Raw genomic sequence first — 144,179 nt, forward strand, 5'->3', positions numbered from 1 at the left:
GTTATGTGTTTCTGAGAAAAGTGTCAGATTCCAATGCTTAGTACCGATCTCTGCTCAGTAGGTGCTCTGTAGGGGGAGCGTGCATATGGGGGATTATTTCTGTGTGCGCTGGTTGTTGTGTGCTGAAAACAGAATGAGCTTTTGGGCGTCCACGTCCTTTATGTGTTCGTCTACCTCGAAGAAACCCACGGCCATCTGACTGATCGCAGGGTTACTCAATTTACAGCCAGAGAGAGAAGGGGGATGACATGCAGCGAGGTATCAAAACTCCAGCCTTGTAGCCGTCCTGCTACATGTCCGCTGGGCCCCATTCCTCCCAACCTCCTCTGGACTGTATCTCCCACTGTTGTGCCAGCAATCACACATGTGTAAAAATGCTTTGGGAATGTTTTCAGCCGCATTCAAACAAGCTCAGCTAACACCTCTGCTCAAAAAGTCTTCAACTGACCTTGCTCCAGTTCAGAACTACAGCCGGTCTCATTATTTCCATCCTTATCTAAGTCTACCAGAAGAGCAGGTTTCAGGATTCCTGTCATGGAGTGACCTTCTTGATCCAAATCAGTCTGGCTCTCAGAGTGGCCTGAGACCCTGAGGGCAGCTGGAGCTGCAGCCCAGTTCTTGGTTCTTATCTTGCTGGACCTACCAGCAGCCTTTGACACGGTGAATCACTGCATCCTGCTGCCTGTACTCTGAGCATCTCAGGCAAGTCATATCCGCAGTGTGAATCTACCTTACTGAGTGTTCTTTAATTGTGTCATAGCAATGACAAACGCACATCTCATCGCCTCCCCACAGGAGTGCCCCAAAGCTCGGTGCTGGGGCCCCTTCTCTTTGCTAAAATCGAACCTCAGAACACCATCAAACCCCTGGTACAGGCCATGGTCATCTCCCCCCTCCACTGCTGCAATGCCATTCTAGCAGCTCTTCGTTCAGGCACAGTGAAACCCTAACAGATGGTCAGCTGAAAAGGTCACATGTCACGCTGCTGCTCATTGACCTCCACTGACTACCCATGGTCACCTGAATCCAATTCAAGACACTGACGCTGCCTACAGTCTGCAACTGATTTGAATCTAGAAAGACTAACATTAAGTTTGATTTAACACCAGGACAGTATGTTCCTCATTACCAACCACGTCTAGCAAGCTGTCACTGGAGCACACTTAGCGCTCAGTCAACCTGCACTTGACTCTGTTTAAACATCATCATGCAAATCCAAGTGATAATGGCAAATGGCATGCTGACAGATGGCAGAAAAATCACATGCCAGTGAGTTAAGTCTTTTTATTTCTGAAAACAAGGAGGGATTTCCTTTTTTTTTTTGGCAGATTACAGCCTAGCTGACTCTACATGACGTCCCCTCCTTCTGAATAATCAACTTTTATCTGTCATGACGTAAAAGAAACACCAAGAGTAGGACCTACTCTTAAAGTAAGTAAAAGCAAAACCCACTTTGGGGTAATCATGCTGTCCTATTAATGGTAGCATTCACCACATTCCTCCTCCTCAGATGAGAGCAGATACTCTCAGACATTCACAGAGATTTCCTTCCTGCTCCTCCCTGGCCTCGGGCCCGCTGGATCTGAGCCGAAACCAGCAGGAGAAGGCAGGAAACTGACAGGATTACCCCGACTGGGTCTGCTGGGCTTTGTGGAGATACACAGATGTGTGCACAAACAGAGGCGTGTCCGGGGATCGAACTGCAAGGCAATCTGACTTTGTAGTTTTTAATTAGGGGAGGGAGATGAAGGTGAAGGTATAGACTGTGCGACTAGACATTCTCCACTTGGAGGGTTCATTTCAAACAGCCTCACAGACTCTTCCTATGGTTTACAGAGGTCAAGTACACTTCGAGGTTGTAGGTAAAAACAGATTCTCTTCTCTGTTTTAGATTCATCACAAAGCTTCTTCCTGCATTATCAGAATCAGTGTGAGTGAATCACAGCCTGACATTTCTGTCTTCAGTTTGACGTCGTCATTAAATATTTGAGGTTAATAACGGGATCTGCTCGTCAGACAGACAAACACATGCCTCTACTGTTTGTGTCCTGGGAATATTCCTCAGTCTGCCACAGTGACCCATGACTGACTCTAACAACACCTGAGAACTTCATATATGAACCATGATCTCTTCCCTCATACTGTTTCTAATAACACGACTTTGATGTTTTCAGAGGCATGAAATCTTGATGAATACAGGTTGTACTGTGTGCTTTGTTCTTGCTCAAGGCTACAGAAAATACATCAACTCATTCTGTGAATAAATAGCTCTAAGGGGGCTTTATGAATGGGTAACAGTGCTGGAAATGTATTTTTTGTTTGAAAAAAATACAAATTTATAACTGCAAAAGTATTATCAAGGCAGAGTATGTATATAAAGTACTAGGCTAATAACTGTAACATAAAATATAAATTCTCAAATACAAGTTGCTGAAAAAGTATTATTCTACAGTACCTGAGTAAATATACTCACTTACTTTTTGCTTAGACCTTAATTTTAAATGTTTAATCCGGTGGAAATCAATAATAATAAGAAGAAGTTATTTTTATGTTTACAAATGATGTCTCTTACAGGGACAGGAACACCTCTGTAGGTTGATTAATGAGAGGACTTTCTGTGTCCAGAGTTTGATGCTTGTGGGGAGAACAGACATAACTTTATATAAACAGACAGTATTTGCTCCTGACATATGTTTGTGAGCTGAACTGTTTCTTTATTGTATGTTTTTATCTTCCTATAGATGATTTGAAGCTGTTCCGATGTGAAAATAAAGTCTCGTTGTCGGCAGGATTCGAACCTGCGCGGGGAGACCCCAATGGATTTCTAGTCCATCGCCTTAACCACTCGGCCACGACAACTGCCGGCAGATCTTCTGAAAGCATTTTCATTTTGACAACCAGCTTAAATTATCATATAGCTCGATAACAATCCTTAAAATGTGCTCAATAATTAATCAGTCAGGTCTCATCAGTCTCATTCTGCATTGAGTATTTTACCGCGGCTCCGGTCCTGTTCCTCTTCCTGTGGTGACAACAGCACCATCTAGCGGCGGTAAACACCTGTAGCTGTGATTGACACTCACTTGTTGACATGCGCTCACTTCAACTAGTCTTTCACCGCCTTTCAAAGTCTTTGGAAAATATCAGCTGGTTAAAATGTACTACAGTGAGGAATGAAAGAAATATGTCGAGGGGAAGGTTGTAATAAAATATAGATGCATCGTAGAATGAACATGAAACTGGATTTTCTCCAGGTGCTAAACAGCAACTTCAGTGTTTTACTCACCAGTTTTGTGGTTGCCTTTATTTTTGATAAGGGCCAGGAGCATACAGGACTTAAAGACCCTCACTGTGTGTTTGTGGAAAACATTTTAAAGGAATCCACAGAGGTGGAGGAGGTTTTCACATCCTCAATGAAAAAGGTAGAAACTCCACTTTGGAGACACACTCCATCAAATGCAAACATTAGTTAAAGGTATTACTGGTAAAATGTGCTTTAACTTTCAGCTTATTGTGAGTGTTAGAACATGAATCTGATGATAATGAACAGAGGCAGACACAGCGTGTTACATTTCGTGATATAAATTATTTATTTACATTTACAGAAAAATTACCCCATCAAGACAACGTAGTAATAACTATTGGAAATAGAACCCAAGATACAGTAGCTGACGTCATCGTCACAACCGAACAGAGAGCTCTATAATAACATTGTGCCCTCTGTCAAAGGTCTCCTATAACACAAAGTGCAAGGCATCACGTGTAGCCCCGGACCCCCCCGGCCCACCCCCCTCCCAGACTGAACAATACACACCTCATTTTTAAAGCCCGTTACCCTGCTTTGCACTACCCCGATTTGCTTTAACCCCCCCTCATCTACAAACAACAGACACTGGCTAGCCTCGCCTCTACCAAAGCTCACACATCTAATACACATTCACACACACACACACACACACTCACATTCAGTATCCTCAGCGCCCCCCCCCCCTCCAGGACACCTCACGGTTCAGTTTTTCAGAAAACCCTTGGGCAGAAGTGACAAGGTGCAAGGAGACACATCGGCAGCTTGAGGGAAGTCGGGAGGGGGGTCGGCGGCGGCGGTGGCGACTGATAAGGACGTTACCCCACGAGTGAGTCTCGCTGCTGACTGGTGCTCCAGCTCTGTCTCCGCCCTGCCGCCGTCCTCCCTGGGCATTCTTGAAGTTCATACTGGGAGAGAGGGCGGGGGAGTGAGGGGAAGCAGATCCTTAGCTTCAGGGTTGGCCTACAACAAGGGAGGGATGGGAGGGAGGGAGGGGGGACATCAAACGCCACGGCTCTCCGTAAAGTGGAGGGGGTGTTGGGGGACTCTGTCTGGTGTGTCTGGGCTCAGATAAGTCGGGTGGAGGCGCGCATGGTGTTCTCTGAACTGAAGTGGACATTGTTCTGCTTCTGCCGGTTGATCCTGTTGGTCCGTGGGCACTTCCTGTTCGGAGAGGGGAAGATGGCAGATGTTAGCCATGAGACTGTAAGAGAGAGAGCATGAAAACTTTTCCTGTTCCTACAGGTCCAAATAAAGCCGTCCTGAAATACTTTCTCAAAGGTTAAAGCTTGTAATCATCTATATTTTTCTTTTTCTTTCTTAAGTGCTTTCAGTCGACCTCTCTGGCTGCACACGCTCAACCAGTGAGGTATGGAAACCCTGTTTGCTACCTGAGGGGTAAAAACCAGGACAAAACCATCTGCAGGATTAACTGAAGGGGACTCAGGTGAGTGAATCAGGATCTGAAGACTTGACATGAAGTAAATACAACCTCTGCAGCAGACAGACACGAACCTTTCTGAAGTGCTTAGAGTTGAAGGTAACTGGACTCCTTTTAGGTTTCTTGAAGACGTTTCACCTCTCATCTGAAAGGTTTCATCATCGTTAAGCCACCCTGTCGTCATGTGAGTCGTCAGGGTCAAATGAACTGAAGGAGCCTTTTGAATCGAGAGGTGAAACCTTCAAGAAACCTAAAAAGACATCCAGTTACCTTCAACTCTAGCACTTAAGACGACCATGACCTGGATGACCTTCATTAGATTTAAATGTAAACACTTCAGATCGTTCTTAAAAAGACTCTACAAACAGCGTAGCAACATGTCCACAGATAAAACCTGAACAGTTCTCTGTGTCTGACTGACTTCATGTGAAACTAATCAGACTGAGCTGCTATAAACAGGAACATTAGCAGAGAGTTCACTGCTGCTGATGTGAGGAGCAGCCATCTTGGATTCTGATGTCGGGGTTGGTGGAGTTGCTCCAACTTTAGTTGAGACTTGGAACTTGGAAATTCCAACTTTTGAATCCAACTGTGAACACACCATGTGTTCTTTTCATCACACCTTTGCATAAAACTGCACAGGGTCTGAAACATCAGAGCCGCAGCTGGTTTCGGTCGGTGTGTAGAATATGTTGGCAGCGGTGAGAGTATAGAATAATAGGTGAGTGACAATAACAACAATAACAATATCCTGCAGTGAAAACCCTTTGGAGGGGACCTTTTCCAAGATGTGACTAAATGTCACAGGCAGGAGGCAGAGCTCGGAGATGACCTTTTCTGCTCCCACCTGTTGTTCCTTTAAGTGAATGACAAACCTTTATAAGAAGTGGAAATCACGTGAAACCTCAGCAACATTCACAAAACACATTAAACAAAGCCGAGTCGCTCCAACAGAGACACGACTCGGAGGCGAACCTGAGCGGAATCACTCATTTGTTTACACGTTTGTTAACTCAACAGTCTCCATGGTAACAAGTGCCGCACTGTGGACGTTTATACGGCTGAGTATCTTCTTATTTATACTCGATCTCCTGCTTTAAATGAATATTGCTGAGCAGCAGGACACATTAAAGCCTCTGTGGCTGTATTCAGAGCTCTGAGCTTCTCTTCCCTTCGTTATCTTCTCTCTGTACCCTCTCATCCTCCACCTCTCTGACTGCTCCCTCTCTCATTTCGTCCCTCCTCCTCTTCCTCCTCCTCCTCCTTTGCTCAGAGGAGCAGTTTTGTCTCGGCCAAAACTCTTTTAAAATCTTTTATTAAATGTCATAAATTGCTTAGGTCAGCTGGAGGCAGACAAGCTGCAGGCTATATCAGTAGATATGTGTGTGTGGGCTTTTTAGTGGGAATACAAAACGCCTGTTCAAACACAAGAGTGTGTGCTTGCCTACACAGATAACTGGCTTATACACACACACTGCATGTGTGTGTCCAGAGGGAAAGTGACAGGACTTTCTCTCTCTGGTGAAAGCAAGGTGACCTTTCAGCTGTTTCCTCCAGGCCTCGGAGCTCCCTCGCCTCCCCCCCATGTGACTCCCAAACACACACACAACCAAGAAATTTGAATGTGTGTGTGTGTGTGTGTTAGGGCATGACTCACCTGGTAATGCAGAGCACCACCACACAGATGATAACCACCTGGAGTGCTCCAATGATAGAGGCGATGAGGACGTAGTGCAGTTTGCCAGAGCCTGGCACCACATAGAGCACGTTGTACTCTTTGATATCACACTGGGGGCCCCTAAAACCAGAGTGACAGCTGAGATCACACACACACACCACACACACACACACCACACACACACACACACACACACACACATGAGTGGTTGAAAAGAGAGAGAGAGAGAGAAAACAAGTCATTTCTTTGCACCGACAGACAGGTTAATTATTTCGGTGTTTCTAATTGAAACGTCACTACCTGTTTGATGAAGACGTTGTGGTGGAACAATGCGTGTGTGTGTGTCAGTGCTTTTTCTTTGCTGTGACCGCGGAGATGAACATGACTGATGGAGCTCGCGGCGGGAAGTGAAGGCAGGGAGAGAGAGAGAGCGCGAGCTGTGGGCCTTCGTCCACAATAAAGCTGCAATTATAGATATGCATTGAAGGCGACGCCGCAGAGCTGCTGCTGCTGTAACTGTACATTACAGAGGCTGCAGAGGTAAAGCCCATAGACTGGTGATCCTGTATAACTGACATCAACTGGCTCGGTTAACTGTTTTAAGGCAACATGGTCGTCCGCCTCGACTGGTTGGGTGTAACCAATAACCAGAGAGATACACACTGGATTTCTCACTTTCAGACATGAACAACATCTTCTGCATCAGAGCAAAAAACAGGACGATGAGCTGCAGAAACACAAGATGTGGTTTATAAATAATTCCCAATCAAACTACAGACTGACTGAAAGTAAGTCTAAGACTTTACGTCGTTAGTATAAAGTATTTTGTTGTTGTTTTGTTTGTTCCCTGCCTGATGAAGAGCTGACAGGAATAAAAGACGACACAGCATGTTATCCTGAGCTGCAGAGACTCGATGCTCTGGAAACGACCACTTCCTGTGTCCACGTCAGGATCTGATCGGTCACGTGATCGAGCTTTGGGGTTTTGATCCCATCCCAGGTTAGCGGCGCAGCAGAGGTTACCATGGTGATCTATCTCGGTTAAAAGCGAGCCAGCTTCGTGACGACGGGGGGGGACGGGAACCCGAGTTGACACCAGATCACAGGCTCGTCTTCCTGTGCAGCTTCGGCACTTTTGTCCTTTAACACACGATTGAGTGATTAACAGAAAAAATTAAAACCAGATGCTCGATATCTGGAGATTCTATTAGAGATAATACATTTCCTTCTAAATGATGCAGTCAGCTGATTCATCATGACACACTGCTCTCCCCTACATCATATTACATTAGCAGTTTTCAGTATCGAGCATCGGTATCTGGTGTTTTCAGATTTAACCAGAGAGAGAGAGAGAGATTAAAAGAGGGACCGTTTTAGCTCGTCTCTGAGGACAAAGATCATCTCCATTAGTCTCTCTCTCTCTCTCCATCTCCTCTTCTTTACCTGCTCTCTCCATCTCTGGGGAGGTTGTTACCCACCAACACCTGCATATCCTTGTTTGGTACCAACACACACACACACACACACTGTACAAACACAGTCTCCTTCACATTATCTATCCCTTCGACCTGACAGTGTGTGAGATGAACACTGTAACCTTGTTCTGTTCTGTCTCCACACATGTGTACACAGCCATGCACCACCACCACCTCCCCCCTGTGCAGAGACCCCTCCTGCCACCTGCAGGGGGCAGCAGAGACCTGTCGCACCCGCTCTCTGTGCTCTGTATGCAGGGTGGGTGAGCTGGGACGAGCCAGGTTAGAGACAGAGGGAGAGAGAGAGATACCGAGACCCCCTGGCTGCTACGCTATCAGGCTGTAAGAGATGGCAGACCTGAGTGTGTGTGTGTGTGTGTGTGTGTGTATGTGTGTGTATGTGTGTGTGTGTGTGTGTGTGTGGGTGGCAGGTTTTAATATCATTCCTTATTGTGCCTGTGTGTTAATGTCTGTGCTGCCTGTGTGAATGTGTATGTGCACACAGTGTCATTTGCACCTGTGGAACTGATGCTCACTTCAGTGTGTGTGTATGTGTGTGTGTGTGTGTGTGTGTGTGTATGTGTGTGTACTTATGAGGCTCAAACATGGCTCTTATTTTATTGGTTTGGATGTTTCTGTCGGTGCTGATAATAATCCTCATGTTGTTGCAAACTGAAATGATCCTTTTAGGATTTCTCACGATACGATAACAAGTCCACGATATGATATTTAAAAAACGATGAGAAGGATCAGTCAGTCGTATTCACCGACGTGTCTGCATCTTGTTTTTTTGTTTGTCACCTTTTCCCGTCTCTGAAACGCTGCATCAGATCTAAAAGATGCTGGAGCATCCGAGAGCTTCAAAGGCTTCGTCTCTCTGTCCTCTGATCTGCTCTCTGCTGTGGGTTTGACGAGGGAGCGAGCGGAGCGCAAAGGATGATGGTCCCTGTAGTTCTCACAACTGCAGCTGTAAATAAAACTACTGTGTTTTTTTTATCCGGAGTGATGACACCGTTAGCCTAGCTAGCTTTTATTAGCTTTCATCTGAAGTTCATCTTCAAGTTCACGTCACCACAAACAACCTCTTTCACATTAATAACTGATTATATTACCTGCTGTCTGTAGAACAGGGAGGGAGGTGGTGACAGAGAGCTGGTCACTGTAAAACACTGCAGCTAATATTAGCTAAGATAAATATAGCTGAGTTGATTGTTGCACTGTAGCCAATAACAGCTAATATAAATGTAGCCGTATTGATTGCTAGCTAAATAAAAACCATTCGTCTCAATAAGAAATAATAATCAATAGTCCTGTTAGCTCAGTCTTTAGTGCTTATTTCAGCTCATGTCTTTAAACAGTAAAAAATGAGGCGCTGTGGTCGAGTGGTTAAGATTCATCCTGTAAACTCTGACTGTGCTCTGAACCTCTGCTTCCCGTCAGTCCCCCTCTCTCCGCCTTCATTTCCTGTCGCCTGTCAAGCTTCAAATATGCTCAAATAATACTTAACTCATCCCCACACACAGTGTATACAGAGTGTGTGTGTGTGTGTGTGTGTGTGTGTACCTGCAGGAGGGCTGGGCCATCATACTGGGGAACTGACACTCTCCATGGACGCAGTAGTTTTTGTAGTGATCTGGACACGGGATGTAGAGGCCGCGAGCCAGCCCGTTCCTCGACTCCTCTTTCTCCTCTACACACACACACACACACACACACCTCATTAATACTGAATGCACATACATTACTGCACTGAAAGACACAGGTTTTACTAAGAGAGAGGACGAGATGAATTATTAAGCTTTTCTGGTTAAGGTTAGAGGAGGATCACAGCCTGGTTCACAGTGACGTTTAGGCTACATTCAACAAAAACCACAACATTTCCCGACGCTCCACTGGCGCCTTTGTGAGTCGAAGCCAACATTACACCTGCGCTCACCTGTGAGGTCAGTCCGTGCAAAGTGCCCATCACCTTTGTTCCCGGTTATGATGTCACCTGGAGAGGACAGAGACGCATTAGAACGACCTCCTCTCCTCTATCAGGACTTACACACTCAAACTGATGCCAGTGCAGGTGGAGGCAGCTGAATGAAATTATCATCGCAACAAAGGGATCATGTGGTGTGTGCACTGTCTAGTTAATGCGTATAAATGTGAACCATTCTCTCCAGAAGTCAGAGACCATATCCCCTAATGTGTTGGACTGAACAAAGGGCAGAATGGAGCGGACTCAGGTAGAAAACATTCAGAGGGAATAATGCATTCTTTCTCACCGCACTGAGCTTGCATTGAATTCCCTTTTTCACAATGGCGAGACAAAACCTCCTTCCAATCATAATCATTTTATTGCAATTGATTTTTTTCAGCGGTGAGTGAATTTATTCCCTCAAACTGAGGGAAGTATTTCCCAGATTTATGATGCAAGACTTGTGGCATGAAATGTGCCTGGAACTGCGATTACTTTCCTCATTTCTTCTTCCTCCTTTTATTTGCTTGTAAAACACCAGAGGCACAATAAAAGAAACAAAGAAGCATTTTGAGGTCGGGGGGAGGTCAGGAGTCTCATGTTTACTTAAGAGAAATCAAACAAAGAAACTAAATGAATTTTTCCTCCCGCGTTTAATTTTTCCAGCTCCAGCATCGACGACAGCTCGAGGTGTTAAGGAGGCAGCACCGGATCGTTTTGAGCATCTGGTTGAATGTATATGCGCTGATGTACAGGTGGAAAAACAGGAGAAGGCTGGACTAGTCCCAGGAAATGTAAAACTGTTTCCCAATAATATGACAAGAGACACACGGGGAAATATTATAAACCAGCATTCTAAATGTCACGGTGTCTGAATCCTGGCTAACATGAGGTTTCTTAATGCTGCAGTTTCATAACAGAGTTTCCTGACATTTGTCTCTCTCTCTCCACTCTCCCTGACACAGATCGATGAGGGTGGTCCGACCCAAAAGGTGTAACACGGGGGAATACAGATTTCTATTTGTGTTCCAAGAGCTGGTTAGCCCTGATTGCTTTACCCCCCATTACTTCTCAAAGCTTTCATCTCGCTTCTCACATCTCGATCAATTGTCCCCGTATGTCCTGTGCGGCCGCAGAGCCAATCAAACGCTTTCAAATGTACTCATACAGAATAAAAGCCGCTGCACGATAGAGGTTTGAACGCCTCCCCTGAACCGCGGCCGTCGATAAGTCAGATCTTAAAGCGAAACGAAGCAAAATGAGGAGAAATTAAGATGTTGGTGGATCGAGCCTTAAATAAAATCAAATCAAAAACACATTCAGAGGAAGAATTCTTGTGCCTTTGTCTTCTCCCACACGGATTAGCAGTGTGATTCAGTTTAGGGATTTAACCACACGGATTAATAAAATAACTTCATCCCTGGAACCATTACAAACGAATACTGCATTCAAATAACAGATACTACACTAAAAAGGGAGGATTACCATTCACTAAAATGATCAATATACATAGGAGTGAAGGCTACGTGGGGTTTGGAGGATTATCTTTGCACACTATTCCAAAATATGATTGAGACTATCTTTAATTATGAGATGTGTTTGGAGCTGCAGCTGTCTGCGTTTAGCTCAGCGAGCCGCCTCGCAGCCTCACGTCAACTCCGAGCGAACACCTGCTCAGGGCGGACGGACTGACGGCGTCCGCTGCGAACGTCGAGGCGTCGTTGCATCTTTTAGAATGTGTGTTAGAAGTGTGTGTGTGTGTGTGTGTGTTTGAGTGTCTGACCTTGGCAGTGGCCCAGGTACTTGACCTCGATGCGTTCCTGTTTCTGACAGGACGCCTCCTTCACCTGGCAGGGGTTGTCATAGGAACGACCGTCGGAGGCACACACCGGGTTGAAGCTGATGTGGGAGCAGTCGATGTTGCACACACACCTGAGGAACGAGAAATCACGTCAGAGCAGCAAACTTCCTGGTGTTTTATTTATCATCGATGTCAACATTTAAAATAAATGAGATCTGAAATATGAATGAAAATGAGAGCATCTTTATCCTGCAGAGACTTATGTGTGTGTTTGACTGCGAGAGACACAGACCCAAATTCATTCAGGGATTAAAAATGAGACAGAAAAAAATAAAAAACTGTACAGCTTGCACTCAGTCAGGATGCTGGACCATGCACAGTAATCCTGTTCAAACTGGGGTTTGGCACATTCAGTTTGACACAATAGCAAATGGCTTTAACTAAAAAAAAAAAACGAGCCAGGCTGCACCGAGGGCTTGATTGACAAATGATGTAGCCTGACAAAGGCAGGAAGCAATTAATAATGAAAGAAGTGTCGACGACGAAGCCGAACATTTTACTGTTGTGGAGGAAAAAGAAGCAGCGGCTATTCAGAAGTTCTCAGATATGAAACCCGTGTTAGATAACATTGACAGTGGTCTAAAAGGAAAATAATAACTTATAAGTAAAATCTATTATAACACATACGGACACAGCTTGCTGAGAAGTCACTGAAGATCACAGATTGTATTACACCACGTCTTAATAACGTCCTTCAACAAAAACCATTCAGCTGAGAGACTGTAAAAAAAAAGATCCGTATGAAGATGAGGAAAAGTGTGCAGCCTGTTTTACCTCTGTCCGTTCTTTACTCTGTGCGACAGATGATTCCTTTCAGTACAAGTTGGAAGTCTAATTAGATGATGTTGTTTTTTACTGCGTTACATCCATGACCTTTCTAAATGAGTCATTAAATCAGTGACTTCCTTCCTTGAAGCGGTATCCTCTGCTGTGTTGTTGTGGCCGACTGAGATGCATCCACTCCTCCTCAGCGACTCAGGAGCTTCACTCTCGCAGGTTAACCACACCATTTACTGTGTGAGACATACATGTGTGTAAATGTGTGTGTTCTGGCATACGTGTAGTGTGACCCTCGAGTGTGTGGCAGGCCTGATCAGCAGAAATCACACCCGGATCGCCTTCCCCAGACACTTGCTGCTGAGTAGCACTGAACACTAGATTCTGTAATTATAAATCTGTCATTATTCTCTCGCTCCTTTCATTTTCCCCTGGTGCCGGGCTCTCCGTAAAGCTCAGGCGCTCGCCTGTCTTACAGCTGCATTTGCATACACGCCCACGTGGGCGCCCGCCAACGCGTAAACGTGTGCCCACACACACACACACATGCAATCACACGCACAGACACTCTTGCAATCAGCCGTGATGATTCGTACCGCTGACGTTGATGTTGATTGAAACGCCGTGCAGCAAAGCGTGACAGTGCTCAGCTACTGTTGTAATGATGGATCAGCAAAGTAAGAATGATGTGAAGAAAGGCTTCGTTCTGGATCTGAGAGGACACGGTCGCGTATCCAAAATCCCACATGGCACTGAAAGTGAGCCGCCACAGCAGTGATGACCTGCCACTGCAGAGGGTTACACAACACAACTGTAACACACAACCAGACTGTAACTCTGCGGTTTAAAGCTGCGGAGGCTCACAGGTCAAATCCTCTAAACTAAAGCCGACGTTTCCTTTTCATGGTCAACATCAAAAGTTTGTTTTTCAAAAATTCAGAAAGTAAACAACAGACTTGTGTTACACGCAATACAAAAAGATGTGTGTCTCAAACACATATACACTGAACAACCAAGCACACACCCCTCCAATGGCAACAACACTCCCCAATGTCAGGGGCCTCCCCCAGCAGGATAATGCTCCCACCACACCACAAAAACTGCTCAGGAATGTCTCCAGAGCCAAAGCTGTTGACCTGGGCTCCAAACTCCCCAGATCCCAGTCTGATTCAGTGGGAATTTTTCACAGTTTTCTGATATTTTACATGGAAAATAATTAGTTGCTTAACTGGAAAAAATAACTGGCAGATGAAGCAGACTGTTAGCTGCAGCCCTAATATTGTTTTTTCCCCCCAAATGAGTTTGACAGTAACAGAAGCTGCTGTAACTACTCGCTCAAAGTGACATCTGCCTTTGGATACGCCCTAAAACAACACGTTATAAATCAGTTTTATTCTTTAAAGACACATAGTCAACATACATTCTCCACCACATCTGTAAAACTTTCCCTAAAACTGTGTTTGCAGGAGGTTTTGAGATATCAGCCTCGATACCTCCGGGAAAAACTATCGACAGCGTTTTCTGTGTATCATCCACGGCAACACGGATACTGTTTGTGGGAACAGATGCTGAGTTTTTTTAAATGGCATTTTCTTAACTGTGAGCAGCACAAATGAATTTACATTTGCTTCCATTTAGAGGAGTGTAAAAATGAGCACAAAACGAGTCAGAAATTCACCGGTCTGACACAAATTCTCTGTGACATTTAAGCAAACATTTATATAGCTACCAAAAACCAATCCTTTTTAACACTCTGTGTGTGTGTGTCTTCACATATGTCGAGCTTCCCACTGGAAAAACTGAGACAATACAGTATTTTTCTACCCAGTTCAGGATAATGATGCAGAGGTAAAGACGACCCAGCTGGCAGCATTTCAGCAAAAAACAGAAGTTGGTTTCTGGTGGATCGCTGACGAGAGAGGCATTATTCTCTGGGGAATTTCTCATATTCAGTATAAACACTGATTCTGTTACTAATAGTCAAAACTACATATAGTTCTTATACTGAATTGACTTTGAATCTGTGTGAGACAAGTCACACACTCTTATTTACACCGTGTGAAGGTGGATATCCCATCAGTTAAAAGCCAAATCTGCACAGCCTGTACCACCAGAGGCAAGTGAGAAATAAGGGAGTTAACCTTTAAAAATGATACAACGCAGAATATAATTTTGCAACAGCCACCCTCCAGACAAGATTAGACTTACAATTAAAGTGTCTGTGTTATCGTAAAAAGTATCTAAATGAGAATAGTTTTAGCATGAAAGGAGGCGGCGAGGAGAACTGCGGGGAGTTAAGAGGAAAGCAAAAATCTTAGGAGCGTCTGAGCTCAAAGGAAATTTCCACGCATCATTTTAAAAGAGAGTATAAGCTTAACATGTGCATATATACATGCTACATGCTACTCCCCCCCCTCTCTCTCCTACAACCTCCCATCACGAGGAGCTCAGCCATCCCAGGGGCTGCTGCTGCTGGTCGGTGGCTGATGTCTGGGCTCCATACATTTTTAATGAGGCCTCTCACTTTCTCCACAATAGGCACTATAGCACCAGTGGACTGCAGTGCGTCAACACATCCTAATGCTGCTCGCACACGCACTCGAACGCCCCGCAGACAGTCACATACATGCACGAGACAGAATCGCTTTGTGTTCAGGCTTGTTTTCCTCCCTCCCTCCCTGTTTTCTCTCTCTCACACAGATTCATCGCTTCACACGTTCTGCTGAGAGGTACAAAGAGGTAGAGGAGTGTTAAGTGAAAGTTAGCGCTGTGTGTGAACCTGTGTACTGTACGTATGAAAGCATGTGTGTGTGTGTGTGTGTGTGTGTGTGAGGATACTTTCTTAGCAGGATGTGTGGTATTGATTAGCTCCCTCCCATCAAACCTAAACCACCCCCCAACTGAAAAAGGCCACTTTACACACATGTAAACACACACAAAAACAGCAGCTGAGACCAACATATCCACTGACTGCCTCACGCTGTATACAAATCCTTAGCAGCAAACCTTATTGCAACTGAACATGGCATTGATTTTCATAATCCTCAGCCTCAAATTTCACTGTAATCCTCTGAAAACTGAGTGAGAGAGAAGAGCAGACAGACAGAGAGGGAGAGAGGAAAAAAGCCAGGAAGAAAAATGAGAGAAGAGAGGTTAAGTGAAGTGAAGACACACACGTTAGAAATGCTAACTGGAAATTAGAGATAATATATGCATAAATATGACCTTTTATTTTGTTGTCAGAAGCAGACACGTGTACAAAACACTCTTTAAAATGTAAATACTTTTTTTTGCATTCTCCTCTCATTTTGATTCATTTTTGTTCGTTAAACTTCAACACCATAGCTCGCTGCGTTGGCTGGCTGCAGTCTGTGGGCTCAGATGCAGTGATCTAGAAAGCTTCTAGAAAGAAGCTACATTTAAGTTTGACCTGCAACTTTGCACATTTCCAGTTGATTCCCACCCTGCTGCAGCAACCTGTGACTTTCCCTCTGTCGGGCTTTTCATTGGAATTCCCTTTCGCTCTCCAAAGCTTCAATAAGGACATAAGTGCCGGCTTCTCGCCTCTTTGTCATGAGGTCTAAACCCAGCGTTCACGCAGCGAGTGTCCCTGCAGCCCCGCCCCCGCTATCTGTTCCTCCTCCACCTTAATTCTATCAAAACCGATGGGTGCTATTGATGGGTTTGAAAGCACGGGTTCTTGTGGGTAATTACAGCTTTATGCCACAAATGGATCTAAATGGGTTTTTGTGACACTCTATTGATCCTTGAGGGGTAAATTGGTCTTTTTTTGCCTGCTCTCTGCCTCCGGACTGAGCTACACAGGGCTGGTGTGAGGACTGCAACAGGGTTAAGTGCAGTGTAGCTCAGCCAGCATACGTAGGCTACAGCATTTCACATCGCTGAGCACATTTCTCTTCTCCTTATTTGAATCCAGATGGTGAATGAAAAATGATGACAAACAGAATCAAAGGAAGAGCCTGAGCATCATTTCTGAGCACATTATGGAAACAGGCCATCATTACAACAGGCATACATTCTTTTACACTGTCAAACTGAATACAAATCATAAGCAGGTTCCAAAAATAAAAACATCAAAATGCTGAGGGCGGTTTACATTTTCAAACTGATGCATTAACTGCATAAGAGTCCAGCCTGCTTCGAGAGTCGGTGTTGCGTTCACTGGCGCTCATTAACGCCGTTCCTGCAGTTGCAACTGAGCTAATCAAAGCTTCTCAGGTGGGATTAAGGATGTGATCTTCCTGCGCCAGGGTCAGAAAACACCACTGGTGACAGGCGTCGATGCCGAGTTCAGACCTCAGGCTGTGATCCAGATAATTATCAAACACAAAAGGCCTGTAACCTGTCTGCTGTGTCATTGTGGAGGACAAACAATAAGACCGGCATATCAGAAGCTCTCTGATTCATAGCTTATATCTCGTTTGTTAAAAAAGCAGGTTTTGTGTCAGACTGTGCAAACATGTTTCATCTGCCTTAACTACACATTAACGGTTGTAACTTATCAAAAAATGTAAATAAAACAAAAAACTATGACGACTACGATCACAGATTTTTGTGTGAAAAGTATTTCCTGTCTGGGAGTTTGTATCTACAGTCCAGCACTTTATTTTCATCAGGCGAGTCATGTTTTTAGCTAAGGAGTAAGAAACTGTGTTTTTTATATCCACGTTTTTTTTGGGTCACTTTTCATACGGGGCAGTGGACGCAAAAGTTGACAGAGTAGATGTTAGTTTTGGTTCAGCCCTGTTAGCTGTTAGCCTTGTTAGTCCTGTTAGCTGTTAGCCCTGTTAGATGTAAATCCTGTTGGCTGTTAGCCCTGTTAGCTGTTAGTCCTGTTAGCTGTTAGCCCTGTTAGATGTAAATCCTGTTGGCTGTTAGCCCCATTAGCTGTTAGTCCTGTTAGCCGCTAGTCCTGTTAGTCCTGTTAGCTGTTAGTCCTGTTAGCCGCTAGTCCTGTTAGTCCTGTTAGCTGTTAGTCCCTGTTAGCTGTTAGCCCTGTTAGCTGTTAGCCTTGTTAGTCCTGTTAGCTGTTAGCCCTGTTAGATGTAAATCCTGTTAGCTGTTAGCCCTGTTAGCTGTTAGTCCTGTTAGCCGCTAGTCCTGTTATCCCTGTTAGCTGTTAGCCCTGTTAGATATAAATCCTGTTGGCTGTTAGTCCTGTTAGCCCTGTTAGCTGTTATTCTGTTAGCTGTTAGCCCTGTTAGATGTAAATCCTGTTAGCTGTTAGTCCTGTTAGCCCTGTTAGCTGTTAGTCCTGTTAGCTGTGTGGTCTGGGATGAAACCTTTTCAGTCGATTAAAAACATATGGCGTGCTTCCATCTTTATTGTTACAGACGGTTTTTCAGACCGTCTTAATCGGTGCGTCGTCACTGTTAAGGAACCAAACCGCTTCCATATAATGGACGTGCTGTGACCTTTTGTTGTCAACAGTTTCCTGTTCAGAGGATAATGTGAGTTCTCCACTTTCGTGCCTTTCAGCGGTTCCACTCATGTTTCTGACTCATCCACAGCTTTCTTCACCGCTGGGTCAGGAAATGTGCGTGAGCTAAAAACTGCTGCCTGACCGGCTGTTGTTGTGTTAATGCTGCAGTGCGATAGGTTGTTGGGTTGCTGAGCTTATCGTCTTAATCGACATAAATTTTACCGCGATCTCATTTTATCACCTGGTTCTGTTTGAGAGTGACATCAATCTTCATAAAAAGCAATTACAACATTTTAAAATAACATACTTCTCCAATCAATGAGCTTTATGACTGAACGATGCAGTGAAAACCTTACACAGTGGTTAACAATGCACAAATCAACGTTTATTACTGCGTATTGTTTGTATGAAAATAAGAACAATGTATTGTTATAAACACATCACTTTACAGTCACCTGGTCTTTGATTGCAGCCATCCACCTCCACACTCATTGTTTGATTAACTGACGGTTTGTTTGATTAAAATCAGCTGCCGTCTGATTGGGCTAAGCGAGTGGTTGGCTGCTGCGTGATGAAAATTACCTGCTGTTGGGTCGCAATTACCTGCGTGATTATTCACCAGAAACACTCTTATCAGAACAGTTTGGGTTTTTTTTTTTTTTTTTTAAAGATTAAGAAGTACTTGTATTTTCTTTTTTAAACGAAGGGACACTAAAATATTTACATCTGTTTGTGTCAACTGATTTTTGAAGGAGATACGTGACTCCCTCTCTCTCTGTCTTTATTCCAGGTTTCTGTTTGGACAGTATGTTGTGCTGCTCAAATTGATTTCTGTGTTTTAATAGAATATTCAGGTGCATTTGTGGGAGTGGGCGGCATCAGGACGAGCGGACTCCAGCTGTTTGGTATTTGGAGCGAGGCTCCCTCTGCATCATGAAGCTCTTCCTTGGCATTACGGTTATTGCACACCAGGGTACATTATCTTTCCATTACATCCAGTAGTTTGATAGAGTCATAGTCTCAGGGTGCTTCTAATTTCTAAGCCGTACGCCTGGGATTTCTTATAAGAGCTGCCTCTCTTTTGCTGATACCACCTGATCCTTTGCTCCACGCTAAATCTACAATGTTCATCTGAGCTTCATTCACACTGCAAATAAATAAAAGCTGATATTGTCTGATGCTGGAAAACAGTTCACCAGTTGAACCTCCATCTAATTAGGGCTCTGCACACGCATGTTTGTTATGTCCCCCTGAGGATGTTTTTCAGCGCTGCTTCCTTGCTAATGCATGAAAGGGAGGTGATAACATATCACCTGCATCCGCCTCATCTGCAGTAAATGGTTAAATTTATGACAAACGTTATTTCTTCCCTGAACTAGTTTCCCGTGTGCGAGTCGAAGCCATTTTTGGCCTGACATTGCCAAGTCCTGTAAGGATAGTAATTGGATTTCCAGAATAAGCGAAAATCTCCTTTCTCTCTGCGCCCTGCTCTGGTAATTGAGGTTAAATGAAATGGTCAACCATGCACTAAACCTCAGTGGGTGTTCATCAGCGGGGGTGTGCAGTTTAAAGAAAAGTTTTTATCTAAATGCTCAGTGTTTAAAGGGACTAAGGTGTTTGATGGCAAAACCTGTGGAAACGTTAGCCCGCTAACTGCGGCCGAGCAGCAGTTTCAAGTGTCCGAACTCACCAAACATCCTCCGCGTCCACGTCGCACTCGGCCCCAAACTGGACAAATGTCACAGGTGGACGTCTCCTTCTGTCCAGGCTTCAGCTGAGCCCTCTCCACCTGAAAGTGACAGAGAGAGACAAACCATGTCACGCCCGTTTTCATCGAGGACACACACTTCCTGTCTGTCTTTTAAAGCACAGCTGCTTCTTTCAAACCTGTAACAAAGCCCCGCGACAATGGCTCCTCTCACAACGCGATACGACCCTGAGAAATCAGCCTTGGACAACTCAAGTGCATTTACATTCTGCCATATCCCGCCATAATCCCCGGCAAGCTATCTCCTTCATCCATTCGCTCTTTCTCCCCCCTCTTTCTTCTCTCCACCCTCTCCCCTCTCTCATCTATCACTCTCAAATCCCTGCTGATCTTTTTGGAGTCCCTCTTTTATTTCATCGCGCTGATTTTCTCGCGCTGTGAGTGCGACGACTCCTTGGCGGCGGTGTGGGTACTGGCGTCAGGCTTATGGCGGCTTAGGGACCCCGCCGGTGCATATCACGCCTCATGAGCGGCCGAGGGGGAGAAGGGAAGAGACAGAGGAGGGAAGGGGAAAAAAAAAAAAAAGCAATCTGGTCAATCTCAAATTGCATTCTCCTACCACAGAGGACTCCTCCAGTCTCTGCACACGTTCGCTCTTCTTCTCTTTCCCCTTCGGCCTTCTTCTCCATTAGACAAGCTCTATTTTTAAACTTAGCAGGGCCCGTGAGGACAACTTTCGAAAAAGAAGACGAAGAGGTGGAACTTGGCATCATTTCCCCATGTCATATCTTTAATCTCCCCAACACATACACATGCACAGACACCCACACTGCTGCCGCCACACATTTCTCCCTTGTGTCGCCTCTTTCATTTTCCCTTCTGAAACTTTTGTTATTTCTTGTGATCCCCTGTGACACGCTGGATGAATTGGAAAGAACTCTGGTAGGGAGGTTTAACCTGATTTTCCGCTGTCAAGCTTAAGTTGGGTTTGACTCTTATTTTAAGGTCAAAGTCAGTTAACTTTACTTCGCTCTCTTTGACTGTTGAATCTAGTTAGCAGCTGACGTGCCTCCTCCATAACTCTGCGCTCGGATTTTGTTGCTGTTGGGTCAGATTATCCCAACAGCTTCATTCGTCTCTCTTCGCCTGTGTCCAAAAACACAATGCAGCCTCCAAGATTGAAAAGTTCCTTTGCTGAGGATGTTAAGCTCCTTTCAAACATCCTGCCTTTTGCTTTCAGTGTTTTTTTTTATTTCTTTTGAAGCTGGTGTCTGAAGCTGCAGGTTGGAAGGCAGCCACGGCGACGAGGCAGTGTCCTCTGAATGCTGAATATTTGCAGTCAGGTGGCGAGATGTACATTCTGTATTCACAGCTTTACCTTCAGGTCACAGGACTGGCAAGACTACAAGGTGTGAAGCTGCGTTGGCACGTAGCCCGCCGGTGAAGCCTGAATGCCAAATCATCTCAGTGTGCACTGCAAAAACCATTCCAGCAACTTCTGTATGTCACGTTAGGATAAGATCAATTTAAAGTTGTCGCATGTGTTTGTAAAAACTTCCTGAAATTTTGTATGTTTGTTGATGAGAAAATGACTGAAAGCAGCTGAGAGCGTTCACATCTCAACATAATGAGTTGTGAAAAACATTTTGCCGTCTAGTTTCACGGTGGTGTTGAGTATGTGCTAACAGAAAGACCAGCAGCGGTATGTGCAAAGCTGGCAGCGCCTTAATTGAAAAGGTGGAGCTAATTAAAAATAATGAGCTGTGTGAGCTGCCTCTCCACCAGCTGTCTCAGCTACTGAAATCATGAACCTCATCAGAGCTAAACACAACGAAATACCAGGTCACCGCTGAGCTCACCGGCCGAGAGACAAACAATTCATATTTATCCACAGCTCCTGACAGAAATCACACATCTTCAATATGACAACATTTGTCCACTGTTCTGTCTTAGTGGAAGAGGCTCTCCACCAGTTTCTACACAAGGAGCACAAACCAATTCTCGTTTCTCATCAGCATCGTATTTGTTGTAGAGTAACACATTTTATCACGTTAGCTTCCAGTAACGGTCAAGCTCCAATAACCCTGGATCCTACATTTACCACAATGCAACTCAGCAGCCATGATAAATACTCTGCACATGTGTTTCAGTCTCTTTGCCTCCAGTTTGAAAGGCCGGCTCTTTGTTATCATCTGTACCTCTGTCACTTGGTTCAATATTTCAGACTGAGCCAGAGAAACATTACATAACTCACAGGCCGAGTACGACTCTTCACTGCTAAACTGATCCCAATGTGGAAAAAGTCACTAATTCAAGCATCTTTTAATTCACACACTTTCAAGGCTTGTTGTCAGTGTTGCTCTCAGGTGTTCGACTGTGCATGGCGGTTCAATTATACCCGCTTGTTTTTTGTCTCACATCAGAGTTTAGGATCCGGTCGACACCGGAGCTCACGCTGATTGAATTAGCCAGGTGCGACTACTTTGACCGCTGACGTAAAATGTAATTTCCCTTATTTCCACCTGTCGTGTATGTCGCGGTGTGTGAAATTTTCTCTGCAGCTAGCCAGCCTCTCCGTGCTCTGTCAAGTGATCAGCTCCACATAAAGGCCTGTGGGCAGGCGAGCATGTAGTTTCTCCCACGACTCTGCCTCTCCTACGATTGCACATGAGTTGAAAAGAGGGAGGGAAGGCGAGGGATGGTCTTTGTCACATGTGTGAGACAAAACGCCAACATCGTCTCCTTCCCCCTCTTCTTTTCTGTCCTCACACTCCGGCTGACAGCTCCACACACACACACACACATGCTACTGCAGACACAATTACCGAAGGTGACCGGGGACAGGCAGTGTTTTCCACTCCTCAAATCCCTGATAGAGTCTCCTGCAGCACTAACACAACATCTCCCCTGTTTCTGTGTCTGCTAATCCCTGGAATCAGCAGACACGGCCGGGTAATGACTGAAATGATTAGCCCTTCTAGTGCCCCCACAATCACCCCCCGCCAGCTCCTACATCACCTAATATCGATCCACCCTTGGACCAGACTGGCCTCCTCTGTGATTACTGTCCCAGCCTCACCTTCATCTCTCACACATCCTGTCTTCCCTCTCTTCTTGTTATAATTAGTTCAGTTTAATAAACATGCTTCTAAGTGTAGGTTACGTGTGAGAGGAGGAAGACGGAGAGGAAAAGTAAAGATTAAGTTAGAAGGATGAGGAGAGGAGATTAGAGTGAAATGATGAGTTAAAGGGAGATAAGCAGATAAAACAACAGAGGGGCAAAAATCGGTGGATCAGTCACGACGGAGCTGTGGGGCTTCCTCTCGGGGTTAAAGAGCGCCTCTAATCCCGTTACTGGTGTCTGGAGCTCGGCCACGCTCTTAATACCACACACGCATGTATGTGCACAAATTCACATGTAAATACAACAGAGCTCAGCAATGCAGAACTCCTGCACTTAAACCCGGGACTGCGCCGGTGATACTAGCCCGCCGGGATGCCACAGAAAATGGGAAAGGTTTACAGCGAGGGAGGAAACCGGCGTGACAAGCTCGGAGCTCATTTAACTGCAGCAGCTGGCCGAGTCGCTCTGGTGTGAACGAGCGCTGGTCGACTGGTTCAGCTCCTGTAACTTGTGAAATCGAACCGGCGACAGAGAGCAAAGTAGAAAAAATATCTGCGATGGGAGAGCAAGTAAGTTTAGGTTTATGATGTTTGTTTTAAAAAGAGGTTTGTCACAGAGGAAGCGATGAATGTAGATCAGCTTACAGCTCATTCATCACGGCGTGAGGTGATTTTAGTTTGGGTACATCTGCACTGTAAATGACTTACAGAGCTAAAACTCTAACACGTCTTCCTGTAGAGTATCTACGTCCTTTTCATATAAAACACTGCTCTGAAATAAAGAAAATTATAAATGTATTGACTACTCTCCAGGGCACAGTAAGGTCCTAAAAAACAGTGAACGAGGCCGTGACGAGTTCTTCCAACGAGCTGCAGGGTTTAATGGCTGAGGTGGGACGCGCTGTTGCCGGGGTGATTCACCTGTCGCAGCTTTAATGGCTGCTGAAAAACCTCCTGCGACAGCCGGGGGCCGGCGGTCGGCAGACGGCGAACTGAAGAGGGAGGTTCTGTGTAAAACTGATGGTCTCAGCAGCGCAGATTACACTGCTAATGGCTTAAAACCAACTATCTCAATCTCAATCCAATCCAGATTCCACCGTGTCCCCGCGTAACCCGACCGAGTTTTACAAAGAAGAGCGGGGACATCGAGATGTGCCAAGCTGATACAACTGCAACTGCTGCCTCTGCTACAGACTGATTGTTGTTCTTTGTCTTTCTCCCACACACTATCTCATCTTGTGCTGGATATTATACAATGCATAATGTATCTTGTCTACATGAATGCAGGGCACAGGCGAGGTGTGCTGGTGATTTTCTTTCTACAGATACATCAGTGAAACTAAAATGAAGTTTAAGAAGAGAGCAGGGAGCGAGAGAGATCATTCATTTGTGCAAACACCCAAACACAGACAGGAGATTTAGGGCACTCTAGCGTGGGGCTATCATACGGATGATGAATGAAGCCCACACACCCCTGGAAAACAGAGCAGGACCACTACGACCTTGGTTGCAAACACACTGGGGAGAGACAAAGAGGAGAGAGGGGAGGAGAGGGGAGGAGAGGGGAGGCACAGGCTGATACATCCTACACTTGGCTGAAGCAGACGCAGCGTAAACCCCACGTGTCTCATTGTTGTTACTGAATCACCCTTCAGAAGGTTTAACACCAGGTCCAGACTCAACATGTTCCAGACTCCCCGGAGCATTTAACTGATTCATCTGGATATTACAGGAAAATGTGATATAATCTGATGCAACATGCATGATGTTGTGATAACTTCCTATAGAGTACAACTACCACTATCGTCTACCACTATCTAAATGAAGTGCATGAGATGTAGGGAGTGGAGTGTTGGAAACTTTCTGTGGGAATTAATGGGAATAAGTTGGAAATTTGCAAAAGCTAGCAGCAGACTGCAGCATAATCTTGGTTAAAACAACCAGATTTAATGTAAACAGAGTTGAATTTCTGCCCTGTTCTGTGCATTTCTCCATCACATGCTGCTGAAGCCACAGTACTGCATCCAGTCTGGATCAGATTACTGTGGGTAAACATGTGTGATCTGTTTAACCAGCAATTAAATAAATAAATGTGTTTATACAGTAGCTAGCTAGCCAGTAAATCAGAGATGCTAAACGCTAGCAAGCTAACACGGCTAACTGACAGTTTGATTCTGGTTCTGCTCGATGTTTCGCTCACGGCGGCAGCTGCTGGGTTTCTCTTTGTAAAGATAATAATAGAAAGCTTTATAAACAAGGCTAGCTATCATGGTGCTAACTCAGCTGTGCAGGCAGCTATCCAGCATCAACTGCAGCACAAACTACAGCCTCCACATTACCCACACAGTCTCACACAAACTTCTTCTGATCTAAATGACTCCGTAAAAACACACTCGGCTGCACCGAGCGTTTCACAGGACTTGTTTACAGGCCACAGGATAAATGTACAAAACCAGCAAAACAAAATGACGCCTATTGGCAGGTGTGATAAATCTTCCACAGGGCTGTTTTCTTCCCGTAAACGGACATGTGATCCATGAAAGGTGATACAGGAAGCAATAAACATGAGCCAAACAGCTGATAATGGCCCAGGACGATGATACGGGATCTGTGGTGCAGTCACATTGTATCAGCGTCACTGTGCAACCGGTGAACACAGTATGAACTCTGACTCATCTAAGATGTAATCTTTCAATTGTGTGGGGGGCTCCATTAAAAGAAGACCGTGCTGACAATTAAACTATGAAACCCATCAATCAAAATGACATTATCAACGGGCCTCTGCCCCAAGTGGCCGATCTGACAGGGTGAGCCGGGCCAGAGAACAGAAGACAGCCAAATAATCCATAAACATAATGGACATCAATATTGAAAAGATGACAGATGAGACTGCCGACAGAGGCCGGGATTCAATTTCTGTTCCTTTTTTTTTCCTGCAGGAGACCATATCGCTTTTCACAAAGTCATTTGTCAGCCATAAGGCCGATGAGGAGAAGCCAAGCTCCTCCAAAAAGTGAGCCAAGGGCGGTTGTTGTGGTGACGTAAATGACAAAATGAATCAGGCACGGGGCAATAATGACTGCGATATAAATAATGATGCCATCAAAATGTTTGGTGGGCATTGGCAGGGAAACACAAAACACACACTGCGTGTTAGTGTTACTGTGACCAACGTAAAACCCATCAAGCCGTATTTTAAAAGCTTGGAAATGGGCACATAAAGCTCGACTTATTTACATTCCACTGATGAAAAGGCATCAAATTTTAATGGTCGGAGTCTTTTAACTCAACTGAAGGTGCGATCAGACCAAAATTTAGTTTCCATTAATTTAAATGAAGGAGCAGGGAAGAGCTCTTTGCTTCTGGATGCTAATTCATCCCAGCAGAGTTCGATCTGACTGAACTTTGACCCCAAGAAAAAAAGGCTCTTTATGGCTTTAGTTTGAGAAATGGGTGCAGATTATTACAGAGAAGACTGATTGTAAAGACTAGCAAGATCACACACAGATCAGAGAGGAGGGCTGCAGTGTGAAAGACCAGAGGATGTCCTCGCTGGACTGGACGTCAGCTCTTTCCAATCTGAGGGTGTTTTTTTGTGCAATTAAATGGCACATCAACTTATTTTTTTCAAACTGTTGTTTTTGTTGTGAGTCACAGAGAATGGAAGTCGTTTTTTCGGAGCTTTTGCACTGCGAATAAAGGCCTCACAATCACACGGAAGCTGCCTCCTCAAATGTGTCGATGGCATCTCCAGGACAGGACCACAAACATCCTAAAACTTTCCTGCCTCATCACCTGCCCTCTGCCTCTTCCATGCATCACACCTGAGTCTAGAAAAGTTTCTTATCCTCTCAACAAACAACTACACGTTCATGCATTTTCCTGTGGGATGAGTCTGCAGGACAGTTCAGTTCAGGCCTTAAATGTTTATCTAAAATCCTCCCCGGCTTCTGAACAAGCCAATTAAAACAACAACAACAAAAACAGTTACACAATGACCTCTGATTCACTGCCCCCAAATCCAGAAAGTAACCAGACGCACCGGCAGCCAGGTACAACCAGCACCGCTGGCAGCGTCTGTGCAGCTGTTAACGAATCCATGAACAAGGTCCCCAACTGGGTCAGAGCCGTTCTGAATGGATTAAAAGATGGAATTATGGCTTTAAAACTTCATCTTTCTGGGCTTTGAGGGGATTAGACCCTGCATTCTGTTCTCCTCTCGCCTGAATGGCTCAGTCTTTCAGTCCTGTCACCTGTCTGCAGTCAGACCAGAGCTTGAGGGAAAAAAACCTCAGTGACCTACGTACACCAGGTCCTATATGATGGAGGAGAATTAAACAAGTGAGTTCACTTAATTTAATGAGGAAATATCTGCCTCAAAGGAACAAAATAATAATAATAATCTGACTCTTTGATACCTTTCACAGAGAGTTGAAAGCCTCGTCCTCGTGACGAGAATAAATGAGTCACAGGAGTCACTTCCTGTTTTCCTCCATCTTTCATCAGAGTGCGATCTGGGGTTCTTTCTTTATATAGTTCCTCAATTAGTCATGTGCCTTTACAAGAGAAATACACAGTGAATCACTGTGAATGCCAGTGTTTGTAATCACTTCTACCATGAAGTAAATATCAAACACGTTGAATATCATGCAAACACAATTTCACAGTGCACAATCGCCTTTCGTGCTTTTCTTCCTCTATATTTGCGATGGTCTACCCATTTTTTTTGTTGAACAGTCTTTCCTGTGTTGCATCCCAGAGAAGATTCTTCTTTTAATCTGGAAATATGCTGAACTAGCCTAGAGCAAGGCACACTGGACTTCAAATAACGCAGAGAGAAAGCAGTGCAGGCTATTCCTCCCTAAAGAGGACACCCATCTATTTTAAGTTTGATTTTACTAATGCATCATGACAAAGCCACAGCTCTGGCCCACAGCGCTCGTTGGCTATTAAGTTGGAGAAAAAGGTTTTTTTAAAATCAACCATGCTGAATCATTCATGCCTTGTTTCTGCTTAATTATAATTTTAATTATATAAACAGGACGTCCTGGTCCTCAGCGCTCTCGTGCTTTCACTGTTCTCGTTTATTTGTTTCACCTTTTGCGACTCCACCGTGCTTCAGACGTCCTGAACGTTCGGCAGTCTGCTCCACGCCGTTTTTCATCCGTCATCATGAATGCATAGAGTTATTATACAGACACTGTGCTGTACTGCTGCTGTGCTGTGTCAGAGTAAAACTCCTTGTATGCACAAACATACTTGGCCAATAAAACTGATTCTGGTTTTATATGAATGAGGCTCTTAGGTGGTCGGTGTTTTTGTTTTTCTCTCTCCCTCCATTATTTGTCCTCACACACACACCACACAAGGATTTTGAATTTCCTATCCATATCTCACATCAGCATGCTTGTTGGAAATTCAATTAATTCCCCCTCTCTGCTCGCACTCGCAGCTAGGCTCTCTAACCTTGGCATATTTACTCTCCAGGCTCCGGCACAATGTGGAGAATGTACAGGAATGAACTGGCGGAGAATAGCAAACACCTTCTCTCTTTCTCGCTCTCCCTCTTTTTCTATCCACCCTTGTGGAAAATTGTGATGTGCTCTTGTTTGTGGAGTGGTCCTTCTGCAAAAAATATCCCTTGCCCCTCTGGACCGACGCTAGATCTTCAGCGGATCAGGTCCCGAGACACACTTGATCTTACCTGTGACTGTAACAATCTTTTAGCTACACTGGCTGAGGAACATTTTACCATCAAGTTACTGGGAACATTGCAAACAAGTGCTACTTTCCTCCCTGATATCAACATCATCAGATTACAGCTGCTGGATTTTGTACGCGACGTAGATTTAGCTTTCTCGCCGAGAGCTAAATGACAAGATTGATGCTACTCTCGTGTCTTTGTTTTAGCGATGGGACACAGTTAGCTTAGCATAAAGACCAACACAGCTCGCGAACAACACCCAGCGTCCTTCTGTTCAGACTCTGACCCAGCCATCCATCAGCTAATGTTACATTAGACCAGAAATGTAATTGTATACTGCGTCATTATAACGTGGCTGCTTGTAGCAGCTAGCTCCCAGAGCTCACTCAGGTATGCAGACAAGGTGTCAAATCCATGAGTACACACAGTTGCTGAGTCGCCTGTGATCACATTATAAAAGTCTTTTTTCATGTGCTCACGTATCGTATCAGTGGCTTTAAACTGTATTATCCTGTGACAGCTGTCAGACATTTTACTTGGTCTCAGCGGAGTTTTCTTCTGGAGCCAAGTTTTATGTCTTTTTAAATACTTTCCCAAAAGCATCGAGTGATTAATGTTAAAAAGCAGCAGACTGGCCCTTTAAATCTGCCTCTGTGTGTGTGTGTGTGTGTGTGTGTGTGTGTGTTTCCCTTCAGGCAGGAAGAAGAGATGACAAAATGACAGAGAGAAAAAAAGAGAGAGATGATACAGAGAACGGAGAATGTGTGTTTTTATTTTTAGTTTTTCTCTGTCGTGGTTTAGTGTGAATGTTGTCTGAAACTGATCTTGAGTGCACATAATTATATTTATATTTATATACTTTATACACAAACTGTACTGTATGAAGAAATCTGCTTGCAGCTCACTACAAAAGTTCAACAGATGACAATTAAAATTACAGATCACATTATTATCCAGTTTGGAAATCAATTGATAAAATACCGTTTTACCTCCTACACATGAATATTATGTATGAAAATGTCAGCCCAAGGTTAGCACTGCCCCTGGATCAGATCTGGTTTAATGCACTGCTTGAGGGCACTCTGGCAGTGATAATGGGAGTTTCAAAGCCTTCACTGACCCTGGCTGAGTGTAAAAAAATCTAACGTCTCCAAAACCAACTCATTAATAAATCCACTCACTCCTCCACATTCACAAGGCCTGTGTTTACTTGCCTGTATATCAATGCAGTTTTAAAAAGTTGCGTAAAGTTTTGACCTTTCGCTGGCGTCTGTCCAGACCTGAATCTTTGAGATTTCTTTCATTCACGCTGAAGCAGGTAAAACCTGGAGAGGAAGCAGGAAGCTGCTATTAAAAAGCTTTTGTGCTCACACTCTCTGATAGTTGTTTCAAAAGCCTCGTTTTCATTCTTCTACTTATTGCTTTTGCCATTTAGAAGCACTTGAACCACTTGTATCACACAAATGATCTGTCTGAGAGACTAAAATATACATTTCACCGAGGCTTTCAAAGTTCAGCAGAAGACATCTGCCGTGTCACTTTAGTCGGCGGAGCTTCAAGATTTTGCCTGAGTGCTCGAGAAACATTTGCATGACATGAAAATGAGAAACTTTGATGAACTGTCAATAGGGTTCATTGCTTCTCGTGCACAAACAGCTAATCACATCATCAGCGATGCTATTCTGAGTCAGCTCTCCAGCCATCGTGTCGTAACAGCCTCCGTCCAAATAAAAGAAAGACAAACCACACGCTACAGAAAACCTCACGATAAACTTGACTCAGTTTGATGATGGAATAAAAAGTCACAGCACCCGGCACCTGGTCCACAAGAGTCTGAATTAATCATGGGTGTGTTTAAGGTGGAACTTGCAATTAACCAATCAGACTGCCATCTCCTAGCATCCCTTGCTAACTGCAACCTTCCTTTTTTCCACTGTTGCAGCCCATGAGAAGACAAAGAAGGTCAAAGATGATACAGTGTGAACTCTGCTGCAAACATTTCTCCCTGGGTTGTTGTCAACAGATCACTACTGGAACAGAATAAAGAGACAAACCCACAGAGAATGATGAACCTTGTTGTGTTCAGAGGAAGATACTCACGTGACTGGCCTAATTCAGACTGCTGAATCTTCACATTAACTCGACTGTGTATTTTTGTACAGAACAAAGAGTGTGGATTTTCAAAACCTCTCCTTGAAGCTTCAGGGAATCTTTAAGCTCAGCAGACATGATTAATATTCTCATGTACGCTGAGTTTTTTGCCGCAGAACAACGCCGTCTCCGAGCTCCATCCAGAGACGACTCCATCTTTGGTGTTGGCACAGTACTGCCCCTTCTGTCCCCATCACCTGCTTGCTCCATTATGCATTGGTGACAGGAAATCAGCTTCCTGCCTGCAACTACTCTGTCCCGACTTCACTGGTGTCAGCTGGCTGCCCGCTGAGCCCCCACCACGCCACGTCTAATCTCGCCACAAGCCTATGGGGGCCAATCTCACACCGCTGAGTGCTGGAGAGGAGCCTTGGACAGCCGGACGGCGGGTGAGTGGTGGCACAGTTTGGTCTCAGAGGGGTGGGGGGAGGAGGAAAAGAGGAAAAGAGGAAAAGCTAAGAGCTAATGGCTAATCCTGTGTGCACAAGACCACCAGTGAGGATTGGCCGGGGCTAAAGAGAGAGCTAAAGGGAATAGAGGAGTGGGAACGGGACCAGGAGAGAGGAGAGGAGCTGGAGAAAAGGAAGGACGAGTAAATCAGGGTGTGGAGGATATGAGCGGAGGGAGGGTGAGGGATAGCAAAGAGCTGGTGGTCGCTGGCCTAGATATCTGACTGCACATGTTCCACCACGGTAACTAAACAAATGATTAAACCTGCAAACTGAAGCTTCAGAAAGTTCTCACACTCCTTCACAAAACAAGAGAGCTTCACTTCCTTGTTTCTCTGACACTCTGATGAGTTTAATGTGACACTGACAGCACACAACTTGTTCTGTGAAGCTCGCACTGCAAGATTTTTAGTGAAAGAACACACCTTGAAGCGAGCTATATAAAGGCTCGTTAATGAATTATTTTTTACCTCCGTTTAGTTCAGTGACTGTAACATTCCCTCATCTCTGAGAGGAGCAACTGAGACTAAATAACTCACCCCTCACAACATTCGCTCCAAATATAATCTGTAATCCTCTCTCCAACAGATATCAGACAAAAAAACACAACTTCTAAAGTAATATGTTATTTTGCATCGACATTCACGGCTCTGCAGGAGGAAATGCAGTGAAGAAAAAGCTGAAGAGATGGCCTCTGAGGACAGGATGTGACTCAGAGACAGCACATTACAGCTGAGTACACACTTAAGAGGTTCTTGAAAGCTAATTCAGTAAATAAGAGGAAAAAAAAAGAGATGGTATGTGACTCAATATCATGTATATGTGTGTTATTCAAAGCTAATCCTTTCCCCACTCTCCTGTAATTTTTATTTTTTATTTTGCTGGCCTTCATTTCATCGAGCAGCACTTCTAAATCAGAGCATTTCAGCGAGTAAATAAACACATCAGCTGTCCCTCTGCAGACAACTCCCCGCCTCGCCTCTCGAAATGATCAAACCGCCGGCCACACCGGGCTTTCCCAAAGCACAACTTATACGTTTCGCTGTCGATACACAAAGCCTTCAGCACCCAGAGTTTCCCCCTGCTAACGCCACGAGGGATTCACCCACTCATCTGAAGCTCATAAATAAACAGCCTTTCAGATGTTTACATACAGAGCGCGACGCTGTTGAAGGGCTCTAGAGAGTAGAGTGGAAAACTCATTTGCACTGGTGATGAAAAGAATCAGAGACAGTTGTCCTGCTTTGTGATGATACAAACTGTATTTATCTCCTGTACTGATTAAAAGAGAAAGGTTACACACATTTACTTTATATGGTCGGCCTATTAAAACCAGCTTCATTTAAAAGGGGCAGTGAGCTGAATTTATTTTTGTTTGTTTTTTTACTGATAACTGTGAAACTAATGCACAATTAGTTACAAAAGGAAAATTAATCGATTCATCCTCAAATGTGAAAATGTCGAGCCTTGTTTCGTCACACATGTACAAAGACATGTGAATGCATCACGGGCTGAACCTCCTTCATTAAGGATTAGTAGAGGAAAATAACATAACGATAAAATAAATCTAAAAATGGACACTGTACACATTGTTAGGCTCCTGTGTTGGGTCAGTAACTGTACTCATCAGCTCTGTGTTAATGGTTTCTGTAAACAACAAGATGAGGAAAAACAAACAACAATAACAACAGTGTGTCCAGCAGATATTACACCTCAGCTGTGAATAGAAAACGACCTGTTCTGGGTTACTGCTTAACTGAGCATCAGCAGAGCTGCTGCAATTACCTTCAAGCAAATGAGAAAATGTTCCTCTCTCGTCTACAATGACCCACCAGAGACCACAGGGCCGCTCTTTCCTTCTATCCTTCTCTCTTTCATCACTCCCTTCGTCTTTCTTTCTTCGCACCTCGAATTGAGGCCAACGTATGTCTGTGAGCCTGTAGCTCAAATTGCTTCGCTAGCATCATCCCGGCACAGGCAGCCTCTAATGAGCAGTGCTAGCTCGCCGGTGACAAAAAGGAAATGACAGCTGGCGTGATTACAGAAATCTGGGACTTGACCAAACTGTAACTTGTGGAAAATGATCTGTGGGAAGGACAATCTCTAAAAAGGAGAATGAGCCTTTTTAATATCTAGAAAAGGAAAAGGAGGGAGGGAAGAAAAACAACTCTGTCAAGCGCATCACCATGGTGATGAAAACCTGCGATGGTGAGAATCAACTGGGCAAAACAGCAGCAGTAGTGTTAATAATGAGTATTTTTAATAGAGACGCAGAGAACCTGAGCTTTACCGGACTGTTACAAATGTTTTCATCTGACTTACATAAGAAGGCACGACCTGAAATCCCCCGGGGGACAGGCCGAAAGGACGAGTGCACGTCTCCACTGCTGCTGCGTGACGGATTACGAGCCTTCATTTATCTGGGACATCCTATCTGTTTCCCTGAGTACACTCTTTACAGCCATGACAGTTACACTGTTAGAGTGTGTATACAGCAGATGGTTATGGCACAGTATAACTGAGTATCACTCAGCTGACGTATAGTACGGCAGGTTTTCCAGGAAGATGGAGACACAATGTGTCGTTTGTTTTATCATCCGCTGTGTGTTTTGAAGAGCTGCTCTATGCACTCTAACACTCCCCAGTCAGATACGACAGGCTCACGACTGCTGACACACACACACACACCTCTAATTCTTTCCTAAAGTGCCCACCTGATTCCTCTGTTCCCTCTCTTAATCCCAGTCAAACCCTGCCATTACAGAAAAAAAGTCCAATCCTCCCATCTCTCTATCCCAATATCTGCCCATCCCTCCTTTTCCCTGGGCCTCGCTTTGGCGCAATCTTCCTCCACTCTCGCTCTCTCTCTCAGCCCCGTTCCATTATTTTCAGAATGACAAAAAATATATGACAATAAAATCCCTGATGCCGGTGAGAGCGAGGGCTGGCCCAAAGGTGACCCTGCTATTCTCATCAGCCTCTGTCCCACTTTTCACCCACCTCCACTGATGGCTCTGACACACGGCAGCTGCCGCTCGCCGCTTACATTACCTCCTCACACCAGATACCGTCTGAACCTCACTGCCTCCCCCCCTCTCCTCCCTCCTCCCTCCCACCCCAACTCATCTCATTCAGAGCCCCTGCTGCTGCTGCTGCTGCACGGACACACACTCACACACACACACACACACACACACACACAGAGCTGCGATGGAATTTTTAATAATAATTTCAGAGTCGCATGATTGGATACGTTCCCGTGGAGAGACGAAGGAAAAGCAAGAGCAGCATAGGTGAGAGATGGAAAAGAGAGAGAGAGGGTGAATGTGTGTGGATGAAGGGATCTAACGACTTTGCTTCTATCTCATTTGCAGATCCTATCCCTCTCGGTCTAGATTACGACGTTATCCCTGTGCCAAAATAAAGGCTTATCGGGCCGAGCCTTTCTCACATACTCTGCCTTAACGTACGCTCTGCGAGACCGTGAGACGGAGAATATCTTGACGTACGTCACAATACACCTCACGTGCTCTTCCTTCCCATGTTCTCCACTCTGTGAGAAACAAGTCGCCATCATCAGCGTGAATCTGAATAGAAATTCAGTGAAATCTAATCCTGCTGTTTGGCAGATGTTTATCCAAAGGGACTTATGTACCAAGGAAAACATCATTTTTAGCACAGCCTCACAGGGAATGACCTGCTTTAACCCGGGTTATGTGTATCATGCACAAAGCTGCTGGGTTTAAAATATCAGTGTTTTAAATTACAGATTTCAGGCAGAACAATCTTCTGCATGAAGCTCCGCCAACCTCTGTTGTACAGCGTGTTGTTTCACCCCAGATTCTCCTCTTATTAACTAGCTTTCATGCAGCCGCATTAGAGTCATGATTACAGTAAATGGTGGGTTATTAAATCCACAGGTAGAAGTGTTGATTCATCGAGTCTCCACACTGTATAAACACATGTTCTATCTGAAACTTCAGCCATGTACAGCCACTTACAAACACAGTGTTAGGTTACAGAGACAGCACCGGCAACCAAACTGAAAATCAGAAGCCAAACCTACCTCTACACACTAATACTGATGTTAGAGAAACAGGCAAAACTCCAAATCACATTCAACGCAACACGTTTTAGAAAATATTCCATGACATATGTGTGTATTTAAGGTTATAGAAGATCGCACACTCTGGTCTCCTGCATGAATGTGGAGCTACATCATGCTCTGCTACATAAAGCTAACATTTCCTGCACTGCTTCTGAACTTCATCACCAGAAAACGACTTCTGACTCGGATTTTTGTTTCCAGGAAAAGTGTGTGTAACAAGAATCAAGAATTACATCTCTCCTTAAACACTCACGATTGCTAAATGCGTCTAACGGTGATGGTACTGGCTTCAACATTCACTCTGATGACAGTTATGTCGAGGAGTTCTTCAGTAATTGGACCGATCATCTTTTTCTCTTTTCTTTTTTAGCTCGAGAACATCCTGGAATTCCAGCTCCAGCAGCACAGCTTTCCTTTAACACTGAGGATATTGGTGCAGGATGTCAACTTCAGTAAGTTTCAGACTTTTCAACAAAGCTGGAAGCCTATCTGCCCTTCGGCTTTCACCTGCCTATTAGGGTGGAACATATTGGCTAGATAGGTCCTGTGTGTGTGTGTGTGTGTGTGTGTGTGAGTGTGTGTGAGTAAGACATGCAGCACAGAATGACCAAACAGGACAAACACACACACACACACACACACGGGTGGGCTGGCGGTGGCGAGCCTTATCGTTATGCCACAAAGTGGGAAGATTAGATTACTCACTTCCCTAAACCTCTAACTTGGTTACCATGGCAATAGCAGTGTGACTGTGGCAGCAGCTCGTCGCTGTGGAGGCTGAACGGACGGATGGAACAATCGCCAGGGGAACCACAGGTCAGCCCGCTATTTTACCTCAACAACACACCATTCTCCTCTGCTCTACTCTACTCTACTCCGTATCTACTTCCTACATAAAGACTGAGACGGGGACACGCTTTACTCTGTTGGTCACATGTTGTGCTACAATAATCTAAAGAGTCAATAAAATAAGGAAAGTGTGGAGTGCTACTTCATATAATCATTTTTGTGCATTGCTGCGTACCGGCCTAACAGAGATCAATTGAAATTGGATTCATAATTGCACCACGGTGGAGCCTCGCCCTTAATTCAAATTAATGAAGTGCTTGCAAATCCATAGTGTTGTGGGTCTGATCATTAGATTAATTACCCCAATCAGGCTATTGTATTTCAATTAAGTAGAGTGCAGTGTTTATCTTTTCATTAGTCAACACTCAGAAAAGTGAATGCAAAATAAAGACTGGCGACGGGGCGTGGAGAATATAGAAATCTAATATTCTTATCTATCTGGAGATCCTGTGCATGGTGGACAGTGATAGAACGGCAGGACAGAGTTTAAAATATTCTCGATAGTGCTGAGGAGCTTTAACAGTCTCGGCCTTAACAAAGCTCAGGAAATAATTCGAGAGAGAGCGACACAAGGAAATCAGGTAGCTGAAAAGACTGAGAGAGACACTTAAAAGAATGCCCCATAAATACTGGTAATTAGACTGCAGACAGCCCCGATGCTCTCTCCTCGCCACTAAGGACTCATAATGGACTCGTTTCTTACCATTCAAACAGAAAAATGGCTCTGATAAGTTACGGGACACTGTTTTGACCTTGACAAAGCACTTAATTTAGATAAGAGTTACCCTTCGAAACTGCAGTGAAATTAGGTCACTTTAGTGCCGGTAGCCTACGGAGCATGACAGAGTTTAAATCGTTGACTTTGGGACTTGAGACAGGAGAGTCCTGCAGGATCCTGAGCAGTGTTCAGGCTGCTGCTGCTATTGAGGCCTACTGGAGGATTTTTTAAAAAGCACATATTTAATATTGAATTGAAAAAGCCACAGAGAAAGCCGCAGACATAAAGTACATTTAGATCTTTTTAAAAAGATGGTGAATAATTAAAGTTTCTGGTTGATAAACTAACGTTTCATCAGGCAACGTTTCTCTATATAAAGATGGTTCAAACATTCTGTGCTGTTTTATAGCCATGTGTCAGTCCAACACTTTGATGGAGACTCTGCTAGTTAGCAAATGTTAGCATGGCAGCACATTAAACTACGATTGTAACTGTGGTAAATGCTGTTTCACACGAGTCTGATCTGTGATTATCACGCCTCCTGCTGCTCCCACGATCCTGCTCAACAGCTGTTCTTACATTTAAAAGTGACTGGTGTCATTGGTAGTCTTATTACTATTACAATCAATGTAGCCAACACAGTTCCTCTATATGAAAGTGCCTCGAGCTAATTTGTTTTTTTGCTGCTATATAAATAAAAACTAACTTACTGATGGACTTTCTACCAAATGAGGAGCTTCACAGAGCTGCTAGCATGGACTGTAGTCTTTAAAAATACACTGTTGAATTCTAAAGGCCTGGGTTGTCCTTTGTCCTTCCACGATCATGTGAGTGCAATTCAATTTCTCCACTGTACAATTTGATTTGGACAAATGTCTGATTCTGACTAAAGGGGCCATGTGACCGTGTCGGGAGGGCATCTCCCTGCACAGACGACTTGTGTTCTTCGCTTATCAGATAGAAAGAAAAAACACACAGCAGAGAACACTCGGCCCACAAGCATGAACGCACACATGCATACATTGCAGCTAGTCTGCGCCCTGCACACACACACACACACACACACAATTCACACTATACAGCCAGTGAAACTGGCAACTACCCGGCTGACCCAAGTTTTATGTGTGTAGATTTATCATTGGCCATTAAAATACATTTGATTTTTACCGGGATGGCTCTCCACTGCTGGTTTCCTCAATAGGAGTCCAACCCGCCTTTTACAACCACTTTCTTTAACCTTCTCCCCTGCTCATAAAACACCAGCAGCTCTCCTCCTCCTCCTCCTCCCGTCTCCTCTACTGTATCTCTCCATCTATTTTGACCTCTGCTATGATTCTATCTTTACAGGGTGTGTTTGTGTTTCTCCTCTTCTTGTCCTTGCCCTCTTCTCTCCCCTCTCGCTCCTCTACTGCACAAATACCCTCTCTTTCCCCGGGCTATTTTTTCTTAATTGTCTCTTTTCCTCCTGAATGATCGATTCGTCAGATTTATCTGACAGTTTGAGAATAAGGACACTTCTCGAGCTTCTACTTTAAAGCAGCCGGAGGTCTCAGAAGGTGAGCGTTCCTGACAGGCCTTCATGGGGATATTCGGAGAAAGCCTTTTTAACTTGTTTTTAGAGGATGACGGCCTATTTTAATGTTCACAATGACACTAAACTCTTCACCCTTCCCCTGCCTGATGAGTCACTCTTCATTCTGTGCCACCAGCAATTTTTTGCCATGCCTGTTCTAGCGTGCGTTGTTACACAACAGCATGAGCGGGGCATCGTAAATCCCTGTGAAATCCTACGTGGATTGCACAGACTTTTATTTTGGAGGACACAGGAAACTAAATATCTGGTGTTATATTTCTTTCTCTCCTTGTGATTCGTAAAGTTTTGCAAAAAGAGAGTGACTGTGTTTGAATGTAGAATTTACACACTTTATTATCTGTGTTATAACGATGGTTTTTCAAGCATTTTGTTCCTTTTTTAACATTAAAAGAAGAAGGTTCTTAGGATGAAGACTAACTGTTGTAACTCTACCTCAGGCTAAAGTCAGTCTACACTCTGATGGCAGCTTATTTCTAATGTAAAGAGTGATAAGCTAATGTAGCATGAAATGCTCCTTTGCCTTGTTAGGTTACAACTGTAACAAACAAACAGTGAGACAGGTCGGCCGTGCAGTTACAGTTGTTCAAATCAGTGTGTGACTTTCTGTAAAGCTGGTTCTGCTGTAATCATTTTCTCAAATATAATTTCTTTATTCAGTGAGAACTGTGTTGATCTTTTTCTATATTATGCTCTCTTCCAAACTGTTGTTTGTCCTGGGAATTTATTCAGATGCTGAACAACAGTCGTGAAGGGTTAGGGTTAGGAGAAACAACGTACGATCACTTTTTATATTCCACATGTGAGCATATTACACGAGCTCAGGAAATGCTTCTTAGCACGCTGCGTCACGAGGATCCTCTTCAGATAATTAAGGTCAGTGTAGAGCACAGCACATGTCCTGAATACTGCATCCAGATGACATACATGGAAATGTATGTTTCATTTTCTTCCTCCTCTCTCCTGCCTCTTATCGCTGTCTGCCCTCCTTCTCTCCCTCCATCTCTGTATCACTCGCCTTCTGTTTCCTCAGTTCTCTTATCTATCTTGCGACTTTCCTCAGGCTATTTCTTTGTCCACCCTCTCCTCCTCTCCCTCTCTCTCTGGTTGACCTAGCAGCAGTTTCATTTCCGCTCGTTCATCCGTCTGTCTGCCGTCTTTTTTTTTTTTTTTTGGGGTTGGGTGGGTAGGGGGGGACTAATCTCTTTTCCAATCTCACTCTCATATATGCTTGGTGAAGCTCCATGCATGAGAGTTAATGAAGGAACTGCATGGGTAAACATACACAGGAGAACTGATAGAAACGAGACGGACGAGTGTAAATATATGCAGACATACAAACATGAACTGACAGATGAGCTCGACGAGCGTCTGTGTGCTGTCAGTGCTGCTGTTAGAGCTGAGTCTTGTTAGTCAATTAGGCAACAAATTAGAGTCTTAGTTGAATGACACATTATTAATCAGCTGGAGGTTTTACATGATTAGTTACTCAGAAAAGTTATTCAGAAAAAGTCACTCATAGCCCTAAGCTCTTTTCCATCTTATTACAATAAACTCTCACACACTTATCACCCGCTCCAAACTCGCATCTTCTTTCAGCTCCAGCGTTTATTAATTGCAATATTGTCCACACATTCATTCTGAGACAACAGCCACTGTTACTGCCTCTCCCTAAGCAGAGTGAGGAGGAGAACAAGGTTCCCTTCACACATGCAGTCTGCACTCGGTTTGAAACCAGAGTCTTTGCACTGGGACAATTACACGAGTGTTGCACACGTGCTGTATAAATGGACTTGTATTCTGGGACTACAAGTTGTACAACAAAAACACCTCAGTGTAATTAGTTTGCACGCACAAACTCAAATCATTTCCAGCCTGCCTCTTCAGAAATTCCAAGCAGACTTGAAAATGGCTCGGGTCATCACACACATCCATTTTATTATTCTTCTAATTTCCTTTTTGCACCTGCATCTTCAAAACTCTCATTTTTCTTTCTTCGTAAACACCCTCTGCAATCACGGTGCGAAGGTAGAACTGACTTTGACAAACATAATTAACAACAAGAAAGTGTGAGTTGAAATAAATATTGTAAAGAATGAATGGACCTGGAAAGGTTTTGCTGTTTTAAACTGAGTGGCAGAGTTTTGTTTCTTGTTTCCTCAGAGAGACCTGAACTCCTCTGGACTCACAGCTCACGCGTACGTTTACTGCATGGCTGTGCAATGCTACAGCAAAACAGAATTTCAGTGGACGTGAGTGAGCAGAGAGAAACACATGAACAAAGACTGCATGTGGAGTTATAACAGAGGAGGAGGAGGAGGAGGAGGAAGAGGAGGTGGTGAGTAATCTTACCATCATCTCCTGATCCCGAGCCGGCATCTGCAGAGGAGAACAAACACAGTTATTAACCAGAGGCTCTCACAGCCACAGACATTAGCTGAATAAGCGTGCGTCTGCGTATGTTAGAGTGCGTCTGGGCCTATTTGAATATCTGCTCGTGAGTGTGTGTGTGTGTGTGTGTGTGAAGTGTAAGATGCAGAGTGTGCTTGTGGGTGTGTTTGAGCGAGATGAGATTTCTCTTAAGATAACGGAGACACTGATACTGAGAGTCAGATTTAAAAAGGAAAAAAAACAGAGAGGAGGATGAGAGTGAGACGGAGGATGCCCTGAGGCTTTGAGCATCCGAGCATCTTCCCCATTCTGCAACACCACGTTGATGAAAACGCCTCCAAACTGAGGACCTCTCCGTGGTAGAGCTGTGGGAATGCTCTCTGTTTCCAGCTGTCAGTGCGTTTGTGTCTCAGCGACGTCTTCTCCACGGCTCTCCCCCTCAATCTGTGTAAAGCTCCCTCAAACACAGAGCTCACTGAATTGTTTAACAATACGGCTGTGAAAGGGATACTGATGAGCGCTTCGAAGAACAGCCTCCGTGTAACTTGAGCTGCAGCATAAAGTGATCTGCTAAAATGCACAGGGCCAGAGATCACTCGGGGTCTCAGAGGGCTGTGTGGGGATAATAGCTCAGCTCCATAGGAATACCCAAGTGAGAGGGCTTTTATAAGAAGAGGTGCACATGCTGTTTGGAGCATTGGGGCCCATCATAACTCGAGAACAAATGGAGTCTGACCAGCAAGCTGTCCTGATACTGATACTTTGACCGACATAAGCTTTGGTTCGATAAAAGGCATTTCTTCTGGGGAGTGTGCAGTGAGATCAGTGCAGCAGACGGTCAGCTGCACCAGGGGGAAGTAACGCTCGGAGCAACCACTTAAAGTCTGAATATAATCAGAGCGCTGCAGCTCTCCACAATCAAAGTTTAATTAAATCAGTGGCAAATTTTAAATTCTAGTTTTAAATGTTTTTCTTCTGCCTGCTATCTTTTTAAATGTTCACTGCAGTTGTGGCTAAGATAAATTATTTGTGGGTAGAATAAAAGCATCTTAATGAACTTATTTACTTGACTTTCCACCCAATACGACTACATGTAGGCATGAATGGCAGAAGCAAAAATGCAGTGAACGTTGGAGCCTCTTTCCTACATCGACCGCACCTGATTTTCACCAGACATTTCTCCCCATAAACAACATAAAGGTTCCACACATAGTGGCTTTAAAATTAATTGAATAATCTATAATTTATGGATGTAAAGCACTGTCGATAAAATGTACCAGTAAAATTCTAAAGGCCAAAACTCGATTATGGGGATGAGTCAGCATTACAGCCCCCCTGACTGCCATCAGTCTGATTCCAGATGGAGTCTGGATGCAGATGGTGCTGGGGAAGGTGGTGTCTGAGCACTGGCACTGGGATCAGGTGCTGAGAGCAGGATTACAGGAAAAAGGAAGGAAGGACGGATTCTGTACCACAAGACTGGACATGTTGGTGGGAACGAGCCAGATCCATGGAGACCAGCTTAACTTTGTTTAAATTTGACATTAATATAATCACTATAAAAAACTGTCTCACCCGTATTTGAAGATATTATTTTGTGGTGAGGAGAGGTCACATTACGTCGCATCAATTCAAAGTCAGTGCTCTAAAAATAAACAGCTACGTATTAAACCACATCAACAGAAATCAATAAAAAGGTTTTAAGGACCAAGTTATTTTAAAAACAGACACTTTGTAAAGTATATTATTCTTTTATTTACTGTAACAGAAGTTTTTTAACCAGCATGTTTCAATATGAGTGCTATTTGTTGCCAAGGTAACAAATAATCCAAAATAAGCCGAACAATAAACCTGCTGAGCTTAGTGTATTATTAAAGCTCGCAGTCATAAAAACCAGAGGTCTGTTCCTTCATAGCTGCGTTTCAAGTTCACTCCGACTGAACTCTGCGTGAGATGAACAAGGTAAAGTCAATTTATGAGACGAGGGAAATGTACATCAGCCCATTTTTCTGTGAAATAAAGCGGAAAGAAAATTTTGGTGTAGCTGCATCGTAACGATCGGAGGAGCAGGGAGTTAAACTCTCACTCTTTGTTATGGCGTCCTGTCAGAACACTTCTGCTGCGCATCCTCAAGGTTTCAGGTCAAAATCACAGACAAGACGAACCCACTGAAAACTGTAGTGGTATGTACTGGAGAAAAAGAAATGTTTTCACAATGAAATACATACGACACATTTGTTAGACCTCAAGGATCACACACGAGGAACGCTGAATGTAAATAGAATCTTTCTTTGTTTACAAGAAAACTCCACAGGGCGCCTTTTTTTACGTTGGGAAAAAATAAAATACTCATGCACACGGTCTACAAAAACCGCCCTCTATTGTCTTTCCTCCTTTAAACTCTGCAGAATTTCAGTGACCTTGGAACATGTGGGACTCTAAATGTGCAGTGTTTCATGAAAAGGCTTAGCTCCAAGGATCAGGCTGAAGTCAGAAGGGGTTCATGGGAGATCAATAAAAACCTTTAGTATCTGTACAAGGGCAGAGGTTTTCCAGCAGAAAAAGACTGGCATTAGAAAATAGAAGAAAATGGCGAGGGAGCAGCTTTCTCTTTACCCACTTGTCTGCCAAATGAAGGGTCATGAAGATGACATACCACACTATTTTATTTTGGCAGTGAGCAGTGAGCGAGACAGCAGAGAGGGGAAATAACGGTTACCTCTGCAGACAATACACGACTGAAGTGATTTTGTCTTTTGGTTTCAGAGCAACTGATTAGGAGAGAGGTAGAGAGGAGAACAGAGGAACTCTCTAGGAGACCTGTTATTAACCTTAAAGTTCTGCTTACACCAGAGGCTGTGCTATCCTCTACACACACAAACACACACACACTCTGCCGGCTTTCCCGTGAACACACTTTCCCCCACTCTACTGTAAATAAGCCTTGAAATGTGGGCTTAAGCCGAAGATGCAGCCCCATGCAGACACACACAGCAGGCAGTTTTATGGTCCATGTAAAAATGACGCTCATATCCTAACGGGCTTTCTTTACTGTGAAAACCTGCGATGGGTTTTTCTGTCTGCGACACAGACGGGTCACCCGGCAGGAGAACCTCCAATCCTCCAACGTGTTAATGCAAATATGTAGTCCACATACAGCTGCACAAACATGCAAACACAAGCCTCGTGCAGCATTTCCAGCAGCACCTAGAGACCGACTGTGTTTGTTCCCTCACATTGTGTGATGCTGAGTCGAGCTGTGGCTCGTCTGGATGACGCAGACGAAGCTTTTCACACCTCTGAAACTGATGTTTCATCAAAGCATCACTGGATAGGAACATCGCAGGAACTCAGCAGGAGACAGCGGCGTTTAATCTACTGACCACAGAGGCTGGTGGACGCCAGGGTTCAGCGAAATCTTTTAACATCTAACTGACCAAAATGCTGAGGAATCTAACAGTCATCATTATGTCCTGCTGCAGTCTGACACCTCTAACCTTCACCTGGTGTCTCTGCTCTCTGACCCTGAGTCATTTTAGATCCTCATGACTAATTAAGCAACAATGAAGAGTGTGACACCCACACAGTGAAGTTAATCAGCTTCATCAGGACTGTGGGGATGTGGTTTAATCAGTCTGATTTACAGTCGCCCGGCAGCGAGTGAAACCAACACACAACTGTTGCCAGGTTTTGATTCAACTATTGCCAGATCCCGATTGATACGAGGAAGAGTGTGACGTCACCTTCTTCCAGACGAGCTCAGGGGGAAAACACAAACACAGGAGATCTTTCATGTGGAATAACTGAAGCTGTTCCTTCACTCACAGAAATCTAAAAACGGTGTCAAATCTAAATGTTATACCGACTTAAAGAGGCGTATTGATGACTGAGACACACACACACACCACACTGCATCAGTGTCACCAGGTTGGATTTATGCACAGCACCCCTCTGATGCTGCACTGCTCCTGGCCGACTGATAACCCAGACTGTGCTTCTTAAATCATCAGCCAAACATATGGCTCGCGTCATCTGTCAGTGCTCAGGCGTTGCAGTCACACAAAACAGTGATTAAACATGTCATCAACATTTTAACAGCGTGTCAATTAAACCCTGCGCCACCTTCTCGCTTAATGACTTCCTGGAAGTTTCAGTGAGCGCGGCTGGAAAACGCTAAGTGAGCACTCGCCTTAGTTTAACTCTCTCCTCTGGGGGAAACAGACTGCTTGGTTTGTTTCGCTTTGCTAAGCTGATGCTTAACTGCTCCTCACTGTGCTGGGCTAGCATCTGATGTGATAGGAAAGTGGTACCATCTTGTGCTAATCAACTTTCACTAGCTGTGTGCCATTGAGAGCCCTTCCTGTTATCAGCCTCTGAATCAGGACTTCCTTATCTGTCAGGGACATGAAGGTAATAAAGACTGGAGCGAACTGGAATAAGAGAAGTGAATATTTGCTTTGTCGTCTGACAGATGTTGCTCTGAAAAAGTCAATAACGGGCTAAAATAACCCACTTTGTAAACCGGTGATATAATACTGTGCATGATACGCACACTTCAAGATGCTTTTCCTTCAGTGGTATCAGTTCATGTTTGTCTACGCCTCAGTGCCGTCACTTAGCATGAAGCTGGCAGCTCAGCAGGACTCCTCTCCTCCCACGTCTGGCCTCTTGGCCTCAGGAGCGAGGTGGGTTAATGAGAGCACAGGAGACTGTGCTGTCAGGTGGCTGAGTGGTTCAGTAAACACACAGAGGGTCGGTCGTGTACAGTAAACACTGGAAACGACAGGTTACACGGATGCAGAGATTTAAAATGAAACTGATGATGTGAAAAACAAATGTTCTTCTTGATAAAGTGTGTGAAAGCTGATATAAAGGGCTGAAAATCAACCTTAAGATTTTCTATTCAAGAAAACACAGACATTCTGAAATTAATTTCCAAACACTTCACAGTGGTACTTAGGCTTTAATTCTTTAAGTTGACGTTAGAAACAGTAGCTGAGAAAACAATCTCATCCCAAGGCTGTTCCTCTGAGCTTTTATATTACAACACATGATCTCCATCAGCAGATGGGGTTTGCCCAGTTGTCATGGAGTTAGAGATGTTCAGAAATCAGGGGGTTTTTCCTGAGCACTTTAAAGACAAGTCGTTCATGTTGGCTGAAAAAGCCCACAGAAATTTAATTTGTATTTACATTTTGAATAACGGAGTAAATAACTATGAACTGTGCAGCTTATCTGAGTCTTTCAGCTCATTGTTTTGGCTCATTCACCTCTGATAAACCTACTGTTCACGTGATTTGATAGAGACTGAAACGTAACTCATGAGGCAACTACAAACATCAAATCAATGCTAATGTTGTAGAAATAAAAGTAAGCACTCGACATGTTTTCAGCTGGATATCTGACGAGATAAAAACATGTCACTGTGTTCACAGATCCTTAAAAACCAATCGATGCAGGCTTCAGTCTTAACAATCCGTACAGTCTCCACCCGCTGATGAAGATCATGTGAAATGATGAAAAGTTCCGGGGGTGGTGTTTGAGACTGTTTCCTTTATAACAATAATAAAAGCAGGGCGCTGTGTTTTTGGAGGAGTGGAAAGTTAAAGTTACATCATGAACAGAACATCCAGATTTAGTTTCACCGTGTTTTTCCCCAGAGACGTCTGTTTCGCAGTATCTCTCATCCCGGCGAGGGAACAAGTATTGGCACTGGCGAGCTGACATATATCCATTACACTGTGTACTGTTGCTGCTAATGGGATTTTGGAGCTTGGAAATGGAAAGGACAGGGAGAGACTGAGACTGAGAGAGCGACACACACACACACAGAGAGAGAGTGTGTTTTGTTGCAGCTTGTGTAAAATCCAAGGTATTTTACCATATTCCACTGCTGCACTCGTTTTAAGTTAGCTTAGCTAAATGGCTGCGTGGTGAAGGGAACACTTCACAAGTAGCTGCCTACCACAGTTTTCCACAGGGAAGGTTTGGGGCGTAACACTCGGTTATATAAGAAAGCTCCCACACAGCGAGCTCACATGTTCAACTTTCAAACACCTTCCTCAGATCTCTGTGATATTAATGCTTCTCTAACTGTATTTAGAAGAAGATAACAGCTGATTCTCCTCATTAAAAAGGTAACAAAGGCTCTAATAGAAACATATATATGTATAAATGCACACATAAACAGACAGAAGTTAAACAGAGGTGCCTCATACCTTCTGTCCTTTGTTATTCGGTTTTAAAGGCTTCACGTCCCACGGCAGCTGGTTAACCACATCATTGTTTTACAGAGATAAGGCACACCACTCACTCTGTGTATTTTCATTTATTCTATTTGTCTTTTATTATTATTTTCTGTCTCTGGTTCACTGATGAATAAATATTGGATTTGTCTGATTCCTGTAAGAACTTTCTTCTCTGTCTTTTATCATCCGTTTGTCTCGGGGGGGTCACAGCTTCATTTGGATGCTGACTTCTTCTTCAGCTGTTCAACACCTAATTTATCACCGCTCCACATCCAAATGCAACTACCTAACAACACTACAAGTGAAGCCACACACAGTTATGGGGGGGGATGGTGCAACATTAACACCACTGTGGAACAAATCAGACTCCGCAGAAACGAGCAGTGTTTGTTCAGAGAGAGGGAAGTCGTTGTTTGCTGCCTTGTTCTGGATAAACGCCAGCATAAAGCGAACATCTGAGTGTAACACGAGACACTGAGCAGAACATATAGAACCACTGTCATGGTGTGTTCATCTGAGGGCTGCACCACAGAAACATCCTTGTCTGAATCCTGCATTAAGCTCTCAAAAGTACTGCTTGTTATATGGAAGAAAGGGGTCTTTATCTCCCCGTCTTTAAAAAGATACACAAATCCATATCACACACACTGGCTTAGACTATCACATGTCCTGAAAAGGACCTCACACACACACACACAAACCCACAAACGAGCAATTTAGAGGGAGACGGGACATTTCATGTGACCGAGCATGGTGCACAGACACCACTACTGTTGCTGCACTAACGTTTCCAGCTCAGCCTCCACATGTTCCCTCTGCAGAGCTGCGCCCGCTCAAACGCCTTTTAATGGACGTCTGGCTGCTGCCCGTCTGTGGAGGTAACTCCAGCCAGCTACGCTATCAGCTGTGATTCACGGCCAGCATCACCTCGCCCCCTGGATTCACTCACTCACAAACTAACACATTATTCACCACATGACTCACTAATTGGTAGATTCCTTTGTGGGCGTCTTTCTCTAAAGTTTATGTTCATCCTCTTGGATTTGTCGTCGATAAGATTAAACACATTACACTGGCCAAACTCGACAGAAGCCAGAGAGGAAAAAAAAAAAAATGTTGTATTCAAATCTTCCTAACAGAACCCCATCCAAACCTTTCATGTCTGAGAATCTTTACCGCTCGTCTCCACAACACGGCTAATGAACTGCCTGACCTTTTCCGAGTGAAGACGCCCACTCAGCAGCTTAAACACCAAACTCTATCAGCAAACAGTAATCCCAATTATGTTACATAATTACACCAAGTGCCTTCTCTTTCCAGCCAGCGGTAAGATGAAAACAATAGGCGACGGCATCGAGGGAAAGAGTCTGGAAAAGGCATTCCCTACATATTAGGGATAATCTACAGTAAAACACAGAGAGGTTGAAAAATCTAACGAGATAAAAACAAGCCAGAAGTCATGGAGCAGAGGGGGGTGTTTTATTTTCTATTACAGCAAAGTTATTATCCTGTTTTTCTGTGTTATCTGTATTTTGAAGCTACGGACTCTCTCAAAAAGATTTCACCAGAGGATCCAGATTCAACTGAGTCTGACCAGAATCAGCAGAGTCAGTAGCTTTTCCTACGAGACGCACTAAAGCTGGATTTATCAAAATTTCATGAATGAATTCAAAGTTGGAAACTTTCCATGGGAGTTAACGGGAATCAACTGGTTATCCTGTATCAGGGAACGTAACTGTAAGCTGAAAAAGTCTGGAAAATACTGAATATCCAGTGAAATTGTGAAAACGTGTGAAGTGTCCCCATGAGTGATAACGTCGCCTGTATTGTCCTACAGCACCTGGATAAGATGCATGAAGGTTGACTGGATCCTTTACAGCACTAATTCAGTTCTCTTTACAGAAGATGACTGAAAAAAAAATATCTACACAAACCAGAAAAAATTAAATGGCCATCAAGATGATGTGTGATTCAGTCATTCAATTTTCTGCTTTGTTGAGCATGCCTCTTGGCAACAGCGTTACAGTAACTACCTATGACAATTTGGCACAAGCAGAATTATTTACATTTTATGCCTTTTGACATTATTTACACGTTACATAACGAAAGGTCACAGCTGTCACGCTCTCTTTTACTTTCTGTTTAACATGCAGAATGGAAATAAACTGTATAATGAACTCGTTTAACACTCTCGGCGCTCAGCAGGCCTTTTGGCCGAGCGCTGCCTTCACTGTCTTGTGAGGACTTTGTGTGGCTATGATGAAATCTTCATCTGCTCAGTGGGAATACTTGTCACTGTCATTGTGCTCGTTGCATTAAAGTTTGAGAAATTACATCAGTCTGTCGCCCCTGGCAGTTTTTTCATCATACCTTTTTTGTAATCCCTTTGAAGTAAAGCATCACTCAGTAATTACTGAATCCCTCTGGAGGCATTTGCATATATTGATGATTCTAATATTTGAGCCTGACTGTAGGTTGAACCTGGGTTAGTGTTACCATAGCTCCACATGTGCATTGTATCCTTTGCTTGCTGACAAAAGTGCAGCTAATGTTCATGTTACCTCTATTATTAGCAGCAGTATTTTATATTCATAAGAGTCTGTTTGTGTATATGCTCAGTGTGTGTGTGTATACATCTGTGTAGGCGCCATAATGTAAATGTACGCACCAGCAGGACAGGCCCCCTCCGACATAATAAGCACTTCAGACTGTTGCTTGCAGGCATCTCTGCGCAGGAAACACTCGTTCTGGTAGTTCTGATTGTTGGAGCCACACACTGGGGCATAGTCGTTGTTGCACTGCAGAGAGAAGAGGAGGAGAAACAGGTAAGAAAAGGAATATTAAGGTCATCTAAAAAACGGAGTCTTTTCAGATGATACTCTCATCCACAAATATAATTAACAAATCTCTGCACATTTCAGATGGAAAATCAAAATGAAAATGCAGTTTGAAACAGGCACCACTTGTCTGAACATTAAAAAGATGTGGTGATATAACAATGCCTGTTGTTTCAGGTTAAAGGTTTGTTTGCATAAAAAGGTTTCTTTGTGGAGCAGAACTTGGTGAAGGAAAAGTTTGGGGCTGAAACTTATTCAGTGACTGATTAGGTTTAAGGTAAAATATGTTGGAAAATAAAGTAAGAATTAGAAATCCCCAAGGAGACACTTAGTCACAGTACAAGTCCTAAAACATAATGGAAATTAGACACAGGACACTTTATCGTATTAAACCAGGCCGCACATTTTGGCAGTTTGACAGATTTATAAATTAGTTTGGAGATTTACAAACTTGCAGAGAGTGTGCATTTGTTTGGCTACCCACATCCAGTTAGAGAGAACATCTGGGTGCATGCCATGTCAGCACTGTGTTTAATTATCGAATAGAAATATCATCACAATCAGCTGAAACACAGGAGCCTTTATGTTTTACTTGGTTCTCTGTGTTTGTCTGAAGTGGGCGCAGCTCAAACACTGATGAGTAAAAGCTACAGGTTTCTTCATCTTGTTGTTGCTTATTTAGAAGATAAGTTACTTTTAAGTTGCAACAATGATTTGCTCTTTTTAATAGGTCATATTCACACTGCATATATCTTCTGAAAAATGGCCAGCATCTGCTGTTGCTCACCTCTTGTTGTTGCTCCACTGGAGCAGTAGGAGGTTAAGTGACTTGCTCAAGGGCACTGAGCAAAATAGCTGCTAAGGAACGGGAGAACATTACTCATTCATTTCCCCACATGGTTTGTTGGCTACCGAGCAACTCTAGACTTTTCAGATGACTGATGGCACAACAGTGCCTGGTCTTAGTTTCCTTTTTTCGGCTGTAGAGGAGCAATATTCATTTGATTTGATATTGATTCGTCTGTGCTACACCACAGGAATAACAAATGTGATTATTCAATTGAGAAAAATTCCCCTCTATTCCCCGGGAAGAAGGAAAGGCTATCAAAGGCTTCAGAGAAATTGTTGCTCCGTAGTCGCAACCCGTAACCTGATTAAATTGAAAAGTGCTGAAAACGGGGCAATGTGAGAAAACGTGTTCCTGCTGGGTGTGACACCACAAGGACATGGGGCTTGTTCGAGAGTCCCCGCAGGAACCAGGCTAAGGAGCTCACGGCTCTTTGTCTCCACTTCTACTCCCCCTCTTAAGTCTCTGATGGGCTGAACTGGAATCTGTTCTCTCTGGGCCAAATCACCTGCACGGCTCTGACAAAAGGACATGTGTAGAGAAGCACCGTCACATATGAAAGTCAGCAGCAGTAGAGGACACGTGTGTGGCACAACACCAGCCACAAGGTTTCATTTTTACTTTAGAGGCCATGAAGTCCATTCAATACACACTGTTCCTGCAGCCTCATTGGACACACGTTATCCATTAGCGCTTCAGTAGCTAATACCAGCCCCACTGGTCCAGAACAGCAACAAAGTTGCTCTGACAGGTAGCATGGGAAAGACGAGGGGGATAAAACAGGCAACCGTCTTCTTCCAGATGATAAGGAAAAGTGTACTCATATATACAGCCTGCTTAAACACAAATATTGATTTATTAAGTTTGTTCAAACCTCCGTCCAACTTACATCCCTCATACTCTATTTTTGTCACACAGATACTGTCCAGTTAAATCTGAGATTCTGCCTACTCACTGTACACAGGACGTAAACCAGTAAACAACATTTTAATGACTTCTGTAAACCCTCTAAATCTTCATCCAGCACTCGTACATGAACCCAAAACTGTGTAAGAGAGAAAGTTCACCTTCAGGCTTTCTGAAAACAGTTACCAGATGTTGGCTGTGAGTTGTGTTGTTCACCAAGAGGAGCAGTCCTATCCTTCAGGTGTTCAGAGATCAGGAAAGGACTTGATTATTAACACTAGTGCGAAACACACACCACCGTTTTCATGCATAAATTACATTTTCAAATTCAGCTGATGACGTCTGGCGTGCACGCGCAGGTCTGACGGCCACGAGGAGCAGCACAGAAATAACCACGCCATCGATTCAGGAGCCCAGGAGCATCACAACAATCTAGAGTGAACACTGTTCTTAACTAGCTGAGGGGGGGGATGTCAGAATATACACAAAAGCAGGAGGAGGAGTAAAGGAGGGAAAGAAAACTGCACACTGGCTCTTGATCAAAGGGATGGAGATGCAAGAGGGAAAGAGGCTGTAGAGAAGACGAGAGGCAAAAATGATGAGTGAAATTGGGCTAAGGGGGAGAAGAAGTCAGTGGAAATAGATGAGTGAGGCAGCAGGAGACTGAGGGGTAATGAAAGTGGAGGAAAATACAGAAGTGAGATGCAGACGACCAGAAAGAGAGAGTGAGAGAGGGAGAGACGAAGCCCTGGCTCAACAAACTTGGCACGATAAAAAAGAACCACAGCGCCTGAAGAAACTGAGGCACACAGGGAGAAAAAAAAAAGAACATCATAAAATAAAAAAAGAAAAAGAAAGAGAAGAAGAAATGGGGACACAGACAGAGAGAGGGAGAGGGATAGAAAATCCCCTCAAAGGAGAGCGGGAGAGAATGAAAAAATGGCAACCCCACAAAGGCGCTTGGAATAGCTTACTGCAGGGCCCGTGCTTTTTTGCCTTCCCCTCTGTCTCCCACCCTCACTCTCACACTCTCTCCCATCTGGCTGAGGCTGTTCTTAACCTGGGGACTCTCACTTTATGCCAGGCATGATGCAACTGAAGAGAAAGCTGCCCGGCAGAACCCTGCGGGTGTCTGTTAAGAGTGCCTTCTTTTCCACAAAAACTCCCCTACCCCATCTCTTGATCTTCCCCAGTATTTGGCTTTCTCCCCTGCAGAAGGGAGAGGAGCGATGAGAGGATGGGAGGATTTAAAACCTCCATCTCCCTAAGAGTAGGTGCAAGATAGAGGCTGCAGCTGTGTACAAATTACAGCCTCTCCCAGAAATACTCGTACGTGTACAGAGGAGGATCCTGTGTTAAAGCATGTAGGCTGCATCGCTCTTATATTTTTGGGCGAGGCAGCCCAGAAGTGAGTGACTTAAACAGGTATGGGGCAGAAATAGACCGCAAAGACACAAAGTAAGACAGCCAGAACGACATGAAACACTGCACGTTTTCATCTTGACTGAATCTTTCAACTGATCTTCAACCAGGCTCGTTGAAAAAAATAAAAAATAAATGTTGACATTTTTCATATTTATTCATCTGGGACTTCTCTTGACATGACAGTGAGGAGGAGAGTGAGCTGAGGTTACAGATTTTACATTTTCAAACCGAGCTGAATTTCTTCACACAGCGTTTCTTTACACAACACATGACCATGATAGAGACAATGGCGCTCTTGTTACAGCCTTTGTCGGGACGCTGCAGCTTTGATCCTTGAATTTCTTGATAGCTAACAGAGTGTGATGTTGGCAGTCTGCAAATATAAGTTTTGTCAGCTGTTGCACTTTACTGTAAGACTGTCATTTAAATGTAAATGAAAGAAGACAAAAGGTGCCACAAAAAATCTGAGATATGTTTTTGAAAGATAAAGGTCCATTTGAGGGAAGAAAAAATGAAGTGGGCATGTTAATGAGAAACGGTGAATGAGACAGAAGGTGAGAAAATTTGATCCTGCACAATTCTCTGCAGACAGGGAAGCAGGGGCTATTGGTCAGTGCCATATGGCACAGCCTTATGCGCCTGCTGGCACAGGATTTGCAGAAGTCGCAGACATTGCCCCGCACCTCTGCTGTGACAAAACCTGGACGGTCGCATGGCGTCTCGACCGTGAACGCGGCGACAGCAAAGGTGTCGACGGTCCTTTGTGTGTGTGTGTGTGTGCACACGCTTGTGTTCTCATGTGTGACGGCAGTGGGTTAGTGACAGGAAATACAGGAGGGAATCCATGTGTATTCATGCAGGTGAATATAAATGCAGCCAGTTTCTGTTCTTCTGTGCCATCTCATGCCCCCACCCCCCTCCCCTGTTCCTCCTCCTCCTCCCACCCATCCTGTGTTTTTGTCATTAGAAATACAGTTTCCACAAACCTCCTGCAGGGGCTGCTGTGGGTCTGCCTACTCTCAACTCTCTTCATCTGAGTTCCAAAAGCTAAGATTTGGGACTGCAGCCAGGACCTGTTGTCTCCCTACCTGGCTGGGATCGGTGCATCACACACACACACACACACACACACACACACACACACACACAAGCAACCGACGCATGAAGTCGTCAGAGCACTTTGTACGAAAAAAAAAAAAGCACTGCGCCTTACCAGGTCACAACACACAACAACCCAGCAAAACAAGCACAACCATCATCATTCATTCTGTGCATCTAAAGCAGCTCCCAGTGCTGACTCCACCGAGTGTCCGGCACAACCACAGACCGACAGGGACGGAACAAAGACAGGTGGTGGAGGGAGGGAAAGAGCAGGTATGAGGAGAGGAAAATAGAGGAGGAGAGGAGACGTAGAATAGAGAGGAAAAGAGATGCAGCGAGGCCAGCAGCTTGAAAGGGCAGGGGAGAGAAAGAGGACGAGATTGAAAGGTGAGAAAGTATAAGTGATGGGTGTGGAAGGATGATAGGATGATAGCAATGACAGGAATGAGGGATCAAGGAGGACACTGTGGGGGAGTGGTGAGAGACGTGCACAGCAGAAACCACACGGGAGGAAACCATACGAGTGTGGGAGACAAAGGAGAGGAGAGATGCGAAGTGAAGGCGGGCGCACGCATCGGTGCGTGACTGTGTAGTGGAGGGAAGGAGCGTGCCAATTTGAGGGGTAGAGCTCTGCGAAATGTAGCAGGAGCAAACATGACAAGATATGAGCATCAATAAGCGAGCAAACAAATAGCTCAGACCTCCGTCCACTGGAGCTCCCCTCCTCCCAAAACCCCACAAGAAAGATTGATCATCGTTCCAGGCAGTAATTCATCAGATACTGCAAAATGTTTTTTTAAAAAAGATGGATTTTAGATTTCATTTAGATGAAAGGTTTTGATGCAAAGTGAAAATTGGTGCAGTAAGTCAAGACACTAACAATCAAAGCTTGATATTTTTAAAGTGTACTTGGACAGCTGATAAATACGCAGCTTCCTGAATGCAGCATTTTCATTTGATAACCAAGTGGAGCTTTACTCGCTTTGTCGGTCTTGTACAGCCTCGGATTCATTTCGACGGCAGCGTGGCTTGCACTGAAATCTCACTGTAATACACTGGTATTGATAAACAGTAAAACATGTAGTGTGTGGCGCCATTACACTAAAGTTCATCGAGTCGAATTTCTGTCTCTGATGACACTGTTAAAACACATTGATCTGAAACAAACCAAAATATAAAAGTCATCGTTGTGGTGGAATCAAATGACAAAAGAACAGAGAGAGCCCGCACCAAAAGACAGAAACTCCCGGACATTTCAGCACCTGAATTTGATCAGTTTTCACTCTTTATTTATCCAGGATACATTAGACAGTGCCTCTAGCTGCATTGTTTGGCATGTTCCAGGACAAAACCGACTATTTTTATGGAATTCAAAACAGATTTTTGTCTGTATGTTCGCAGGTTTTCAACACAAGTCAGATTCCTGAACATAAATGATTAGAGAGTCAGCGAGGTCCAGGAATATGAAGTCCAACAGTAAACAAGCATGTAACCTTGCAAAGACACTTTAACAGTTACGCAGCAGATTTTATTCCACATTCTGGCACAAGTGCTCCTTCTTCTGAAAGACACTCAGACTCAAAGAGACACAAACTATAGACTGCAAATGACACAACCCTCATCCAACCATGAGACTAATAAACCGACTACTTCACCTTCTGACTCGGGTAAGGAGAGAGCAGCAGGGGAGGCTGAGACTTCCGTCCCTGATTTAGATGCAAACAGGAAGGATTTAATGCACTGTGAGCTGCTCTTCATGGCATATGTTTGTTTACATCTTGGTAAATTTGCATGGTGAGAGTTGATGTTGAATTAGCGATTAGTTGGATTAGTTTCAATACTGTAGAAACCTTATCACACGTGATGATGATGAGACAAGATGTGAATGTAGAAGGAACATTTTTCATTTGATTTCCAGCCAAATTTGTAACATGTGAAATCTAACAGTATGTTCAGATGACTGAGTGTGATTTTTGTAACTGATCCTAGATTTGACAGGCGAGTGTGAGATGGAAATTACGTGGGTGCTCATGGGAGTTTCCAAATTGCTTCCACCTGAGCTGGAAGTCCATGCAGACTGATGGTCCCTTCAGAGTGGCCCCAGCCTCATAGGTCTGATACCAGGTTACTGGGCTTTAAATACCTTCACAGGGAGGCACCCAAGGGTACAACTGCTTGAAGCAACGTTTGTCACTGTAGAGGAGCAAATTCATGATCCCTGGGCTCCTTATAGTCAGTGAAACCATATTTCAGATGATTAACTTTGCATGTCAAGTATCTATAAGACGCCCACCTTACTGCCGTCATTAGGCGGTTGGAGCAAACAGTTCTGGTGAGTCCCTCAGAGGGACTGTTCAGCGGGGAGCTCCCCGGGGAACGATGCCTTCAAGAGCTTTTTTTCTGTTTGCATTCACACCACCGACAGAGCACTGCAGTGACACAAGCTGGCTGGCAGTTTTTATAGTAACGTTGTTTTATATTTTGCTTTGATGGCTCAAAATCCCAGTGTATGTCCCCCCCCTCCCATATACACACAGTAAAGCCTGGACTTCACTCTTGGTCCATTTGTTCAGGTTTCGTTCCATTTTTCGACATTTTCTGAGATGGGGGCTGCAGTTTACGTGTTTTTTTTTAATGGATGTTGCATTGGAAGAACTAACCTAATAATTACTATCTGCAGAGACTAAGCCTTATCTGATATTTTATCATCATTCTATTTGTGTTTATTCTTCTCTTTAGTCCTACAGCTATACAGGTCAAACTTAGCATGAAGTGGGCCTACAGTGAAATGAGAAAAAACAGTGTAGCAGTGCTGGTTATCCCTTCTTTTCCTATAAGCAGTTTGTCATGCGTAGAACTGGTCAGGCAATCGGCCAAACTGCTGTCCCTTGTGGACAATCTCCATCTACAAATCGTTCCACCAAGACAGCAGGTGCTGCACTCGTAGTCTTCCTGAGCTCTGCACTAATTGCAGGGAAAGTCAGCAGTAATATACAGAGCAGAACCCAACTTTCATGGCTAATTTTCAGTGTCAGACATAAAGATGAGTGGCTAAGCCTCTAGAGCCCTATTAGAGGTTTCAGTCTGTGATCATTAGATATAAAGTCTTACTGTAGGTACAGATCATTGATATTCATGGATGGAGTTTCAAGGCACTGCTGGGACGTAAAGAATGTCCACTTCAATGACACTGGATAACACCAGACACGATGAAAAGCCGAGACTGTGGTCTGGTTCGTTGGTGGTGGAATCATCTGTGATCCCTCCATCCTCCAAATAATAACAACAATGGCATCAATATTTATATCTAAGGACTTTTGTCCCTCACTAAATATTCTGAGAAACAGAAACATCAATAGACCAAACGCAATGACTCAGCTGTTCATATGTTCACCTTGTGGAGTATCAACGTCAACAAGCAGAAACTCCACAACCAGCAGTCATCACTGATGTACATAAACTGCTGTTTGACTCAGTGTCTCTTAATAATTAATGACCAATAATGAAGTACCAGCAGGTGTTAAACACTCAGACGAGGTATAGCCAAGTAGTAAACTGAAAAGATCCTGGTGTTTGTTTAGATTTCTAAGGATAAAGGTGTTGAATTTATTATAATACTATCAATCATATGTATCTCAAGAAACACCATGTGAACTGTGTGAGGCAACATGTCACTGTACATATGACCAACATGACATTTCAGGCACTTCCCTTTGAAAAGAGACTATCACATCGTCTTCAAACACAGGAGACCGAACATTTCCCCTGATGCTTTTTGCATCAAAGTTAGCAAGCAGCTGCACTAGTATCAACAGAGACCATATCACAAGTTGATGATATGACATGGCTCAGTCGGGCAAATTTAGAGTGCTGCAATGCTAGCACAGCGAGGGTCCACTGTGCATGCAGGCAATCTGGCAGATGCTATTCCCTGCGAAGGTGCTGGTATGGACTCCCAACGTCTCAAACCAAAGACCACCGTCTATAGGCCGATCTACCTACAAGACAGGGTTGCTGTAGAATATTCAACCAAAAATTTTCAACCAAAACTATCATGAAAACACAACTTACCAAACAAAATAATGTTTTAAAAATAGCAATAAAGAACTTTTCTTTAGAACCTTTTCACTGGCATGTTGCTCAGGTCACTCCAATGACTTTTGTTACAACAGCCGGGAGCACTAACAAACCAACCACATCATTGGCCTTGATAATGACCCCACAGAGGTTAAATACCTGGGTCTCTCCATCATCAGTCAGAACTGAAGAAGCCTCTTAGATGAAAGCTGAAACCTCTTCAAGTACCTACAACCAAGTCCAGTTGCCCTCGATGGCTGAGAATCTTCACATTATGACATTATCGACTTAATTTAGCGTATCACACACATATCAAGATCAGAAACAACTTACAAACTCCATGTAATCTTTATTATAGTGCAGTGTTGTGTATACATTCTGATGTGCCATTGCAGGTTTTATAGTTACACTCACCCCTAGCTGGTTTGAAACAGCCCTTAATATTACAAAACATCTACTCGAGCATGCAAACACAGGCACAGTTTAGGACGAGGCTTTAGTATATGAGCCTCTATGGCATTACAGGCCACTGATGCTAACCCAGCTAATGTTAGCCCCAGGGATACTGCCAGGCTCACACATAAACTGGAGTGAATATCAGCAATTACACTACCATGACATCTCCTGAGCTTTTCCTAAAGCTCCTGATAATTTAACAGTGGGACACAGTTATGAAAGATGCATAAAGACAACAAAGAGGGAACCCACAGTCCATATGATACTAGTGTAAGTAGTATCACAAGGCAAACCGAACAACTTTTACTCGAATGCTCATATCTCAAGAGAATGATTGTGCACAAGGGCCTGTTCAGTATCCTCCTAAATACAGAGTCAGTGGCTCAGAACTGCTGAAAAGGGATTTCATTCAGCTGAAGGACGCTCATGGGAACCTTCCTGTGCAGGCATCTCAGGCTCTTCCCCAACATAAAACAGGGGTTTGAAATGCTTCACTACACCGCTATCCCTTCATCAGCATGTGTGGCATATAGATAGAATTTCAATGACAACTTTGACATTTTCTGAGGGCGCAGAAAACTGTTTCAAGAGGATGGAATCCACTGATCCCAGCTGGGAACTAAGGTGCTAAGCAAGAATTTATTACATGGCCTTCAAATCCTTCCTTTGAAATGTCTGAGTGTACCCAAATCGATCGGAGGAGAGACATATGGAGCTGAGAGCAAATCTGACATTGTTTGTGCATCAAAAAAGTTCACCTAAAGAAGTAGTGAAAGAACCGGTGGCCTCTTCTTCCACCTGTCACGAACCTTTTCCGAGTCTCGCAGACATTATGGAAGCAAAAGTTAAGAGGGCTGTTAGATTTTCAACTCCACTCTCAGGCTCTTCCAGTCTCCTCGACAACCCCCTCAGCTCAGCCTGATAATCAGACTGAACTGCCACTGCATTTCACCTCAAATAAATACGTGCCGTTTGGAGATGTGGGGGTGATTCACAGATCTGATCTGGAACCAGACTACCTACAGCCTTCCAACCAGTTAGGCTTGTTAAACCACCCCAGCTCCCCAGTCAAGTAGGCTGTTGGAAACAATTTCTTACCATGTTATTGGAGAACTCTTCTCCAACAAAGAAAAGCATCTGTTCACCTAAGAACTTAATCGACACATGTACACCTTCGAGGGGACAAGATGTTGTATGAATCGTGACTCTTGATGATCCGGGGCGATGGGAGAAGAGGAAGGTTGGCGTATAGATGGGTCAAAAAAATGGACTGAGACTGTGGTTTCATTTCCTCCCGACAGACATGTTGGTTTCTTTCTTCCTACTTCAGCAAAGTGGTCGTCACGTTTACCCTAAACCTTTCCCTAACTGTAACTAAACCTAACAAATCTCAACCCTAACACTGTCAGATCAGATAATGTGTTTATTTTTCCAGTGGTGATGGGACGTCAGATCAGAAAACTCCTGCATGTGTTGTCCTGATGGCGTATTTCTGCTGTTTAATTGAGAGGTGTTAAACAATTAAACAATTCAGGGGTAAAATTCAACATGTGCTGATGGTTAGCTGACAGGGCCCAGGCAGTAACACAAACACACATGCATGCACACAGAAAGAGACACATACAAACACAGACACATCCTTCATCCACAGAGACTTGACTGATAGCCTGATCCATTTCCTGTATCCATTAGAGGCGGCTCTAGATTATGCAATTCATCCCAAGGCTATCATCCACCTCTATCAATAATAAACATCTCCACGAAACTAGGGCTAGCCTCAGAGGATGGAGACGGCACCGCCCAGCACGTTCTACTTCTGATGAAACCCTCTGCCTGCTCGGCCCATACGGAGCACCGCATTTGCTTTCCACACGACTTGTCTTCAGTTGCCGAGACCCCCAGGCACAATCTTTACTTATGCCTTCTCGCACTTATCAAAGCTGCAGCTTTATCAACTCTGACAGAGACGTCTCAGTGCTCATGGTGGTGGCTGAGAGCACCTGTGGCTCATGACAAGAGACAGACGCTCTCGTCCAAGATTCCTCTGATGTGGCCTCTTTCTTTCCATCATCTGGCCCTGTCATCATGTGACTGATGGCTGGTGCAGTGTCTGTGATATGACCTGGGGTGGGGTGGTAAGGGAGCTCAGAAAAGGGGGGTTTAAAGTGTATCTTTAAACACACAAACATCATGTCGGATCTTAATGAATAGACATTCTGTTTGAGCTATTCATAGGAGACTACTGTACTGTTGTCTGTTCACACTGAAATACATTTACATTCCTACCGCTTCTTCTGCTCTGGTGATGGCAAAGACATTCCAAAATAAAGGTTCTGGTCTATCTCTAGACTTAGACTTAGACTCTATTGATCCCTTGGGATGACTCCCTCAGGGAAATTAAGTCTCCAGCAGCTTTTATCTTTATCAAGGTTAAGATTGTACAATGTCAAGTTTTACAGTTTGCATTCTGGTGTTTTCAGTGCTAGAAGTACTCATAACCATGCTCTGTAGTTCCACTTTTATTCTTAAATATTATTAAAACCAGCGAGAACAGGGCGTCCTGTTTTATTTCTCTAGTTTAGAGAAATTCCGGATTTTACAGTTCGGGGTTCAGTGTCTTGCTCAAGGACACTTTTGAGATGTGAAAAGGAAGAACTATGAACTGAACCACCAGCCCAGACCTTCATTCACAGATACAAGAATGTGGTGGACACTTAAGTCTTCAATGCATTCTGTATTTTATATGCTCTAATGATTAACCCATTACATACTGAGCCACTTAATCCCACTCAGCCTTGTTGATAATTCTACTTGTCCCCAGTGCGATTTCACTCTATTCAGGTATCTATAAAAGTTTACGCATCTTGAAACAAGAACTGGAAAGATGCATCAGGGCCATTTCGAGACAAGATGTAGTAAAGTGGCTATAACAAATATGATTAAATGTCAGAAACATTACCACTGAATTCTCTCTAATAGAAACATTCATCTTTTCGTATTGAAATATGAGACCTATATTGGTTTCACGAAGCCATTTATATCAACCTGGTTTATGCTGCGACACTGTATGAAACAGGTACTGGTCAGATTATTAGCTTCATGCTGGGGAACTGCCGTTCTTTGATGCAGGAAAAAGAGACAAACAAAACCCTAAGGATGGCTCACAAAGGAAAAAAAGGACTGGTGTGTCTGAGATAATGGTCACTGACAGAGTTTAGTTCAATTTCCTTTCAGCTCCAATTATATCAAACTTGGTTTCTAAGGCAGAATAGACTTGGTTTGAGTTAGTGCCAGCTGAGATCCAGACAAAATGCTGTGGTCCACAGACACAGGAAAGTTTTATTTTGATTTAGAAAAACTTTAGCAAAGCTGAGCAACACTACCCCAGACATTTAGAGGCAGTCAATGTCAGAGAAGGTGAACTGAAAAAAACCCAACAAACCAACAACAGATCCCAGAGGAGCGCCGTCAGAGTGACAAATCTGTTCTGTGCCTGACACTGTGTTGTATCCTACAGACCGCCTGGACAGAGGAGTGTCAAGCGCTGTCTGGGTAAGTGACAAACTCTTCTCCCATGATGCCTTGCCATGTTTACGAACACTGGTCAAGTCCTTACACTGGAAGGAAAGACAAAGAGAGACTAGCAGAGGACGGAAAACGAGGGAGGGTGAGCTCTTTGGACAAGCGGGGGCCGGAAAGAGACAGGCACAGAGTAATGGAAGAGACGGGATTTACTGTGACAACGCGAAGATGGAGAGAGATAGAGGGAGACTGGGAGGTGGCTGGCTTGTGCTTCTGCTCTTTAACCGCTTGGCAGTCTTCTCTTGATTAGGGCCCAGCCCGCCAGTCCCTGCGGAGTCTCCCCAGCCGAGTCACAGGAGACAGGCTCCTCTGTAATAGTGTCTGACAGCCCAGCCACAGCCACGGAGGAGCTGACACAGATGCTCCGTTTTTCAGGAGAGACGCCCGACACAATTCCTACCCAAGTCCTGCGTCTCCATTCTCGGCTTAGTAGTCTCAATGTAACAGGCAACTCCAGCCTAAGTGTAGTAGACAATTTTACTGTCAGTGATAAATGTATATCATATACAGCATATCCTGCTCCAGCTCAGGTATGAAGAGGAAGCCTCTCGAGCACATTCAGCCACATCTCAGCGTTTCATTCTAACTCGAATTAGAAAAAAACTTGGGATTAGAATCACTTAATCAAAACCTAATGTGATTATAGACGGTGCACTAATACAGCAGCCCTGAGATGCAAAACGCATCACCAAATTATACATCACAGCCTCATTTCTCCAGGCAAATCAACCAGTCAGTGAACACACCATCACAGAAAATGCAACAACTCAGAAAACTTGGCCACATTTAATATTTAGGATCCTGTTATTTCTAGCTGTGCCAGAAAGGCACTGGATATCATGCTACAAGGACAAGGCCTGTCAAGTTTTCAACTGGTTTTTTGGCTTTAAAACACAACAATAAAACTGAAATGATTAGTCTATTTCCTATGATCGACAGCAGCCCCTGCAGATCTTTTAAGTAAATACACATTTGACTTTTCTCCAGGTTCTTAAATGTGAGAACTTGACTTGACTTAGTTTTCCCTGTATTATAACTCTGTAACTGGACAGCCTTGATTCTGACATCTGGTCAGACAAAAAAACACATTTGAAGATGTTACTTTTGACTCTGGGAAACTGGGATGGATGTTGATGTCACTATTTTATTTCACTACAGTTTAAAGACGAAAAAATAATCATTAAAAAAATAATATGAGGATTAATTGATATCAGTTTTTAAACATTAGTTGCAGCACTAAATAATATAATATATTAAAGCCCCCTTGGGTGGCCAGTGTGGAGGAAGCGACCTCCCAGAAGAGGTTTACTGAGGAGAGAACGAGCTCTGTGCACCTGACCTGCTCAGGAAAAACTGAATGTGGAGAAAATACTTTTAGTAAACTCAGTGGATTCTCACATGCATCATAAAAATTCAGTTCAACATTTTTGTGCTACATATTACTTAGACACACTTGCACATGCTGCTTGAAGCCTATTATAAAAGACAATCCCTATCAAAAAGGAAAATAAAAGTATTGTAAATAGCAACAGCAGCAACGTGCAACAGACTACCATGTGTCAAATATGTAATGTCTTCATTATCACTGGCTTTGTTTTGGCTGCATACTCTTGCATATTTTCAGACCACAAACTCAGAAGCTTGCCTCCTGTGCTAACTCGTCTTCCTGATTTTAATTGGTATATTCATCATGCAGAGACAAGAGGTGGTTGTGCCCCACCGCAGAGACCTCTGATAGAAGAGATGCAAGAACCTGCAGAATGAATTGAACCAAATTACAAAAAGGCAAACATATTTTCTCGCAGGTGGTGTTTGACTACACAGATCATTTTGCCAAGGTGTTGAGATATCCAGCTCTGATGCTTCTGCTGCTTTTCTAATGTAACTCTGGCTTGTCCTCCTCAAAACATTAAAATATTACTTTGGAAACTCTGCAGCCTTTACAGGAACTGCTCAAGATAATCCAACAATCTACACAGGGAGTATTATTTTTATCTTATAAAGTAGTTTCAAGCATTTGGACGAACATTAAAATCCTTAGAACTACAAAATTCCATTTACTGTGATGCAGCTGAAGCAGAAATCTCAGATGGATATCTCGAAAGCTCGGCAGATAAAACTGAATCTATCAGCATGGGAAGAAGCCACTTGGGTTAAATATTTTTGTGTTTTGTGATTGGAATGAACTTGAGGGGCTCACAACCTACAAGCACTGAGAAACTAGCTGATCTATACTATATAAGAGGAGTAAGTGGAGGAAGACAGATGAGACAAAGACAGAGACGTTGGGACTCAGGTTGAAAGAACTGGAGAAGAGAGGATTAGGCTTTGCAAAATGCAGATGAAACAATCCAGTGCTTATCTTATTGTGAAAGAGGAGCACATTAATTTGCCTGGCTAGAACAACAGAGCACTGAATTGACTGCATCCACCACCCAACATCATCACAAACATCCAATAGTTCACCCTGAGATAAGACTGGTATTTAACATCATCTTTTAGTCACAGATGAATGTCCATCATCATCCTTCCCTGCTGTTACAGCTTCATAGCGTGTACATTTATACATATGAGCCAGTGTCAGGAAATAAATTCACCGTTATTCAAAATCTCAAAGTCCCAGTCCGTTCACATGGCCCCTGGATGAAAGGGAGATAAATGAATGCAAATATATGGAATGGGGTCTGCATCAGAGGCTGGTGTCGAACCACCTGGGCCTGTGTGAATATGCGTGTTTCTGTGTAATTGTAGGTATTTCATTATTTTACATTCCATATGATTAGCCTCTTTGAGAGGATGTGAAGACGTTCGTGTGAGAGCTGGAGAGAGAAGGGTGGAGCAGGTGGGCGAGGGCGGGTTAGTTGTGCTGCTGCAGTTTGAGGAGCGTACGAGCTTTTTGTGGCCTGCGTGCGTTTTTGAAAAATGTGTACCAAAGCCTTTTCACAGGTCTTTGTTTAGTGGAATATGAAGGACACGCTGCCCTTCCACACCCTCCCATCAACATGGTATGAACCCACATTAGCTCTCATCCCTCTTTGAAGCGCTGCGAGCTTCGGCAGCCCAGCCATCACAACCCAAACATTAGACGGCTTCCGGCGGTGAAAAGCAGGAGAGCAATTTGAGGTCAGGCATTACAGCGAATAGTAGCCACATCAAATAACCAGCAGGGAGCATATTGAAGACCAAATGTGCTGCTAACATTATCCTAAATTCTTTTATATAAAGTCAATAAATATGCTATGCTGGCTGAACGTACATTATGATGCTGAATGTGCTTCAGGATGTCAGAGGACACTGCCTGCGTGCACAGGAACGACTATAAGCTCGTATTATGAGGACGAATGTTGCATAAGCTCCAATTATACCTCCCTGTCTGAACAGCCATGAGGGTCTGGGTGAAGTAAATTTACTCACTCACCCATGTCCACAAGGGTCTGCTACGGATTTATGTTAGAACAAGCAAACAGACATGTGTTGCAGTGTCCACATATGCAGACGCTTAATGTAGTAACAGAACCACATCTGCCGCCCATCCTGCCGTCTGCATTCATTTCTGTTCAGGAGTATATCACGGGCACAATTAATCAATGATTCAGACCAGTCGCTGATTAGTCAGACCACCCACCTAAATCTTCTCCCTTTCACAGCGCTACGACGTCACATCTCTGCTGCAGAGAGACAGCATACAGCATCTGCGTGGACACGAGCTAATCAGGAGAACATGTATAGATTTAAATGAAGGAGTTTCTGCAGGTGTCCAGCTGAAGAATGTTTTTTTGTTTCTGTTTAAAGTGCCAGTACAAACACTTCCACTGACACTGTGGCATGTGCTGAGTCGCAGCCATGCCGGGGAGTTAAACGTACGATTAATTTTTGTGACTGCGGCGTCCTATTTTCACACACTCATACACAACTGCTACGTTTTAACACACTATGTGAGGCAGCATTAAGTGAAATCTTTAGAGCTGTTTTCAAAACAGCCAGAAGGAAGGCACATAACATTCTCTAAGTTATGTTGATTTTATTGCCTTTTCATTTAAATTTAAGTACCACTTAAATACTTCCCTGCACTCTCACATTGTGTGGCAGATTTTCTGCGTCATGCATTCTGAACGTGGGAGAAAACTCCTTCCTGAGCCCTGCAGTCTGAACAGCTACACTGCATTTTTATTAGTGGAATAATGAAATTTACCTGAGCAGTTATGATTTATATGGAATAATATTTAACATCAGGCATCTGAGGGACTATATATGAATGGCATTACTGCACACACACACAGCAAACAAAGTCAAGGGCATCTGAATTCATATACATGACTGTGTGTCACAAACCTATCAGCAACCACAAAGATAAGATACTATGAAGTGTCCTCCATTAATGCTCATGACCAGAAAAAGGGCAGAGGGATCAGGGATCATTTACGGCAGGAACACAATCACTACAGTTTTGCATTTTTCCTTTTTATTCTGCAAAACATTCAAAAGAAAAAAGCACTAGTCAAACATAAAGATATCCCACCTAGCTACAGGCTATCTCTGCCTCATTCAGGCATTATCCAGGCTTCCTACAGCAGAAAAAATCAGTTAGTGTGAGGTTCCACTGAGAAAGAATTTGCAGTGAACTGCTGAACTTTCTTGTACTTGTTTTATTGTCATGTGCACTAAATCTGACCCACTACTTGTTCACTCAGACCCACAGTCGGCAGCACTGACATAAATGACCCGCCACATCACTTACATCTGCTGTGTTAACATCTGTCTCCCATTCATCTGCAAAATCTTCTGCAGGAGTCTCTTTAAACCCTGGGCACTTTCACACACACGCTGCAATGTAACGTCTGACTTATACACAAACCTGCTGCATCTACCCCAAAACTACACGCAGTGTTTCCAACTCCCTGCCCTGCACACCTCTCAGGAAGAGTTACTGATATTTTCCTCCAGCTGAACTTTCAAAGGACGTGCATGCACATTTTATCAGATGCTCTTTTTGTTATGTATTAATGCTTCATATTTTTTCCTACAAACTCTTGCAGTGTGTGTCTGTTTATTCAACTGCTGGCCATTTTAATTTACTGTTGACACTGTCATTAGTAGGTCGCCTACACAAATGGAATTAAAGGTTCCACTCCTGTATTTAGTTTTTTAGGATTATGATTTAAAAGCTTAACATTCCAATCACAGAAAACCTATCGAATACTTTCCTCTTAAACTACATAATAAAAGCAGAATCAGGTCTGTGACTAAACCATACATGTGATAATTTAGTCAACTTTAATGAAAACCCTTTTATAAATGAGTGTAAAAGACGGACAGATGGACAAACGAAGTAATTACTGTTATCCCCAGCCTACATGCACCGAGGATGATGATCCTGATTTGTAAAACAGCACCACCCAAAACCCTCCCATCTCCTCTCCAGAGACTGAATTAACTGCTCGACCTCATATTGTAATTAGTATTTACATTTCAGCTACATTATGTCTCCACCAGTAACATACACGACATTTATTAAAAGGTTAGCTAACACTAGCTAGCATCATGAAGGGCTGCAGATGTAACATTAACCTATCAACCACCTAAATCTTCCCCTAGAAGCTCACTGAAGAAATATTCCTGCGTAAATGTGATCAAAAAGAATGACTGCATTTCAGAAATATTTCTGCTGATTGAACTGTGGCTGTGTGTTAGAGATTTTACTCCAAACTATGTTTTGTTAGAATTCTAACTAAACATAAAATGTTTAAAAAAAAAAAAAAAGTCAATAACAGAAAAAGTCCAGTTTGCAATCAAATATTTTCCTGTGATTTCAGTATTAGAGCATCAAGCAGAATCAGCACTGGCTGTACAGTTTGTGTGAATTTATGAGAAACAGTTCCAGTGACTCCCAACTTCAACAATATATTACAAAGCACCATTATAGAAAGCTATGAAATGTGCCATTTACCCTTTGGTGGACAGTTTTAGTTGAAGTGTTTCACGGTGCCACGAGCACACATATTTTTAGAATGAACTACCCCTGTGGGTATCAGCACTGTGACCTGACATTAACAAAACCAAACTGGCAACAATAGCTTTTTCCCAGCAGCCACTGAGAGATGAATTACAAAGAAATGTTATGTGATTAGTCAGGGTGTGATGTTTGTTGACAAATAAAGCAAGTCGTTTTCCGGTATGAGAGAGAACATGTTGCTCTGCAGCAGTTTGACTCCAGTTAGTGAGTGAAAGTCTTGGCTCTTTCAAGAGTCAGTGTGAGGCGAATCTAATGCATCTTGGCAATGAATAGTGTCCATTGATTCCACCACATCAAACTCACTTCCTCTTCACAGAGCCCCTTGCGTGTCTCTTCCTTGGGGTTTTTTTGTGTGTGAGAAAGTGTGCACACATCCATAGATTCTGTTAGAACAAAGAAAATCCTTCCAAGCTGAGAATTTATACTTTCATGTCTCCTCTGACAGTCCTGAATGAACTGCCAACAGGAAAAAAAAAAACAAATCTTGGACCGATTTTCTCGACACTGATTGGGAGTGACTGATTATTTTGGGCATGTTAACAGTCGCTAGGGTAGGGAGGTCATGTTTATGTTGACTGATGAAATAAAGACACTCACATCAGCAACCTTCCACACAAACCAACAGAAGATGCACAGCTGAGCTGACCCCAGACCCGTGGTATTAAGCCAGAAATTGTGGTATGACCTGCTCTTTTCTGAGAGCACAGAGAGCGCCTCAGTGCACAGCGACAGCAGTATCAGTGTGAGATCTCCTGAAGAGAAATGGAGCAGTAATGTCATTTATCTACAGGCCTCTGTTAACGTTTGCTCCCAGGGAAGTACGAAATTGAGATAAAAGCTGGTGACCAATCGAGTGTCATCCTGCCTAGTGCCTGCTTGCGCTGATGACGTGCTGATAAAAGCGACGGATGAGAACACGTGCTACGTCTTCAGATCTCAGTGGCTTCATTTATCTGGGGCTCTGCATAGAATATCAGTCGGCTAAGCTCGCAAACGTTATACCAAAATCAATACTCAGCTGACTGGTTTGCTCCTTTTTTATTATAGGCCTGGCCGTAAAGTTAAGTATGAGTCATTATCAAGAACAGCATAATTTTCCAGATTTATGCCATTAACGAGAGCCTTTCAGTCTCTGGTCTCGTCAGTGGCAGTCTTGTTTATGAAGGCTGAGGGTGTACAGTGGTCCAGGATAGTACAGGGAGCCATAAAGTGGGCTCAAGCTACACAACCACCTCCCCTTAGGGCTAATATTGTCCAATCAAGACAATGGACTTCGATCCAGTTGATTATACAAGATATATTACCTTTCAACTCAACATATGTTTTCAGTAATGCAAGTATTTATCATCATATGCTGTGCCTAATGAAGTTTTCTAGATGTACGTCCAGTTTTATTTTTAATCTTCTACAGCGCTTTTAAGTTCTGTGAATCACACTGTGACCACTGACATCTGAATCATCTTACAGTTTTTACAGAGACGCAGCAACATATGTTCTCATTAAAGCATCTGGTGTTGAAATCAAAAATAATGGCGTTTTCTAAAAGCAGACTCCCAGATCACAGAGTTCTGTCCATCGACTGTTCACGTTCCAAATCCTCAAATACAGGACATGTTTGTTGCAGCTTCCTGTCCAACGCGCAACCAATCACAGTGCAGCATTTTCTAATATTCCTGATTAAAACATCTTTTGAAGAACCATTTAGCTGCTGCAGTACACAGAGAGCCAGTTAGCTACAGCAGCTAATGATGTTAGAGCAGATAAAGATACTGTTTAATTCACTCTTTACACCTTTTCTCACTGGTTTTGAAAGGGCTGTAAAAAGAGACATCACCTTCAAACTCATTTAATACTGTGAGTATCACACTTACCATATAAAGCTTGACAATAATGCTAAGCTATGACAATCACAGTTCAGTGAATAGTCAATTATATCTCAAAAGGAAAACATTACAACCAGTAAATTAGAGTCTTACCTTGAAGTCGCAAATGCATGTCACCATGTTCCCGATTCTTAGACACTCTCCATCAAACTTGCATGTGTTGGTGTCGCACAAGAACAGGTCCGTGTCCCGGTCATCAAAACCTGGAGGACCAAAGCCAACAAGAGACATCAGTGACTAAGTGTTTCTGTGTTCAGCCCTAAAGCAGCTCTAACCTGAGCCCCCCCTCTCCGTTCAGGGTCGCTCATAACGAGCCTCCGTCATTAGTCATGGCTCCCACAGCACGATGCACTCTTTGATCACATACTGTGCACTTTAAAAAGACAGTGCTGGTACACATCCTTGTCCTTAGCTGCCACAATGATAAAATGCATTTAAAAACCCCTGGTCTCTGGACTCTGCTGGAGGGATGAACAAAAGATATTTCTTCATTTGGTGCTTTGATGATGATGATGGTGGAGGGCACCGTCTGATATGTCAAACCAAAATGTCCCATATGTGCTCGATAGACGTGACATCTGGTGACCATGGCATATGACTCACATCATTTTTGTGCCCCTGTATGGCAGCGTCTGCATTCATCATGTTTCTCCACGCATTAATTCAGGTTTTTCCTTTGACATTTGTTTGTGTTTTACGAGGCTGACTCCCGGGGCGTTGTCCTGGAGATGCAAACCTGGGATATGATCCGATTCAGGCTGCGTTAGGGATCTCAAATGACTCCAACAAAGCATCCTGAATCAAATCAAAGAGTCACATGGGCATGAGACTGTACACTGAGCTCAGGGCTATTAGTCTACCTGAACTGATTGCCTACATAAAGCAACCCCATGTACATGTGGGCTTTTGCATTTCTAAGTACAAAGGCTTTAATTCAACCAGATTCCAGCCTGACAATGAGCTGGTATTGTCCTCGTTAAAGCTTTATGATTTATTCTGGTGGTCTCTTTTTACCTCACAGTACAATCTCATTAATGTCAAGGTGAAAGAGGCAACGGTGATGTTTGCTGCAGATAGAAATTCAGATTACTGGTGAAAAAGCCCAACTCATTATGATATGACGGTGAAGATTTGCACAGTCATCCTAATTCCTGAGAAGCAGCTCATTTTCAGTAGCATTATTTTTTGCAGAGGCTTAAGTTGTTAAGCAGAGATTTAACAGAAAAAAAACATATGATATTCTTATTTTGGTGATGAATTACCAACATGAAGGGATCTGACTATACAGCGTCTAAGGATGTCCCCGTAGAGGACTTTTCTGAGTCTCAGTTTATTTGTTTTTGGAGATCTTAGTGTAAAAATCAAGTTTTACTATTTAACAAATCTGCAACATGTCAGCTTTAAAAAGACTAAAACCCAACTGATACACCAACACTTATATTAGCTTCTGAGAGTGTCAGTGTCTGCATAAACAGTCCGATAATAAAATAGCAGTTCATTCATGAGTCACAGGATGCTTTGTATGGCTGTAGTTGTTTGCATTTAACTCCTATTCTTTTTTAATTCAACATGATGTTGTTGTATTTATTTCATTTCCATGATTTCCAGTAAAGTAAACCATCATCAGTTATAGTAATATAACTGTCTCATTTTAAAGATCAGACTGTGACATGATAACTTGAAGCTAAATGTTCTACATGGATGCAACAGCACAGAAATAAATGCATATCTTTATCATTTAGTCCATTATACAGTAATAACTAAGCATCTTACTGAGGTTATTATGTAATTAGAATCACTAGACCAGTTTATGCAATGTGATGTGTTTGATCCATAGTGTGAAGCTGCTACATATTCTACTTTTCTCAGTATGAATAAGGCCACTATCCTCCACAGACTGATCAGGTGACTGGATGAACACCTTCTATAACAGCTGTAAATGGGACCTACCTATTAGGATAATTAATTGGAACTTGAGATAATGTTTTCCCTTCAATTGTGGCTTTGCAGCAGCTTTGGAGCATGGTAGGTTTACACATTTACAAAATGTTTAATTAATTATTAATACATAAAACAAATAGTGTAAGTCAAGACAAGCCTGAAGAGGAGATGGCGTGGTAAAATTGGAATTTGAGATGAAGGACAAACATCAAAAATGCTCATCCCTGATGTTCAAAGATGAACAATGTGGGGTCTGTTGCTTTATTAGTCTTAGTTCATGCTCTGTGGCCTCATGGAAAATTGTTCTATCTAGAAAGCAATGCATGAAAAGCTAAAATGAAAACTCACTGAACATGCTGAGGGTTGTTGTATTGTAAATATATAAACCCCACATAGTTAAATGTGGATGTCCTTTTCTTAGTGACAAGTTTTGTGACTAAGTACCTGAAAAAATGCATCTGTCCTTCCAGATGGTGAGATGCTGTCAGTGTAAACATCTCTTAAAAGCAACAGAATTAAGTTTCAGGTTATTTTAATTAACCTTCTTTCACCAGGCAGTGTGAACAGAAATCTCCTAATTGAGAGCTTAACTGATCTCATGCAGATATTCTCTGTTGGCATGCTGTCCTCTACAGGCAGCGAGCTAACAGCTCTCCAGGATCAGGTGAGACATCACTGTCAGGCTAAAGGACACTTCAGCAGTATGTCTTCTTGTTCCACTCTTACAAGCCACCACCCCAGCATGTAGCTCCGTGTTTCAGTCACACTTGGTCAAGCATTCAAATAACATTCACTAACCAATCTCCATCAGCAAGAGGATAATCAAAAGCAACTGAAAAGTGAATTTAAAGTTTTACTGTATGGGTGATTATCACTTCCGCCTCTCTGAAAGAACACTCTGAAACTACCTCTACAGTTTTAATCTCCAGGAGTGTTAAAGATGCCAGTGGTACAAAACCTCACAAGTGCTGAACTCAAATAAAAAGTTTAATGAAACTCAAAATGAACCCCATGAAAAGGGTGCCTTTTGCCTCTGCTGAAAATTTAACAGGCAAATTTTATCACCCTAAAAAAAAAAAAAAAAAAAGAAATATTCTCAATGTCCTGAGCTTTGGACTCCACCATCCATACTACGAGCCAGATATTTTACAAAGCTATTTTCTATTCATAGATGCCTTATTATAATGGACACTTACACTCACAACCTTCTGTAACTTAACTGTAATAACCAGCGCCCCCCTCCACTTCTAACAGCCCTCCTTGGCATAGAACAACCTATCAGGCAATAATACCCCATGGAAGAGGAGCCCATGCTAAAACGAACCTGCTATTTGCCAGGGTCCTGAATGACCATAAAGTGCAAGCTCTCTGTGCAAATATATAATCATCGAGCCAAGAACAGTGACATGAGAGGCCTCGACAATTGAAGTGCACGGATGGAACAAAGCCCTTAGCCAAAAGAGGGCCATACGGGGCAATGTGGAAAGCCACAAAAAAACTGGCACCCAGGCATCTGGCATGTTGATGGCACTCACTGGAGAGAGGCATTGTTATGATGACAACCATAGAACTGGCTAGGTGTAAACAAATGATTGGAAAATATGAGATCCTTTTCAGACCAGCTGGTGGACTCTTTGTAAGACTTTTTTTTAGTGAATCACTTCAAGCTTCTAATTTGATAGTTTGATATTTTAGCTTCTTTTTTTTCAGGCTTTCCTGGACAGCAGCCTACAGAAAAAAAGCAATTGTTTTTAAATGAAGGGAAAAAGAGAGAATGTGGCTCCTCCTCATGCCATTAAACTGTCTTCTTTGCCGAGAAACAGATGTGGGGCTTGGACATCCTCAGGAGGAAGCATGCAAGAATGCATATATCACTTGTAAACAATACCTTAGACTGATTTATCTTTTTTGACAGGAGTCATCCTTATTGTCTTTTTGAACAACAGTGCAATCAAGAATTACAGATAAAATGAAAAATGCACTTTGTCTACACTGGAATGACAAAAATAGATGTTTCTGCAAAGTGTTTACAAAGATGCAAGTGACGCATTAGCTTTTGTTGTGGATGTCAAGCCTCTGAATGAAACAAGTATAAAGCATAATAGAATAAATGTCCCAGATGATCACGTCTCAGAAACATCAGGGCCAACGGGGTTTGGGCTTCAAAGAAACAACAGCACAAATCTCAATTAGGTATATGACAATGATTGCCTGCAAGCAAGTGCAAATATAGATTTACAGTACTGGTACAAGCTGAGAGGTAATTTCTCATACTTGTCAGTTAATGGCTATGGGAATACGATATTCTTAAAAATGTTGTTACTTTCACAGTAATAAATGACACACAGTCACTCTGACGTGCAAGTTAGCTTTCATCATCCTGTATGTCTTTTAACCATAGAAGGAATTTGGCCATTGCTCTAATCCCTTTTCATATTTTCTTATGTGGCAGCTGTTTTGAATTCTAAAATCTGAGTGCATACATTGGAGAGACATCTGCATCAGTATTAACTAGATTTGCTGTAATAAAGAAATATCTGTGTGCTATTAAAATAAGACATGAATCTAAGTCTTAGGATGAAAAATGGGGTGTCAGTGAGATCAAGTAAGATCAAGTGCTGTGAGTGAAAATCTGTTACTTCTTGTGTTTGTTTAAAAGAAAATAAAAGTGTGTATATAAAATAAAATGTAAAAAAATGTTTTTGTGGATTTTCTGGTTTTGTTTTGTTTAATAGTTTCTTCTCAATGTCCATTTACTACTTCAGCCTCTTGTTATATCGAAACAAAACCATTTTCCCTGAGCAGGTAACAATACCAAACCCTGACAGCTCTGCACACAACAGTGTTCTGGACTGTAACATCCACATCCACACCACTTGACAAAGTAAAGCATTTACTGTTATTGCTATTTCTAACACCTGGGATCAATTTCAGAGGTGAAATTCAGTTCTGACAACTACAGATGCCTGTCTTAAAAAAAAGAAACACAGTGAAATAAATATCGTGCCTGTCTTGTAAAAGAAAAAGAAATTCAGAAAAGTGAAAGTAAATGTTGCAAAAACATTTTCCACTTTCATTCCAGCACTTGGACTGAGATCTCCCAAACTTTAAATCATGTCAGAACTTTATCCCTATGATAAGAATTATCTTTAAAGATGAGCTTTTCCATTACGTGCAGAATTGTAATAACCCACAGATATAAATCAACCGTGACAGTCAGCATCTGGGAGCTTAGTCTTTTTGATGGGAACAAGTTTTGGAAGTACAGTATATCAAAGAAGTCTAAATAAGTCAAGGAGTATTTGGTCAATGATTTAATGTTGTGTGAAATACTGCAGCACTATCATAAATGTCACATACTACACCCTGACTCAAAAACATGCTTTAAGAACACATTTTAGTTTAGTGTCCCTATTTATTAATATGTGAAAAGAATATGTAGGAACTAGATTTTTCAAACTGTTATCACTATAGTACCATTTTGTAGAGTAGTCTCCCACCTCAAAACATATGACTCTTGATGCTAGTTTGAACGCAGATGAGGTTGTAAATAAATTCATATACACACAACAGACTACAGGACAAGGACCAGGCAAGAGTTGGTGGAATTAATAGCAAGCAACAAGACACTGAGTTGTAGTGCAGAACAACCTCTGTGGAACTGTGTAGGTGTCCAGCCTTAGCCTACCTAGCCCGTTAGCCACTGACATGTTAGCTAATGACACCGGGCTTGTTAGCTAAAGATATCTGACTTGTTAGCCACTAACATGTTAGCTAATGATACCTAACTTGTTGCTAAAGACACATGAATTGTTAGCTAAAATTAACTGACTTGTTAGCAAGTAATATGTTAGCTTATGACACCCCACTTGTTAGCTAAAGATACCTAGCTCGTTAGTTACTGACAAGTTAGCTTATGATACCTAACACGTTAGCTTCTGATACCTAACTTGTTAGCTAAAGATATCTAGTTTGTCAGCCGCCAACACGTAGACTAATTACACCGAACTTTTAAGCTAAAAAATATTTTACTTGTTAGCTACTAATATGTTAGCTAATGACGTCGAACTTGTTTGCTAAAGATATCTCACTTGTTAGCTGCTAATATGTTAGCTAATCATACCGAACTTGTTAGCTTAAGATATCTCACTTGTTAGCTACTAACATGTTAGCTAATGATACCGAACTTGTTAGCTTAAGATACCTAACGTTGCGACATTTTATTTCAGAGTGCTGTAGTTTGCTATCACATCGGGGATTACCAAAACTAGCAAAAAAGTACTCTTAATTTTTTTATTTATTCATTTTTTACTCAAGTAGAGGTAAAATTACTTGTGTAAATGTGCGTTACTGCGTTATTTTTTTTACAAAAGAAGCAAGAACGACGGATAAAAACGAGTTATATGGTGAGAACAGAACAAATTAATGAACATATCGGCCGGGTTTATTAGATACACCTAGCTAAAACTAATACAACTGTCCTAGCTTTAATGCCTCTTTCATGGAGTCTATATTGTTCAGTTTTTATTGACTCTGTTTTAGAGATGTGTTGATTCGTCTGTGTGACAGTCATGGAGGATGTAGTGTGTGGTGGCGTCGAGCTGCATTATTCAGAGCGGTATATGTTATTAACATACCCTCATATTGTTGCACACAGCTGTCTGAGCGTCACTCTGTGAGGCTGCTGCGCCATCAGGTCCTCCTCCATCTGCTCTACATCCAACTCCCCCTGCTAGCTTACTCTCAAGGTAAGATATAACCAGTCCACCCGGCCTCTCTGGCCCCTCTCTCTGCTTATCAAAAACAGCCATATTTTAGCATTTAGCGTTTAGCCAGACCCAGCATGCACCTGTTGGTCACGCAGGCGGGCAGGTGTGTTTGATTTGGGACACTTGCCGCGGCGGTGCATCAAACCGGCAGCTTCCTCTCTGCTGATTTGGCTCTTTTCCTTTGCTGTGATCTCACACAGGTAATTATAACTTCATCATGTGGCTTTTGTTTGGAAGCTGTAACCGTTTCGACTTTAAATGCGGTGAGATAGAATATACATAAAAAAAGAGAGTGAAATTACTGATTTTTGAAAAGTATGCTTCACAAAAAAAACACCCCTACTGGTGAGAGTAATTATCAAAAACATGAACGAATCTGCAAGGAATAAGCTTCTTAGGTATATTATATCAGGTATAGTCAAGTCATATCTAATCTAAATAAAACTCCACACCACTTTTATGGCGGGTACCACAAGGATAAAGAGAGGGAGAGAAAGAGTTTGAGAGAGAGAGATAAAAGCTACCCATTTTCCTCCTGTTAGATAAGGTTTTATCACAAGGCGTGCTGCTAATTTCCACCTTGTTTTTTATGTCTTTGTCTCTTCTCTGGACATTTTTACTTTATTTGATTCCTGTACTTTTTTCACTGTAAGCAGGGAGATTAAAATGAAGTCTCCCCCTCTTGCACCATCCTCCACAAAATGTTAATGGATGCTGGTTGATTCGGCTTCTGAGCACAGCACAAGTTGCACTGTGTCAGAGGCCAGGAAAACTTACACTTCCTGCTCCTGCCCTGCCGTTCCAGGAGGAGATTACAGTGAACTGAATAATTAACGAAAACAAGCTGGCAAACATCAAATATTGAAAAGGTAATGTTTATATGCTAACGATTAAGATGGCAAGCGAAGCACTTACTTGTCTAAAAGAGAGAGCTTGTCAGCCAAATGCATCTCCTCCTACCTACCTGGAATTTCACAACACTAAGAAGAACAAGGAGTCCTCTGCCCCCTGTTTTAAGAATTGTGCTGATCAATAATTAAGTAGACTAAATTAATAATGAAGGCTGAACAACCACAGCGGTGAGACATCCTTTCTTGACCTCTCTCATACCAGGGGCCATTTTTTTTCTTTACCTTTGCAACAGGTTTTCAGATGTTTGTCATGGAGGAAGTTTTAGTTCAGCAATTATGCTTATTAAAAGGAGCAGTAACTCTAAGCAGTGGTATCACAGTCAGAATGAACTGTAATTACAGTAAGTCCCTGTTTCTCCACATGGGAAAATAAAGCATTTTCAAATAAACAACAATTTAAAATCTCTTAAAACAGCCACTTATCAATTAGTAACTTTCATTCCCTTTTGGTTGGACCATGCCAAGGTTGCCCTGGCGTATAACACAGTTTTCTGCTTCTGTTTTCTGTCAGTTATGTGGAACCTGCATACAAGAGAAGTACTTTTGACCTCTCTGCTGACAAATCTTAAAAGCAGATGGCCAGTTCTCTCCAGACTACTGGTAATTCACTGCGCTTGATGGGATTTACAGGGGGCTTTGCATATTCTGTACTTATCCCTGTCACTTCAACTATCAAAGCATCGCATGGCCTTTCAGAGTTAACTATAGCAGGGGGATTCAGTGAAGATGGGATCTGGCCTCTTCTCACTAATTCCCCTACAGAAGATGTAAGGTATCAGCAGGTAAATAAACCACGGGCAGGTATTCATACAGTACTGTGAAAAAAAAAAAAAAATTAATTCTGATAAAGATAAATCTCAAAGCGCTACTCAAAGAGGCATTCGGCAAGAAATGAACATTAACATTCTGAGCATCAGCTTGTTTTTCAGTGTGGACGGATAAAATGGCAAAACGACATGAGCTGATTGTTGGCAAAAGTCTGCAAGAGCACCTATTAAAGATAACACAGACTTGATGCAAGCCAAAACTTACAGGCACAATGCCATCAATGGTCTGGCTGTGATAATTACAAGAAATGTTGAATACACAGATAACTGGGCTGGATGTATTTAAAAACTTGTCTTTTTAATTTGAAATGAATTGGCTTCCCACGATCACTTATAGAAGCTTAATTAGTGGAGCACCACCAGCATTTGTGCTCATGTAGGTAAATTACCATCATAACAAGACTTTAACCAACACATTCCATATATAACATTTAGCTTGCTGGTTTAAAAAGCATAATCTGCACAATATTGGATTAAATGGGACTATGAGTACAGCAAAGTTGTTGCTAGAAGTGATAAGACCTTAAAGAATCATTGGTTTTAGCTTCTTTTAGCACATTGCTTTGGTTTTATGGCCCATTCCTTTACTGAACAGTGCTTTGATAAACCACTGTGCTCCACCTGCCCAAGATTTAAAGACGTCAGACAAAGCTAGTGACTAAATAGTGAATATAGTGAGACAGTTATCAGCTTAAGAGCCAGGAGATGGTGGAGACCAAAACAGAGCTCTCTCTCTGTAATATCTGACATGTCAGTATGTCAGTGTGTGTTTGAAGTTTTGCTTCTACTTTCTCAGTCAGTGAGTGATGCAGCAGTTTACATAAACTTCAATCAATAGAAGAAATCAAGCAGCTCACCCCTTTGATCATGGAGGCACAGGTGTTACTACAGTAACCATGGCTCCGTTCAAACTATTGTTAGCGCCCCACTGAGCCAACATGCACAATACCAGAAAGCACAGCAGCTAAATGGAATTCAGCCATTATTAATTTCAGTATTTAGACCTGTGCTTTACCAATGCTGAGTGTCATTTATGAGCAGGGGCTGAAATAGCCTCTCTGCGTTACTCATTCCCTTTCTGTTTCATGATAACAGGAGAAAACGTTGATTAAACGTTAAAGCAACCCTCAGAGTAACACTTCATTTTCTATAACATCATGCTGTTAATATGGGCCCTGGTGCGTAAAAACATTTCACAGTTCAGTCATCACCTGTAAATCCTGTAAAAGCTCTTTGTTTGTGCACATTCCAGATCCCCACATCCAAATATAACATCTCAAGTAATGAGGACAAACAGTTTCTGTTGCATTTTCTCACATCTGACTAGTAGATCTTCTCATTAATCCTGTGTCATGTAACTTTACACATTAGTTATTGTTACTTACTCTGCCTACGTGAAGCCTTCAATGGCAGCTCCTGATGCCCATCAGCAGATACCAACCAATCAGAATGACAGTCTTCGTCAACATAATTATCTGTGTCAGTGAAGTGACACTGAACTCATCACCAAACTGTCACTCAGTACTGGTGTTGTGCATGATATGAAGGAAGAGGTGAACTAAGCATGGCACAATTACTCTCACTTTATTGTTATTATTATTATTACTACTGAAATGGGCTTTTTCCTGGTGCCACTTGTTGTGTTCTGTCAGTCCTATCTGATGCTGGGTCCGTGTGTGTGTGTGTGCATTATGCTCAGTATATGCACTTAAGCCTCCTCAAGGCGTGTTGGATAAAAGCCTTCGCCGAAATGCATACAAGAGTGTGTCAGGAAGTGGGGAGGTAGGCAAATGTGTATTTGGACAGGGTGTGTACCATTATCTATCATTACAAGCAAATCAGCAGCAGCAGCAGCAAAAAACCTCCAATACAGTTCAGTATATGATATGATATAGAGCAAACACCAGGGTCAACCACAACATATTTAAACAGATGAGTCAGTTCATCTCTTCTGTTGGTGTTTGCTGTGGTCCTTCCACAGCTTCTACCAAAGATGCTTCAAGTAATGAATCACGGTATCATAATCTATTCACAATAATGAAAAAATATCAGTAATCTCATGGTGTTTGTGTTTTTAATCAAGCCTGTTTAATTAGCCCATTATCATAATCAAATTCATTTGGAAAACTTTGATATCCAAATGAGATCCCCATCTTCTGACAGGGAATTTTGTTTGTATTCATTTATCATACATGATCAAGTATTTTTTAATCTCCTGCCAGCTGTAAGTCAGAATCTTTTATGATGTTTGCATTAACTAATGAAAATATCCCCCTTCTTTTTATGAAGATATCATCCAAGTGTAGCCCACTGGTCCCCCTGTTCCTGGCTGCAAACGGCAGTCATGACTCCATATCGATGTGTGGCTGTTATGAGCTACAATATCAATACTGGTTCTGCCCATGAGTGTGTAGAATCGGCTTGGAGCTATTTTAAGGGTTCAGACTTGGACAGGCGACATGGGAAATATATGGCGGCACAGTCGGCTGATTTACAAAGGGAGGCGAGGCGCTGTGCTCTGCAGCCCCGTCCGCTCCTTTTTATCGCCCTGGGCACCGAGGAGAGGAAACAAGTTTACAGCTCGGTGGCCTATAAAAGAAACGACTACATTTATATTTAAAGTAACACTTGATGAAACAACCGGGAAGCCAAATAAGCCCATAAAACTAGACTGATAATTTCTCGGTGCGGTTTATTTGAGAATTTGGGGGAATTAGAGCCAGAGCTCAAACTGAGCTGTGAACAGCAGATGAAATGTACAAGACTTGACAGAACTATTTATGATTAAGTTATGCAGAGACCACATTGTGGCTTAATGCGAGTGTCTGGAGCCGAAAACTGACAGTGTTGGTCTTAAATTTTTTGGCGCACCTCTCGTTATTCTGGCGACAGTCTTCCCTGACACAGCGTGGCTTTAAAATGACCAGGATCGTTGCTGTTTTCTCTCAGTCGGACTGAAATCTTCTCCCCTCTGCCTGCCAGGTGGGGTTTCAGCCTCGCTCGGTGGTGCATGCCTCGCTGTCATGCCCCGAGACAAACTCAACAAGGCTAAATGCGCATCAAGCAACCCCCCCCCCCCTCAAAACTCTGCATCCTCGCACCACGGGGCTTTGCAGCGTTCACTATCTGCGGCCAAAACCGCTCCACAGCACCAGCACAGCACCAGGCATGGTTACTGGACACAAACACAGAGCCACAATAATAACTCTCCTCTCCTGAAATGACTCTCACCGGAGCAGTTCCAGCCGGTTCGGCGTCTGGCAGTCGCTGAGGGAGGAAGGGAAGGCGCGCAGCTGCTCCACAGGTAAAGTGGCGAGGAACGAGACGAGGGTGATCCGGAGCCAGCCTCCCGCCGTCCCGCTCCACTGGCGCAGCCGCCGGGGCTCCTCGAGCGGTGCCTGCGCCGCCACGGACAGACCCATGTCTCTCTCACTGTCCCCGACGGCACGGGCGAGGTGGGAAAGAGACGCAGACGCGCACCGACAACTCCAATCCCGACAGGTTCAGCGGGGCGCTCAGAGACCGACAGCAGACCATTTTCCGAGCGAGACCGTGCGCCCCATGTAGCAGTGCCCCCGTGTAGACTGACCAAATGGGTTCCGCCCGATCCAGGGGACGCGCTGCTGCAATAAGAGCAGGACCGGGGAGGAGGTGGTGGTGGTGGTGGTGGTGGGAGGGAGGGGTTGGTGAGCGATGGAGGAGGTTGTGTGGGATGGAGTCGGGTGGAAAAAGTTAGCCAGGCAGGCGAGAGGACTTACGAGAGGAGGAGGATGCTCAAAGATGAGGAGAGAGGGGGAAAGATGGGAAAGAAAAAACAGAAGGAGGGCGATAGAGAAGGGGGCAATAAAAGTGTAAAATTGAGATCAAGCAGCCAGAGTTTCCCGAGGACAGGGTTTGGAGACGACGGCAGTTGTGTAATAGTATCCACGGGTGAGACGAGCAGCTCTCCTGCACGAACGGAGCGGAGCGGTCCTCCCGTTTACTTTGTCTGTAGCTATGTTCAGAGTCGCAACGACTTGGTCTCTCTCTCTCTCTCTCTCTCTCTCTCTCTCTCTCTCTCACCAGCAGCTGGTTATGATCACGTGGAGTGTGATGCGAAGGGGAGGGTTGGGGTGGGGGTGGTGGTGGTTGTGGGGGGTAATGGCTCTTCTTACTGGAGCAGTAGGTAAAAGAGAGGAAAACTGGGTGGGAGAGATAAAAAAAAAAGAAAACAAAAAGAAAGACTAGAGTTCTGCAGGCCTGTTCCTATCAGTGGGTGATGGCCATGCCAGAGATAGGCAGTGTAGGGGAGGATGCACTTCAGGCCTTCAGCCTATAATTGGCCAGCAGCATTTAAAAAGTCTGCAGGAATCGATTCGTCCAGCCTGGCCTGGGATAATTGCTCTGCTTTGAAACGACACGGACGTTATTCCTAGGTCTCTTCCACCAGGCAGTCTGAAGGAACCTCGATGATATTCATATATTTTGGATATAACCTGCTGCTGTCACGCGGCCTAGTAATTGACATGCTTTTGGCCATGAAAGCCCTGAAACACATACAGCAATCTGAGTCAGTGTGAAAGAGGTAAAGACCAACATCAGGCTGACAACACTCACTCCTGTTTGAACCAAGTAAATTAGAAGCCATGCGCATGCAAAAGCCCCCTATAGAGGAGACAAAGGGCTTTCTGTTTAGGCCCGTCACGGCTATAAAGACACTTGACCTCATGATATTAAGGAAGCAAAGCTGCAGTTGCATGTCAACAAATAGAGCTTTTATTGCTTTTCACTTAGTTAAAGATCATTAAATGGGAATTTCCGTCGTTTGTCTCAGCTAATGGGGTTCATGACACAGGTTTTTTATCTGCTGCTGCAAATAGCTAGTCACATACACACACACACACACACATGGAGGTCTTCTATGTCATCACAAGGACTAAAAATTATGGATTTCCTCACACAGGGGTGGGGGTGGGGGTAAGAGTTTGCCAGGACATGTCTGAGATGCTGGTGATAATGAGTATGAATTCAGACATGTCTACAACGGAAGTCAACAACTGTTCTCACGGCAATGTAAACTTTCACACGGGGGGTCTCACCTAATTAACACATTAGAGTATCATACGTTGTACACATTTTGTCACACTTATCTAGTTATACTTGCATTGTAGAGCAGATTACCTGTACTGCAGAGGTGTGAAGCCTCTGTTCATTGTGGTGTTTTTACTGACCATGTTACAGTATGAGTGAGTGTGTGAGGACCCTCTACAGCCCCAGCAGGCAGCCATTTCCAAAAAATACTCACTGACATATCATCGTTTAGATTTATACTGCAAACTCATCAGCAAACAGTGGCTAATCCAGCACATACAACATTAGCATTTATTGTTGTCTCCACCAACTCCTGAAGGAAATATCTGGCTCTTCAGCTGCTAAATGCTCCGATGCATTCACCAGCTGTTAACTTTGTCTGTCTGCCATTTAGTGCTGGACAGGTACAAGTGGTGTTCCGTGGGTTTTTAAGAGATTTTTCACCAGGAAAAGTTGCCTACTGTGTCTGAAAATGATGCTGACGATACTGAAAGTGAACTGGAACAGTAAAGTGGTTGGTTGTAAAGCAGGAACAAGAAGTTAAAAGTTGCAGCGAGGCTCAGTGCAGGTGATAGGAACTACAAAGGAAGTGGCACTGTGAGTGGCACTGTTCACACACACACACACACACATAGTTGACAGTGGCTGTTGCAGCTTTAATTATGAATGTTCATGAATGGCTGTGGCACCGGCTGTATTCCAGATTTTCCAAAGCTTTCAGCCACTTCACATTGTCTTCCTCAGTGGATGGAATTTGTCCAGTTGTCATTGTAACTCCTCCTCACAGAATTTGGCCAAAAGTTCAGAAACATGTCCAGTGTTGAGTCTGAACTTTCTGCTATTTAAAAAAACAAACAAACAAACAAATATAAGGCACAAATAATAGTGAGTTAGCTGTACAGACGTGAGAGCAGCCTGGTTATTAATCATAACTCCTGTCGATTTGCTGAAGTGTCCTTGAGCAAAACAGTGAACTCTAAATTCCCTCCAAAGACAGAAGCTTCTTCCAGATGAGCGTAATATTTAAAATGATTAAAATGTAAAGACATGTTGTCTTTGTGCGCAAACAGAATCTGAGCGAGGACAGCAACAGAAGTTGAATGAATATGTATAGAGTGAGCCTTAAACTATGACAAAGAGGAGGAAAACAGAAGGCTAACTAGCAGAGTGCTGGAAAGGCAACCCAAGGCTGCCTTTGTACTGGATGCTAATTTGGATTTCAAAGCAAGGCATCTCTCCTTGCTTCCAGCAATCTTCATTTGTCCACTGAAGCATTTGGGCATACTGTACAGTTGCTGCTTTCCAGGAAACCTTGTGTGTAATCTAGTGTGTGAAATAAGAGTAAAATATGACAGAAATGGAGTTTGGGGAGTTGATTTAACCAACGTCTTTGGAAGCAGTAGTGAGTCCTTCATATGAAGTGTGTTATTTTTCTTTCAGTAGCACAGCTGTGGGTGAGAAGCTTTAGACCTTGCTCTTACATTAGTGACATTTGAAACAAAATCGTCAAACTTACTTCCTCTATGAATCATCACACAACTTACCAGCAGGGGCAGTGTGTCTATAGCCTTCTTAGAGAGCAGCTTCAGCCATTTTGGCTGATGCAAGGCGTTGCAAAAGAAAGACAGAAAAAACCCACACATCAACTGAGAGCTGTGACACTGCAGACTGGCCCAGTATGGTTGGGGTTGGGGAGGCATGGCCATGGGTCATGGTCAGAGGTTGTTTAGCATATGGTCATAACTCAGCTGCTTTCAATGTACTTTATTGAATGCGCAATCACGTCTGTGAATCTTGGCTGGTGTGAGTCAAAGGTCGAGCGGTGTTTTTCATTCCCAGTCCATCTCTGCTCACCAACTGAAGCACCAGAAGTTGTTTTGCTTGTGTGCATTCAGAGGCCATCCACCACCAGACTGTGATTTATAAAAGAGAAGACTGACTTTAGAGAGGGTTCACTTTTTAGGTTTTTATTTTACTGGCAGGGGATATAAACAAAGCAGCAGATTTGTGCTTAGACACTTGGCAAGGCTGTGAGGGTGAGTCAAGAGGCCAAGAGGAATCTTTGAAGAGTCTCCAGTCTGACTCAGAGGATGTGGACCACTGTGACATCGTCTGACCCTGCTGGTTTGTTTCATACACGTCACTGAGGTGATATAACGCACAAAAACAGATTTCTAAGCTTGGAGAAAACTTTTCAAGTATTCATTCTTGATGAATAAAAAATTACAATACTGTGAATAGCACCTGATTTTTCAAAGTGTTCTGCCAATAGTTACAAAGACGTCTTTTATAATTGTGTTCAATGGGGAAAGGCTTTCTGTGCCGCAAGGGATTGTTGCTGCAAGGCCACACTGGAGTGCTTCAGGTATTGAGGTAAGATTTTGGATGACGCAACAAAATCAATATGTTCATCTTAAAATATGTTTTAGAATAACAGGTAACATGAAAAAAGAGGTAGAATGTATCTCAGTCCATGAAACAAGCTGATCCGGTCACCATTGCTGGAACAATATCTACAATATCCAAGGTAGGATCACAACTGTTTGTGAAACAGATTGATAAGGGGAGAGGATGAGTGAATAATGATTCAGGATTGACAAACATGGCTGACTGCTGTCAGTTTGATGCTCCTAATCAACAGAGGAACAAATAACATCTAACTTCATCTCCTACAGCTATGATCTCTTAATTTCTTTGCTCTTGTTTAAGAGCATTAATTGATGATCGTATGCACAAATTAACAAATGGCATTATTCTGTTTGCCATTACAGCAAATGTTCTCTAACTTTAGCAAATAAGTAATTAGCTAATTGAGTTGTTTTTAACCAAATCTAGTTCTGTCAGACAATAAAGTTGATTTATTCATCCAACAGGGATTCTAACAGTCAGCAGACATGTGACCAGAAAACCCCTGAATGTTGCTCAGCCAAACAATGTATTTTACCATGGTCTCTGGCTAACTGGGATCTTCTTTGCATTAATTCATAATTTTAACAAACAACATAAGCAGGCTGTGATATCCAGAGAATGGCAATGCTCATGTAGACACTTGTAGACTGAAAGTATGGCCTTTACAACACCTGATCCAGCTGGAAGCTGATCAGTAAACACAGACAGTTTCAGCTTTGCTTCTTTGTAACAGCAGTGTGTATTCTAGAGAGACCTGTCCACCAACCTCGCCAAAGATGATAAATGGCTTAATAACGACACTGATGGGCTTTGCCCCTGGCCTATCTGAATAGTTCTGTCCCATCAGCCTTGGGTTGCATCTTGACTGGAGTAGTTGTGAGTGTGCCTTTTAGACCAGGTGATGGTTGACCAATGACTATGTCAAACACACTGTAACATCCTTCCTCAAGGTTAGTGGCGCCCCACTCGCCAGAAGGTAAAAATCCATCTTCCTTTGGCTACCTTTGCAGACAGTCTCTCTATTACTGGTGTACTGGATGTACTGACCGTTGATGCATGCAAGCGTATACTGCAAACTAGTTTTTTTACAACAAAAAAAGTAAATTATTTGTGTCAGAAATTGAAAATTCTGTTTTCCTCGAAAAGTATTCGCAGTGAATCTTGTTTTGTCCTTGCCAGGAACAACAGAACATGTGGTGTGCTTGGTCTTGCCACTTATTGGGAGTAGAGATTCGCCCCTTGGGGGTGGGCCAGTACAAATTGTGGCCTAGAGTTTTATTTGTTCCCATTTAACATTTTCTAGTTTAGCACACACAGCAACTTGTATTTATGTGCACATGTCAAGCAATGCAAGACCCAGACTCTCTCTCTCTTCCTCTCCCTCCCTCTAAACTGCTTACTATTGAGAGCTCAAAAATATAACAAGGATTAAAATTGGATTTCATGCTTAATATACATATAGAAATATCACTTATTTTAAATGTGATTAGGATAGTTGTTTTTATACATCTGTCCAAGGCATGGGTTGTCTCAAACTTTTATTTAGAGGCTAAAGGCTAAAGGCTAAAGGTGGTCTGGTCTGTGTAGGAGGGTCCTTACAGATCACTGCCAGTCATGCTTAAGTCAATCTACGATTCTCCAAATATTCCCCCACATGGTTTTTCTGTTGTTTTTCAGGTTGTAAAATGAACAGCTGTCTTGGTTAGCTTTACCTCAAGGCAAGATGGTTGTTCTCTGCTATCCCACACAACTCTGGTAACGCAAGTAGATATGAGTGAAGGTCAGCACAGAACAGATTGGTAGAGCTGAGTTCCCTTTTGATTTGATCGCTGAGTGTTGGCAGTGAGTTTACAAGTAGCTGAAGCTTTAACCTGGGTGCAACAGAATGCACTTTGTGCTGTTACTAAGCAGCAATTTCCACAACATTTCCTCATCTGTCTGTGCCTCATTTATCTGACTGAATACCTGGTCTGGTATCAGTGACGCCCATGCAGGCGTTGTGAGGAGGAGGTCGGCCTAAATGCAGTCTAGCCCCTGGCTAAAGGCTAATTACATTTCTGACTTGCTGAAATGTGCACCGTCTCCTGAGAGAGCATTCTGGAATAACACTCAACCCTGTATCAGATATCGGATGATTGATTTTTACCTCATAATTACTCTGATGTATTAATAAATCATCCATTTCTTTTGTAAATCTAGGGCCTAACAATGCCATGGGAATCATTTTGCTCGTATATATTACCCATGCCAACAGTTGAAAGGTTAGAGTGCATATAGAAACGTATGGTATGTTCTGGTGATTGTTAAAATGTGGTATAAAAACATGATACTGGGCTCATGGAGAGACTGGCAGGTGTGTACTGTGTGGAGGGCAAGCCAAATGCTTGTCAAATCATCTTTAAATTCTTCCTCAGCACACACTGTCATCATCATCATCATCATCATCATCATCACCTCAGCCATGATAATTCATCATAATCATCATCATGTCTATTGTAATTTGCCTCCCACCTTCTAAATCGTGCTTCTCCTTCATGCCCTCACCGGCCACAACATCTTTCATTGTCAAGTTATTTATCCCGAAGGCTTATTACTGTCTGATGACAACATCAGGACACATTTGCAAAACTCACTTTCATATGAGTCAAAGCCAATTGTTCTCTGCACCAGAAATTAAGTTTATTTTCTAGTCATTTGTTTTCCGAATTATGTTTGTAGGGAAATGTAATTGCTGCTTGATTTTAAGGAGGTAGTCAGGGTGAATGGCGGACATATGAAGACTGCGCTCTGCTACAGGACACCCAGATCGGTCAAAGATCCCCAGCAGTCATGTTTAAAGACTTAAAGTAATATATGAACATGCAAATAACTGGTTTAGTTTTATTGGGGCAGTTTCTGTGCTGTAGTTCTTGCTAAAGACAGATTGGAAACTTTCAAATGCCGTTTAGTGACTACCTTTTCGTTTTTTTTTTTAAACCAAAGGTAATTTGGATACAGGATGGTAGTTATGGGACGGTGTTGGATCTAAACCAGGTTTCTTGAGGAGAGATTGGTTTAAAATAGTCTAGGACCAGACCAGATAGAAGAGAGTGCTTCACAATATTGAGAAGCCAAGGGGTGATGACTCCAGAAAAACCTCTTTGAAAAATTTGGAAGGGAGAATATCAAGTTTACAAGAGGTGAGATGATGGTGTGGGACACAATGTCAGCCAAATCCCTAAGGGTAATGGAGGTAAATGCACCTAGCAGAGTGGTGGGGAGTGATGCTTTGATATTGATATGAATCTTCTCAACAAAATAGTTTAGGAACTTCTCACAGTTTTCTACAGAGGTGGCACAAACAGTAAACGCGGCAAGGTTTACTACTGGTGTTGAATAGAAGCCTTGAATTGTTTCTTACAGGCAACTATCACAAAAGTAGGAGCATCTCTCTTTTTTTAACCAGAGAATTAAAAGAGAACAAGGTTCCTTTCACATGTAGATGATAAACAAATGATGTTTGGCTAGATAGAGACCTTGTATTCAAGAGGGCACAGTTAGCAGGAGAAGTGCATCCTTCCACTAGGGGGAGCTATGCGCGTAAGTTGTTGTGTGCATAGCAGAAGAAGAGAGTTCAGGTAGACGCGTGTGAGATATAAATATGTCCGCCGCCTCCAGCGGAAGGAGCTGCACGCTGTAAATTAACAGCAAACATACGACAGCCCAACATATTCAGGTGAAGCCTGTCTGTGTATACAGAGAGAGGCGTTCACAGTACAGGTCAAAGTTGTGAATAAACCATAGACTCTGTGTAATAAACCCAATATTGTGCGCTGTCTACAGAGACTGGGGCCAGGTATGGAGGTTAAGCTGAATCGCTCAGTACCATAGAGGCAGCCGGAGACGGCTCAGCCATCAGAGCTGGGGCAGTAGAAGAAGCACCAGCAGCCACGAGGCCATCAGCAGGATGAAAAGCAAGGGAGCGTTTGACTACCACCTCCGACCAGGTGACTGAGCTGGGAGCAGGAGGAAGGCCGGCAACGTGATGATGGGACCCAGGTACTGGCATCCGAGATAGCCCAGATGGACCAGTGTGGCTGCAGAGTCGGAGAGAGGTGGGTGCAGTTCCTCTGAGAGCCGTCAGATCTTCCTCCAGGTAAGTGATGTCTCTTCGTTTTTGGGCAGGGTCATTCAAAGTCTGTTGATTCACATAAACTACATTCATCTGATACCTTAAGTTAAACAGCTCAGAACTTGTGTAAATTTGGACTTAGACTGAGAAACGTGGATGTCTATGTGGGGTTTTGGTTGTTACATACCACTTCATCTGAAAAACAATCCAAACATGTCCCTCTGATATTAAGGCTCTACATACTGTAGGTGTGCATACTAGGAAGTAACATGCTACAGAATCTGAACTTTGTGTTTCCGTCAAGCAGAAAAAAACGTAAGCGTGCCACAAAGACTTTATTTTCCACAGGCGGGTTTGCCCTGTACATGAATAAAAACAGGAGAGAGTGCATCCATCCCTGACACAAAGCCATTCGGTCTATGAAATATCCATCATAAATATCCCAGTGTGCTTTCAGTCAGATGGATGCTTGAAGGAGTGAATGAGGAAGTAGCTTTTTTCCTCTTCCCTACTCATGGGAACTAACAGAGTTAGCCTGAGGGTAATAGCCTGCGGTCCAGGGGAAAGGCAGCTGCAAAACAGTATTTACAGTCAAGCTATAGCACTTGGCGGATACTTACACCTAAAGCACCGCGCCCTTATGTGGTAGATGATCCCTTATGTTTTTAGTATGGTTGAATTAGGGAACTTATCCTGGGAGTATGAAGCTGCACAGACCCACATACTCAAAGGAAAGTTTTCCTTGAGCTTTAAAATATGAAACACATGCATAAAGCCCAAACAAACCTGGTACACTCTACTATTTGTTTTTGTAATTTGGTGCTACAGTGACTCTGTTTTATTTATTTATTCATTTATTTACTATAACTGCTTGGTATTACAGTTATGTTTTGAATACACAGCATTTCCATGTTGAGGATTTCCAGTCTTTTAGCTTGTGTGTCCTTTCATAACAAAGAAAAAGGAATTAAACCTATAATCACATTATAATGTAATTACACTCAGTTATGCATATGCATGACACCAGGGATGTGCCTTTCATGGCGTGTGTGTGTATGTGTGTGCCTGTACAGTAATTATATACTAACAGATGTGCACACATGTGCAAGTATGTGGCTCAGTGCATCAGCAACTTGCATACAAACCGTACCAGCCATATCCGCCTCGGTGCGAACCGGCCACGTGTTTCTTTGAACAGTGATTTTAATGAGCAGGTGCTCAGCAGAGGGACAAGTGGCATTAAGCTCCTCGTGTCTCCTGATTGCAGGCAGCCGCGGTCCTCTAGGTTTGGATGGTGAGGGAGGGATCAACCTGCACCGTCCACCCTCCTCTCTGGGTCTCAGTGCTATCTGTGTGTCGCCCTCTGTTTGATTACACAGAGTAGCAGGAGTAACAATCAGCCACCCCACGTACACACAAGAAGGTTAGATTATGACTATCCAGTGATAGGCATAATCTAGTGATGAATAACTTGTGTATTCATTAAATTAAATCTGTAATGAAGTGGCCTGTTAGCTAGTGTTAGCTAACTGAGTGTAACACCTTATTATCATTACCTTTTTTGTTTGTTTTTTTGAGACTAGTAACGGATAGTGATGATAGAATATCAGAAGTTGTATGTACAACACAGTTTACACAAACACCTTTACATGTCCACTGCACATCTTTTATAGTCTAAAGGCCAACACATAATCCTCCACCACCTGTGACATTTTTAGAGCAGCTGTCTCTGCTGTAACAATCCCTTTTCCCCTCTGTTTATTCCCAACACTGTTGCTACTTCCATAACATAAACTGCATCTCTTTGTGTGCACCACCTGATTTTCACTGGAAAATGCTACTTACTTATATGTGTCAATGTAAAAAGCTTTCATAAACCGACTATAGTTCAAAACTCTATTGTGTCAAATCAGGCAACAACAAAGCGTAACAAAGGAAAATGTCAAGCGTTATTACTCAAGGTGGTTTATGTGATAAGAAAATATCACTGGTAATGTCAGTGAGGGCATCAGTAGCATCAGAGCCAGGGAACGGAAAATGCTGCTGATAGTGTTGAAGTCTTCCTTTGTTTGTTTGTTTGTTTGTTTGCTGGAGATGATGTAGTTTCATTTCATTTGCACAAATAATAACAGCACTAGAAGGAGCAAAGCCAATAAATACAAACTGTGAAGCTATCGAAAAGAAATTTAGAGGGAGCCGCAACAAAAGCAGAACAAACATCTGAATGACACAAAAATAAGCATAAAAGGCACATGAATAAAAATTAAATGTCATGAGGCAGATAATCAAAAATATTATGACTGTGTGTGAGAGTGTGAAAAAGAGGCAGAGTCTTCAGAGACAGACTGGAGAGACGTGATGTGTCATGTTACTGGAGATGTGTAATTTGTAATAAGAAGATTCATTAGTGAGGTGCATGTACAGAACCTGTTCCTGCAGCCAAGCTCCAATCAAGTGTGAACCTCTCTCAGATTTAATTTGACTGACGGTAAATGCTGATACAGTGTATTTTTTCAATACAGAGTGTAGGGATCCTGTTGCAAGCATAGACAATAAAGTAACTAACTGAATCCTAAAATAAAAAGTCTGCTGATCATACTGGAAGACATTCATGAGAGGAATTGGAAAACATCCTTTAGGTTCTGATAGATGAGTGTTTTATTGAATAGATCAAATATGTCAAACCTGCGTAAAAGTCTTCAGTATGCATTTGTAGGCTGCGTCAGTGCAGCACTGATTCATATAGACAACATGAAAATTGAAGTTTAAATGAAATGACGCCCTCAAAATTAGTATCACCTCGATTATACTGTACTGTACTGTACTGTACTGTACTGTACTGTACTGTACTGTACTGTAGCCTTGTGCACATCATTCATCGTTGGGGAGATTCAGAAGCTTCACAGAGTTGCCGTGCTCATTTATAGTTGCCTGGTTACTGTATGATCTGTGTGTGCATTCAGAGAAGGGATATAAGAGAGAGAGTGAGTGTATATTGAAAACAAAATCAAGCTCCTCATTACTAATGTGATATTTGCATCTTGGTGCACTTTCCAAAGGAAATTGGTGTCTGTAGGAAAAAATCTATTTGAAAAAAACTGAACAAAAATGCTGGATCCTTTACCGCCTTCATAATGTTTAATAATTGCTGCTTTCATCAACAAATTGCAAGGAATGAGGACTAATGGCCTTGCCTTATCCTAGCTGATGACTTTCTTTGACATTTCTGGAGGCTTTACTAAGCTCAGTAATGAAGTATTTCTTTTTTACTATCCTCATAGTGGGCAGTGTTGTCTATCTAATTCTCATAATAACCTTCAAGCTGGGAGCTGGGATCATTAAAACAGTTTTGGTGTGATTGTTAGATTACTGTCCTCAGGTTGAAATTCTCTCCAGTGCAGGCAATTTATGTTCCAAAGCCCACGATCTGTGCATGAAAACAATACAATAAATTCACACCAGGAAATACAAATTCTGTATAAACTGCAGCGCTGTTGATTAGTATGTAACATGTTTTTCCCTGAAGGGAGCCCTCTGTTCCATTTCTGCGAGAGCAAAGTGACACTAAAATAATTTGTGCTGACAGTATAATTATGTGTTCTTTCTGTGTCGGGGCTGAGGAGATAAGGTCATACAAACTGGGGATGGGGAGACCAATTATTTCAGCAGGGGCAAATGAAATTCTTGGAAATTTCTTCTGGTTTGTGACAGTCAGTGTGTTGGAAAAACAGGTGTTTCACTATAGATGGAGCTGAGAAATGATGCTGCACTACACACACATGCATAGAGATTAAATATGGATTCATGGACAAAAAAAGAAAAGTGCAAGTAATGTGGTGGTTTGAGTGTGTTGGTTGAAGCTGAAGTCATTAGCCAAATGATGACTCAACCGCGTCTAGTCACTGTTGCTTCTGGGATTTTGTATTCTTTAATTTGCTTATCTGCCAAGATAACCTTGTCAGTGCTCAACACGGCCATGACACCAAATCCTGAAAGGTCAGTGAGGACAGGAGTGAACAAAAATCAATACTACAGGCTGTAATCACAGAGGACATTTTGAGTTACGAGGATTTTGTAACTTAGAAAATAAGTTTTTGTTGCTTTCTGGCACGTTCAGAGGTGAAATGATTCTGTGATGAAGGTTATTTTGCAGTGTTGATAAATGTGTGACTTTATTTTCATCATATTTTTCCATAGGCTGGGCAGTATTTTAACAACAAAAGTGCTTCTGCTGTTGCACCTTTACTACAGGATATTCTCTAATAAGGTTTATAGGGCACGCATGTTTTGAGTGACAGCAGGCAGTTATGAAAAATTAGTGCAATAGCCAATGGCAAAGGAAAGAACTATATTGAGGAGATGTTATCTAGGCTACATTTCAGACAGAGGGAGAAGGAATCTGTTGTTGTCAAGCTTGTACTCTCATTTTCTGGGTTAACGTGGTTGATTTGTTTTTGGCACAGCTGACCCCAACTCATTTCTCACTGTTATGGATGTGGCATGAGAGACAGACACTTCTCCCCTCCAGGCTTAAAGAGGATGTAGGGTAGGTGTGTGTTGCTCTCTTTGAGTTCGTATGGCCTCATATTAAATATGCCCACGTGTAGGTTATCGTGACTTTGCAAGTAATTTTGGAAAAGACACATGGAGGAGAAGAATCATGATGAGAAATGGTTTCATATGTTGCTCTTCTGTCCAGCTGCTCTGTTGTAAATGCACCACTGGTGGGACTGAGCCATTGCTTGTCACAAGTCCTAGACCTTGGATTCTGGATCTTTAAAAACATTACAACATTTATTGAGATTAAGATAGAGCCTTGACAGTTAATTTGGTATATAACAAAAACCAAAAACTTAGGTATAATTGCAGACCCAAACAAGAGCCACTGAACTTAATGAAACTGTGGTCAAGTCCAGTTTATTTGGATTTTTTCCAAGTAAAATCCTGAGTCATCCAGTATCTAACAACAAATAGATAAATAACTTGAGTCCACACAGCTGTTGAGATTCTCAGGCCTGGAGCAAATTATTCAGTGACAACACACCTTGGCAAATGGAGGTTTGCTCAAAGGTCAGGGACATACTGAACATAATTCTTAGTCAGGCTTCAGACTTCATCACCAGTTTCCCTCAGCAAACCTCCAGGACCCCCTGAAGCTCATATAACTCAAAGGAAGAAAACCCTGTGGAGTCATCATATTGTGTCCAACATTTGGATATCTCTTTAAAAGCACTTTATATGAAAGTCGTGTTCTGTTCAGCTAGAATCTACTTTGCAACTCAGGAAATAAGACTCCCGTGAACTATCTAGTCATCTTTCTCCGGACAGAGCAGGGTGTAATCCACTTGGATCATCCACAACGTGATATGTCAGTGTGCTGAGTGAGGTACATGCCTAAACTGTAAAGGAAAGTACAATGGCAAAGCGTGTGAAGATTCTTTTGGCCGATGCAAATGACGAAATCTCTGGCAACTGGCAGCTGTCACATCATCTCAGTATTTATAGTATGCAGGAACATGATGTGGTGGAGTTGGATGATTAGCCACCAGGTTATCATGAGCCAAATCCAGCCAAAATATATCCTTTAATTAACTCACCACATCTAGACAAGAAAGCAGAATAGTGGTGGTTATAGTGGATTCCACTTCTTGCTTCAAAACTAGTGAGTACATGTAATTCAGAGCTGTACGGTGATTCCTCAGAATGACAACAACAATACAGTTTTTATCACAAATATTGCCACACTAATATGTGCAGCCTTCTGGAGACCACTTATCCCTGCACTTGGAGGCCACTGCAAGAATACAGCAAGAGGAAAAACTCCATAATAAAAGGAAATAAGCTCATCTACTTGGTGCTTCAGCAGAGGTCTGAATTGCAGCTATTATAGATTGGAATTGCATCATTATATAGTAATAAGTAAGAGCTTCACAATCTTTCTCTAATCCTCATAGTCATTTAAAACTCTTCAGGTAGTGCTCTTGTTAAAGTCAGCTCGCTTTAAATGTTCTGGTACAGGTCAATTGAAGAAATTCAATTGTGGCCCTAGAGGGCAGAGAGGCTACATCATACTCCCAGGCCCCTTAAAGTAATTAATGTTGCACTTGGCTCAGGAACTGAAATCCTTCTTAAATCTTCTCATCTGCGAGGGAGGGATCCTGCAGACCTTAGGGCCTCCTGCAGCAATGAAGCAGCCACAGACTGTTGTTCATGTCATTAGCTTGAGCAGCCCACTCGGCTAATTGGTTAGGCAGAGTTCATTTGGCTTCCTCTCTGATTTGGCTAGCCACCGGGGATGGGGGGGAGTGAGTAATTAGAAACTTGAATTAAATGTAGTTTTCACAAATGCCTCAGAGGAGAGTGATGGCACACAGTGCGACCCTAGGTTGGCTTAATGGGGGGGTGAAGCTTTAAAAAAGCCGAATGGTCGTAAGTTGTAAGAAAAGTCAATAAAAAGGAATTTTAACAAAATATTTTACTGTAAAAATGTACATGTTTCTCTGCATTAGTCAGTCATCTTGAATATTTTAGAAGAAACTTTGCTTAATGAGAAGACTGATGCCCTCCTAATAAACATAATGGTTAGCAGGTGCTTAGCTTAGCATAAAAGCTAGAAGCAGATGATACAGCTAACCTGGCTCCGTCCAAATATAAAAAAATCCATCTAACAGCATCTGATTAACACACAGTGTCCAGTCCTTATTCTAAGATAAATTAGCTGATTAACTAACCTGGTTATTGCTTCATTTAGCATGCAAACACAAGACTAGCATCAGTCTTCCTATCTAACTCTCACCAGGAAAGCTAATGGGTGTATTTAAAAAGTGTGCATCTGTAACTGATTGAAACTGAGGGGACGGATCCTTTAAATCCTCCTCTTTGACAGATAAATACAGAGTGTGTTTGAAGGCAGGATGGAGGATAATGCGATACCTCTCAGACAGTGGTTAAATATGTAGCTGTCAAATCAAACTTTTATTCCTTTCACATGTCACTCCATCAGCAGCCTCAGCAGTGAAACATTTACAACACAGTGAAAGAAAGAGGATGTCGCCTCATTTTGTATTTCCATCCAACACATAACCTCTTACCTCCCACCCAGGACTGTTATGCCACATTCATTTGAATGGCAGATGATACTCTCTTTACTCAAGCTACACTTTTCTGTGTCTCTGAAGAGGCTCTGCATCCTGGCTCTCCTACACCATGCCCTGTAGAGGTAGATGTTAATACTCCATTTGCACCTTTAGGTTGTCACTGCCACTGCATGTCTTTTAACCAAATTGTACCCTGTCGGTTGCTCCTAAAAATAACGATGCAAATCAGTGGACAGGAATTTGACACCAGATCATCTCTCAGAGGAAGCTGAGCACTTTGAGGCTGGCTCTGTGGGAGAGTGGAGCTGGTTCTGCCCCTGCAGGCCTTCCACAGTAATCCGACATACGCAGTGCTTTGCACTATTACAAGCTTTGAGGCACTGATCAAAGGAACGAGCGCTAACAGGGCCAGGAAACAAAAACAGAAACAAAGGAACAAATGATTTTGTTCCGACCCTAGTTTGATGTTTACCTCTTGCTCATCACGGCCTCTCCGCCTACTGACTTCACACAGCCTTCTCCTTAAATCATTTTCCTCACAACTTCTTCTCCCCGCCCATCCCCCTCCATCACCCTCTGCCTCATGCGTTTGACGAAACACATTATTCCTTTCAAAGGAACGTCACTGACGGCTGCTGGACTGGATTGATATTTAGTTTGGGTTCTGTATCTTAGTGAGCACAGTTAACATTATAGCAGCAGCATGTAATCTTTCATATCAGGCAGAGTTTTACCAATGTGGACGTAATATCATATAATTACAAAATATAACACTCCTGCTCTTTGTACATTCTCAGACAGCAGGCATGTGACAGGGAGCATTATGTGGAGGAATATAAAACTACTCCATTATAGTCCTGCACTGAAAATGTCACTTAAGTAGGAGCACAAAATTATTATTAGCAAACTGTGTTCAAAGTGTTAAATGTGCACGTAAATGCATTAAAACAGGCCCTGTGAGTGTTACAGTGTGCAGTGCATACTACATCTTATATTAGTGGATTAGAGTTACTGATGGATTCATGTGTAAGTAGTGTTTAACCTCTGTTGTAGTGGAACAGAATTGTAGTGGCATAAAATAGAAATATTAAAGACTTTGTAGACGAAGTCTTACAAACAAGTGTAAATCTATCAATCCTGTTTGTTCTCTTTAATTTTATGTAATATAATTAGATTCTAATTATTATTGAAATGTTCAAATTTCTACCCTGACAGAACCACTTTTAGTTTCTCTGCCACATTTATGTTTGTGTGCTGTTCATACAAGTGGCAAGTTTGCAGAGGTGGATGTTTTATTTCCCACTCAGGACTAATGTAATGGGCTGTCACTGCAAAGTAGCTTTCTGTACCCCTGGAGGTTCATCCATTGGTGTCGAGAGTAACAGCAGGTGCAATGGATAATTCCTAAACAGCCTGTGCTCTCTATACAGGGCAGGTACTAAGGACTGACTGAAGGGAATACTTGAAGGAACATTCTGTTCTCGCTCAAGGACTTTGCAGATATTAAATTCTGTGTTCTCTGAGGCCGAGTGTGGTTGCACATCTGCAGTGACATTCCTGTGCCATTCACTGTTACTTTCATTCTGAATATTAGTGAGCTGGTGTAATTTTCAAGACCTTTTTTTTTAGCACTGTGGAGAGAAAGATTTGTACCAAGACAAGACAGAGCATGATTGGCTTGATATTAGAGAAGTGGCATGTTTGATGAGAGTGCATAGACCAAAGTTCTCGCTCATGTGTCAGTATATCACAGCTTTAAAACAGGTGTATGACAGCAGGGTTACCCCTGTTTCTGATAGGTGAAAGCTGTTGCCCAAGGCGGGAGCACAGAGCTGGGACGCAGAGTGGGGGGGTGTTTGAAGAGAGATGGTTTTGTAGGGCAGCAGCAGACTTGGAGAAACAGGCAGGATGTGTTGTTGTGGCCACCCAGAGGCTAGAGACCACTGAAGAAGGCACTGCAGAAACAGGCAGGATTGCTCAGGAGGGTGGTCCGACGGCCAGGCAGCACAAAAGCTTAAGGGAAACAGAACCACTGAGGAGTAAAAGAAGGCAGCAACACAGCCTCATCAAAACCAAGCCATCTGGGAATGGTAGAAATCAGCTGTTTATGGGGCTGGATGCTGGAAGAGTGGGCTTGAGAGGAGATCTGCATGACTGAGGCAAACTGCTAGCAGAAACAGGAGTGAGCACAGAAAAGAGACAGAAACTGGCACGGATAACAGTGAGAAAAACACTATACTGAGTATGATTATAATACAGAGCCACTGTGTCATAAATATCTGGGCCAAAAGTGGAAATGGTTTTAATTTCTGTTTGAATGCCTATATATAGTTTGAACAGCACAGTGATCCACATCCATTCCACATCCAGACTGGACGATTCTGCACATCTCAATTTACATCCAATGCCAAAGTTCAGTGCCAGCACAGGAAGCAGTGAGCCCAGTATAAAGCAAGGTAGACTGTAACAGAATGTGGAAAGGCTGTGTGCTGAGAGCAGCACGTTAGCAGAGCAGCAGCAGCTGCAGCTTCAGTCCTTTGTCTGAGTCTACACAGGATGAATTCAACTGCTAAATGCTGTACAGGTAATTGTAGGTGTTAACAGGTGCCATAGGGATGTCAAGCAAGCTGTCAAGACTTAGGTTTGAAATGGAGATTAAAACAAATAGTAAAGGAAGCTGCTGTGTAAATGTATCCGAGAAACCCCCTGTGCAAGTATAATTCCAGCTCTGCAGGTCTGGAGGTGGAGTGTTGGATGAGTGGCTGAAGTTGCTTCCCAACATGCTGCTTGGGTTTTTATTAACTGTAAGGATGATGTTCCCACTGCGGGGGAGATGCTCCCGGATGGTTCCATAGAAAAGCTCAGGCAAGCAACTTTGTGCTGCACTGTAACAGAGGTGGGGCAGTTAACCAGTCATGTAAACCATCCAGTCAGTCTTCATCCTCGAAAAAAACAAGTGATACAAAAGTGAGATTTACACTTTATTAAAAGTGTTTTCAAGCAGTAATGTTCAGTTTTAAGAGAGAAAAGACTTCAGGGATGAATACTAACTGGTTGATTTTGCAAATGAACATTTGATTAAAAACCCCAGCTCCATTGAAGAGCAGCTCACGCTCCCTTCCCTGAACATTTCTATGGAACCATCTGAGAGCATCTCCAAAAGGGAAAACGTAGTTGCCACAGACGGTGAGATTGTTAAAAACCTTGGCAGTGGATGTAAAAAACCAAACACTTCAGCCCTGAACGTACTCCAGGGTTTTGGAGGTTTGTCTGTCACTGATGTTCTTGTCTGGTGATAGATTTGAAACCACCGGCATTCACCTTTCTTTTTCAATATATACAGCCTGTTTAAGGTGGATAACCCTAACTAGCACAAAGAATTCAGTTCAACATGGTGTGAATCAATCACCCATGTGCATATACACAGGCAGTTTTGCTGTTTATTATACCAAAACAAAACTTGAGTACACCTCTGTGTAATATCTGTCAAACTTTAAATGATTAAAAATTGTACCATTTTATCTTTATATTGAAGTTTTGATCTTATGTATAATTAAAAACAGGTTTGACTAAGTGCAGGCCCCATACTAAATGAGTACACCTACAATCACTGCAACAGAAGGCAGTCTACCTGTGATTACTGCAACAATAGTGATTTAATTGCATGAACAAGGTTTTAAAAGAACCTGCAAACACTATGGGTCCCTCAGTTTTGGACAGTGGACGAAGTAAACCCATGGAAAAACATCCAAGAAGAAAACCAAACTCACAAAATCTTTCTTTGACAAACATTCAACTTTGCCAAAGAACATGAAAAGAGGCCTGATGATCACTGGCAGCACAGTCTGTGGTCAGATGAAACCAAAATAAATTTGTTTGGATCAGACGGGGTCCAGCATGTTTGGCATGGACCTGGCCAGGACTGCCACAGTGACTGCAGAGTGCTGACCGTGAAACATGGAGGAGAGATGATGGTGCTATGAATGAAGGTTTTTAAACCCAAATACTGACTGAAAAGATGACTATCAAGAAGAAACTTGGCAGGAGAGGAACTTTCCAACATGACAATGACCCCAAACACATGGCAAAAATCACAAAAGAGTTTGAAAAGAAGAACTAAAACGAAAACTATGACCTGTCTGAGTACATCTGCTGGTTAAATCCAACACAACGCCTTTGGAGTATTTCAAAGGAGAGAGTAGAGCAACAAAACCCCTCCAGCAGAGAACGGCTGAAAAGTATCATCTGTGAAGAACAGATTTATGCAAGACCGATATCATCCCTGCCCAGAAGGATTGAATCTGTCAACAGAAATAAAGGCGGACACACAAAAAATATTACACAAGTAAAGGAGTAGAAAAACTAATGAAGGATGAACCGACTTTAGTTGCAGTTAAATAAAGAGCCTTCATCATTGTTAGGTTAGTCAGACATTTCTTCTTTTCACATTAATTGTCTTCATTCTTCTTGGGTTTTGGTTAAAACAAATAAAGTTGTATTGAATACTGAACAGTTCTGAATCTGGGTACACTTTTCTCTCTATTTGCTCCCTCTCTGTCTTAAATTCTAATTTTCAAATTGCAAAAAGCTTTGTGTTTCAAATAGGCTTTACTGATTTGACATGTTATTGTCAAAGCTGAATTACATATAGTGTGATTCTGTAAATAAAAAGCCATCTTGAAAAGCTCCCTTACCAACAACGTTAGCTTACCTAGTTTACACACAAAAATAGTACATGCACACAGACATGTCTCTGGAACATTTCTGCTACAGATAATAATAACCTATTTCCAGTCTTTTCCTCCATTACTCTTAAACACTCATGCCGTCAAACTCGTGTCCATGTCTCTGTCCGCCAAAATCCAGAGGTGTAACATATCTGCAATGCACAGACCCGCTTGTAATTAAACACCTCAATGAGCAGATTACGAGTTTCCCCATTTGGAAATTTCATTACCATTCCCATAATTGGATTCCAAATTTAATTAGTGTTCCTGAGCTAAACAGCATGTGATTCGAGGGTGAATGCAGACGCTGTCAGAGGTCTTGAACACTGGTTTAACCCTCCTTGCTCCTCTGACACTTTGGCAAGAAACACACTGACCAGTGTGAAACATTAGTTTGGACATTCTGCCCTGACATGCATTTCTTTGCCAAGCACCTATTCTTAAAGAAACAATGCACTAACGCTGGTTGTAAAATAAAGGTGTCATTACAAACATTACGTTACATTTATTGCCATGGCAAGAGAATGTGATTGTCTTTTTACTCTCTGGATTTAACACAAAGAAAATGGTTCATAGAAAAGTTAAAAAGGATGGAGGATCACTGAAGTCCGTAGGATTTATCCTCTGGGGACCATGCATAGTTTAACCTAAATTTATAATTAATTTGTTGAGTTCATACTGTGCTTGGCGGCAGGTGGTGATTGCTTGGCCTGTGTTAATCCAGCTTGCAGCTTCCTTGAGAGCATTATCCAAACAACTTCACACTCAATGCTGCATTTTGAGGTCCTGAGCAACGTAGCTGCCATGACATAACTGTGTCCCTTAGCAATCCTAGAGTATGCCCCCAACTCTGCACTGCCCTCGTAGTGTCATTTCGCCTTTACCTTTGTTATGAGACATGTTGAAAAGCAATGTTCGAAGCTTTCTCGAGAGCTGCTTATCCAAACTTTGCAGACTTTAGTCCTCAACAACACACCTGCCAAGTCTGAAGTCCATCGGACGATTAGTTGATGAGAGTCTGATACAGAGATTTGTCTGTTCATGGTTAAATATTTCAGTCTAGGCCAAGTGGTGGACAGACCCACATTGCCTTGTTTTTAGCATGGCTAAAAAAATCTTAACTAGTAAACTAGAAAACTAAGTCACTAGTTTTGAAAGATTAAAATCCAAGAATTTTTCTGCATCTGCCTGATCAGGAAATTTAATAAGTTCATAGGACTTCCCCTGCCCAATACGCCCAAACATGATTATCCCAAAATGTGTGCGAGTCTTTTTTTGTTAGATGAGATGTTACAATCCTGGCTCAGGGGGAAGTGACATTAACGACAGACCAAAGTTAGATGAGCCAAATTTAGGTTTATTACATAGATTAAATAAAAACAGAGAACAGAGTGTTGTAAAGAGACGCCATCCACCCCAACCGTCTGCATTCAGAAAACATGCTGCCTCTGAACATCATCCAGTCACATTTCCAATAAAACATATTTGCATTTGCAGCATAGTTGTATAGAAACCTAACGTCCAGGAGACAGGGTTGAATTAAAGGGAATCTGCTACAGTTTCTGTTCAAAGGTAACAAAATCCACCTATTAGCTACCAGCACAGTATTGTTTTAATTTCAACAGGAGCTGTCTGGACAAACAGGATTTTCTGTGATTCAAATATGAGGACTTGATATTTAAAGATAAATGGTGGTAGTGGTGATGATCAGTAATAATGTAAATAAAATGATTTGTAACTGATTAGCGATTATTGGATGCACAATTTTATCCACTTTGAGCGTCACAAACCAACAAGCCACACACAGTTTCCTGTTTTGATTTTACCATCCTTTATACACGAGCTGCGTATTCACTCTTTTAACAGTTTCACAGAAAGGCACCATTCAAATTGAAACTTCTAAGCCAGTAATCAAACCATTTAATAGGATGCATTTTTCCACAGTCCAGAGGTTTCATTTTCAGTCAAATGCATTTCCCTGAAAGAACAAAATATGTGTTATGTAAGCATTCTTTTTATTTCCACAGGGCCCCAGAGTAATTGTAGAGCTGCCTCCCTTTGAAAAGCGAGCATCACAGTTGATACCATGGAATGATTATAATCATAAATTAAATGAATTGGCCTTGAGGACAAGAAAAGAACTCCCCATTAAAGTTAGCCCAGAGCTCAGCAATATCAACCACACTGTGTTTGTGTCTTTAGTGACGGCAAAGAAAGACTCCGCAATCACTTGAGACATATAATGCTGTTTAAGGAATGAGAGAAAAGAATTGAGTTGTACAAGAAATAAAAGGAGACCATTTTCAGCTCTTGGCACCCGAGTGAGACTTTCAGGAGGCTGTGGAGGCTGGGAGCTGCAGGCCTGGGCCTGACCTCCACAGGAGCAGAGCCTAAGGCAACACAACTGTGAGGATGTTTATCTGAAAGATGGAACAGGATGCACATTCCAGCATGGAAACGTCACCTGTCCACCAAACCGTGAATCAGCCCGTACGTCAGCTGGGTTCACAACTTGAGTGTACCGACTTGTTCTTTTGAAAAAAGCCCCACAGAAATAAGCGAGAGGTCGGTAAGCCTGCTGCGACTCAGTACTGTCCAAAAATCAGTGTCTGGCCATCATTAGCATCTGCAGCAGCCTCAGTCCTTGGGACTACTTGTATGCTGTTGTGTCAGGTAGCTAACTGCAGTTGGCATAAGTCTGGTCTTGTTAAGACGGCTATAATTAAAACTCGTGAGCCTGTGGGTCCATGGGACCAGCATTAACAGCGACTACCCCACAACACCCTGATTCACAGCATGGGACTGATGAAAAAATAAAAACTGCTGATAAAATTTTGAGATGCAGCCAAAGTGAGAGTCCGAAAGTGCAAAAAAAAGAAGGAGGTTTAGATGCAGTGATTTTTGAACCCTGAAGAGAAACTATATCTCCTCTCTTTTGCAGCACGTCTCTTTCAGAGAACAGAGTTGTCAGACAGTTTAGTTGCCTCTGGCAAAGTTTGAATTACTTTCAAGTGACTTTGTTCCATCCCTGATATCACTTTAACCTAAACTTGTCCTGAAATCTACACAGCGAGGGAGGGAATAGAAGCAGATATTGATTAGTGAGCTTCTCATGAAAGGCTCCGGGGGAAACAGTAAATACATACAGAGAGACGCAACAGCACATCATTGTAGAGTGATGAAAACTCTCTCAAATACTTTTTCCTCTCATATTTAATAAAGTCACTCTAAGTAGGTGGAAGCTGCCTGGTGCCATGTGGTATGAGTTAATTAGGTGGTTTGTGTATCCATCTAGAGACAGCAAGTCACTGCTTTATGAGGATAGATGAGGTTAAGAAACCTGACATGTACTTGAGCCAAAAAATTATTTGCTGCCTGTGATATCTCAGTAATAAAAAGATGTTGTTGCCCCTGGTGTTCAAGGAGACTACAAGCACATCCAGACCTTCATCAAACCCTGAACTGCCTGTAAGGAGCAGGGTTAGCCATGAAAATGTGTTGTGTCAAAGGTTCCTGTTGCTGCTCCCTGTGTATCAGTATTACCTGTGTAATACTGCTTCCAGGAAAAATCTCAGAACAGAATATTTGAACTGAAGGTAGTGGTAGCAGGACACTGGAAATGTTTTCAGCTTCATGAAGTCTCGGTTCGTCTCACAACATGTCTCTTTACCTACAATACTTTGTTAGCCTTCCAAAATGTCCTTTATTATTGTTCCAAAATTGACATTTTCTTTCTTGGCATGAATGCTGTCTCTATGGTTAGAGTGAATGCAAACACTTACATCTGTGAAATGAAAATGGAGGTTGTGTTTTATTTCACCCCTTCAGCATCGCACCTCTAAACCGTTTTCCACATACGCAGTAGTCGAACAGACAATGTGGATAACTGTACAGTTCCCCCTTTACGTTGAGGCATCTAAGACTGATGTAGTGTTACATGTTTTGAATGGCAGTCGTAACAAAGCGTTAAAACTAAAGATCGCTGTGCAGCACATCGTGAGGATATCCCAAAGCCTAATAGACACAGTCTGCTTTGCTCTGTCTTTAAATTTTACTCCTACAAAGTTTGCAAACTTTGTTACACCCCGCTGTAAATTCATGCGGCCGCACACAGTCATAGCTGGAAGCCATCCAGCGTTATCACACTCTTCCACTGACCACTGACCAGCGCAGCTAATTACTTTGCCCAGACGAACCACAATGGTGAGAAAGTAGCACACATCTATTAATTTTTAACTCTGGTTTTAAGGCAGATAATCCAGATCACATATTTTATATATTTACTGTAAATTACTGCCATTGCAAGATAAATTGTGTCTGCTGTTCAGTCCAGGGCAGGCAGCAGCAGAATGTCCCGGGCTACAGTGCCACTTAGTCTTAATGGTTAAGCTGTGTCTGCCTCGTCTTCGTTATTCACTGCAGTAAAATACTATATGTGTGTTTGTGAATTAACCCTCCATTGACCATAGTCTCCTCTATCTTCAGATCTTTGGATTTCAAAGAGATTTCACTGAACGCCTCTCTGACCTCTGCAGTAATTTCTCTCTGACAGTACAAGTGTGTATAATACCACCACTTTCCTTAACAAGAGTGCAATCAGCCATTGTCAACACTCACCCAGTAACCCTGGAATCTATTTAAAACCATCATCACACTATTCGTTGCTGCTTCCACTTTGAAGCATAATTAATATACAACAACAAAGCGAAGGATAATTGAATTTTCTCTCAGGTTTCATATTGCAGTGCCATCCAACGTGACACTTGATCAAAGGAGAACTCCTGCTGTCTGCACATGCTGACAGATGTGTTTCAGATAAATATTCAGTATAGACACTGACATAGGGTGAACTGCATTTTCAGCTATGTAGAAATCTGTGTAATGTGAGTCAAAAATTATAGGTTAAAAATGTAGGTTTATGTAGCTTGTTTCCTCATTAATAAATGAGGGGAAGTTAAGACTAGAGTGACCTGGTATGAAAATAATTGAAATTTTCTCTTTCCTACTGAGTGAAGATTGGTCTGCGTTTGTTCCTGCTGATGTTCCAGTGCTATCTTTTCAACATATCATTAATAAGTGTGCAGCATGTATAGTGTGTGGTGTAGTGTTAATTATCCACGACGGATGCACAGTAGGCTAAACAATGGGTGTCACCTTTGCTCGGGTTGTGTGTTCACGCTGGGTGTGTCTGCCACAAGAAAAAAAAAAACAACAAATATTTACGTGACACTTCTGGGAAACTGATGAATTATTAAAGTGATTATAATACAACAGCAGTGATGTATAGTGAAAATGCAACAGCAGGTGTCTCATGTTATTATTTAATGATAATTAAATGCTTGGCATGTGTATCAGAATGACAGATGTAAACAGTATATTATGTTTGAGACTTTTTAGATAGATGTAAATCACACCTGTCCCCAGGAGATAGCCACTATATTTACATTACGACTCACATCATCTTCACGCTGGTGTGAGCTAACGAGCTAATGAGCGACCTTTCCCACTAATTATGTCACTCGCTGAAGGAGCTGATACGTAGGAAGCGATTGGGATGGAAGATATGTGTATCTGTGTGTGCGTGTGTATGAGCTTGTACAATGAAAGGTGGCGACAGCGTTTCCACAGCTCAGCCAGGGGTCCATCGTGCAGGTCACCCGGCAGCTTGGAGCTCGCTGGTCCCCTGACACTCTCAGTAGGCAGCAAAGAAGCGAGTCTCTGGCGTTCAGGCAGTCAGAATCACGGGTCAGGAAGTCCCGGCGGATGCAACCTTTAATGTGAGCTCAGGGCGAACTACGCGGCATGCTGTTGAGGAAACATCAGTCAGACAGCGATGACCTGGTCACCGCGACAATGGCGGTGCTGATGTGGTCAGGCAGATTCACAGAGTAGACAGGAGTGGAGAGAGATGGACGAATGTCTCTGTCACTGTAACTAGAAAAGGAAGCTTTGTTTAAAGTGCCTTGGTTCCCTTGATTAGTGAAATGGTCCAACATTGGCAAAAATTTGGTTGCACAGCCCTGAGGTAATGATATATTCTGGAAGGAAAGGCTTGAAAGAAAATTGCATGTTACTTGATAATTACCATTTACATCACGAGTGTGAACCGTAATTATGTTTGCTCTTGTGGTAAAAAGTTTAAATTGTTTTCTTTTGTATGAATAAAGCCAAAAATATCCAGTTCTCTGCATCTAACTTCTGGTTGTTATGGTTACAGTACAGAGTTATTGCATAGAGAGCTGATAGAGATCCCATGGCCACAAACTGTTACTGACTCTTACTCTCCCTCCATTGGAATAAATGACTTTATGTGTGTGATGTGGACCAGATGAATCCGTAGTTGAGAAGTTACTGCAACTCTTCCCTGTTTCCCCACTCTGTCTCTTTTCAGTTCAGCGATAAAATCACTAGGGCAGCACGGCAGACTGACAGTTCCAGGCTGACTGATGTCCAAACCAGAGACAGATTTAGGTTAAAGAGGTGGAAACAAAGACAGATGACCCGTGTCTTGGCAAATAGCACAAGCGTACACCTCTGTAACCACATGTTCACACATCCTGTATGTCTTAACAGAAATAAATTTGAAAGTAGGTACAGCTTTTATATGACATTAAAAAGGCCTGTCTAACACAGTTGAACATGAACTCCGCTGACATTAATTATCACTGCTGAATCTCGCTTGAACACAGGTAGACATACAGTAATATACGCTGTCTGTACAACACAAAAACTTTGGTTTCAAGGAAACTAGATGCCTTCAGACTTTAACAGCCTTTTGTGCTGACAGAAAATGCAATTAACAGTTATCTCACACAGCAAAATGTGATTCAGAGGCCAATCAACAGCTGCCTTTCATGTGTGCACAGAGAGTCTTGTACTACTGCTACATCAGGATGGTATCCCATAAGAGCACTGCTGTGCCTCCTTCACTGTGTTTACCACATGCATACAGTGCATCGTCGATTAATTCTGCTCACCCACTTATGAAAATCTGAAACACGGTGATAAGAGACCACACGCCAAATGAGCTGAAGATACGAACAATAGAGTCCATCTATGTAATCCATCTAATATCGTAACATCTGCAGCAAACACTTGACAACAATGACACAAGTGTGGAGGGCTGCAGCAGTTGGCTGTGCATCAGCGGTGTGAATTATAAGTTAATCGGTATTTTGGTGAGCAGGAAAGTAGGCCATAAGATGAGCTAAAGGTCTCTCTGTGTCCCCTGGTGATGCATGCTAGTGCCCCGCTAATGGTGGCTAATTTGCTAGTGAGGCATAATTGGGTTCTGGAAGCATAAACTCCACGGGAATTGTGAACACCAGTGGAGGGAGTGGTAGGGCGAGGGAGTGTGTAGCTTAGTTTAGATGCATGACATTACCAACAGTGGATTGTTACAGTATCTAAATGTGCCTTTCTTTAATTTATATTCAAAAGGTGTGAGACTCTTGGAGGGATTAACCATTACCTTTAATGGTATTAATTGTTTGTCTGTTTGTGTGCTTGTGTGTGTGTGTGTGTGTGCACTCTGAGAAGGTGTCTTTATGTAAATGAGAAACTGTGGGAGGCGAAGAGAGGCTTCAAAGCACATGGCTGCTAGAACAATTCTATGGTGCGTAAACACTGGTGTGCGTGCAGCCGCTCTGATCAACTACGAAGAGAGAGAGGAGAAAATACAGCTTGTTATTGACCAATAAATTAAATGCAAGCACATGAAAGTGTTATGAAAGGCGGCCATCTTTTGCATATCCCCAGTGCTGCAATATGCAGCTGGAGAATATTTAATTGCCTTTACCAAATGACACATCCTTAGGCAGGTTTACTATTCAAAGATGAAATACTGCTCCATTCTTAAGCTGCGTGCTACACGAGGATGCATTGTACCGTTCTCAGTTTCTGCTTTCTGCTTGTACTTCTTCTTACTGTCAACTTCTCACAAAGCAGCAATGAAAATAATTCACTGTGGCATTTTTGATATTGACATATCCAACTGGCAAATGAGTTTGCGTGTGAGTCAGACAGAAATAGGTACAGTATACCACAGCGATATCACGCTTTGTGCCCATATACAAGCAGTTAAGCACATAGAGACTGTGCGCTGCTAACGACCCCTAAGTTTCAAATCACAGTCAAAATAACCTTTCCACCACTTTTACTACATCCTGACTCAAAATAGAAAACTTGTCTCCAACTGTGTTGACACAGAAGAGTGTGCATTTCATTGTCTCATTTCTGACTTGCTGAGACACTTGATGTCTGCCATACTCGGTTCCTCTTGTCCTGCTCAATTACACACACCCGGAAAGGCTTGAGGTAGCTTGCTCGCTCAGAGCGCTCCAGTGAAACCTCAATTTGTGAAAAATGAACTATATTGAAAGTATTGATGTTTCCTGGTACTGCGTGACTGACACTGTTTTTTTCTGTTTTTTGTTTTTATAAAGTTTGTTTCCTCAGCTCAGTCAATCAAGTACATGTTGTTTTTGTCTTATAATTGAGGATATATCCAAACCTGAGACGTCGCTCCCTTTGCATCAGTCTCTAGATGTTTGAATTGAAAAATGTGCTGTGTAAGTTTTCATTTCATTATTCTCTCTCTGCATTATATTATGTTGTCAAACATGTCCAAAATCCAGTATTAGAAATGCAGTTCTCAAGTGTGATTAAGTGCTGGTCTTGCAAAAATCTAGCAAAGATGAAGTTGCCAAGGTTTAGCTGAATGATGAAAGTTAGATTTGAGAGTCAAGTTTATTCATTAAATGCTTTAAACTTTATCTGTCTCTCTGTTTAAAAACTGCAGTTGTGCTAGAGCTAAATGCTAATGTTATCACGCTAACATGTTCACTACTATATCCCCAGTATTTTAAATGGTACAAAATGCAGAGTAAAGCTAAAGCTGATGGCAGTGTCATTCGTTTTGCAGGTGTTATAGTGTTAGAAAGTTGAGAAGAGAAACTTGAATGTGTTCAGGGAATTCGTTCAAAAGTTGTCAACACATTTCACTCAGAAACTACAGTGTCATGATGGAGCAAGAGCAAAGGTCATTAGGATTCATGCTCTGTGGACCATGAGTGTCTTGTTGCAGTTTATCCAACCTCATAGACCTGCAGCCTCACAGACCTGCATCCTCACAGACCTGCCTCAGCCTCACAGACCTGCATCCTCACAGACCTGCATCCTCATAGACCTGCAGCCTCACAGACCTGCATCCTCACAGACCTGCAGCCTCAGCCTCACAGACCTGCATCCTCACAGACCTGCATCCTCACAGACCTGCAGCCTCACACCTCGCCCCCCCACCTCGCCCAGCCTCACAGACCTGCAGCCTCACAGACCTGCAGCCCCCCCAGCCTCAGCCTCACAGACCTGCAGCCTTGGTGACATTGAATGAAAGATTGTGTTGCTTGTTAATGTGGTTTTGTGGTGCTGAACAAAGACTTTCCATGAAGTGCACTTTACAAGCATTACATAATTTACTGCAGTATTTGTTATTACTGCCCCTGATGTGGCTTTCATATGACTAACTATTACTCAACTGTTATTGAGAAGAAGAAACACAATTGTTCAGTCCTTATTTCTCTTCCTTTAAGCACTTATTCAACAGTTGCTGTAAAATCTCCTGGAGTTGGCAAACCAGTCAGGGGATACTCTCTGTTTGCAGTAGTGTTAGATCTAACCCAGGTATAAGAAAACTGCCACCTAGAAACCAACAAAGGACAATGCTCCTGGGGAAAAGAGCAGCCTTATCTTATTTTCTTGAGATGTTTAAAATTGGGTATAGGGGCAAAGCTACTGTGCCAACACCAACCTGTTCAATATAGATCTTGACAAGTAAATGGAGTCACCGCTGCCTGTGTCTGATACGCAATAAAACTTTTAAGATAATATCTTCATCATCTGGAGAAAGAATCCTTTTGCTCCTGTAGTGTATGCGTCTTCCTGGAAGCCAGGGGAAAACTGTGTGTGTTGTTTTAAAGATGAAAACTTATTTTTAATATCTGTAGTGCACTCATGAAAGGAAGCTCAGAAATGCTGGTTGCCATGGTGAAATCATATTTACTATGTATTTACCTGTATGTGCATGGTTGTGAGTGTGTGTGTGTTCCACGATGTGAAACAGGCTGAGAAAAGGCTCAGGTGTGGATATGTGGGCGTAATCAGGCCTCTATTCCCTCAGCTGACAGCTCTTTTACCCTCTCCGTCTGAAGTCAGCTTCTTCACGAGGAGCCAATATATTACTGTTGCCTGGCCACAGGGTCGTCTTTGGAGAGTTTCAGGCCCTCTCTCAGATAACCACTAAAACTCTGTCCCTGCAAAAACCAGACAGGCACTGTGAGTCACCTGGCACCGCATCCAGCTCGATTTCTTCTCTGTTTGAGGCAGTTTACTTTCACTGGGCTCAATTTCTTTTGCTCTTCTGTTTACCTCCATGCTAGCATCTGGTTAGTGTTAGTTATTATTAAGATTAATCCTGTATCTGTTTAGTTGTCACATGGTAATAATCTTGTGATGGCATCTTTTACTGTTGCCTCGTGCCTGCTGTATTAGCATCACATCGCTTTCTATAGCTGGGAACAGAAATCCAGCTGATTCATGGCCAGAATAGAAATATTGTTGTTCAAATAAACTGTTTCCTCAGTGGGTCAGCCAGAATATGTTAGCTGGGATAAAGAAGCTCTGTCAGGACGCAGTGGAAAGGGGTTAGTCATTATATGTATTAACATATCTAAATACAGTTGGGCTCTGATCGCTGGAAGAAAAAGTTTCAGACAGATTAATGTCTGAAAACTGGATCAGTATGTTCCCTCTTGTTCTAAATTTAATAAAATAAATGAATAATTAAATTTGGTCCCAGTTACATGAATGCTGGTGGTTGTTAAGTAAACACACTGTAGCTCGCTTGCAACATCAACTGTCTTTGTTTCGTCTTCTGTGAAGATGTCAAGTCACTAAAAACTCAGGAACATTTGTGGATCTGTAACATGAAACCTGTGAAAGTTGACTCCGGGCTCCTTCAAACTGGCAGTTGTGGTTCCCTTGAGGATTTGTTAAAATGGATGATTTTTCCAAGTAACTGTTTGTTTGACATGTCCAGGAGACTGGAGTCCTACAAATAAGACACATGAAGGAGCCACAGAATCCTCCTCATCTTTGATGAGAAACGAATGCATCTCTCAACCAGTATCATCTGTCCACCAATAATTTTCCCATTGTTTGTTGCTTTAGCTAGACAAAGAGGCAGACACAAAACAAAACTGGCAAACCCTGGAGTAGCCATGGCTGCATTATTGCTTAATTAACTGCCGTGCAAGCCACCAACGAAAGCTGCCTTAAACCCTGGTTATTTAATTAGCTTTGAAGTTGCACTACTTGGCAACATCCCATTTAAAACATGCATTCTGCATCAGCATGTTCCAACACTTCAGACTTTATAATGATTAGATTAAGTTAGTAATTAATACTTTTCAAAATGCTATAAAAGCATAAGATGTCTAAACAGCATAAATGAATCCAAACACCTCTGAGACCATGGAGACTGAGTCAGCAGCCTGTTGAGCTTATGGCTGTGCCTCCCGCCAAATAAATACATAAATAGATATCAGAAAAAAGCATAGTGTTCTTTGTTAATATGCTATGAGCCCTGAAATCCTCTTCAAAGCCTTTTTAGCTGTTCCCAAATATCACCTTGTTACAGAGGGTGACAGAGCGCTCCCTGAATGGGGCCCTCAGCTGTTGAATACTGAGGATCTTGAACGCAGATTATTTATCCCAGAATGCTAAAGACTAAAGTAGTTGATAGAAAAACTGCTTCCTGCTCCCGAAAGACTCGATCAATGTAAGCATAGAAACAAAATGTATCTTTGTGACCCATGATTGAGTCTGTAACTTGTTCACTCATTTATATATTTCTGAATTTCTGTTTTAAGCCAGACGCTTTCTTCTATTCATTTCTACAGACTGGATTTATCAAACTGTGTGCTGACTCATGACCTCGCAATTCAACGTATGGTCTTGTGCGATGAGTCTGCACTTGCTGAGTTGTTAAAAGATGATGTGTTTAAGTGTTGGTGGTGCATTAGGAACATCTAGCTAAATGTAATGCAGTCTAACACAGCAGTCCTGAAGCTTGTGATACTCAGTGTGTGTTAAAACTGTTTCTCAGAGCTGTTTGTTCAACTTTATGGTCATTCTGGGAGCTGCAGTTGTATTGTCTGCATCATACAGATAGGTGTTTCTGTTATTTTGTTCACTCCAGTTACATCAGCGAGGGTAGGTTAAATATAATAACATATAATCTACAGAGTCAAACTTAAAAGGAGAGTAGCGGTGGCCAGCGCAGCGAAGAAGATGATGTCGAAACAAATCTACAAAACATTTCTATTTAAATATCATCTTAAATTGCAGTTACTTTATTTAATTTTTTTAATTTTCCCATGTTTTTGGGTGTAAGTGATTAAGCAGTGAGTCAAAGCCCGTCCACTAAAGTTCTTGTTTTTGTCTGACAGGCTTTGACTGTTCTAACATTACAGATAGGATTCCTACAGAGACAGAGCTTTTTATTAAAGAGAGCACAAAAATACCAGAGTTATTGAGAAATATTCTCTTGTAACAATTATGTGCAATTTTATAAAGCAATTACATGGCCATGATTTGATTATTTACACGTTTTGAGCAACACCGAGCTGACAGAAGTTTCAGAAAAAAGAGAAGAAGTGACAAAGCTAAAGAGGATAGAAGATCGGTGTGGGAAAGAGGATGTGGGGTCTCCGTTTGGGAGCAGCAGAGTAAAGGAAGCATGGAGGATGATGACGATCACGGTCAGAGATGAGGAGAGAAAGATGGATGAGAGCTGTGGCAGGACTCTGCAGTGAAGCATGGAGAGGCAAAGGCAGAAAATAGGAGCAGTGTGGTTGTCTCGTCTCGTGCGACCCTGTGTCACCGGCTGCAACACTGGCTCTGTCTCCTTGTGGACACTGGAAACACAAAAGCTGTTTGAAGTTATCCACAGCCTGTGGACAGAGCTTAGTGGTGTATTTGATTTAAAAAGTGAGAAGTGATGACAGAGTATCTTCTTTCACAGTATTTCATTTTAAGTGTTAACGTGTGTCACATTTTCAGGGGACAAGACGTATGATTAAATGGTGAATTTCCAGGATCCACTTAAGCAACTGGATAACCAGACTGAACAGAGGCACAGCCTCAGCTCTGACAGCTGTAGCGCGATGATTTTCAAATAAACACTTCAACTGTGAACAATGGTGAGTCAAACATGAGGTTATCTCCTTTGAAGACTTACATCAAGAAAATGTTGAAATGGGATTTTCAGATGCAGAGCACATTTCTCCTCCTTTTGTTTTATTTTTTTAAATCCGCTATTCCCTCCTCTCCACACCTGAAAAAGAACAATCTAGATTCTGAGAAAACATTAAAGATCCAGCCCCCAGGACAAACCCCTGCTGGGCACACCTGTCAATCAAAACTCTCCCAGCTCGATTCACTGAAGGATGATTTTCTGTTTGCAGATGACATCAGCGATAGAACGATCACCCATTTATCTCCAGGCTGTGCTAAAAATTGCCAACGAGACGTTTGTCAGTGTATTTGGGATACGGTTGTAGTGCCTATTGATCCTTGTCGAGATGAGATAAATGAACACTCAGAAAGGCAAGGACAAAACAAAGAGGAAAAAGGAATTAGGTCTTTTAAATTTGATTTCAGACAAGCTCCCTCTCAAAACCTTTTCTTTAACCAGAAAAGTGAGTGCTGTGACTGCAGCTGACTCTGAGGTAGCTGTTTTACAAACTGCCCACAGTCAGGTTGTCAGAGCAGAAAGCTTCCTCTGAAGTGCAGTAATTCCACCTTGTTTCATTGAAACACAACAAAAAATCTTAACAGGTTACAAACTTAAAGCAGGTATAGTCAGTATTTATGCATTAAAAATGGATGACAGTTCTACTTTTATGGGAAAGTGATTGTTTGTTGTGATGAAGCTGCAAAACCTGCAAACCTAACTGACATTTTTTGGCCACTTGGGGGCAGCAGAAACAGATTTGACATGTAAACTTCACGCAGAAAAGGCCATGGAGCACCAGGCACCTGCTTTTTTTTATTACTTATTTAGCTTTTCAGCTAAACAGCTAGCTGCTGCAGCTGAAAACATTATGAATGTGGTAAGAGTGGTCATTTGATATGTGGTCAAAATCATTTACAGCTGCTCAAAGGTTCTTTGTGTAATGTCCCTCATTTGGTGTTTGGATGCTGGTGGTTTAGAGCGCTGTCTGACGCATCGGCCTCTCGTTCTTAGGTTTTCCTTTGTCACACATCTGTATATAACACCCTGCTTTACTTTTCAACATGCAGCAGGTTGTTATATTTACTAAAGTAAAATGAACCCGTTCCTGTTTGGCTCTAAATGCTGATGCCGTGACCACTCTCACTGACATCAGTGCCGTCTTGGTGGTTTTCCATCTTCACCACCTTCTTGTTTGGATCCACTTCTGTCCATCATGCCCCTCGGTAAAGTGAAAGCTTCAAGCCTTGGCAACCAGGTTTATAAATTTGTACTAAATCAGTCAATTAGGTCAGGCCCTCCTCTGCGCATGCAGGCAGGCAGCTCCTCACCTACAAGGCCTTACATGGCTGTGATCCAGCCTGTCCCATCTGTCTAAGCTCCTTAACTCTCACTGGCCGACTCGCTGTTTCCTCCCTCTCCCTTCCTCTCATCGCTTCAGATTCTGCAGACTACGATATAAACTTCTTCATTGTTGTCCAACACTGACAAATGTTTTTAATTCAATACGCAGCCACAGTTTATGTCTGTTTAATGCAAAGCTATGTTAGGAACAGCTTTATTTAAAAAAGAGTCAGGACTAGCAGATAAAATATTACTGTTCTAACGTTGCCAACTCTGTAACAAAGGTGTTTTCTTGATGCACCGTGAGCTGCACATGTGTGGGGTTTGATTATGAGGTGTGTTGGTGAAGGATGCTGTGGAAGAAGAGGGCCAAGGTGGCCTTGATCCCCCACACTACTGTAGAAAACAGCTGGGTGTTAATTGAAGGGAGACCCTCAGAGGTACTGGACCCGGCTGCTGCTGGGGTGCTGCAGGGTTCAGGCCTCGGTAAAATCCCAGGGTCCCAGGCCTGCTGTTCTCTTCTGTTACCCACAGCACAGCAGTCAGAGGGGGTCGAGCGTTCCTTGAGCTAAACAGTAAAAGCCAGGAAATTCCCCTTTACCATACATACAGAGCATGGCTAATCCAAAGCTGCATTACATTGAATTTTATAAATGAATACAGTCTGGGTTCTTTATTTGACAGTGTAACTCTGATTTAAAGCAAAATTCCTGAGCTGCTGTTAATTGATGTGAGTTCCATGAAATGGAAAAACTCCCTCATTTCCATGTGTGAAGAGATAAGCCAGTGCACTCTAACTTTTTAGTTTCAAAAAGATGAACAGAGTGGTTCGTCACATTTTCAGACGGCTAACAGCAGCTAGCTAATTAACTAGTTATTAACTAGCTAGTTGACGCTCTGTGTGTCCAGAATCACTTCCTGTTTACTACATAGTGCATTATATTTACTCTCTGAATCCCAGTCATCATTGGCAGAAGCAGCAACACCTGTACTGGAACATTGGTACATGTCTTTTTAAACCACAGATACAGACTTTTTTAAAAACAGTGAGTGAATAAAACGTGGGAACTAGATCGTAAAGCTTTAATAAATTAGGGAAATGATTCATTATTGTTATAAGTCAGTTGTTTATTGATTAGCTGGCAGGGGAAACCTGAGTAGCCACTGGAAAACATGGACAATTAATTTCAACCTTTGAATGAATTATAAAGACATTCACAAAATGTATGGTTGTGTTCTTCAGTGTTCAGTATAACCATGAGCACCACCTTAACCAGATGCTTCGAGCATAAATGTTAATCGTGCTTCAGTTGCAACGGCTGGAGAGAAGAAACAAACAAAATATCTGGCTTTTTGTTGAAGCTTTTTGTATGAACATTTTGCAACTGTGCAGACACGCTCACAGAAAACAAAAAGATCTTCCTCCGTGTGTTGATAAAACAATCTCTGCTGTAAATTGGTAATATGTAAATGTAATTTAAAGCAGACATCTGAAATGTTTTGCATAACTCAAAGTAGATTCACTGTGTGTCTGTTAAGTTTATTAGTCTTTTACATTCTGATGAAATGAGCTGTTTCTCCATGTGAAGGAGTCAGCATGGAAACACTGAGGAATCCAGGTGTGGTTTTATGTGTTAGGTGTTATAGCGATGGCGTGTCACTACCAAACATGGCAGTTTTTCAGTGTGTTTTAGAGAAGGATGACAAATGCAGAGGCCTCATGTAGTTCAGTGGTTTTAATACCAGTAGAGGCATCAGTCCTCATCATTTCTTCATCTGTCACGTTTATGGATTTCTGTCTGGGTTAAATTACTCACTGGAGCCGAGGAAAAAATCAAGCCTCAAGGTTTATTTAGAGATACTCCCATTAGACATTTCTCATATACATTCCTCCTGTCTTGTTTGCTGTCCATGCCCTCTGCCCATCAGCTCTCTGTCTGCTTCAACTCTTATCAAGAAGAAGTTAGAAATATAAAGGTTTTGTTTACATGAGAGTCAGTCCCAGGATTAGAAATCCTTTTCATATCTAGACATACGTCCTAAACTGTCATTTTACATCTGTGTGCCTGAAGCATTTAATTTATTGTGTCACTTTAATCACATAGTTTCAAAGCAGATGCATGTATGAATGCATGTGTGTATATGCAAATTGGTTAGAAATGGAAAGAAAAACAACATAAACACCTTTGTCTCAGATTCCCTCAGTTAATGTTGTGATAATGTTGTGGAGGAGAGTGCCTGCCAAACATTTCAAAACCTCCCTCAAGTGCTGAATGTGGTTGAGTGACTGTGGAGACCAGTCATTTTCATACTCAACAAAATGTTTAGTTTAATTTTTCCCCCATTTATTCAGGCTTTCCCCTTCAGTTTGTCACCTGTCTTTAGGCGAACGTGTCCAGTTTTACTCATTCAAACATCAAGGTCTGGATGTGCAAAGCCGTGCTACCAAGGATAAAAAGTGGTAATTTGAGTAATTATGCACAATTGTTTACAGCATTAATTAATAAATATAGACAGTGTGAAATTAAAACGCCTGGACTCAACGCTTTCTTTGTTATTCTGGCTCATAAGGTGAGAATCAAGGCTTCTAACAAAAAGGAAAGAACCAACAAACTCAACCTGACGGAGGAAAAATCCACCAACCCACACCAAACATACCATATGCAACATTATTGTTCAGTTTCCTCTGTAGCTGGCCCACGTCCAAGAGGAACCTTTGCCACATTTCTCAGCCAACTCCATGATTTAACATCGCTTTAAGCCGTCTGAAATAAACACGTTGAGAAAGAGATAAATGATGGATAATTACTGCACGAGTTTAGTTGGAAGTACCTGAGGGTGAATACCACAGGTGTGATACAAACAAGCAATCTCAGCACTTTCTCACTGCAGGTTAAAATACTTTAGAGTTTAGTTTTTTATGACATTCTCATCAACATTGTGATGACAAAATGCTTACACATGTTACAGACTACATATTTTATCATTAAACTTGGAGGAGAAGTTAAAAAGTAGTAATATAGCCTAGAATTATTTAGGATTCTACCTTGTTTTCCTCCCTGTGCTTCCCAGGAGGATGTAACAGAAATACCTAAAGACATAATTAATTAAATCAATTCAACATGGACCCAGATAAGCTGCGTAAAATGAACAGATTAATTAAAAATAATCCATTATTCTCTTTTTTAAAAACCTACACTTGCCCATTAAGTTTCCTAGCTACCGTGGCTAACCATTAAAGCAGTGTTTGTTTCAGGTCTGACGGTTCACAAAAGCACACTGAGCAGCCTCCTGCTGTTCACAGTCCTCCTTTCACTTTGCAGGGGTATAATATCTCCTGACAATCTGCAATCAGATACACAAACATTACTGCCTACACAGAGCCAAACTTTAAAAAAAATAAACTTTTCAAGACCTTCAGACACCTTCAGATTTCTGACACCTTTGAGCAGAGGAACCAGTTACATCAAGAAAGCCTCGAACAAACCATGCAGTCCATAAATACCTGCTGATATTAGTCAACTGATGAGTCCAGTGGTTCCCAGCCCCCAGGGGGCAGCGAGGTGAATGTGAGGGGTTGTGAAAAGATTTAGAATTTAGTGGGAAGAAAAAGAAGAAAGCCAATGCCTTTTGTGCTGCACAAAAATTTGAAATGACTTTTCTAAAGTTGTGTGAAAATGTTGGCTATGACCAGTAGGGACATGTCTCCACCAGTGTCAATTAAAAATGCCATCAGTTAGTTTCTAACACAGTTTGAATTGCACTTCTCTTGAACACAGTAGACCTGAAACACCAGTGCAACATTCACCTCTCCTACTGTACTGCTTTTGACCCACACTGAGGATTATATTAAATTCCACCACATTGATTCAACTGGTTTAGTAATGCTCTGTGAATTCTGCAAGAAGCAGTGATTTTTTCAGTTTAAAGAGCGTCTCCCTGCATGATCACCCACTAAATTGGCTCCTGCCACTGGAATCCTAATGAGTCAGTTTGTTTGAGGTTTGTGAGCGAGGCTATTGTGATGCAAATTTACATTGAAACCAGCGCTTAAGACCAAAGAAAAATCTGGAATACCTGACATCAGATTTTAAAGTCCCAATGATTTGTTTATCAAATAATCCCACCACTTGCCCACTTCAAGCACTGTTGGAATATCAAAACATGGGGAGCTTTGATATGCAAATACTGTGTAAGGGGATATAAAACATTCTGTTTTCTCTCCGTTCACCACATCAGGCTGCGACAAAGATGCTGCTTAGTCTCATTTCTGACACAAAACGGTCCATTAAATTCTATTTAAAGATGGCTCGGGTGAGCCCATTTGACAGCACCTCCTACACCAGAACCCACAAAAGCTGTTAAATATCATTCTGCATTGTGCCTTTGCTTTGGTCTGTATTTTTGTGCATGTGTCTTTGTTTTGCTTCGTGTTCTGTCACCAGTTGGGCACATTAATAAGCTTTTTTTATGGCTGAGCTGAGGCACACAGCACTCAGCTAAGGTTTGGGAAAGATCACGGAGCTAAAGAGTGATTAATTAGCATGAAACACTCAACGTATGTCTGAGCTCATTAGTTTTTCAGATATGTTGTGAGAAATCAAACGTTCGTCAGAATGATTACAAGTCATCAACAAGAAAAACACCAATGCCAACCTCACTGACACTGCAAGAGAAGTCAGAGAATCCCCACACTCACTCAGAATTCATCCTCTGAGGACCAGGAATTTCATGGCCAGAAGTTGTGAAGATATTTCACTCGAAACCAAAGCGGTCAACCTGCTGGTGGTCCTGGATTAGAAGTCGGCTGACCACCTGTTAGTCAGCAGTATTCATGCATGTCTAGTTTGTGCCAATCCATTTAGATATTTCGCAAGATAATTGAAGACTTTGACGTACTTGTGGTGCTAGAGAAAAAGTCAGGGATCACCAAAATCAGTAGCATCCATCCTGTGGGGATGTAGTAGCTGCTTATTTTACCCTGAACCAAAGTGGTGGTTACCAGGTGCTGGAAGACTTACTCTTCTGTCGCCTCATGTCTGTTTTCTTGCCACAGTCTTTGAGATGAAGAGTCAAAAGAGGAAGCTAATTGTAGCTATGAAGCAATTATTGATTTAGATGTTGTAAATGTTTTGACAGGATGTGTCTGACAGATAAATAAATGCATATCACAGCATTGAAGCTACAGATGCACAGAGCTATAAATAGCAGTGCATTCACTCTCTCCTCTCTAGCTGATAGACCACAGTCAGATGAACCCAGTGGGTGTCCTCAGGTCCCCTGTTGGTCACTAAATGTGTATGCATCTGGTCTTAAGTAACCGTTACTTACAATGTATATGGGAGATTAATTGCTTCTGTTCTTGAATCTTCCCTGACCCCTGCTTTGCTGTGGAGTAGTTTCACAGTTACACAAACAGTGCAACGCCAATAAAGAACGTGGAAATGTGAAGCTGAGGCTGCACCGAGGCCGGGTGTGGACCTATGTTTTAGGATGTTTGCGGGACAGTTTGAGCTCCTGTTGGGGATGCGACCGCCCCATTTGAGGAAGCAGGAGACCACCTGCCGGGATCCTTGGACCCAGAGCAGTCTGTGTGACTGTGTATTCACCTTCTGTGTGAAAAGTACATTGACGCATGATGTGAACAGGCCTTAAGACTGCCATGTGATACACTGATACACTCATACCTCTCATTAATCCTGACAGCCCCCATTGAAGCTTTTGTAAACATTGCTTTGGTTTGTGAATTACAGTCAACATTCCCCATGTGTGCACTGCAGTAAGACAGACAAATGTCAGGATATGAACAATGGATGAGCGTGACACACATAAGCCTGAACCACTGACTCTTGGAAATATGTAACTAATTGTAATCCCAGGTATACTGTAATCACAGATAAACAGCAGTGTGTGGTTTTGCTGTGAATAAATGCCACCTGTTTGTTTCAGGTGCTTGTACGTCAGTCATCCCTGGTGTCTTCCAGACACTCACGTTAGGGCTTCGTTCAGCTGATGTAGCATGTGTGAGGCTGGTGTGAGGTCAGTTCATCACGGACACGCCAAAACCTGAGGAGGGAAATTGTTGCAGGCTGAAGCTGCGGCGATGAATGAATGAAAAGCCGAGCGACGGGGATGGCGGTTACCTAAAGAATGGCTGTCTGAACGAGCAGGGCACAAATATAAACACACATATGCCTCCTTCACATCAAGAGAGAGTGATAGCACAGCGGGACATTTCCTCCTCCTTAATGGCTTTGTCTCTCTCAGCTCACTTTTATTTTTTCAGAAGGCACAGAGGCCCTGAGCCTATGTATGTTGAAAAGGGAGAGCAGTGGTGATGCATAAGACATTAGCCTTGGGAGCAGTGTGTGTGTGTGTGTGTGTTCTCTGCACTTGACTGTGGCCATAACAAGGCTTTTTTGCGGGGATTATTTTAGCATAATTTGTGCCATGAACACGGCGTGCATGTGCAGTCGTGTGCATCTTGTGGGTAAGCAGAATAAAAGACGTGCTGGGGTTTTGGTGGGACGGGGTGTTGGGGGGTAAATGATGTGTTTGGGAAAGGAGTAATGTTGGGCTTCTGGGGAGGGTTTTGGGCTGGAAAGTGCTGGCACAGTATCACAACTGGCACAGCAAGGAACAGAGTCGTTCCCTGAAAGCTGTAAGATCCACACAGCCGGGAAGACTATTATCTGGCTGGGGATGGGACTTGTTTACTGCTGGCTATCACTCACACTGCTAGCAGGCAACATCTCAGAATAGAGAGTCACGATGTGAGGACTTCAGTGATTTAACACAGAGACATGTTACTGGTTTGGTGAACTGAAAGCGAGGAAAAAGTGTGTATCTACCATGAACAAATGAGTCTACATGTATGCTGATCTCAGCTTCTATCGTCTTACATATTCACCTTCTTCACAAACACACATTTTATTTCCCTGAGATGAGTGAAGACCCACCCCTGCCTCTGTTGGTTGGCCAAGGTGGCGACGGGTCTTCGAACACCTGGGGTGAAAAAAAAGAAGAGAAAAACCCACATAATTTTTCCTCTCTCCATTTTTGTTTTCTGTCAACTATTGATTAAAATGGAAGAAACATCCTGAGGGACACATCAAGAAGTACAGTGGTCAATTGTACTGCAGGGCTAATGGTTTAGATGCAGGGCTGCTTTACAAGACAAGGATCTGAGTTTATTTTGTACAGCCAGCAGCTAGCATTTCAGAAATACTGAGATCAAGAGTCCATTTTCCTGTTTTATTTATTTTACTTAACATGTTTAACAGTTCAGTGGAGGTTTAAAGGAGCAGTTATTGAACCATAGTGCTACAGACACATTTGAGAGTATCAAACATTGTCATATACTGAACGCTGAGTCAGATTCTTGTTTGTTTCTGTTTATTTAATCTTTAATCTAATGGTTCCTAATTCAATGAACTTTTCTAGTCTTAGAGATTTTTTTATTTTGGTAAATGTCCCTCTTAAACATAGTCTAACCTCAGTACCTGTGCCAGTTTCTGTTTGATGATTCCTCCATCCTACAGAGGCAGATATTAAAAGTAAAAGCAGACGTGCCGGTTGAACAGCTGCTTTCTGCTGCTCTGTCTCCAGGCTGTGGCTGATGCTGTGGTAACGGCAAAGCTAAAGCAAATCTCACAGAAAAGATTTGCACAAAACATTTCTACATGACTCATAAAGACAAGTGAGGGAGAGCATTAAACGGAGATCAGCAGAGACAGCGAGATAACGTGGGGGACGCAGTGACTGTGAAGTGCCCACAGCCACGACGACAGCGACAGCTCAGGCTCGACTTTGACTCTTACACTGAGGGTTACTTATGCATTACTTTCTTTTGAGTCACGCTCAGAAACCCTGGTGTGTGGGAGTGAGATGCATCTGTTATTGATCACGCTGACAACGTTAATGTCTCAGTCAAACCCTGCTGCGAAGAAAAAATATTCAAATGTCAGAAAAAGTATACACATGTAATTAGTCATTAGTCAGCAAACGACACACACAGGCATGTTACATGTCAACAAAATTATCTTCATCTGAAAGATGTGCAGTACTTAAACAAATAACAATGCAAGCAGAAAATCTTAGCTTTCCAGGCTCAAAGTTAAATGTGAAAACACTAAAATTCAAACTTACATGACTAATGAAAGAAAAGAAAATTGACGTGTAGCTCAATTTGTTCCTTGGCTTCCCTTCAAGATTTTCCAGTGGATTATCCAAAAAGCTTACAAGAACAGGCCCTTCCCTACCATCCACATTGCTGCCAAACTGCAAAAAAACAGAAAACAAAAAAACAGCTAGAGTAATCCCCCTGCGAAAAAACACTAATCTGCTCCCCAAAACCTGCTAATTGTCCATTTGGTTACAGATCCGGGTAAACACAAAAGAGCACCGCTCGCTCAGTGAGCACAATTTACACCCACCCACAGATGTCTTGAGCAAGATCAATGCAAAAAGCCTAGAATTGCTTAACACCCATTATTTCAGTAAACACAGTCTAAATAAAGCTGAAACAGCACACGGTTCAAACAAGACACTCAGAGTTTGATACGACTAAAGTAACTCCCGCATTGTGTAACATGTTGTATATAGAAAATGGCTTCCTTTGAGAGCTTCTGTGAACAGTGAGCTTTGAGTTGGGAGTTCCAGTTAGGCTGTCAGAATGGCAAAGAGCAGCTGGTACAGTAATGTTCTGGATCTAAGAGTCACTAATTGCTGTAGCAAAGTGCTGCAAATGAAAAATGAGAAGGAACTGTGTACCCTTCCTTCATTAATTAACTCCACATCTAGTTTGCAAGCTGGTTTGATGGCTACCAAAGCAAGAAATCCTAAGCAGTTAAAAAAAGAAAATAAAACATATATAGCATTTTTGTGGCAGTTTGACACGGTGGGATATAATTAAGATCACTGCTCACCAAATAAAGGCTCGCTGGAGGTGCTGTAGCTGAAATGCATAATGAGCAGAAAAGAGTCTCTGTGCAGCATTCATCTATAGAAGACAAGCTCCTGTGCTTCTTCAGGCATCATCATCACATTTTAATAAATGTGTACCTCTAAATGGTAGAGCTGTGACGATACACTCAGAGACCAGATTTGAACATTATCTTTTGCCTGTGTGCAAACTGAAGCTGTGTGTGATCTTCTAAAAACAAAAAAAAATAAAAACAGCATAAACAATAAAAAGAAATAAAGCTACATTTGTCTTAAGATACACTGCTCGTGTTAGCCGCGGTGTACGGCTCTATTCTCTTACACTGCTAACATATCGTTCATGTCCTGCCTGTCCTGCCTGTCGCTGTTTATTTTCCCAAAATGCTGAATATAAAGGAGTTGCAGCTGGATGCTGTGTTGTAAGACAGCTTTTCACCACAACGAGAAATATCATCAGGAGGAAACAGGACTTTAAAAAAGTGTTGGAGCCCTGGAGGACAGTGTGAGGGACATGCAACCAGAACTGAACACAACATAAATAGTCCCAGTTTTCAGCCGCTGCATCATCAACTGCAGACATGAAATGTACAACTTGTTGGGTAACATTTTGGTTGTCTGTCTAACGTGTGACTGGTGAGATGGATACGCTCCAGTTTTAATTAATTCTGTCTATATGTTATCGTATGTTGGACCGTGAGCGCTGTCAAAACATGTCTGAGTCCACAGAGGAGCGGTGGCTGAATGTTCCCAGGTGACGGAGTAGACGAGGTGTTACTCATCTACGGTTCTTTATTTATCTTTATGTATCTATTACAGTAGATAAATCTGACGTGGCAGCTCTCTCTCAGTCAGTATAACAACGTACGTTCTTTCTGTTAAATTCAGGACATGTTCTCTTAGAAGTGGAAATAGAAACTTACATGGATCCATCCATGTTTGACTAATCTGAATCAAATGAAATTCTGTCTGAATTAAAACATGAGTTCTAAGAGTAATTGTCCAAAGCACAGCTTATGTGATTCAGCAGATACCTCATCATCAAAACAGTCAGTATTTTCAGAAGCTCAGAGGAAAAGAGAGGAGAGCACGCTTACATAAGAACAGCTGTGAATATTTTATTTCTGTTTTATTTGAGTGGGATTCAGGAGCATGAGGCCTTGTATGATAAATAGGTGTTAATGTTGGATATGTGAGACGCTGTGTGTGTTATGTCGAGGTCTTTGGCTGATTTTGAGAATTTAGCTCGAGAGAGAGGCTCGATGCTTCTCCTTGACCTTTTTCTTTTCCAGCAGGGAAGGTATGTGGTTTAATTAGCCATGCCTAGAATGTGATAGGGATAAATTACATTATATAAATGATGTACTTAGCCCAGTGGCCTTGTCTGAGGTGACTTCTCATTTTACGCAGTGCTTATGCTAAAGAAGACTGTGGTTTAGGAGACGGATGGACTCCAAACCGCTGAAAAGGTATCAGACATCCAACCTGGGAGTTGATCAGTCTCCTCAACCACTTTATTGACCAGTGTCCTGGAGACAGCTGTGGAAAAATAAACAAAATGGTTCCCTCTGTTAGAGCAATACAACAGTATTTTCTGTTAGCAAAGTGTATATTTTTTGGAGTAATGTTTTCAGTCCTCACACAAAGGATGTTAAGGCTTTCAGTGAGTGACAGCTGCACTAATCAATAGTTTTTTATTAACAATGCATCAAATAACTGTGTGTAAAGAAAAAGGAGTCTGTCTCCGTGATAAACCCAGAGAGAATTATCACTCAGCTGCACAGCTCCCCTCAGTGCAACAAAGCTTTTTACTGTCTTTTTGATCATTGTTCGGTTTGGAGCTGAGGATTTGTGGTAGGGACCAAAGCTGGAGCAAAAACCAAAAGGAACACTGAAGCGTGACACGTTTGCTTTAATAACTTTAATGCTAATGTCCAGTATAGTTCACTGAAATAACTATACTGCAACAGAAATGTGCTTTTTAATCTACACATTTAACCATTTCATTCAACTTGCACGCATGTTTTTTAAAGAAAGAATGAATTATTGTATTATTATCATTATTACAATAACAATATAAAGGTCAAAAAGTGCTGAAAAATACTGAAACAGTTACATAACTGATGGTTAAATAAAGGAGGAGATTCTCAGTGTGACTTCAGCAGCAGATCTCTAACAATTAAAGCCTGTTCTTTTCTGGATTTCAACAAATTGTTTGTGATAATAGCCCGACCACTAGGTAAGTAACTTAACAGATGTCTTCTAAGTGAAAATACATTCAGCGATTAATTACTTCATTAGCCTGCTGCTGGTCTAATTATTGCATCAATAGCGCTCATTAGATGATCTTGACCTCCAGTTGGACGTCTTCTGTCTCCCTCAGCCTCCGTCTCGCTTCGACTCCAGCTGCATGGAAAAGTTAAAAACCCATTCACACAGCGCCGGACAGAAAACTGACAGCTCATTACAAGTTTCAAAATGGAGTTCAATTCTGTGTGATCTATTAATCTATTCTGTTCTTCTGCCTATCCACAGTCATTTCTCCTTTCATTAAGTAGAACAATAGCCTCAATGCCACGGAATTCATTACACGCAATCAAAAGCAGATCCTCAGGGCCCATTTAATTCACTTTCATTATTAACATTACCACTATTATTAATATGTTTAAGTAGACGGCTGCTGTGACGTCGTGTGATGCTGTTGAAATGTTAATCCACCGTTTTGGCAGGTGCTATTTTGTCACTGGAGGTGATCAGCAGCTGTGTGTAGATGGACAGAAACAACACGTTTATTTAGATGTTAGATTGTCTGACATCAGATTTTATAATTTATTCAGACACTGTTCATACACGTCAAACAAAATGTGATAATAATAATGATATAAATGTAATAGAAATAAGAATTCACACCTGTGCCTCGCCGTCACACTGCATTGTACACACATTTTATCACAGTGCACTCTGCAGTTTACAATACAACAGCAGCAGATTTAGCACTTTGACAAGTTTGGAATTTCACACCGAAGACAGAAACCTCATTTTTAGCTGATTACACTCAGTTTTTCACACTGAAATGATTGAATTGACTGAGAGAGTTACCAGCTTACAGCTAGCTAGCTAATTGAGGCTAAATCTGTGAGTTTTCTGAAAGTTCTGTCTGCACAATATCTTCTATTTATCCAATAAAAAGCTCTTCAACAGTCTTTAAACACGTGGGTTTGGAGCTGCCAAACATCTTCTAGAAATGTTACCAAAGCAAAGGTTTCCACCTTAAAAAGCCGACTCAACATGAGCGCGTCAGACAGTCAAAACCAGTCAGGGTTCTTCAGTTGAATCTTATCGAACATTTTCTGAAATCAAAATACAGAGAGCAGTAAAATACAGAATGAAATTCATCTTCAGCAACTTCAGCGTTCCTTTATATCCACCCACCTCAACCACCAGTGGTACTGTTCCAGTTCTTCACCGAGCAAACAGAGATCTTTGGACTCTCTTTAAACTGCTTCAGGTGTGAACCTGTGGAACAACCGGTGAAGAGCAGAACGTTTAACCTTTAACAGCACAATGGGGCCTCTCACTGGTTAATAATACAGAAATATTCCCCAGCTGGGCAGCTGTGACAGTGTGTTGGTTTGTGTTCATGTCCGACCCTGCAGCTATTCCCTGGATTGTTCCTGTAATTAATATGACCTTTAAAAACCTACCAAGCTGCTTTTTCGTTACATTTCACAATTCACACGTTGTTGCCAAAATGTTTTGAATCACTTGTTTTCATTCCAGTCACAACCACCGGTTTCCACAGATTAATATACAGTATGAAAATCAACCTGCTCAGTCTGATAACTAGGCTGAGGCAGGTAATATATTACTGTGAACACCACATCTGCTTTGCTATGCCATGCTCCGCTGTAGAGCCAGACAGAAACCTATCACTGAGTCTATTGTCATTCATGAATGCAATCAGCTGGTTTGATTGCATTCATTATTTTTCAAGTACTTAAGCCAGAAAAAGTTTGATTCTTGATTGGTCTAAAAAAGTAATTCCCTCTGGGAAATTATGCCTGATTAAATGTCATCGAAATTATCTGAATCAAAGATTTAAGCTTTCTAACACAGGACCATGTGCCTTGATGCCAAAAATAGCATTAGACCAAGAGGTAATTATGTGGAATGTATGTTATATGTGCTTCAGTAACCATCTTCCTGTCAGGTCTGTGCAGTGATCTGAGGTCTTTTTCTACTCCCTGTAATCAGAAAAGAGGATTAAAGAAACCTGATTTCTCCAGCTAGAAAGCCAGTCTGTTGTCCATGTAGAGTATAAACATAATGGAGTTTGTAATCACGTTTTATATACATATGTGCCTGCAGGTTTTAGATGGAGAAGGTATCTCTGGGACTGCAGTGTAGCAGGATAGAGGATAAGATCATTACATGTGCTGATTGTAGCCTCTGTGCATCTAAATACAGCTCAGTGTTTTATAAAAGTTAAACACATCGCACTGCAAAAAAAGGGTCCAAGTGGCCCAAGCAACATTTTCTATAACTAATACAAAATGACACAGCCTACATCCTGGAGAGAGCTCTTGACTTGCTCTGCAGTCATAAAAGGATTTTTCTTCACTATTCAAATGGCTTTTCAGTCGCTGCTCCTCGGTCTCCAGCTCGTTCCCCATTTTCTACTTTTCACCTGCTTTTTAGAATCTCAACAGCTGTTTTAGCAGATCATCTACCTTTGATATCTGTTTTTACTGAGCCCATTATCTCCTCCACTTACATAGTGACCTCTTGTTGACAGACGACTCTGCCTCAGTCTAAACGACAACTCTCAATTAACTCTGAGCCGCATGTGACACGCAGCTGCCCAAGAAACATTTACTCACAATCACAATCTCCCACGCAGCTCTTATTATTGAAGCTAACTTCCTCAGATTAAAAATGAGGCTTTAATTATTTTATTTTTTGTTGAATTTGCAGTAGCCTGAAGAAGAAGGAAAAACTGGGCTGTATACGCACAGTCAGCAGTGACCCTGATAATAACCTAAAAACATGCTCCTGGATAAAAGTCATACTCTCAGATGTTAGTATGCTAACATAGCTCCTGTATTGTATTGTACTGTTCACACAGCATTTAATGAGTGATGGTTAGTGTACGACAAGCTGTATTGATCTCACATCCACAGAAATGTTGTATTAAAAGTGATCATTTAAAGTGATGAGTAAATGTTGATTGCCTAATGTAATGGCTGCAGAGTAATGACACCGTTGTAGCTTAAATTGGTTCCCTGTAAGCCTCGCTTTCACCACGAGACTGACGGTCAGACGTCATTATTTCTACGGGATCAATAAGAAAACCTACAGCCAGGGTGTCAGGGGTCTGTAGTTCAAACTGAGATTCTTACGGTTGAGAAGTAGCCATGCTACTAATGTTACCATCAGCAGCCAGAAACAAACAGATGATTCACTGTCTGTTTGATTATCTACACAAACAGCATCTCTCCTGGTGGTGACCTCTCTCTATAATGAGTGAAACTCACTGTGTCCTTCTCGTGACATCGGCTCCAACATGTTTTTTTGGATCTTTATACAACAAGAAATGAGCTCTTCTCTTCACTGAAAATAGCCTCAGTCAGACTTGATAATTAGCAATTTAATAAAGTCATAGTGAAGGGATTGTTCCCAGGAGGACATATGTCATGTAGGAATTTAAGTGTTGAGCCACATGGGGCTCAAATGTACGGTGCATTTTTAATTATGACATGCTGCATGTGATCTCTTTGTGTAAAATTAATGAGAAAAATGAGTTGAGACAGGCTGTAAGTCAACATACCTGCTACAGTGAAGGCTGAACGTCTTCCTCACACTCCTCCACCTCAAACCGTAAACACACACATCTGAAACCCATCTTCGATTCATCGCTCTCGCTTCTCTGTCACCACACAACTAGTAGCCATGTGGACACTCTTTCATATGCATGGCAATGAATCAGCCCACAAACGTGTGAGTCATGGCGCGTCAGGCCAGATGGATGGTTAACTAAACATACACAGACAGCCCATTAAAGACACAGATAGATGGATAGAGCAGTGAATATATAGACAGACAAGATAAACAAAATGAAACCTCACTCTGTTGATGTGAATGAAGCTCAGGGAATTTAATATATATGGTCAGATCAAAGAGAACGGAGTCCTGCCTTTCTCAACTTGTCTATTATTCAAAATAATGCACTGACGCAATTGATATGATTTCTTAATGAAGCTGCAGAGGCTGTGAAGTGATGGAAACAAAAGCGCAGCTGTCATGGTTGACCAGCTCATGAACCTTATGCTGAGCTGCAACACTGGAGCAAAACCGAGCTGTGTTCCAGAGAATCACCAAACGGCAGACTCAGCTCATTAAAGCGCCACTCCTTTACTCATTTTCTGCCTCTTTCTTAAAAAGAGCAACCAAACTGAGGCCGTATGAGTGTGTGCACGTGACTGAAAGACAGTAACTGTGACCGTATTCGGTCAAATTCTTTTCAACATGAAGGCTAAAATAATTAGCAGCACTTTCAAGAGGCACAACACAACATCTCCGAGGAGCTGTGCCTCTCAACACCTGATGAATGTGAGCCAAATATTTACTTGTTTGGTCAGTCCACCATCTCCTGAGAGAACGCCTCTGTGTCTCCGGTTTGCTAGTTTAAATCTCATTTACTTTGTCTCTGCTATTTCGCAGGGGACAGGCAGGTTATAAGGAGCTTGTCTGGGGCTGTGTGCTGAACAGTGTCTATAGTTTTACATAGGACTGAACCGTTGGGACTGAACCAACAGACCAAAACAATTAGATGAGAGTGGCTGAGAGCTGAACAAGCTGCAGAGCTTTGTGTTGGTTCTCAGTGGAAACAGCTGTAGAAGCACTCCTTCCACAGACTCTGTTTGGATTAAGACAGATTTTTAACCTCCAGTTGGTTTCCTCTGTCTAAGTTTAGAACCGGGCTGCGTTTCTGCCAGACTGGTGGTCGTTTGCCTGAGTCATCAGCAGTCTGGATGTCAGATATTTTAGTTGGCTGTCTTGCAGTTTGGGATTTCCAAAGTGGCTGTTATCAAAAGATTTGTTATAGACTGAGTGAACATGATTTAACATTCCCACAGTACTGTCTTACATACTGTGGTTAACTGCAGTCTTGACTGCAAAACAGCCAGCCCTTTATCTCCACATCTTCCCAGCCATCTGCAAGTCAATACTTCTCTTCCTCCTGCTGCACTTTAGCTTTAACATTACTTTGAATCTTTATTGGATTGAAACTGACCAGTGATTCCTTGTTTAAGGTCATTCAGCAAAAAAATTAAAAAAGCTAAAAAGATAGAATAATTACCTCTGTGATAACTTTCCAGAGAAGTTCAGTTCTGTCTGCACAGAAAGTGTTGACATTTAGTGGGTCCTCTGCACATTTCTAATATTTATACGAGGCACTTATTTATGGCTGCAGGTGAAAAGATACAAGCCATAAAGAGAGCACAGGTTAGTAATTGGATGAGACAAATGAGAGGGATTAATTAGGCTCACTGATTGATGATTCAAACCAAAGTTCGCCCGGCTAATTAAATAATAAAGCAAAGCAGGAGAAAGAAAATTAGCTATAGAGGTTTAAGGGAGCTGTGAATCAAAGGTACAAAATCAGTGAGAGTGAAGTCGTTTTCCACCTTGAGCTTCTGAAGGCATTTATTTATTAGAATTTGATCTTTAAATATTTAAATATTTCTAAACAACAAGAGAAGATGTGGGCTTTTTAGACCACACAGTGTCCACCATCAGGTGCTAACCTTGGTGCACTTGATTCATCCAGTTCCTCAAAACACCCCGGTAACTAACAGCTTTACAAGTGAGATAGACTGAAGGTTGCTGCTGCCACACAGCTCGGCTCCCTCCTCGGCCTTGGTGCCTCACCTGCAAGCACTCATCCAATTAGTCCCGTCTAGGGAAGAGGAGGCACATGCAGCTCAAATTTGAGTGGCCGGGGAGAGAGAGGGTATAAGCAGCCTCCATCATGTGGTCAGAGTCTGGACCAGCAGCTACACAGAGACACTGAAGTTCACCTCTTCATAGCTGAAGAAATCTCACACTAAAACCACAGTGTGCAGTGTATTTAACTCCAGGTGGTGTTGGGTGAGGAGGTGGCTGGAGATGGCAGAGTGTATCTGTGCACCTGGAGCCGCTGACAGAAACAGTCATGAGCTCAGTGAAGCGATTTAGGACAAAACTTTATATGAAAACCAATTAAAGCTGTAGTTGTAGGCGAAATATTCACAGTGTAAGTGTCTCACAAGAACAAAAACACTTGAAATGTTTACGCTGTATAACGTAGGATTGTTTGATTACTTGTTTACATCCGTTTACGACTGAACACAATCTATTTTATTTTCAAACAACCCAGAATATTTGGACCATTAGTGGATGTGTATATTAAGTTAAAATAATAAAACCTCTCCCTCAGCTCAACAATCTCTCTGCTCTTCTCTGTTCCCTGAAGTAATGAACACTAGCTGATGTTAGCTATTAGCTATCCAAGCCAATAAGCCAATCGTTTTTATTTCACCGATGCTAAACATGCTAACTCTCGTAGTTGTTGCGTACGTTCATTTCAGGACAGCATAGACCCCAGCTGACCCTTCTCTCTGTACCCAGAATATTCCCACACAGCCACATTTGGGTAGAACTGGGTGTTTTCAGAATCTTGTATAGGCATTAATCCACATCTAACCTGATCCTAATGAGCCTTCTGCTCAGTTACACAAGATTAAATCAATTATTTTTCTCATGTTTCGCTTTCATTGTATTTTAATGTGTTTTCAAAGTGCATTCGTTCTCCAGTCCACAAGGTGCAGTTTCCCATTTCCTCACTTTTAATGCACCTGACTGTTTATGCATCGTCTGACTGATTTTGCCTCCGTATTTTTACCCACTCTAAACCTTCAGAGCAGCTGGGACTGAGTCAGAGTCTCCATGAGGGGTAGAGCAGTGGATACGGCTCCAGACAAGCCACAGATTTCTTGACAGTTACCAGACCCTAATAGCACCTCGTGCAACAAAGGAGGAAGTTGACAATCCTGGAAGGAGAAGCAGGGAGCGGCAGGAGAGGGGAGAGAGACAGGGGCAGTATAATGAGAGGAGAGACAGCAGGAGTTTCTACAGGATGACGGCCTGGAGGAGGCTCTTTTTGGTAGCCAAGTCTCCACACAGTTGTTGGCGTGCACCCTCTGAATTTTATTATTCCTCTCTGCATCTGTCTGTGGAGATCATGATTTTTTAGAAAATAGGTATGTGACAGTTCCCAACAGGACAGAGGAAATTAAGTGATAAATCTGACAACACTCAGACAGTGGTTTAATGAGATAATTAAAAGAATTATAAGGCTGGTTGCTGTATTGAATTTTTATTGTGATAGCCGTTGACTGAACTTTTTAGATTACGCTAAGGTAAACAGACATCTACTTATCGAAGATAAGGTACGCCTTATCCACTGTGAGACTGAACAGCAGTGTGTTGAGCTCTATGCTAATGTCAGCGTGATAACAGGCTCACAGTGACAAACAGATAATATAATGTTTACCAGCTTAGCTTTAGCCAACATTCCCTAATTAGCATCAAACATAAAGTAGAGATGCGGCTGTAGGAAATGTTATTAGTTCAACAGATATTTGGTTTTAAATCAAAGTACTGGACAAGATTAAAGTTTGACCAGATGATCCATGGCAGTACAGACAATAGCAGTGTAGCTGTGTGTGTTTTCTTCAGCCTGAGATTCAGGGGTTCAGTTGTTTTAAAGACGTAGTTTGACATTTTGGGAATGATGCTCCTCCACTCTCTCTCGCTGTGAGTTAGATGAGAGGATCGATACCGTGCTCTGTCAGTTGTCTGTTAAAATGAAGCTACGGTCCAATTAGCTTGGCTTAACATAAAGACTGACAGCAGGCAAAGTAACACAGTCCACCTATCAGCACCTAAGCTCAACACTTTACTGTACATGTTGGATTTTGTTTGTTTAATCTGACCACAAAAACCAACCTGTAAAACTGTCAGTTTGTGCTTTTATAGGGGGTGATGGCTGGGACTATTTCTTGGTGAGGAGCAGTGGTTTCTGTCTGATTCCAGTAATTATGCTAAGCTAGCAGCTAGCAGACATGAGAGCGTTTTTGACCTTTTCATCAAAGTTATGGCAAGAAAACAAAAGACAAAGACAGGAACTGTGACGGATGGTTTTGGGAGGAAAATGTGGAATGGATGACTCAGCATTTATTTACTGTTGATATATATTGATAGGTGGGGAAACAATGCTAACACAGTAGCATCAGTAATTTCACCGTTCACTTTTGCTGGATGGAAGTTTCTTGATCGATATCGAGGGTGTTAATAGAATTCATCCAGGACCGAGGCACGGCGTACAGTCGTTGAGTTATAATGGACACAAACATGACGGAGGAGATGTGCAGTGAAATGACCAACTAAGCTAAAAGTGTCACCCAGACCTAGACCATGTTACCTTTTGGAACAATAAGTGAAATAATGAATTCATCCCGGAGCGGTGTAACTCCATTTTATATCCATTAACAGGGTCCTTCCGCAGCCAGAGACTCCATATCAATTTATTGGATTGTTTAATGTAATAATGCATAATGCATAAGGATTAATTAGAAATGGCTGCAACAAGAAGGGACCAATGCATTAAGGAGCTACTTAGAATCAAAAGAGGATTTGTTAAATGGTCCTTCAGTCTTGAGATACTGACAAATTAATTCAGTGGTGGAAAAAAGAGACACTTTTTGGAGTGCATTACCTTATTAGATGATGAATCCCTCTGATGTTTTTGTTGCTCGGGGATGAATGGATGCCAGGATGCTAAAGGTATTTGAGAGAGCTAAAATAAACAGTGAGTGCATCCTTAGCTCATATGAACCCAGAGAACTACACTTCAGGCATACGGCAACAGTTTTTGCAGAAACTAGAATCTAAATGGAGATGCAGCTGTGGCTCAATTTAGTTCTCTTTTTAAATACTTGGGAATAATGGGAGGAATTTGAAAAAGAGAACAGTGAAACACAGTTTTCTACTAAACATCATTTCATCCTTCTGACAGAGCTGTGGAAATAGGAGCAAACCTGAGCCAGATAAACGTACTAAGTGATAAAAAGCGAGCTGGGACACCTTCGCCAGATGTCAACGTGTAATTTAATTCATTTCCAACTTCATTAATAGGTTTATAAAAATGATTAACTGAGATTGCATTTTACACTGAAATAATACAGCATATGGCTCAACAAAAGCCACATCGCTTTTTTATGTCCACACCATTACAAATGTCCTTTTAGGCGAGCACATTCTGGCCATCCTTTGTTTGAAATACACTATATTTTTGACCTCGGCGTTGGATTCCTGTATCATAACTGATTTGGGAGACTGACAGACGGGATATGACCCGCCCCGGGGGGGACCGCTGATCACAGAACATCAAAACCTGTCCAGGCAAAGCCACAAAGAATATTTTCCTGGTGGTTAAATACTGAAAAATACAACTTTTCTTGACATCTGCCTTTTTCTTCTGTTATGGTTTCTCTACATCTGGCCTTTATGCATAGAACTACTCTGAAATAACATTCCTCAAAACTCCCATTAGCATTATTCTGGCAGTAGCCAACATAATGACTTGGCCTCTCATTAGTTTGAGTCCATTTGCCGGGGGAAGTAACAGCTCGGGCCTGAAACAGGTTGAGCCATTGTTAACACTCCAGTTGGGCACAGTTGTTTTTTTCCTGGCTGAAACACACACATGCTGATTTGGTGTGTACCATAAAGCAAACTGCAGACAGCATCTCCATACTGCAATAAAATGAAGCTCGTAGTCGTCTGCACGCAGGGAGAGAGAGTTTTAGAAAGGACAGTATTTCCTCTGTTGAAAACCAAAAGCACAGTCTGACACCAAGGCAATTATTTGCAAGTGAAATGGGGTATGTCGGAGGGAATTTCACAAAGAAAAATTATGGCAAAATTAATTACATAGGTTAAGGGCACAAAGAATAAACAAAGGCAGCATCACTGCTGTAAATCTGATTAGGTTACTATGACTAATTTGTGAGATTCGGGGGGTGCTTATGCATTGTAATATGAGGTTAATTACTTTGAGTATTTATCGTAGAAAATAGCCACAACGAGAGAGCGAAGGTGACCAGCATGGCATTTAATGTGAGTTGTGGATGGACTTGTGCAACATGCTGGAAGGTGCTTTAGCTAAAAACATGGCTGCAGCGGTACACACACAGGGAGTAATGCTACCAAAGATGATGCTAATAGGCTGATGTTTAACATGTTACACATCTTTAATTAGCTTGTTATTGTTCTGAGCTAAAAGTGCTCCGAACGCACAAATACTGCAGCATTTTAAATGTGAAAACCAACCAAGGAGAATTTAGAAATAAACACATTTTTGTGTAGTGTAGAACATGAGAGCAACATTTAGTATTTGTATGTGACATTTTAATGCACAAAATAATGGGCTACACAGAAAAATACTGTCACCCCGCACACCTTACTAAGAACAGCCTCAGTTCTTGGTGGATGTGAGAAACGTTCCTCTGAGATTCTGGTCCATGTCAGCTGCACATTCCTGTTCTCCCACATCCCAGAGGTGATCCACTGGATTCAGATCTGCTGAGGCCACTGTCACTGTCTACGGTCAGGAGATGCTTAGTTTAGCTTAGCATAAAAACTGGAAACAGGAGGAAACTCTACAGATACAAACCTGTCTTTAGCAGCTTTTAGCACCAGTTACATCCCAGTGAGAGGCACCTCTGGCTTCTGCTGCTCTTTCAAACACGACAGGTGATGTTTACCTGTGAGACGCTGCTGAGGAATTCATTCGCGACTCGTACTGCGTGGTTGCGATGCCTGTGTGCAGAGGAGACTCGAGATCCGAGGGACCCGAACCCTCTGGGTGTGTTCTACCTTCCTGGTGAAGCTCCTCGCTGGCAGCTCAGATTGCACAGCTTGTGACTCCATGTGTGTCAGAGGAGACATGCGGCTGTTACATTCTCACCAAACCAACACTGGGAGTAAGCAGCGACAGCAGTGACTGCAGTGCACCGCGACATATTGTGAGCAAAAGAGTGAAAAGTCACATATGTCGTCCATCCTGTTGGAATACGAGTAAATATTTCTTTGTAACAATAGACATTTGACAGCTTCTAAAAGGGCAGGCACGTTTATTACAACAGTGCTATAAACAGTAAATAAAATGGACTTGAATTGTCACAGTAGCGATGCATACAATCCACCGAGCCTTTCTGCTCTGATCCTCGTAGCTCCTCCATCTTATAGCTGTTGTCTCAGCTCAAAGCCTCTAGGCCAGAGTTTCCATGTAATTACCAGCACATGGTCACCCAGGAGGCCCAGAATCATCCTGCCACTCTTTGATCATAACTGATATTGAATGGCATTTACCCCCTGGTCAGAGAGAAACCTGTTTCTTTGGCTCTGTGAACAGATGGCCACAGGATGGTGGAGGGAGTTGCTATTATTCAAAATATCTCACAGAGAATGTGGAATGCCAGAAGCTTTTTTACCCACCGGGGGAGCTGGAAAAGAGATCACAAATATTTCTGTGAGTATGTGGGACGTTTGTACTTCTGTCAAACCGAGGATGGTGTCAACCTTTGACATTTCCCAGATGAAAGTTCTTTTTCTGCCTGAAAACTTTTGTTGGAGATGTTACTTGCGATTCCGCTCACACCCTGTTTAAACACTCCTCAGACATCTGCAAATGAAAGTAATATTAATGTCAAATCTCTACTAATCTATTCCTCTCCACTTCTCTTTGACTTGTACCTGTGTGAGTTTCATCTCGTCTTCTCCCACAAACAGCATTCAGCAGAAGCAGTGTGCATTACGCTTACGGAGAAAAAGACGAGTTTAGCTCTCCTCAGGCAGAGGTGGAGCAGAGGAGGTTATCCACAGAGACACGGCTGCATCCCTCTGATGAAAGTGAATGTTAGTTACTCTTCATGTTCTCTGCTGTGAAAGAAACCGGAGAGTTGAATAACTATGAGGAAGAATGACTGGATTTGCACAGTTCAAAAAGGAATTTTTCTTGGTGGCATTTGATTTAAAAACATAATGGACAGGGTAATTTGGCAGTTTATTAATGTCAAGAAGTGAAGCAGTTAAGTTACATGTAGACTACACCACCACACAAATTCACTGCCTGCATCAAAATTCAAAAATAAAAATTGTTAAAAGATTTCAGACACTTTTGTGAAGAACTTACAGACTTCTGTTTTGAAACATTTGGAATATGGAATAAAACTGACATTTAATTAAAACTAAACTAAATCCACTGGTTTTAAAAACACAGAAAACAAATTCATCAGTATTTTGTTCAGTCATTTATTTATGTATCAGTATACATGTACATATATATACATGGAAACAGGAGCCATTGCTTTGCTCATGTGTTACTGACTGACGTCTGGATTTCTGGTGAAAAAAGGAGATTTTGAGGAACAACTCCCAAATTAGCAGAGTCTAACAGCGCAGATGCACTTTATGACCATAGTATGGTCCACAATTATTTCCAGCTTGTCATGCTGAATTGGGTTATAAAACTGACAGAAGCGTATACCAGGGCTGGAATAATACATTCCCCGAGCACTAATAAGAACGAGAGGATGAAGATAAACATCGGCAGCACAAACAGCAGAAATGCTGCACAAACCGATAATGGTCGTGTGATTCAGCTGGAAAATGCAAAGCTTTAAGCATTTTAATTAGACTGATGGCTGCTTTCATGCTGTCATCTGCTGCCAATGATACAGTCTTAATTAACCCATTTAAAAGCAGTGGTGTGAATGTTTGTCCATAATGAGCCTTTCCAACGTTAAAGGAAAACATATTTAGCATAATGCGACCCCCATCACATGCACTACTATAGATGAATCTACAAAATCACAAAATGAAGGAATCACTGTATAATTTGGATTAAAATGTATCAGTAATTGATTGTAATTAACCACTAGAAATGTCTCTTGACTTTAAACTAATCAAGTGGGATTCACTCTGCAGAAATATCCAGGGTCTGCTTTTCTTCGTTTTTAATCACACTGAAAATATTTCTTGTTGTCAAGCTGTTGTTGCATTAATTGCACTGTTCCTGGAGTTTTTATGTTCAGTGTCAACATATTAACAACTTGACAAATACCTAAATATCAACATATCCTTCAGGATCCTCGGACGCAGAGCAGCTTCTGATAGTCTGTGATTGTGGCCTTTATTCGTGGTGTGAAAGGTCAGAAAAATCCTACAGAGACATGGGTCAAAATAACTGGAGTTATCCTTTAATAGAAGACATCATCTGGTCTCCGCTTGTGTTTAAAAGTGAATATATCCCCACATTGTGATACACGGAGAGCCACTGCGATGGAAAGTCATGGTTTGCCCTGGAAGTGCTGACTGTCCTTTAGTTACAGGCAGTTTTCATGAAGTTCACTGAAAAGGTGAAATTCAGGTAAAGGTAAAAGTCAGAGCCAAAAAAAGAAGGAGCTAAAAAACAACAAGGCTTTCAAGCTTTTAGACAAGTGAGATGCAACTGTGCAGAGCTGTAAAATTCATGAGGGGAATATTTTTAAGTGACAAAGTTCTAACATGTTTATAAAGGCTGTGAGCGCTGTGGTTCCACTCAGCTCTGTGGAGCCTTTTAGCGTCTTTCAGCTCCTTGTTTTGGTTTTATACAACTATGCTCTCATCAGCCACAAAGGTCGAAATTTCGTTACCAAGATCCATAGACCTCGTAGTTGATTAAACAGAAGAAACTTCCAACATATTTGGTTTTTTTCCTTAGTTTTAAAATGACCTTTAGAACATGTTGGTTTGATATAAACACAGGGTACATGTGGTCTTTTTATAGTCTTCTCAGTTTCTCAGAACAACAAAGCAATTACAGAGAGAATGTTTTCTATTTGATTTATTTTGTAGTTGTTGAATCCTAACAATTTACAATGCTTCATGCACCATAAAGAAAGAATCTAGAGTCGAACCTGCCACTCATACTCATGCTTTGAAAGGAGACAGTCTTAACTAGCTCCACAGAGAGCGTCCAACATCCAAAGACGTTTTACATTTAATGGAAAAACAAACATGTTCCAAACTTTCACACAGATTTTGTCGTGAACACTGAGCCTTGTTCCTGCTGTCGTTACACAACATAAAACTGTTACATACAAAGGCAGTTTCTGTCTAAAAGTGCAGATCAGCTCTCTCTGTGATAGTGACACACTTCAAGCTTTAATTAAACTATGTGAGATGTTTTAGGCCAACCACACCCATGCTTCAGCATCTGAAATACACAAAGGTCTTGCACAGCTACGCTTGTTTTCTCAGCTAGCACCCCCTCGTCTGAATCCCACCCCTCCTCCTGCTCTGCACTTTATTCTACATCTTCCCTCATCACCTGTCCAACTGCCTCCTCCTCTGCTTTCCCCTCTTTATGATTGTCGCTCCTTTTAGTTCTTCTCCACAGGAACACAGAGGGTGTGTGATATACATATGTGGGGGACAGCAGCCCATTCCTAGGATCTATATTTCCTGTTCCCGGTGGAGCAGGTGGGAGGGAGCTCAGCGCAGCAGGATGGCCTTTTCCCAGTCCCTGAGAAACCGCAGTTTGAGCGTGTGCTCACGGTGGAATGAATGTGTCCGTACGTATGTGGATTCATGCGCGTGCAGGTCTGTGTGTGGTTTCCTGGACCATATGTTCGTGTTTAACTCTCTCCACATCCGTGCTGGCAACAATAGCGGCTCACCCCACAGGAATGACCGCAGTCTGTCAGGGCTCATCAGACACGTCCTAAATTTAAACGATGCGGGCGCCTCAGACCCCCAACCTCATTTCATTGCTTTGTGATGGAACCCAGTCACCACGACCTGCACGTTTAACTCCATCTCCTGCTTCAGGAGAACGTGCAGATCCACTGATCACATCCATGAGGTCCGACCAAATTGTATTCCCTTGGGTGACGTTACTGTGATGAGGTCACATTTATTCACTTTCGGGCTGATTAAATGCAAGAACATTGCGATCATAAATTTAATGTTCTCGGTTCATTGTCTGGTTAATTCAAACCAGTTGTAGAGAGAATCCATAAGAGGCTGTTTTGGCAACATATTCACAGAACACACGAGTCCAAATACTTTGCAGAGCTCTGGAGAGCAACACACCTTGGAAATACAAAACTACTATTTAACAGTGAGGTTCTGGAGCGGTCAGTCAGTGATTGGCATTTTAATATCTCCAGTATGATTGTACCAGTTTGCTCCAGCAAATGTTTACAGTCAGTGCTGTGAGAGAGGAGGGTTTTTGTTTGTTTGTTTGTTTTGAACCTCTTTGAAACAAACCCCTGAACTTTAAACTACATCCTTGTTGTGTTCTGAGTGTTGTGTTACACTCACCGTGAAGTGAAAAAGACAGGAAGTACTGCAGCGTGTGCAGCTGTGAAATAAGTACAAATACATAACAAAAACTTGCGCTGGCGATGGCTGCATCGCACTTAGCTACGACCTGCAGCGTTACCGGAAACATGGCAGAGACATGATGAAACTGTGTCTCTGCTTTAGGTGATTCTTCTTAGGTGAGAGGCTAAACGGGCTGTTAATAGAAAGAATCTTCACTGCACAGACTGAGAAAGCTCAGAGGAAAGCTCATGTCGCTGAGCTCCTTCAGGCCTGTAGAGCTACACCACACACGACCACAGGGACATCATCACCATCCAGCTCATGTATGAGAGAAAAATGAGAGCTGAGGAGCAAACTCTGAATCCAGCCAAAGCCCACAGCTGCTCAGGATCGTGAACTGGAACACAGTCTTGCAAAGAAACATTCACACGTGATCAGAGGACATAAGCTTGATGCCAAGAGATATGCCAAGCGTCCTAAACTGCACCCAGGAAGCTGTGTGTGTGAAACCCTGTGTATTTTAAGAAAGGAAAGTCCAAGCGACGCAGCAGAAAGAACCTACAGCTGCTACATCACCTGTTACAGGAGGAGAAAACTGATCTGCTAATTGATGAAGGTGGATATCGTTGTTTTTAAGGAGGGAAATATTCTGAAAGCTGGTCTGACTCCAGGCCAACAGGTGGCACCAAGAAACTGTTGTTAAACTATTTCTAAAGAAAAAAAGACAGGAAGTATTGTATGTAAAGTAACATGAAAGATCAAACTACAAACACAAACCGTGGTCTGATCCAGGTCGTATACCTGCGGTCCTGTGGTCTGCAGACAGCTCAGGTAAATATTTGCCTTTTGTTCACGCTGGTGAAAAAGAGACACGTATTCAAAACTGCAAGTAATTTACTTTCCATTGTGCGGTTTTCCATTCAAGGTGAGTTTAACTGTGGGAGTAAAAGACGCTCAGCTCCTCAGTGTTGATTAGAGTATAATGGCCCACTGAATGGCATCATTTTATGGCTGGGTTGTTTCAGATGAGATAGAAGTGGTGGCGTTAACTCGGATGCTCCTAAAAATAAATTCTAAATCTCTCATTAAGCATTTTGTTCCACTGTGTTTCACTGGGAATTTTTTGAATAATGCATGTTACGTGACATTAGGAAGAAA

At 42.4% G+C, this 144,179-nt stretch overlaps 1 protein-coding gene, 1 long non-coding RNA gene and 1 other non-coding gene across 4 annotated transcripts; all 3 read right to left on the bottom strand.

Moving 5' to 3' along the window:
- Positions 1-2,777: 2,777 nt before the first annotated feature.
- On the bottom strand, positions 2,778-2,859 carry trnas-aga (transfer RNA serine (anticodon AGA)). The gene has a single exon. It is a non-coding gene; the product is annotated as a tRNA-Ser (tRNA).
- Positions 2,860-3,566: 707 nt separating this feature from the next.
- On the bottom strand, positions 3,567-82,117 carry tmeff2a (transmembrane protein with EGF-like and two follistatin-like domains 2a). Its single transcript, XM_018683165.2, is given in 13 exon segments — positions 3,567-4,468; positions 6,403-6,561; positions 9,462-9,588; positions 9,835-9,891; positions 11,645-11,793; positions 19,633-19,673; positions 19,675-19,707; positions 19,709-19,731; positions 40,696-40,722; positions 49,651-49,780; positions 70,203-70,312; positions 81,789-81,807; positions 81,809-82,117. Coding segments are annotated over 13 exon segments (1,143 nt in total). The 5' UTR covers positions 81,980-82,117; the 3' UTR covers positions 3,567-4,371.
- A 45,078-nt stretch (positions 82,118-127,195) lies between these two features.
- LOC108887679 (uncharacterized) lies at positions 127,196-131,545 on the bottom strand. Of its 2 annotated transcripts, XR_001961675.2 has the most exons (4): positions 131,374-131,540; positions 128,979-129,062; positions 128,816-128,896; positions 127,196-127,952 (listed from the first exon to the last, which is right to left on the bottom strand). It is a non-coding gene; the product is annotated as an uncharacterized LOC108887679 (long non-coding RNA). The 2 variants fall into 2 exon arrangements; XR_007813028.1 differs by having other exon boundaries at positions 128,816-129,062; positions 131,374-131,545.
- Positions 131,546-144,179: the final 12,634 nt, after the last annotated feature.

The sequence above is a fragment of the Lates calcarifer genome, linkage group LG1 (genome assembly GCF_001640805.2).
Source record: "Lates calcarifer isolate ASB-BC8 linkage group LG1, TLL_Latcal_v3, whole genome shotgun sequence".
NCBI lineage: Eukaryota > Metazoa > Chordata > Actinopteri > Centropomidae > Lates > Lates calcarifer.